The 144179-nt window shown below is 42.4% G+C and overlaps 2 long non-coding RNA genes and 3 pseudogenes across 5 annotated transcripts; 2 read left to right on the forward strand and 3 right to left on the reverse strand.

Annotated features, from left to right (window-relative positions):
• Window positions 1–61612: 61612 nt before the first annotated feature.
• LOC116764990 lies at window positions 61613–66919 on the reverse strand (annotated as a pseudogene).
• A 4422-nt stretch (window positions 66920–71341) lies between these two features.
• LOC116738919 lies at window positions 71342–77572 on the forward strand. 3 transcript variants are annotated; one of them, XR_004345406.1, is made up of 5 exons: window positions 71342–71560; window positions 72968–73043; window positions 74029–74152; window positions 74622–74692; window positions 77450–77572. It is a non-coding gene; the product is annotated as an uncharacterized LOC116738919 (long non-coding RNA). The 3 variants fall into 3 exon arrangements; XR_004345404.1 differs by lacking the exon at window positions 74622–74692; XR_004345405.1 differs by lacking the exon at window positions 77450–77572 and having other exon boundaries at window positions 74622–75729.
• Window positions 77573–80152: 2580 nt separating this feature from the next.
• LOC116738920 lies at window positions 80153–91185 on the forward strand. 2 transcript variants are annotated; one of them, XR_004345408.1, is made up of 5 exons: window positions 80153–80189; window positions 81159–81219; window positions 86229–86275; window positions 86974–87057; window positions 88602–91185. It is a non-coding gene; the product is annotated as an uncharacterized LOC116738920 (long non-coding RNA). The 2 variants fall into 2 exon arrangements; XR_004345407.1 differs by having other exon boundaries at window positions 86974–91185.
• LOC116738917 lies at window positions 82915–83601 on the reverse strand (annotated as a pseudogene).
• Window positions 91186–91334: 149 nt separating the features above from the next.
• LOC116738918 lies at window positions 91335–100261 on the reverse strand (annotated as a pseudogene).
• Between the last annotated feature and the right edge of the window lie 43918 nt (window positions 100262–144179).

The following is a 144179-nucleotide window of genomic DNA, read 5'->3' on the forward strand; positions in this document are numbered from 1 at the left end:
TGCTGAACTCTCTCAGCTTTTGATTGCCTGTAAAGGTTTTAATTTTACCATCAAATCTGAATGAGATCCTTGCTGGGTAGAGTAATCTTGGTGGCAGGTTTTTCTTCATCACTTTCAATATGTCTTGCCAGTCCCTTCTGGCTTGCAGAGTTTCTGCTGAAAGATCAGCTGTTAACCTTATGGGGTTTCCCTTGTGTGTTATTTGCTGTTTTTCCCTTGCTGCTTTTAATATGTTTTGTTTGTATTTAATTTTTGACAGTTTGATTAATATGTGTCTTGATGTATTTCTTCTTGGATTTATCCTGTATGGGACTCTCTGTGCTTCCTGGATTGATTAATTATTTGCTTTCCCTTATTAGGGAAGTTTTCAACTATAATCTCTTCAAATATTTTCTCAGTTCCTTTCTTTTTCTCTTATTCTTCTGGAACTCCTATAATTCGAATGTTGGTGCATTTAATGTTGTCCCAGAGGTCTCTGAGACTGTCCTCAATTCTTTTCATTCTTTTTTCTTTATTCTGCTCTGCAGTATTTATTTCCAATATTTTATCTTCCAGGTCACTGATCCATTCTTATGCCTCAGTAATTCTGCTATTGACCCCATCTAGAGTATTTTGAATTTCATTTATTGTGGTGTTCATCATTGTTTGTTTCATCTTTTGTTCTTCTAAGTCCTTGTTAAATGTTTCTTGCATTTTGTCTACTCTATTTCCAATATTTTGGATCATCTTTACTATCATTATTCTGAATGCTTTTTCAGGTTTCTATTTGCATGGAATATTTCCTCTTCATTTGTTAGGTCTGGTGGGTTTTTATCTTGCTCCTTCAACTGCTGTGTGTTTTTCTGTCTTCTCATTTTGCTTATCTTACTGTGTTTTGGGTCTCCGTTTTGTAGCCTGCAGTTTCGTAGTTCCCGTTGCTTTTGGTGTCTGACTCCAGTGGCTAAGGTTGGTTCAATGGGTTGTGTAGGCTTCCTGGTGGAGGGGACTAGTGCTTGTGTTCTGGTGGATGAGCTTGATCTTGTCTTTCTGGTGGGCAGGTCTTTGTCTGGTGGTGTGTTTTTGGGTGTCTGTGGCCTTATTATGATTTTAGGCAGCCTCTCTGCTAATTGGTAGCTTTGTGCTCCTGTCTTGCTAGTTGTTTTTCATAGGGTGTCCAGCACTGTAGCTTGCTGGTCGTTTAGTGAAGCTGGGTGCTGGTGTTGATATGGTGATCTCTGGGAGATTTTCGCCATTTGATATTATGTGGAGCTGGGAGGTTTCTTTTGGACCAGTATCCTGAAGTTGGCTCTCCCCCCTCAGAGACACAGCACTGACTCCTCGCTGCAGCTCCAATAGTCTTTCATCCACACAGCTCAGAATAAAAGGGAGAAAATCTGTAAAGAAAGAAAGGAGGAAGGGAAGGAGGGAGGGAGGGAGGAAGGAAGGAAGGAAGGAGGGAAGCAAGGATAAAAGGGAAGAAAGAAAGGAGATGAAGTAAAATAACAAATAAATTTATTAAAATAAAAAATAACTACTAAGAAAAAGAAAAAAATTTATAAAAACAAAAAACTGTTGGATAGAACCCTAGGACAGATGGTGGAAGCAAAGCTATACATACAAAATCTCACACAGAAGCATACACATACACACTCACAAAAAGAGGAAAAGGGGAAAAAATCATAAATCTTGCTCTCAAAGTCCACCTCCTCAATTTGGGATTATTTGTTGCCTATTCATGTATTCCACAGATTCAGGGTACATCAAGTTGATTGTGGAGCTTTAATCCGCTGCTTCTGAGGCTGCTGGGAAAGATTTCCCTTTCTCTTCTTTGTTCTCACAGCTCGCAGTGGCCCTGCTTTGGATTTGGCCCTGCCTCTGCATGTAGGTCGCTGGAGGGCGTCTATTCTTTGCTCAGACAGGACGGGGTTAAAGGAGCAGCTGCTTCAGGGACTCTAGCTCACTCAGACTGGTTGGAGGGAGGGGCACGGAGTGCGGGGCGAGCCTGCGGCAGCAGAGGCCGGCGTGACGTTGCACCAGCCTGAGGCGCGATGTGCGTTCTCCCAGAGAAGTTTTCCCTGGATCCCGGGGCACTGGCAGTGGCGGGCTGCACAGGCTCCCCAGAAGGGAGGTCTGGAAAGTGACCTGTGCTGGCACACAGGCTTCTTGGTGGTGGCAGCAGCAGCCTTAGTGTCTCATGCCCGTCTCTGTGGTCTGCGATTTTAGGCACGGCTCGCGCCCGTCTCTGGAGCTCCTTTAAGCAGGACTCTTAATACCCTCTCCTCGAGCAGCAGGAAACAAAGAGGGAAGAAAAAGTCTCTTGCCTCTTCGGCAGGTCCACTTTTCCCCGGACTTCCTCCTGGCTAGCCGTGGTGCACTAACCCCCTGCAGGCTGTGTTCCCTCCGCCTACCCCAGTCCTCTCCCTGTGCTTCAACCGAAGCCTGAGCCTTTGCTCCCAGCCCCGCCCGCCCCGGTGGGTGAGCACACAAGCCTCTCGGGCTTTTGAGTGACCATCGGCACCGATCCTCTGTGCAGGAATCTCTCCGCTTTGCCCTCTGCAACCCTGTTGCTGTGCTCTCCTCCATAGCTCCAAAGCTTCCCCGCTCAACCCTCCACTGTCTCTGCCTGCGAAGAGGCTTCTAGTGTGTGGAAAACTTTCCTCCTTCACAGCTCCCTCCCACTGGTGCAGACCCCATCCCTATTCTTTTGTCTTTGTTTTTTCTTTTTTCTTTTTCTCTACCCAGGTACGTGGGGACTTTCTTGCCTTTTGGGAGGTCTGAGGTCTTCTGCCAGCGTTCAGTAGGTGTTCTGTAGGAGTTGTTCCACGTGTAGATGTATTTCTGTTTTATCTGTGGGGTGGAAGGTGAACTCCGTGTCTTACTCTTCCACCATCTTCCCTATGACTTGTTGGATACATCCTTTTTGAAAAGTGTCTACTACCTTGCTCTCAGCTCTTGTGAAAACTAAAGGCCTGACCCATAGGAGCCTTGTGACTCTCTTGCCAGATTAGTTCACTTAGGGGAAAATCAATTCAAGTGCAACAAGTTATAAGATGAAGAGGACCCAATAACCCTAGCTTGTCAAATGGAAATGCAGGAAAGCCGCTGTCCTGATTCTACTGACATTTCAGCTTTATATGAAAAAGTGTCATTTCATTCTTACATACAAAAATGAAAGCTATTTCCTTGGAGAAAACTACAATCCCCCATTCCGCTGTATCAAGCAAAATTACTGGCTCAATGGGGCCCTACATTCACTTAGACCTCCCTAAATGCCTGGGCTTCCTTCACTGATGGTTCTTCTTATTGAAGTTCAATGGTGTCTGCTGGGCTGCTATGGCTAGAGTCCAGCTCCAGTTAAACAGGAACAAAAGCAGACATTTTCTCCCAACTCAGTGGGCAGAACTTAAGACATGTCTCATGACTCTGGACAATACTCCCCTTGATGAATATTGACATAGTTTCTTAGGCTATTTCTAGTGACCAAGCTATTTGGTCTTCCACTTAAATAATTATAGACTGGCAAATTAAAGGCTTCCTTCTTTGGGGTCACAAAATATGAAAACAAATAGTCTGATAATGGGCTGACAGTCATAGTATTTGATGGAACTTCCTTCTATCACCCAGAGGCATTTGGTATTATTGAACATTGGAACAGCCTGACACAAAAATATTCCTGATTCTACCTCCCTTACCTCCCTTAGTTTCTCCTGATCCACACATCTTAGCAGGATATTTTAAGTCATTGAGTGTGGCTGTCCCTAGAAAGGGATTGTCTCTTTTCATCTCAGAATAAAAGACCTATTTTGAAAGTTTAATATGCCATCTTGAATACTGATGATTTTCTTTCACATAGAAGCAACCCTAGGCTGACTTTTTGGTTAACCCTCTGTTTGGCAACCTGGCCAAAAGTGGGCCTAGGATATAAAAACTTAATTTTGGTTCAGTCACTTGGATTGTCTTATTGGATTGACATGGTTATAGTTCATAAGAATAATGACCACTAGGTTGAGTACAGAGGTAATCATAAAAACATACCCCTTTCCCACTTGCACCTGGCCCTTCTGGATGAAAAGTCTAGGTATAAGAAGGGGATGATGGGAGAGGGGTGTGAAATTATAGCCAGTGGAATAGGATATAACAATTTTATGGCATTTGAGAGACAGCAGCAACATAGTCATCTCAGGAGAAAACACCCTTAGATCTTGGGAGGAATGGAGGAAGGAGGACAATTAATCATTTGTATTTCAATGTTGGCCTTATAGAATTTCTCACAAGGGGAAACACCCTAGTGTCATTCTCCTAAACTGTTGCAAGTAACTGATAGTTGAGTCTGCCATTCACCATGTGTTCAGTAGAGCTCTGAACACAATTTGATCATTATTCTCATTAACCTTAGTAAGAAGTCTGTCAAGGATAGCTGAGAATGGCCCTGGCTCATGAACCTCCTACATAGATAACCTGTCAACATTTCTGGATGTCTTCCCCATTCCCATTCTCATTCATTCTATGAGAGCAGAAAAATGTCACCCAATAGGGAAGAATGAACTTGAGCTTCCTTTGACAGCCTTCCAAAACCAAAATTAGATTCAATTATTACAAGTGAACTGGGAAAACTTATGCCCAAAAACTGTCTGAAAACCCACTTTAAAGATGTTGTCAATCTGCCCAACCTTCCTCCCCTCAACAAATACAGTTCCCATTTGGTGTCTCCAACAATTGTTAATAACACTTTCTTTGCAAAGGCACCAGGTATATTCTGGGATGGTATTTCTTGTGTGGGATTGAGGAATTAAACTGCCTCATTTCCAAAAATATGGTGACTTTCTTCTTAAGTTTGGCCATAAAGTGACTACAAGTATGTTAACATCATGTTTCTGGAGAGCATTCAGTTTAGTCTTAACTCACTGAGAAAAGCTGTTATAGATAGAATTCCCCTATGTCTTCTTATAGCTGTTTTATTTTTTATACATATTAATTGGAGTATATTTGCTTTACAATATTGTGTTAGTCTCTGCTGTACAACAAAGTGAGTCAGCTATATGTATACATATATCCCCATATCCCTTCCCTCTGAAGCCTCCCTCCCACCCTCCCTATAGCACCCCTCTACATAGTCACAAAGCACTGAGCTGATGTCCCTGTGCAATGCAACAGCTTCCCACTAGCTATCTATTTTTCATTTGGTAGTGTATATATGTCAGTGCTACTCTCTCACAACGTCCCAGCCCCCCTTCCCGCCCTGTGTCCTCAAGTCTGTTCTCAACGTCTTCATCTTTATTCCTGCCCTACCGCTAGGTTCATCAGTACCATTTTTCTAGATTCCATGTATATGCGTTAGCATAGGTTATTTGTTTTTCTCTTTCTGACTTACTTCACTCTGTATGAGAGACAGGTGAAGGTCCATCCACCTCACTACAAATAACTCAATTTCATTCCTTTTTATTGCTGAGTAATATTCCATTGTATATATGTGCCACATCTTCTTTATCCATTTGTCTGTCAATGGACATTTTGGTTTCTATGTCCTGGCTATTGTAAATAGTCCTGCAATGAGAATTGTGATACATGTATCTTTTTAAATCATGGTTTTCTCAGGGTAAAAGACCAGTACTGGGATTACAGGGTCATGTGGTAGTTCTATTTATATTTTTTAAGCAATCTCCATACTGTTCACGATAGTGGTTGTGACAATTTGCATTCCCACCAACAGAGCAGGAGGGTTCCTTTTTCTCCACACCCTCTCCAGCATTTATTGTTTCTAGACTTTTTGATGATGGCTATTCTGATGGGTGTGAGGTGATGTCTCATTGTGGGTTTTCTGTTTTTAATTTTTTTTAATTCATTTATTTATTTTTGGCTGCACTGGGTATTTGTTGCTATGCACAGGCTTTCTCTAGTTGCGGCAGGTGGGGGCTGCTCTTCGTTGTGGCGCGCAGGCTTCTCATTGTGGTGGCTTCTCTTGTGCAGAGCACAGGCTCTAAGCACACGGGCTTCAGTAGCTCTGGCACATGGGCTCAGTAGTTATGGCTCTAGGGCTCTAGAACACAGGTTCAGTAGTTGTGATGCATGGGCTTAGTTGCTCTGCAGCATGTGGGATCTTCATGGACCAGGGCTCGAACCCGTGTCCCCTGCATTGGCAGGTGGATTCTTAACCACTGAGCCACAATAAAAGCCCCTCATTGTGGTTTTGATTTGCATTTATCTAATGATTAGTGATGTTGAGAATTTTTTCATGTGTTTGTTGGAAATCTCTATGTCTTCTTTGGAGAAATGTCTATTTAGGTCTTCTCCCCATTTTTAGATTGTTTTTTTGGTATTGAACTGCAAGCTGCTTCTATATTTTGGAGATTAATCTTTGTCAGTTCTTTCATTTGCAAATATTTTCTCCCATTTTGAGGGTTGTCTTTTCATCTTGTTCATGGTTTCCTTTGATATGCAAAAGCCTTTAAGTTTCATTAGGTTCCATTTGTTTAGTTTTGTTTTTACTTCCATTATTTTAAGGTGGATCAAAAAGAATCTCACTGTGATTTATATCATAGAGTGTTCTGCCTATGTTTTCCTCTAAGAGTTTTATAGTGTCTGGCCTTATATTTAGATATTTAATTGATTTTGAGTTTATTTTTGCGTATGGTATTAGGAAGTGTTCTAATTTCATTCTTTACATGTAGCTGTCCAGTTTTTCCAGCACCACTTATTGAAGAAGCTGTCTTTTCTCCATTGTACATTCTTACCTCCTTCATCAAAAATAAGATGACCATATATGTGTGGGTTTATTTCTGGGCTTTCCATCCTGTTCCATTGATCTATATTTCTTTTTTTGTGCCAGTACCATAATGTCTTGATTAGTGTAGCTTTGTAGTATAGTCTGAAGCTGGGGAGCCTGATTCTTCCAGCTCCATTTTTCTTTCTCAAGATTGCTTTGGCTATTCACGTTCTTCTGTGTTTCCATACAAATTGTAAAATTTTTGTTCTAGTTCTGTGAAAAATGTCATTGGTAATTTGATAGGAATTGCTCTGAATCTGTAGATTGCTTTGGGGAGAATAGTCAATTTTACAATGTTGATTCTTCCAATCCAAGAACATGGTATATCTCTCCATCTGTTTTTACCGTCTTTGATTTCTTCCTTCAGTGTCTTATAGTTTTCTGCTTATGGGTCTTTTGCCTCCTTAGGTAAGTTTATTTCTAGGTATTTTATTCATTTGTTGCAATGTAAATGGGAGTGTTTCCTTAATTTATCCTCCTGATCTTTTGTTGTTAGTATATAGGAGTGCAAGAGATTTCTACGCATTAATTTTTACCCTGCTACCTTACCAAATTCATTGACTAGCTCTAGTAGTTTTCTGGTGGCATCTTTAGGACCTCTTATGTATAAAATCATGTCATCTACAAGCAGTGACAGTTTTACTTCTTCTTTTCCAATTTGTATTCATTTTATTTCTTTTTCTTGTCTGATTGACATGGCTAAACCTTCCAAAACTATGCTAAATAATAGTGGCAAGAGTGTACATCCTTTTCTTTTTCCTGATCTTAGAGGAAATGCTATCAGTTTTTCATCATTGAAAATTGTTTGCTGTGGGTTTGCCATATATGGCCTTTATTATGTTGAAGTAGGTTCCCTCTATGCCCACTTTCTGGAGAGTTTTTATCATAAATGGGTGTTGAATTTCATCAAAAATCTTTTTCTGCACCTATCAAGAGTCTCACATGGTTTTTATACTTCAATTTGTTAATATGGTGTATCACATTGATTTATTTGCATATGAAACTCAGTGCAATGATTGATTGCATTGCAATGAAGAATCCTTGCATTCCTGGGATGAACCCCATTTGATCATGCTGTATGATCTTTTTAATGTGCTGTTGGATTCTGTTTGCTAGTATTTTGTCAAGGATTTTGGCATTTATGTTCATCAGTGATATTGGCCTGTAAGTTTCTTTTTTTGTGGCATCTTTGTCTGGTTTTGGTATCAGGGTGATGATGGCCCCATAAAATGAGCTTGGGAGTGTTCCTCCCTCTGCTATATTTTAGAAGAGTTTGAGAAGGATAGGTTTTAGCTCTTCTGTAAATGTTTGAGAAAATTCACCTGTGAAGCCATCTGGCCCAGGGCTTTTATTTGTTGGAAGATTTTTAATCATAGTTTCACTTTCAGTGTTTGTGATTGGTCTGTTCATATTTTCTATTTCTGCCTGGTTCAGTCTTGGAAGGTTGTATTTTCTAAGAACTTGTCCATTTCTTCCAGGTTGTTCATTTTATTGGCCTATAGTTACTTGCAATAGTCTCTTATAACACTGTATTTCTGCAGTGTCAGTTGTTGCTTCTCCTTTTTTGTTTCTATTTCTGTAGGTGTGAGTCTTCTCCCTTTTTTTCTTGATGAGTCTGGCTAATGGTTTATCAATTTTGCTTATCTTCTCAGAGAACCAGCTGGATCTTTGCTATTGTTGCCTTCATTTCTTTTTCATTTATTTCCAATCTGATCTTTATGATTTCTTTCTTTCTGCTAACTTTGGGTTTGTTTTTTTTTTTCTCCTACTTCTTTCTCTAATTGCTTTAGGTGTAAGGTCAAGTTGTTTATTTGAAATTTTTCTTGTTTCTTGAGGTAAGATGGTATTGCTATAAACTTCCCTCTTAGAACTGCTTTTGCTATATCCCATAGGATTTGGGTTGTTGTGTTTTCATTGTTATTTGTATCTAGGTATTTTTTTAATTTCCTCTTTGATTTCTTCAGTGATCTCTTGGTTATGTACCAGCATATTATTTAGCCTCCATGTATTTGTATTTTTTACAGTTTTTTTCCATTATTGATATCTAGTCTCATAGCACTGTGTTCAGCAAAGATGCTTAATATGATTTCAATTTTCTTAAATTTACTGGGGCTTAATTTGTAACCCAAGACGTGATATATCCTGCAGAATGTTCCATGTGCACTTAAGAAACTGTATTCTGTCATTTTTGGATGGAATGTTCTATAAATATCAATTAACTTCCTCTAGTCTATTGTGTCATTTAAAGCTTGTGTTTCTTTATTTATTTTCATTTTGGATGATATGTTCATTGATGAAAGTGTGGTGTTAAAGTCCCCTACTGTTATTGTGTTACTGTTGATTTCCCCTTTTATGGTTGGTGCCATTTGCCTTATGTATTGTGGTACACCTATGTTGGGTGCATAAATGTTTACAATTGTAATATCTTCTTCCGGAATTGATGCTTTGATCATTATGTAGTGTCCTTCTTTGTTTCATGTAACAAAGTATTTTATTTTAAAGTTTATTTTTTCTTCTATGATTATTGCAACTCCAGCTTTCTTTTGATTTCCATTTGCATGGAGTATCTTTTTCCATCCCTCATTTTCAGTCTTTATGTGTCCCTAGGACTGAAGTGGGTCTCTTGTAGACAGCATTAACATGTGGGCTGTTTTTGTATCCATTCAGCCAGTCTGTGTCTTTTGGTTGGAGCATTTAATCCATTCACATTTAAAGTAATTATCGATATGTTTCCCTGTTACCATTTTCTTAATTGACTTGGGTTTGTTTTTGTAGGTCATTTTCTTCTCTTGTGTTTCCCGCTTAGAGAAGTTCCTTTAGCATTTGTTGTAGAGCAGGTTTAGAGGTGCTGAATTCTCTTAGCTTTTGCTTATCTGTCAAGATTTTGATTTCTCCATCAAATCTGAATGAGATCCTTGCTGGGTAGAGTAATATTTATTGTAGGTTTTTCCCTTTCATTATTTTATATATATCCTGCCACTCCCTTCTGGCCTGCAGAGTTTCTGCTGATAAATGAGCTGATAACCTTATAAGGATTTCCTTGTACGTTATTTGTTGTTTTTCCCTTGCTGCTTTTAATATTTTTTCTTGGTGTATAATTTTTATAGTTTGATTAATATGTGTCTCACCGTGTTTCTCCTTGGGTTTATCCTGTATGGGCCTCTCTGTTCTTCCTGGACTTGATTGGATATTTCCTTTCCCATGTTATGGAAGTTTTCAACTCTAATCCCTTCAAATATTTTCTCAGGCTCTTTCTTTTTTTCTTCTTCTAGGACCCCTATAGTTCGAATATTGGTGCATTTAATGTTGCCCAAGAAGTCTCTGAAACTGTTCTCCATTCTTTTCATTCTTTTTGCTTTTTTCTGCTCCATGGCATTTATTTCCACCATTCTATCTTCCAGCTCACTTATCTGTTCTTCTGACTCAGTTATTCTGCTATTGATGCCTTCTAGAGTATTTTAAATTTCAGTTATTGTGCTGTTCATCACTATTTGTTTGTTTTTAGTTCTTCTAGGTCCTTTTTAAATGTTTCTTGTATGTTCTCCATTCTATTTCTGAGCTTTGGGATCATCTTTACTAACATTACTCTGAATTTTCTTTTCTGGTAGACTGCTTATCTTTTCCTCATTTGTTTGGTTTTGTGGGTTTTTACATTGCTCTTTTATCTGCTGCATATTTCCCTGTCTTCTCATTTTATTTAACTTACTGTATTTGAGGTTTCCTTTCTGCAGACCGTAGGGTCATAGTTCCTGTTACGTCTGTTTTCTGTATCCAGTGGGTGAGATTGGTCCAGAAGCTTGTGTAGGTCTCCTGGTGTGTGGACTGGTACCTTCATTCTGTTGGGTGGAGCTCAATCTTGTCCCTCTGATAGGGCCGTATCCTTTGGGGTGTTTTCTGCAGTCTGTGAGCTTAGTACGACTTTAGCCAGCCTGTCTGCTAACAGGTGGGATTGTGTTCCTCTCTTGCTAATTGTTTGGCATGAGATATCCAGCACTGGAGCTTGCTGGCCAATGGGCAGAGCCAGGTCTTAGTGTTGAGATGGAGACCTCAGGGAGATGTCTCACCAATTAATATTACATGGGGTCGGGGGTTCCCTGGTGGTCCAAAGTCCTGGACTCAGCTGTCCTACTTTGGAGGCTCAGGCCCAACACCCAGCTAGAGCACTAAGACCCTTTTTGGAAGTCTGAGGTCCCCTCCTACCATTCAGTAGTTGTTCTGTGGGTGCTGTTCCACAGGTAGATGTATTCTTGATGTATTTGTGTGGAGGAAGGTGATCTCCATGTCTTATTCCTCTGCCACCTTGCAGGTCTCTTTGTCTCATGGCTGTTTTAGGTTGAATTGTGTCTCCAAAAATATATGTTAAATCCTAATAAGCAGTATCTATGAATGTGACCTTGTTTGGAAACAGGGTCTTCGCATGTGTAATCAAATTAAGATGAAGTTATACTGGATAAGAGTGGATCCTAGGGGCTTCCCTGGTGGCACAGTTGTTGAGAGTCCACCTGCCGATGCAGGGGACACGGGTTCATGCCCCAGTCTGGGAAGATCCCACATGCTGCGGAGCAGCTGGGCCCATGAGCCATGGTCGCTGAGCCTGTGCGTCCAGAGGCTGTGCTCTGCAATGCGAGAGGCCACAGCAGTGAGAGGCCCACGTACCACAAAAAAAGGGGGGGTCCTAAACCTAATGATTAGTGTCCTTGTAAGGTGAGATATACAGAGCCACAGAGCAAAGCATAGTGAAGAAGACTATATGATGATGGAAATGGGGATTGGAGTGATGCATATAAAAGCCAAAGAATGCCAAGAATTGCTGGCAATCATAAGAAGCTGGAAGAAAAAAGGGAAGATTCTTCCCCAGGGCTTTCAGAGGATCATGTCTCCATGGACACGTTGATTTTGGACTTCTAGCCTCTAGAAATCTGAGAGAATAAGTTTCTGTTGTTTTAAGCCACCCAGTTTGTAGTAATTTTTATAGCAGCCCTAGGAAAATAATACATGGACCAAGGTAGTGTCTGGACATTTGTTAATACATCTTGCTGTACCTGGATAAATGCCTCAGTTCAAGTGAAAAGTTCAAGATATTAGCTATGATACTTATGGTGAGAAAAAAATGAAGTTTCAACTTAGATTTATGAGTATATTTTTTCCATTTTATCTTTGAAATCACACTCTCTACCTGTAGATATTACTCTGATCTTTCAAGGCCAAGCTAAAAATAATTTACTTCAAGTAATGTCAAAATATCTTAGTAAAATTCTCTAAATTCCTTCAGTAACCCTTTCAGAACTTTGTTTATCCATATCATCTTGCACTAATTACTTGTTTTTGCATATACAGGTTGAATATTATCAAGGTTGAATGGGATCTCCATTTTATTCACTTTAGTGTCTTCTGGAATAAATACAATGCTTGGCTTATTTTATGCATTCTATGTTGCCAGTTAAAGTTTAGTGAATGGATCAATGCTTTACACCTGTTTATTCTTCATTTTATCTCTCTCATATGGTTATACTCAATTGCAATTAAAGTATGGAACTGACAGTCATAGTCAAGAGAGCAGAGTAGGAGGATGCAGAGTTCACGTCTCCTCACAACTAGAGCACCTACCAGGCACTGGTGGGGGAACCCCTGATCAACTAGGTGGAACACAGGAAGGAGGGAGGGGGAGGAGAAGTGGAGGCAGGATAGAACCGGCACTGCTCAGGGGAAGCTGCGGGACAGAAGGGGTTCCCACACATGGAGTGGTCCACCTTTGGTGAGGAGAACCATGGGAATGGGAAGAGACCCTTGAGAGACTGCAGGATCAGAAGGGAATGAGGTCAGCATTTACCCTGCTCACTGGGTCCCCGGGAGGCTGCTGAGGTCCTGGGCCTGTTCTTCTACCCTCTGAGGTCTCATCTGGCCACATGGGTCCTGAGGATGTTGTAGGGAGAGATAGGGGGAGAAAAAGGAGATATCAGATGGGACCAGCACTCCTGGAGGAGGGGAGGGGTTCCTATGCTTGGGAAAGGTGCATCTGCAATGAAGGGATCAGCAGAGATGGGAAGAGACCCTCAGGAGATCGGGAGATCAAAAGAGAACTCAGCCAGCATTTTCCCTGCCCACTCAGCCCCCAGGAGCCTGCTGAGGTCCCAAACCTGATCTTCCACACTCTGAGGTCCCCTCTGGCCATGATGAGGCTACACTCCACCCCTGTATCCACTCCAAGGGCCTTACTTCCAAACTCGGCAATCTAACACCCTCTGCGGCCATGTTGCCTATTCTGGCCACACTGCATTTTCCTGCTTCATGGGTCCTGAGCCTAAGCCCCGCCCCCTGCCTAAACCCCACCTTGTCTAATCCCCACCCCCACCGAGTCTCTGTTACCCCACAGCCAAGGTATTTTCCTGCCTTTTTTTTTTAGGTTGTGGTTCTGTTAACCTTGTTGTTGTTTCATTTATATTTTTATTTTCTCTAATAAATTTTTATTTTTCTAATTTTATTTTATATTTTATTCTTTTTTTTTAAATTTAATTAATTTATTTATTTTCGACTGTGTTGGATCTTCGTTTCTGTGCGAGGACTTTCTCTAGTTGTGGTGAGCAGGGGCCACTCTTCATCGCGGTGCACAGGCCTCTCACTGTCGCTGCCTCTCTTGTTGCGGATCACAGGCTCCAGATGTGCAGACTCAGTAGTTGTGGCTCATGGGCCTAGTTGCTCCACAGCATGTGGGAACTTCCCAGAACAGGGCTCGAACCCGTGTCCCCTGCATCGACAGGCAGACTCTCAACCACTGCGCCACCAGGGAAGCCCCTTATCTTTTATTCTTTGTTATTGTTCTTGTTTTGTACCCTGCCCTTTCTTTTTGCTTCTATTTTACCTTCTTGTTTCCTCTATATTTTTACTCTTTCTAATATATTTTTTATTTATCTAATTTTATTCGAATTTTTATTCTTTGTTACTATACTTTTTTTTTTTTTGCCATGCCACACGTCTTCTGGGATCTTGGTTCACAGACTAGGGGTGGGACCTGAGCACCTGTGGTGGGGTCACTGAATCCAAGCCACTGGCCTAGCAGAGAACCTCAGACTCCAGGGAATATTAATCAGAGTGAGGTCTCCCAGAGGTCCTCGTCTCAGCACCAAGACCCAGCTCTACCCAACTGCCTGCAAACTCCAGTGCTGGACACTTCAGGCCAAACAGCCGGTAAGACAGGAACACAGTCCCACCCAACAAAAAAATGACACAACAAAAATATGTCACAAGTGAAGGAGCAAGATAAAAACCTACATGGCCAAAAAAAAAGAAGAGGAAATAGGCAACCTACCTAAAAAGAATTCAGAGTAATGATAGTAATGATGACCCAAAATCTTAGAAACAGAAAGGAAGCATGGCTTGAGGAAATACAAGCAATGTTTAACCAAATCCTAGAACTAAAGAATGAACTATGATGAACAACACAATAACTGAAATGAAAAATACACTAGAAGGAATCAATAGCAGAATAACTGAGGCAGAAGAATGAATAAGTGAGCTGGAAGATAAGATGGTGGCAATAACTGCTGAAGAGCAGAATGAAGAAAACAGAATGAAAAAATTCAGGACAGTCTCAGAGACTGCTGGGAAGCATTATATGGGTCCCAGAAGAAGAAGAGTAAAAGAAAGGCACTGAGAAAATATTTGAAGAGCTTATACTTGAAAACTGCCCTAACATGGGAAAGGAAATAGCAACCCAAGTCCAGGAAGCACAGAGAGTCCCATACAGGATAAACCAAGGAGAAACACACCAAGACACATATTAAGCAAACTAACAGAAATTAAATTCAAAGAAAAAATATTAAAAGCAGCAAGGGAAAAGCAACAAATAACATACAAGGGAATCCTCGTAAGGTTATCAGCTCATGTTTCAGCAGAAACTCTGCATGCCAGAAGGGAGTGGCAGGATATATTTAAAGTGATGAAAGGAAAATACTACAACAAATATTACTCTACCCAGCAAGGATCTCATTCAGATTGGACAGAGAACTCCAAGCTTTTCAGACAAGCAAAACTAAGAGAATTCAGCACCACAAAACCAGCATCACAGCAAATGCTAAAGGAAACTTTCTAGGCAGGAAACACAAGAAAGAAAAGACACACAAAAACAAACCCCCCAAAATTAAGATAATTGTAACAGAAACATACATATTGATAATTACCTTGAATGTAAGTGGATTAAATGCTCCAAACAAAAGACACAGACAGGCTGAATGGACACAAAAACAACACCCATATATATGCTGTCTACAAAAGACCCACTTCTGTCCTAGGGACACATGCAGACTGAAAGTGAAGGGAAAATGACATTCCATGCAAATGGAAATCAAAAGAAAGCTGGAGTTGCAATACTTATATCAGATAACATGTACAACTTGGAAGAAATGGACAAATTCTTGGAAAGGTACAACTTTCCACAAATGAACCAAGAAGAATTGAAAATGTAAACAGACCAATCACAAGTACTGAAATTGAAACTGTAATTAAAATTTTTCCAACAATCAAAGGTCTAGAACCAGATAGCTTCAGAGGTGAATTCTATCAAACACTTAGAGAAGAGCTAAAACCTAGTCTTCTCAAACTCTTCCAAAAAATTGCAGAGGCAGTAATACTCCCAAACTCTTTCTATGAGACCACCATCACCCAATACCAAAACCAAAGATCCTAAAATAAAAGAAAATTACAGGCCAGTATCACACAAAAATCCTCAACAAAATACTAGCAAACAGAATGTAACAATACATTAAAAGGATCATACTCCATGATCTAGTGGGATTAATCCCAGAGTTGCAAGGATTCTTCAATATATGAAAATCAATAACTGTGATTCACCATATTAACAAATTTTAGGATAAAAAACATATGATCATCTCAATAGATGCAGAAAAAGCTTTTGAAAAAAATCAACACCGATTTATGATAAAAACTCTCTAGAAAGTGGGCATAGAGGGAACCTACCTCAACTTAATAAAAGCCATATACAACAAACATCATTCCCAATGATGAAAGACTGAAAGCATTTCCTCCACGATCAGGAAAAGTCAAGGATGTCCACTCTCACCACTCTTATTCAACATAGTTTTGGAAGTCCTAACCATGGCAATTACAGAAGAAAAAGAAAGAAAATGAATACAAATTTGAAAGGAAGAAGTAAAACTGTCACTGTTTGCAGACGACATGATACTATACATAGAGAATCCTAAAGATGCCAGCATAAAACTAATAGAGCTAATCAACGAATCTGGTAAAGTTGCACGATACAAAATTAATGCACAGAAATCTCTTGAATTCCTATACAGTAACAATGAAAGATCAGAAAGAGAAATTAAGGAAACAATCCCATTTACCATCACAACAAAAAGAATAAAGTATCTAGGAATAAACTTAACTAAGAAGGCAAAAGGCCTATATGCAGAAGACTATAAGAGGCTGATGAACGAAATCAAAAATGATAGAAACAGATGGATTGGAAAAATCAATGTTGTGAAAAATGACTATACTACCACAGATCCAATGTGCAACCATAGATCCAACGTAATCCCTGTCAAATGTTCAATGACATTTTTCACAGGATTAGAACAAAATAATTTACACTTTGTATGGAAACACAAAAGACCCTAAATAGCCAAAGCTATCTTGAGAAAGAAAAAGTGGAGGATCAGGCACCCTGACTTCAGGCTGTACTACAAATCTACAGTAATCAAGACAGTATTGTACTGGCACAAAAACAGATATATAGATCAATGGCACACGATAGAAAGCCCAGAGATAAACCCACATGCCTATGGTCACCTAATCTATGACAAAGAAGGCAAGAATATAAAATGGAGAAAAGACAACTTCTTTGATAAATTGTGGTGGGAAAACTGCACACCTACATGTATAAGAATGAACACTACCTGACACCATACACTAAAATAAACTCAAAATGGATTAAAGACCTAAATGTAATGCCAGATACTGTAAAACTCTTTAAGGAAAACAGTAAAAGCACTCTGATGTAAATCACAGCAAATTTTTTATTTTTTTTTTTTTTTGCGGTACGCAGGCCTCTCACTGTTGTGGCCTCTCCCATTGCAGAGCACAGTCTCCGGACACACAGGCTCAGCAGCCATGGCTCACAGGCCCAGCCGCTCCGCGGCATGTGGGATCCTCCCGGACCGGGGCACGGACCCATGTCCCCTGCATCGGCAGGTGGATTCTCAACCACTGTTCCACCAGGGAAGCCCGCAAAATATTTTTTGACCCACGTCCTAAAGTAATGAAAATAAAAAACAAACCAAGCAAATGGGACCTAATGAAACTTAGAAGTTTTGCACTGCAAACAAACCATAAACAAGACGAAAAGACAACCCTCAGAATGGGAGAAAAATTTTGCAAATTAAACAACGAACAATGGATTCGTTTCCAAAGTATACAAGCAGCACATGTAGCTCAATATCAAAAAAACAAACAATCCAATCAAGAAGAGGGCAGAAGACCTAAACAGAGATTTCTCCAAAAAAGACTTTCTGATAGCCAAGAGGCACAGGAAAAGATGCTCAACATCACTAATTATTACAAAAATGCACATCAAAACTACAATGAGGTATCACTTTACACTGGTCTACCAACAATAAAGGCTGGAGAGGGTGTGGAGGAAAGGAACCCTCTTGTACTGTTGGTGGAAATGTAAATTGATACAGTCACTATGGGGGAACATTATGGAGGTTCTTTAAAAAACTAAAAATGGAACTACCATATGACCCAGCAATCCAACTACTGGGCACACAGCCAGAGAAAAGCATAACTCAAAAAGTTACATGTAGGGCTTCCCTGGTGGCGCAGTGGTTGGGAGTCTGCCTGCCGATGCAGGGGACTCGGGTTCGTGCCCTGGTCTGGGAGGATCCCACGTGCCGTGAATCAGCTGGGCCCGTGGGCCATGGCCACTGGGCCTGCGCATCCGGAGCCTGTGCTCTGCAGCGGGAGAGGCCGCAGAGGTGAGAGGCCCGCGTACCGCAAAAAAAAAAAAAAAGTTACATGTACCCCAATGTTCATTGCAGCACTATTTACAATAGCCACACATGGAAACAACCTAAATGTCTATCAACAGATGAATGGATAAATAAGATGTGGTACATATATATAATGGAATATTACTCAGCCATAAAAAGAATGAAATGGGGTCAATTGTAAAGATGTGGATGGAGCTAGAATTTGTCATACATAGTGAAGTAAGTCAGAAAAAGAAAAACAAATATTGTGTGCTAATGCATATACATGAAATCTAGAAAAATGGTAGAGATGAACATATTTTCAGGGCAGGAATAGAGACACAGACGTAGAGAACTGTTGTGTGGACACAGTGGGGACATGGGATGAATTTGGAAATTAGGATTGACATATTTACACTACCATGTGTAAAATAGACAACTAGTGGGAACCTGCTATATAGCACAGGGAGCTCAGCTTTGTGTTCTGTGATGACCTGAACAGGTTGGATGAGAGAGGAGGGAGTTCCAAGTGGGAGAGTATATAGGTGCACATATAGCTGACTCACTTTATTGTACAGCAGAACCTAACAAGAATCTGTAAAGAAATTATACTCAATAAAAAATAATAATAATAAAATATGGAACTGTGAAATTGATAGGGCATAAGACAGTTGATTTATAGCATATAGGTTAAACATCAGCTGTGAGCTCAGTCCACCTAAACTTACTTGTGTCAATTAAAAGGTCAGGGAATTATGCATACTTATTCTCACTTTCCTAAGTCCTCCCTTGTTCTCTGGGTCCTTGTTTCAACATTTTGTATTTAAAATGAGGAATCAGTTCTTCCACAGCCATTCCTGTTTTTTAATGTTACTCATTAATGAGGTAATTTTATGCTATTGAGACAAATAAATCTACTAATAGGGTAATGCATTAGAGCTGAGTTAAATTCACTGGAGTGTCTACAGATTCAATGCAATCCCTATCAAACTACCACTGGCATATTTCACAGAATTAGAACAAAAAATTTCACAATTTGTATGGAAACACAAAAGACCCTGAATAGCCAAAGCAATCTTGAGAATGAAAAATGGAGCTGGAGGAATCAGGCTCCCTGACTTCAGACTATACTACAAAACTACAGTAATCAAGACAGTATGGTACTCCACAAAAACAGAAATATAGATCAAGGGAAAAGGACAGAAAGCCCAGAGATGAACCCACACACATATGGTCACCTTATCTTTGATAAAGGCAGCAAGAATATACAGTGGAGAAAAGACAGCCTCTTCAATAAGTGGTGCTGGGAAAACTGGACAGGTATATGTAAAAGTATAAAATTAGAACACTCCCTAACACCATACACAAAAATAAACTCAAAATGGATTAAAGACCTAAATGTAAGGCCAGACACTATCAAACTCTTAGAGAAAAACATAGGCAGAACACTCTATGACATAAATCATTGCAAGATCCTTTTTGACCCACCTCCTAGAGAAATGGAAATAAAAACAAAAATAAACAAATGGGACCTAATGAAATCTAAAAGCTTTTGCACAGCAAAGGAAGCCATAAACAAGACCAAAAGACAACTCTCAGAATGGGAGAAAATATTTGCAAATGAAGCAACTGACAAAGGATTAATCTCCAAGATTTACAAGCAGCTCATTAGCTCAATAACAGAAAAACAAACAACCCAATCCACAAATGGGCAGAAGATCTAAATAGACATTTCTCCAAAGAAGATATACAGATTGCCAACAAACATATGAAAGAATGCTCAACATCATTAATCATTAGAGAGATGCAAATCAAAACTACAATGAGATATCATCTCACACAAGTTAGATTGGCCATCATCAAAAAATTTAGAAACAATAAATGCTGGAGAGGGTTTGGAGAAAAGGGAAACTCTTGCACTGTTGGTGGGAATGTGAATTGGTACAGCCACTATGGAGAACAGTATGGAGGTTCCTTAAAAACTACAAATAGAACTACCATAAGACCCAGCAATCCCACTACTGGGCATATACCCTGAAAAAAAACATAATTCAAAAAGAATCATGTACCAAAATGTTCATTGCAGCTCTATTTACAATAGCGAGGACATGGAAGCAACCCAAGTGTCCATCAACAGATGAATGGATAAAGAAGATGTGGCACATATATACAATGGAATATTACTCAGCCATAAAAAGAAACGAAATTTAGCTATTTGTAGTGAGGTGGATGGACCTAGAGTCTGTCATACAGAGTGAAGTAAGTCAGTAAGAGAAAAACAATACCGTATGCTAACACATATATATGGAATCTAAGAAAAAAAGAAAAGGTCATGAAGAACCTAAGGGTAGGACAGGAATAAAGACACAGACCTACTAGAGAATGGACTTGAGGATATGGGGAGGGGGAATGGTAAGCTGTGACAAAGTGAGAGAGTGGCATGGACATATATACACTACCAAAAATAAAATAGGTAGCTAGTGGGAAGCAGCTGCATAGCACAGGGAGATCAGCTGGGTGGTTTGTGACCACCTAGAGGCGTGGAATAGGGAGGGTTGGAGGGAGGTAGATGCAAGAGGGAAGAGGTATGGGAACATATGTATTTGTATAACTGATTCACTTTGTTATAAAGCAGAAACTAACACACCATTGTAAAGCAATTATACTGCAATAAAGATGTTAAAAAGAAATCTCTGGAGCGTTTCCAACTGATTTTTTTTGGGTTTTTTTGTCCATCTCTCAGTCAAATATAGGAATGGGCTTCCAATGTCTATTAAGTTATAATTTCCATTTCTACATAGAAAATGGAACTACGGTTCAGATAAAAGCACTCAGTTTTTAGCTGGCAACTGACTACTATGTAATTATCATTGCTGTTCTTTATTAACTGCCCATATTTGCTTTATGTGGTGATATGTTGATAGAAGTAACCTCAATCTTGTTGCTATGGTGACAGTAACCGTAGCTGAGAAGAGTTTGTTTGTGGTAAACAAATTCAGTCATATGCTTGAAGCCTGGTGGAACAGTTTTCCTGCTTCTCTTACACTGCCTTCCTTGCATAAAATTAAAGAATCCCAACTAAAAAAACCCACAGCCTGGATTTGAAATGGAAAAATGAGAACCAGTCCTGAGATTATAATTTCCTCTGTGTGTGAGAATATACTGATGTGTATGTCAATGTCCATAAGACAGGGTCTCCTCTGCTGGAGGGTTTTCCCTGTGGGACAGTTTCAGAGAAATGGTCCTGAGAGTGAGAGAATGCCTCACACCTCAGGCTACTGTTGGCATAAATAGCACAGCTGGGGCAACCCATTATCATAATGACAAAAATTGTTTCTCTCTTTTTCTTCCTAAATCCTCTCTGCTACAGCTGCCTGACTGTTTAAATGTTGGAGAGAAAATTCCTTCCAGAAAATACACTCATAAACATTTAAGTCCATCACACTTAACCCCACTTCTTAAAATTTTGGATTCTATGAAAGTGAACCACCATTTGAAGGAGAATAGCTCTCATGTGAATTAGAGCTATTATGTTTGTGGTTTGTCTGGTTTCAATGACCTAAGACACTCCCCATCTGTCAGTCCCTGTACCTTCAACCTACCTCCTCAAGCGTCTGCTCTCCAACCCAAAAACTGATGTCTACAGTTAAAACACCAAAACTTTTCTCCCCACTCTTCTCCTTTCAAGGAAGACTTTGATGGCTCAACTAATAATGGAAATTTGAAAAACTTTAAGATATTATCCACTATTTGTGCCCAGTAGTGTGCATGAATTAGAGATCTTTTCCAAGTACGAAACAATAGAAACAGAAAGTAGATTACCCAATTGCATATGTAAATCTTTCAATAGAGAGCAGAAGGACCACTGGCCTGAAATACCAAGGACCACTTTTTTATACTTAGTAATAGTTTCTGAGGACTAGTAGAATCCTGATGTGTTTGCTTGGGTTTTTTGCCTCTTTTTAATAAAAGAGCTTGCTGACACCTAGCTTTCAGGTTCCATGGTCCTCCAGTAACTAGCTCTACTAAAAGGCTGGGTTTTAACATAACAATATAAGGAGACGATTTTCAATCTCTCAACTAAAATTAAAGTTCCTGCTAAATATTTTCATGTTTTAACCTTATATTCATATGTTTGTTTCATAGGCCCATACTGAGATTAGAGTGCCACCGGGTTTGATGTAGCTCATTAACTCATGTCCTCCAATTAGGATTCTAGGGGTAGGAGTGGGGTGAGCAATACAGGCCAATGTTAAAGTGATTTCTCTCCTAAGAACATTAATCAACATACTACTGGATGGTGTGGGATTTTTAAAAATAATTTACATGTATAAGGTAGTGAAAACAAAAAACAAGTATTTCTTGATAAAGAACTCTGAAATTATAAAAGCGATAACAATAATAAATAAAAGAGAATAGTTTTACAATTTAAAAGAAAATTTTCTGTTTCATAGAATCAAAATGTGTTGACGGGCTTCCCTGGTGGTGTAGTGGTTGAGAGTCTGCCTGCCGATGCAGGGGACACGGGTTTGTGCCCCGGTCCGGGAAGATCCCACATGCCGTGGAGCAGCTAGGCCTGTGAGCCACGGCTGCTGAGCCTGCGCGTCCGGAGCCTGTGCTCTGCAACGGGAGAGGCCACAACAGTGAGAGGCCTGCATACTGCAAAAAAAAAAAAAAAAATGTGTTGAAGGCATGAAGCTGAATAAGAAAGATGACTCAAATGGACTTGGTGATGCAGCTTCCCACTCTCAGACTTGGTGTATTTTTAGTTCCTTAGTGTCTTATTTAAAAATTTTGATTGATTCATTGATTGATTTTTAATTTTAGGTGGGATCTTCTTAAAATTTATTTCATTGAAATATAGTTGATCCACAATGTTAATTTCTGCTGTACAGGAAAATATTTTGTTTATATACATATATATATATATATATATATACATGCATATGTATATATATATATATATATATTATTTTTCATATTCTTTTCCATTATGGTTTATTACAGGATATTGAATATAGTTCCCTGTGCTATACAGTAGGACCTTGTTGTTTACCTATTCTATATATAATGTTTGCATCTGCTAATCCCAAACTCCCAATTCATGCCTTCCCCACCCCCCTCCCTCTTGGCAACCACAAATCTGTTCTCTATATCTGTGAGTCTGTTTCTGTTTCATATATAAGTTCATTCGTGTCATATTTTAGCTTCCACACATAAGTGATATAATATGGTATATGTCTTACTCTTCTGACTTACTTGGTATGATAATCTAAGGTCTATACATGTTGCTGCAAATGGAATTATTTTATTCTCTTTATGGATGAGTAGTATTCCATTGCATGTATATACCACATCTTCTTTATCCATTCATCTGTTGGTGGGCATTTAGGTAGTTTTCATGTCTTGGCTATTGTAAACACTGCTGCTATGAAAATAGAAGTGCATGTATCTTTTCAAATTATACTTTTCTCCATATATATGCCCAGGAGTGGGATTGCTGAATAATATGGCAACTCTATTTTTAGTTTTTTGAGGAAACTCCAACAGTGTGAGAAGTTTCCCTTATCTCCACACTCTCTCCAGCATTTGTTATGTGTAGACTTTTTAATGATGGCCATTCCGATTGGTGTGAGGTGGTAACTAATTGTAGTTTTGATTTACATTTCTCTAATAATTAGTGATGATGAGCATTTTATCATATGTTTAATGGCCATCTGTATGTCTTCTTTGGAGAAATGTCTGTTTAGGTCTTCTTCCCATTTCTTGATTGGGTTTTGGGAGGTTTTTTTGTTATTGAGTCATATGAGTTGTTTGTATATTTTGGAAACTGTAAGTCCTTGTCAATCTTATCATTTGCAAATATTTTCTCCCAGTTCATAGGTTATCTTTTTGTTTTGTTTATGGTTTCTTTTGCTGTGCAAACCTTGTAAATTTATTTTTGCTTTTATTTCTATTGTCTTGGGAGACTGACCTAAGAAAACATTTGTACAATTTATGTCAGAGAATGCTTTGCCTATGTTCTGTTCTAGGAGTTTTACAGTGTCATGCCATTTTGAGTTTATTTTTGTCTACTGTGTGAAGGTGTGTTCTAACTTCATTGATTTACATGTGGCTGTCCACCTTTCCCAACACCACTCTGCTTTCTGCATTGTATATTCTTGCCTCCTCTTTTTTTTTTTTTTTTTTTTGGTGGCACGCATACCTCTCACTGCTGTGGCCTCTCCTGTTGCAGAGCACAGGCTCTGGACCTGCAGGCTCAGCAGCCATGGCCCACGGGCCCAGCCGCTCTGCAGCACATGGGATCCTCCCAGACAGGGGGACGAACCTGCATCCCCCACATCAGCAGGTGGACTCTCAACCACTGCACCACCAGGGAAGCCCTCTTGCCTCCTTCAATGAAGTTTAATTGACCATATGTGTGTGGGTTAATTTCTGGGCTCTCTATTCTGTCCAGTTAATCCATATGTTTATATTTTTGTCAATGACACACTGTTTTGATTACAGTAGCTTTGTAGTATTTTCTGAAGTCTGGGAGGGTTATGCTTCTTGCTTTGTTCCTTTTCTTTGTTCAGGATTGCTTTGGCAATTCTGAGTCTTTTATGGTTCACTATAAATTTTAGGATTATTTATTCTAGTTCTGCAAAAAATGTCAGATCTAATTTGATAGGAATCACATTAAACCTGTAGATTGATTTGGGTAGTATGACCACTTTAACAATATTGAATCATCTTCAGTTTTCTTTATTCATGTTTTATACTTCTCACCATATAAGTCTTTCACCTCCTTGGTCAGGTTTATTACTAAGTATTTTTAATGCAATTTTAAAAGGGATTTATTTTTTGTATTCCATTTCTGATATTTCATTATTAGTGTAAAGAAATGCAACCAACTTCTGTATGTTAATACTGTCTCCTGCTACCTTGCTGAATTCATTTATCAATTCTAGTAGTTTTTGTGTGGAGCCTTTAGGATTTCCTACAATACATAGAGTATTACATCATCTGCATATAATGACAATTTACCTCTTCCCTACCAACTTGAATACAATTTTTTTTGGTGTGATTGCTGTGGCTAGGACTTCCAATACTATGTTGAAGGGAAGTGGTGAGAGTGGGTATCCTTGACTTGTTCCACATTTTAGTGGGAAGTCTTTCCATTTTTCACCATTGAATATTATATTGGCTGTGGGTTTGTCATAAATAGCTTTTATTATGTTGAGATATGTTCCCTCTTTACCCACTTTGGTAAGAGTTTTTTTTATCATAAATGGGTGTTGAATTTTATCAAATGCTTTTTCTACATCTATTGAGGTTATTATGTGGTTTTTGTCTTTCGTTGATTTGGTGTATCACACTGATTGATATGCGGGGTTTTTTTGTTTTTTTATTTTTGCAGTACACAGGCCTCTCACTGTTGTGGCCTCTCCTGTTGTGGAGCACAGGCTCTGGACGTGCAGACTCAGCAGCCATGGCTCATGGGCCCAGCTGCTCTGCGGCATGTGGGATCTTCCCAGACCGAGGCACGAACCCATTTCCCCTGCATTGGCAGGCAGACTCACAACCACTGCACCACCAGGGAAGCCCTGATATGCATATATTGAAACATCCTTGTGACCCTGGGATAAATCCAACTTGGTCATGGTGTATGATCTTTTTACGTGTTGTTGGATTCAGTTTGCTAATATTTTGTTGAGAATTTTTGCATCTATATTCAACAAAGACATAGGTCTATATATATATATTTTTTTTTGAGTGTCTGGTTTTAGTATCATGGTGATGGTGGATTCATAGAATGTCTTTGGGAGCGTTCCTGCCTCTTCAGTCCTTTCAAAGAGTTTGAGAAGGATCAGTATAGGGTTTTTGTTTTGGGTTTTGTATGTTTGGTAGAATCTACCTGTAAAGCCATCTGGTCCTGGACTTTTGTTTGTAGGGAGTTGTTTTGTTTTGTTTTGTTTTTACAGATTCTATTTCACTTCTGGTGACTGGTCTGTTCAAATTATCTATATCTTCTGGATTCAATCTTGGTGGGATGTGCATTTCTAGAAACTTGCACATTTCTTCTACATTGTCCAATTTGTTGGCATATGATTGTTCATATTCTCTTATTTTTTTTTGTTTTTCTGCAGTTTCCATTGTGATTTCTCCTTTTTCATTTCTTATTTTGTTTACTTGGGTCCTCTCTCTTTTCTTCTTCATGAGCCTGGTCAGAGGTTTCTCAATTTTGTTTACCCTTTCAAAGAACCAGCTTTTGGTTTTATTGAATTTTTTCTATTCTTTTTTAATCTCTATTTTATTATTTCTTCACTGATCTTTATTATTTCCTTCCTTTTGCTGAGTTTAGGTTTTGTTTGTTCTTCTTTTTATAATTTTTTTTAGGTAGTAAGTTAGGTTGTTTATTTGAGATTTTTCTTGATTCTTGATGAAGACCTCTATCACTATGAACTTCCCTCTGAAACTACTCTTACTGCATCCCATAGATTTTTCATGGTTGTGATTTCATTGTCATTTGTCTCAAGGGATTTTTTAATTTACTCTTCGATTTCATTTTTCACCCACTGGTTTTTTAGTTGCATGTTGCTTAGTCTCCATGTAACCATTTTTTCTCATTTCTTTGTCTGTAATTGATTTCTAGTTTCATGCTATTGTGGTGAGAAATGGTGCTTCAGATAATTTCTATACTCTTAAATTCGTGAAGTTGGTTTTGTGCCCTGGTATGTGGTCAGTCTTAGAGAATGTTCTATGTGTACTTGAAAAGAACATGTATTCTAGTATATTTTTGGATGTAACATCCTGAAAATATCAATTAAGTCTAACTATTCTACTGTATCATTTAGGATCTCTGTTGCCTTATTGATTTTCTGTGTGAAAGATCTTTCCCACTGATGTGAGTGGGATGTTAATGTCTCCTGCTATTATTGATCTGCATCCCTTTATGTCTGTTAGTATTTGTTTTATGTATTTGGGTGCTCCTATATTGGGTGTATATGTGTTGATAAGTGCAATATTCTCTTCTTGTATTGATCATTTTATTATCTTTTAACATCTTTATTAGAGTATAATTGCTTTACAGTTGTGTGTTAGTTTGTGCTGTATAACAAAGTGAATCAGCTATACATATACATATATTCCCAATCCTTTTATTTTTATATAGTGTCCATCTTTATCTCTCTATATACACTTCATTTTAAAGTATATTTGTCTGATATGAATATTGCTACCCCTACTTTCTTGTCATTTCCATTTGCATGAAATATCTTTTTCCATGCCCTCACTTTCAATCTATGTGTGTCTTTTGCCCTAAAGTGGGCCTCTTGTAGGCAGCATATTGTAGGTTCTTGTTGTTGTTGTTTGTTTTTTTTGCAGTATGTGGGCTTCTCACTGCCGTGGCCTCTCCCACTGTGGAGCACAGGCTCCAGACGTGCAAGCTCAGCGGCCATGGCTCATGGGCCCAGCCACTCTGCAGCATGTGGGATCTTCCCAGACCGGGGCATGAACCCATGTCCCCTGCATTGGCAGGCAGACTCTCAACCACTGTGCCACCAGGGAAGCCCTCTTGTTTTTTTTTTTTTTATATATATATATACAATTTGCCACTCTATGTCTTTTGATTGGAGTATTTAGTCCTTTAACATTTAATTGTAATTATTGATAGAAATATATTTATTGCCATTTTAAACTTTGTTTTCCCATTGATTTTGTATTTCTCTTATTTCTTTCTTTTGTGTTTTGTTTTTCCTTTTGTGGTTTGATGATTTTCTTTTGCATTATTCTTCTGTTCTCTTCTTTCTGGCTTTTGTGAATCTATTGTACATTTTTGATTTGTGGTTACCCTGTTTATCAAGTATGCTAAAGCCTTCCTATATCTACTTGCTTTAGACTGGTAGTCATGCAGACTCAAACACATTCTGAAAGAAATCTACATTTTTTTTACTTTCCTCCCCCCATATTTTATGATTTTGATTTCTTCTTTTACATCTTCATGTTCATCCTTTTGCTGTTCATTGTTATCATTACTTTCACAGAAACTGTTTTGATTTTTTAAAATCTGTGTACTGGCTGAAGTGATTTACTTTCTAATTATGCTTCTCTCTTTCCTACAGATTCTTATTTCTTTTCTATTCAGAGAAGACCTTTCAATATTACCTTTAGGATAGGTTTAGTATTGCTGTATTCATTTAGTTTTTGCTTGTCTGAGAAATTATTTGTGTCTCCTTCTATTCTAAATTATAATATTACTGGGTAGAATAGCCTACATTGCAGAATTTTCCCTTTCAGGACTTTGAATATATCTTGCCACTCTCTTTTGGCCTGCAACATATCTGTAGCTATCAGCTGATAGCTTTATGGGGGTTCCCTTGTAATTAACCTTTGTTTTATCCCTGCTGCCTTTAGAATCTTCTCTTTATTTTTAACTTTTGCCATTATAATTATAATATATCTTGGTGTAGGTTTGTCCGGGTTCATCTTGTTTGGACCCTCTGTGCTTCCTGTATCTGGAAATCTGTTTCCTACTTTAGGTTTGGGAATTTTTTCAGTAATAATTTCTTCAAATACAATTCCAGTCTCCTTTTCTCTTTCTTCTCCTTCTGGGATCCCTATTTTCTGTAGATTAGCATGCTTTATATTATCCCATAGGTCTCTTATATTGCTTTCATTTTTTAATTTGTCTTTCTGTTTGCTATTCTGATTGGGTGTTTTTCATTATTCTAGCTTTCATATCATTATTTATCACTTATTCATTCTTCTGCATTACTCAGTCTGATATTTATTTTTTTAAGCTCAGCTTTCATCTTGGCAAATGAGTTTTTTAATTTTTCTTGGTTCCTCTTTATATTTTCTATTTCCTTTTTAAAAGTAATCTGCATTTCTATCCTTAGCCCTTCTTAATTCCTTCAGTACTTTCATTATCTTCTTTGTGAACTCTGTCTTTTACACTGAAGAGGTCTGTTTCATTGTTTGTTTATTCAGAGGTATTCTCTTGATCTTTTAGTTGGGAGAGGTTCCTCTGCTTCTTCATTCTACTCATATTTCTATCACTCTAAAAGTAAGGAAAAACAATTATCCACTCTGGTATTGGGGGTATATTTTTATGTGGGAGCATCCCTGCATAGGCTGTGTGGATTTAATATTTTTGGTATGAGCACCATTTTTTAGTATATATGACTGCCAAATCTTCCCTTGGTGTGTGCTGGCCATTATTCCCTAGATAGGGTATGTGACTGGTGTTGTGGTGGCCATAGCCCACACTGTTGAATGGAGCCTCCTCTTTGCTCTATGGTTGACACAGCCCTGTTGGGGGCAGGGTCTGCTCCCTATTGTTGGAGTAGAAGCCCCCAGGTTCATTTCTAACCTGCAGTGTGAAGTAGGCAGGATTGGAGCACTCATTCTGGGAGAAGAGCCACTGAGTATTCCTCCACTAGAGCTGTCCAGTGGGAATTGAGCTTTGTGGTGTCATCTGTCACCCATTGTGCAGGCTTACAAAGCACACTGTTGTTCACACTGCCTCAGCCCTGTCTCCACTCTGGGAATGAAGGCAATCGGCCCTGGTGCCCCTCAGGCACTGTGTTCACAAACCAAAACTGCAGATCCATAGGCACCAATTCACTAAAGTTAGGTACAAGGACTGCGGTAGTGGTGTACCTGGGCCTGCTATAGGGGCTATGGAAGCAGCTTATGCCCCAGGTCTGCCTCCGTGTGCATGCACCCAAAAAGCCAACAGCTGTTAAGGTCAGACCAACCACAACCAAGGGAGCACCCATTGTCCACTTGGATGTCCTGCAGTCACTGAGTTTACCAAGCTGGTTGCAGGGGCATAAATCTATGGATTTCACAGCTGTGGGGAGAGGGCTCTGATTTCAGTCCCACCTCCATGTGTGGGCAAACCATAGACATTTGCATGCTTCCAGAGCTCATAGAGCTGTCACCAAGAAAGAGGCTGCTATGGCAGGCCCCAACCCTCCCTTCATGTGCACAATTACAAAGGGGTTTCAATGGTGGCACACACCAGCAGTGAGCACGCCAAAAATGAGGCTGCTATGACAGGCCTCGCACCTCCCTTTGGGCACCCATTAACAATGGTACTTTGCTTCTATGGTGGACTGGCTTTCTTCCATGTACACCCCTGGTTGTGGCCTGTAGCACACTCCAGCCCCTTCAGGCTGTCTCTGAACAGCTAAATCCAGTCCTCTCCCCAAGTCTGTCCTCTAAAGGCTGACTTTTGCACCAAGCCACCAAAGGTGCACGCCTTGAGCTAGAGATTGCAGTGACATAGCACATATCCTCTGTGCTGGCCTCTCTCTGTTTTGCCTGTGGCAAACCGAGTGTTGTGCTCTCCTCCAATCCTCTGAAACTCCCTTTCTGTCCCAGCTGATCTCCCCACCAATGAAGTGGTTTCCCATGGCACAGGAACATTTTCTCTTTCCAGCTCCCTCTCAGGGATGCAGGTTCTGTCCCATTTCGGTTTTTTTGTTTTGTTTTGTTTTTTGTTTTTTTTTGTCCTATTCGGTTATGTGGAGATCTTTCTTAATTTCTGGGTGTTTGAGGATTTCTGCCAGTGTTCAGTAGGGATTCTGTGAGAATTATTACATGTGTGTGTGTAAGTATGTATATATACATACATACTGAATATATATATTCAGGTACACAGCAAAGAAACTCAGCAATACAGATACATGTATTAATTCTCCTCCAAACTCCCCTCCCATCCAGGCTGCCTCATAACATTGAGCAGAGTTCTCTGTGCTATACAGTATGCCCTTGTTGGTTATCCATCTTAAATATAGTTGGTTATCCATCTTAAATATAGAAGATCCCAAACTCCCTAACTATCTCTCCCCCACACCTTTCCACCCTACCCTGGTAACAATAAGTTCAACCTCTAAGTCTGTGAGTCTGTTTCTGTTTTGTATATGAATTCATTTGTGTCATTCTTTTTATTATTCTACATATATGGGATATTATACGATATTTCTCTTTCTCTGTCTGACTTACTTCACTCCGTATGACAATCTCTATGTCCATCCATGTTGCTGCAAATGACATTATTTCATTCTTTCTAATGGCTGAGTAGTATTCCACTGTGTATATAGCCCATCTTCTTTATAAATTCCTCTGTTGATGGGCATTTTTGTTGCTTCCATGTCTTGGTTATTGTAAACAGTGCTGCAATAAACATTGGGGTGCATGTATCCTTTCAGACTATCTTTTTCTCTAGATTAAAGACCTAAATGTGAGACCGGACACTATAAAACTCCAAGAGGAAAACAAAAGCAGAACACTCTCTGACATAAATTGCATCGATATCTTTGTTGATCTGTCTCCCAGAATAATGGAAATAAAAACAAAAATAAGCAAATGGAAGCTAATTAAACTCAAAAGCTTTTGCACAGCAAAGGAAACCATAAACAAAGCAAAAAGACAACCCACAGATTGGGAGAGAATATTTACAAATAATGTGACAGACAATGGATTAGTCTCCAAAATTTACAAACAGCTCATGAGGTTTAATATCATCAAAACAAACAACCCAATCAAAAAATGTGAAGGAGACCTAAATAGAGATTTCTCTGAAGAAGATATACTGATGGCAGGGGCAAATGAAAATATGTTCAACATCGTTAATTATTAGAGAAATCCAAATCAAAGCTGCAATGAGATATCACCTCAAACCAGGCAAAATGGCTATCATCAAAAAATCTACAAACAATAAATGCTGGAGAGGGTATGGAGAGAAGGGAACTCTCATACACTGTGGTGGGAATGTAAATTGGTACAGACACTAAGGGGAACCATATGGAGGTTCCTTTACAAACTAAAAGTAGACCTACCATGTGACTCTGCAATCCCACTCCTGGAAATAAATCCACATGTAGATATATTTTTGATGTATTTGTGGGATGACTTGAGTTCCATGTCCTTCTATTCCACCATCTTGATTGGAGGCTTAGTGTCTTAGTATATTAATAGCATATATGCTCATAGCATATAAGTTTGAATCCACTGATATTCTAGTTCACTTTCTGGGACCTTCACCCATAATATTTACTCTCTTACCTGCTAGTTTTTAGGGTCCTTATATTCCTCTGTAGTTGCTCAAATACCATTTACACACACATACATACTGCCCTACTCTTCACATGTGTCCTGTTTATTTATTTTTTGAGGCATGTGTGTGTGTGTCTGTGTGTGTGTTTGGCATCATTTGTGTGTGTCTTTTTTTTTTTTTTTTTGCAGTACACGGGCCTCTCACTTTTGTGGCCTCTCCCATTGTGGAGCACAGGCTCTGGACGTGCAGGCTCAATGGACATAGTTCACAGTCCCAGCCACTCCATGGCATGTGGGATCTTCCCAGACCGGGGCACAAACCCGCGTCCCCTGCATCGGCAGGCAGACTCTCAACCACTGCACCACCAGGGAAGCACTGTGTGTGTCTTTGGTATCATTTTATTTTTCTTCTTCCAGTTTCATTGAGATATAATTGACATGCAGTACAGTGTAAGCTTACGACGAACAGTATAATGATTGGACTTACAGACATCACGAAATGATTACCAAAATAAGTTTAGTGAATATCCATTATCTCATTTAGAAACAAAATAAAAGAAAAAGAAAAAATATATTTTTCCTTCTGATGAGAATTCCCAGGATCCACTTCTTAACAACTTTCATATATACAGAACAGTAAATTGTATTTTTTATGTTGTACATTAAAGCCCTAGTATATGTTTATCTTATCACTGGAAGTCTATACCTTCCAGTTCTTTTTTACAGTATCAGAGATTACATATTTGCATTTTCCAAGTTTTCTGTGATAATGAAAATTACTTGTCATCCATAAAAACATGCTTATTAAAAAAAACCAAATAACCTAGAAGTAAATGATGTAAATTACGTAGAGTCCCCTTTAATTCCTCCTCTCCCAATCCGAGTGCCTTGGGCAGAGGAAACCGTCAGCATCTTGATATGCATTATTACAGACTTTTCTCTAGGCACAAACAGACACACACATGTCATATATATGTAAACAGGTCCATAACCATATAAACGTAAACAGGAGTGTGCGATTCAGTATTATTGTGCAACTTGTTTTTCATATCACTATGTCTTAGAAATATTTTCGTGTCCACATGATAGAACTCTTTTTATCTGCTGCAGAGTATTGCATGGTAGGAGTTGGTATGTATTACTTCAAAAAGTTCTTCATTTATGTACAATCATGTTGTTTCAGATTTTTTATTATTTCAAAAAATGCTTTGATACACATACTTATACCTGACTCCTAGGACTTGCATGAAGATATCTTCAGGTAGGATGCTTACACTCAGAGCTGTTAAATCAGAGGCTAGCCACCATTTAAGTATTGATATACACTGCCAAATTGTCCACCTGAAAAGCTACATGGATTTATACTTTCTCCAACAATGACAGAGTGCTCACTATCTCCAGCACTAGTTATTAACAATCCTTCCATATCTGCCTTTTCAAGGGATGGGAAAATGGTATTCATTTTAATTTTTGACTGCTTATGAAGTTGAAAGTTTATACATGTTTGTTTATATTTCTTCTTTATAAAAATATTTTTATATCTTTTTTTGGTCTCTAGGTGCTTTTATATTAAGGATCTTTAACTTTCTGTTATATTTCACATAATCCCCCAAACTTTTGTCTCCTATTTATATTTGTGTACAAAAGTTTTTCTTTTTAAGGTAGTAAAATCTATCAGTTATTTTTTCTTTTTTCTTTCATGGATATTGGGCTTTGTGTGTGTGTGTGTGTGTGTGTGTGTGTGTGTGTGTGTGTTTGGTCACATTTTTATTGGTGTATAATTGCTTTACAATGGTGTGTTAGTTTCTGCTTTATAAAAAAGTGAATCAGTTCTACATATACATATATAGCCATATCTCTTCCCTCTTGCATCTCCTGCCCTCCACACTGCCTATCCCACCCTTCTAGCTGGTCACAAAGCACCGAGCTGATCTCCCTGTGCTATGCACCTGCTTCCCACTAGCTATCTATTTTATATATGGTAGTATATATATGTCCATATATACACTACCACTCTCTCACTGTCCCAGCTTACCCTTCCCCCTCCCCGTGCCCTCAAGTCCATTCTCTAGTAGGTGTGTGTCTTTATTCCCATCCTGCCCCTAGGTTCTTCATGACAATTTTGGTTTTTTCTTTTTAGACTTCATATATATACGTTAACATACAGTATTTGTTTTTCTCTTTCTGACTTACTTCACTCTGTATGACAGACTCTAGGTCTATCCACCTCACTACAAATAACTCAATTTTATTTCTTTTTATGGCAGAGTAATATTCCATTGTATATATGTGCCACATCTTCTTAATCCATTCATCTGTTGATGGACACTTAGGTTTCTTCCATGTCCTGGCTACTGTAAATAGAGCTGCAATGAAGAGTATGGTACATGGGACTTTTTGAATTATGGCTTTCTCAGGGTATATATCCAGTAGTGGGATTGCTGGGTCATATGGTAGTTCTATTTGTAGTTTTTTAAGGAACCTCCATACTGTTCTCCATAGTGGTTGTATCAATTAACATTCCCACCGACAGTGCAAGAGGGTTCCCTTTTCTCCACACCCTTTCCAGCATTTACCGTTTGTAGATTTTTTGATGATGGCCATTCTGACCAGTGTGAGGTGATACCTCACTGTACGGTTGATTTGCATTTCTCTAATGATTAATAATGTTGATCATTCTTTCATGTGTTTGTTGGCAATCTGTATATCTTCTTTGGAGATATGTCTATTTAGATCTTCTGCACACTTTTGTATTGGGTTGTTTGTTTTTTTGATATTGAGCTGCATGAGCTGCTCAAAATTCTGGAGATTAATCCTTTGTCAGTTGCTTTATTTACAAATATTTTCTCCCATTCTGAGGGTTGTTTTTTCATCTTCTTTATGGTTTCCTATGCTGTGCAAAGCTTCTACGTTTCATTAGGTCCCATTTGTTTATTTTTGTTTTTATTTCCAATTCTCTCAGAGGTGGGTCAAAAAGGATCTTGCTGTGATGTATGTCATAGAGTGTTCTGCCTATGTTTTCCTCTAAGAGTTTGATAGTGTCTGGCCTTACATTTAGGTCTTTAATACATTTTGGGTTGATTTCTGTGTATGGTGTTAGAGAGTGCTCTAATATCATTATTTTAAATGTAGCTGTTTTCCCAGCACCATTTATTGAAGAGGCTGTCTTTTCTCCACTGTATATTCTTGCCTCCTATATCAAAGATAAAGTGACCATATGTGCGTGGGTTTGTCTCTGGGCTTTCTATCATGTTCAATTGATCTATATTTCTGATTTTGGGCCACTACCATACTGTCTTGATTACTGTAGCTTTGTAGTATATTCTGAAGCCAGGGAGCCTGATTCCTACATCTCTGTTTTTCTTTCACAAAATTGTTTGGCTATTCCGGGTCTTTTGTGTTTCCATGCATATTGTGAAATTTATGTTCTAGTCTGTGAAAAATGCCAGTGGTCGTTTCATAAGGATTGCATTGAATCTGTATATTGCTTTGGGTAGCATATTCATTTTCACGATGTGGATTCTTCCAATCCAAGAACATGGTATATCTCTCCATCTATTTGTAAAATCTTTAATTTCTCTCATCAGTGTCATAATTTTCTGCACACAGGTCTTTTGTTTCCTTAGGTAGGTTTATTCCTAGGTATTTTATTTTGTTTTTTGTTGCAATGGTAAATGGGAGTGTTTTCTTAATTTCACTTTCAGATATTTCATCATTAGTGTATAGGAATGGAAGAGATTTCTGTGCATTAATTTTGTATCTGTCTATTTTTCCAAATTTATTGTTTAGCTCTAGTAGTTTTCTGGTAGCATCTTTAGGATTCTCTATGTATAGTACCATGTCATCTGCAAACAGTGACAGTTTTGCTTCTTCTTTTCTGATTTGAATTCATTTTATTTCTTTTTCTTCTTTGTGGCTAAAACTTCCAAAATTCTGTTGAATAATAGTGGTGAGAGTGGGCAACCTTGTCTTGTTCCTGATCTTAGTGGAAATGCTTTCAGTTTTTCACCATTGAGGACAATGTTGGCTGTAGGTTTGTCATGTATGGCCTTTATTATGTTGAGGTAAGTTCCCTCTATGCCTATTTCCTGGAGGGTTTTTATCACAAATGGGTGTTGACTTTTGTCGAAAGCTTTCTCTGCATCTATTCAGTTGATCATATGTTTTTTCTCCTTCAATTTGTTAATATGGTGTAGCACATTGATTGATTTGCATATACTGAAAAATCCTTGCATTCCTGGGATAAACCCCACTTGTTCATGGTGTATGGTCCTTTTAATGTGCTGTTGGATTCTGTTTGCTAGTATTTTGTTGAGGATTTTTGCATCTATGTTCATCAGTGATATTAGTCCGTAGTTTTCTTATTTTGTGATATCTTTGTCTGGTTTTGGTATCAGGGTGATGGTGGACTCAGAATGAGTTTGGGAGTGTTCCTCCCTCTGCTATATTTTGGAAGAGTTTGAGAAGGATAGGTGTTAGCTCTTCTCTAAATGTTTGATAGAATTCATCTGTGAAGCCATATGGTCCTTGGCTTTTGTTTGTTGGAAGATTTTAAATCACAGTCTCAATTTCAGTACTTGTGATTGGTTTGTTCATATTTTCTATTTCTTCCTGATTCAGTCTCAGAAGGTTGTGCATTTCTAAGAATTTGTGCATTTATTACAGGTTGTCCATTTTATCAGTGTATAGTTGCAGGTAGTAATCTTTCATTATCCTTTGTATTTATGCAGTGTCAGTTGTTAATTCTCCTTTTTCATTTCTAATTCTATTGATTTGAGTCTTCTCCCTTTTTTCCTTGATGAGTCTGGCTAATGGTTTATCAGTTTGTTTATCTTCTCAAAGAACCAGCTTTTAGTTTTATTGATCTTTGCTATCGTTTCCTTCATTTCTTTTTCATTTATTTCTGATCTGATTTTTATGATTTCTTTCCTTCTGCTAGCTTTAGGGTTTTTTGTTCTTCTTTCTCTAATTGCTTGAGGTGCAAGGTTAGGTTGTTTATTCGAGATGTTTCCTGCTTCTTAAGGGGGGCTTGTATTGCTTTAAACATCCCCCTTAGAACTGCTTTTGCTGCATCCCATAGGTTTTGGGTCGTTTTGTCTCCATTGTCATTTTTTTCTAGGTATTTTTTTATTTCCTCTTTGATTTCTTCAGTGATCACTTCATTATTAAGTAGTGTATTGTTTAGCCTCCATGTGTTTGTATTTTTTACAGATCTTTTCCTGTAATTGATATCTAGTCTCATGGCGTTGTGGTCAGAAAAGATACTTGATACAATTTCAGTTTTCTTAAATTTACCAAGGCTTGATTTGTGACCCAAGATATGATCTGTCCTGGAGAGTGTTCCATGAGCACATGAGAAAAATGTGTATTCTGTTGTTTTTGGATGGAGTGTCCTATAAATATCAATTAAGTCCATCTTGTTTAATGTATCATTTTAAGCTTGTGTTTCCTTATTTATTTTCATTTTGGATGATCTGTCCATGGGTGAATGTGGGGTGTTAAAGTCCCCTACTATGAATGTGTTACTGTCAATCTCCCATTTTATGGCTGTTAGTATTTGCCTTATGTATTGAGGTGCTCCTATGTTGGGTGCATAAATATTTACAATTGTTATATCTTCTTCTTGGATCGATCCCTTGATCATTATGTAGTGTCCTCCTTTGTCCCTTTTAATAGTCCTTATTTTAAAGTCTATTTTGTCTGATATGAGAATTGCTACTCCAGCTTTCTTTTGGTTTCCATTTGCATGGAATATCTTTTTCCATCCCCTTACTTTCAGTCTGTATGTGTCTCTAGGTCTGAAGTGGGTCTCTTGTAGACAGCATATATAAGGGTCTTGTTTTTGTATCCATTCAGCCAATCTGTGTCTTTTGGTGGGAGCATTTAGTCCATTTACATTTAAGGTAATTATCGATATGTATGTTCCTATTCCCATTTTCTATATTGTTTTGGGTTTGTTATTATAGGTCATTTCCTTCTCTTGTGTTTCTTGTCTAGAGAAGTTCCTTTAGCATTTGTTGTAAAGCTGGTTTGGTGGTGCTGAACTCTCTCAGCTTTGGCTTGTCTGAAAAGGTTTTAATTTCTCCATCAACTCTGCATGAGATCCTTGCTGGGTAGAGTAGTCTTGGTTGCAGGTTTTTCTCCTTCATCACTTTCAGTATGTCCTGCCACTCCCTTCTGGCTTGTAGGGTTTCTGCTGAGAGATCAGCTGTTAACCTTATGGGGATTCCCTTGTGTGTTATTTGTTGTTTTTCCCTTGATGCTTTTAATATGCTTTCTTTGTATTTAATTTTTGACAGTTTGATTAATATGTGTCTTGGCATATTTCTCCTTGTATTTATCCTGTATGGGACTCTCTGTGCTTCCTGGACTTGATTAACTATTTCCTTTCCCATATTAGGGAAGTTTTCAACCATAATCTCTTCAAATATTTTCTCAGTCCCTTTCTTTTTTTCTTCTTCTGGAACCCCTATAATTCGAATGTTGGTGCGTTTAATGTTGTCCCAGAGTTCTCTGAGACTGTCCTCAGTTCTTTTCATTCTTTTTTCTTTATTCTGCTCTGCAGTAGTTATTTCCACTACTTTATCTTCCAGGTCACTTATCCGTTCTTCTGCCTCAGTTATTCTGCTATTGATCCTATCTAGAGTGGTTTTAATTTCATTTATTGCATTGTTCATCGTTGCTTGTTTCATCTTTAGTTCTTGTAGGTCCTTGTTAACTGTTTCTTGCATTTTGTCCATTCTACTTCCAAGATTTCGGATCACCCTTACTATCATTATTCTGAATTCTTTTTCAGGTAGATGGTCTATTTCCTCTTCATTTGTTAGGTCTGGTGGGTTTTTATCTTGCTCCTTCATCTGCTGTGTGTTTTTCTGTCTTCTCATTTTGCTTATCTTACTGTGTTTGGGGTCTCCTTTTTGCAGCCTGCACGTTCGTAGTTCCTGTTGTTTTTGATGTCTGTCTCCAGTGGCTAAGGTTGTTTCAATGGGTTGTGTAGGCTTCCTGGTGGAGGGGACTAGTGCCTGTGTTGTGCTGGATGAGGCTGGATCTTGTCTCTCTAGTGGGCAGGTTCACGTCTGGTGGTGTGTTTTGGGGTGTCTGTGGCCTTATTATGATTTTAGGCAGCCTCTCTGCTAATGGGTGGGATTGTGTTCCTGTTTTGCTAGTTGTTTGGCATAGGTTGTCCAGCACTGTGGCTTGCTGGTCGTTGAGTGAAGCTGGGTGCTTGTGTTAAGATGGAGGTCTCTGGGAGATTTCCACCGTTTAATATTATGTGGAGCTGGGAGGTCTCTTGTTGACCAGTGTCCTGAAGTTGGCTCTCCTACCTCAGAGGCAGAGCCCTGACTCCTGGGCTGGAGCACCAAGAGCCTTTCATCCACACGGCTCAGAATAAAAGGGAGAAAAAGTAGAGAGAATTAGTAGAAGTATGAGGACAGAAAGAAGGAAAGGAGGAAAGGAAGGAAGGAAGAAAGAAGCAAAGAAGGAAAGAAAGGAGGGAGGAAGGAAAGAAGGAAGGAGGGAAAGAAGGAAAAAAGACAGAAAGAAAGAAGGTACAGTAAAAATAAAATAAAGTATAATATAGTTATTGAATTAAAAAATATTTAGAGAGGAAAAAAAAAAGGGACGGATAGAACCTTAGGACAAATGTTGGAAGCAAAGCTATACAGAGAAAATCTTACACAGAAGCATACACATACACGTTCACAAAAAGAGGTAAAGGGGGAAAAATCATAAATCTTGCTCTCAGAGACCACCTCCTCAATTTGGGGTGATTCGTTGTCTAAAGGAGGGAAGGAAGGAAGGAAAGAAAGAAAGAACGAACGAAGGTAAAGTATAATAAAGTTATTACAATTAAAATTACTTATTAAGAAAAAAAATTTTTTTAAAAACCATGGACGGATAGAGCCCTCAGACAAATGGTGGAAGCAAGAGTATACAGACAGGATCTCACACAGAAGTATACACATACACATTCACAAAAAGAGGAAAAGGGAAAAAAATCATAGATCTCGCTCCTAAATTCCACCTCTTCAATTTGGGATCATTCCTTGTCTATTAAGGTATTCCACAGATGCAGGGTATATCAAGTTGATTGTGGAGCTTTAATCCGCTGCTTCTGTGGCTGCTGGGAGAGATTTCCCTTTCTCTTCTTTGTTCTTACAGCTCACAGGAGCTCAGCTTTGGATTTGGCCCTGCCTCTGCGTGTAGGTCGCTGGAGGGCGTCTGTTTTTTGCTCAGACATGACGGGGTTAAAGGAGCCGCTGATTCGGGGGCTCCGGCTCACTCAGGCTGGGGGTTGGGGGATGGGGGAAGGAGGGGCACTGCGTGCGGGGTGGGCCTGCGGCAGCAGAGGCGGCATGACGTTGCGGCAGAGGCCGGCGTGACGTTGCACCAGCCTGAGGCCCGCCGTGCGTACTCCCGGGGAAGTTGTCCCTGGATCCCGGGAACCTGGCAGTGGTGGGCTGCACAGGCTCCGCGGAAGACGGGCGTGGAGAGTGACCCGTGCTCGCACACAGGCCCCTTGGTGGCGGCAGCAGCAGCCTTAGCGTCTCCCGCCTGTCTCTGGGGTCCGCGGTTTTAGCCGCGGCTCGCGCCCGTCTCTGGCGTTCCTTTAAGCAGCGCTCTTAAACCCCTCTCCTCGCGCACCAGGAAACAAATAGGAAAGAAAAAGTCTCTTGCCTCTTCGGCCGGTGCAGGCTTTTCCCCGAACTCCCTCCCGGCTAGTCGTGGTGCACTAACCCCTTCAGGCTATGTTCAAGCCGCCAACCCCAGTCCTCTCCCTGCGCTCCGTCCAAAACTGAAACCCGAGCCTCAGCTCGCAGCCCCGCCCACCCCGGCGGGTGAGCAGACAAGCCTCTCGGGTTGGTGAGTGCCGGTCGGCACCGATCGTCGGTGCAGGAATCTCCCCGCTTTACCCTCCGCACCCGTCGCTGTGCACTACTCCGCTGTTCCGAAGCTCCCCCCTCCACCTCCCGCATTCTCCGCCCGTGGAGGGGCTTCCTAGTGTGTGGAAACTTTTCCTCCTTCACAGCTCCCTCCCACTGGTGCAGGTGCCGTCCTTATTCTTTTGTCTCTGTTTTTTCTTTTTTTCTTTTGCCCTACCCAGGTACGTGGGGAGTTTCTTGCCTTTTGGGAGGTCTGAGGTCTTCTGCCAGCCTTCAGTAGGTGTTCTGTAGAAGTTGTTCCACATGTAGATGTATTTCTGGTGTATCCGTGGGGAGGAAGGCGATCTCCGCGTCTTACTCTTCCGCCATCTTCAAGGTCCCCCATAGTTTTTATTCTTATCATGGAAATTTTGAAAGCCATCTGGCAAAAGACCTGTCAATTTACCTCTTTGGTTTCAGTATTGAATCACCTACTTTGCCTAATGTTAACACTAACTAGCACCCCAAAATGGCTAAGAAAAATTTATGTTGTACTTTGCATTTATACAGTTTTGCTTTCTCCCATCTATGTAATACAATGACATTTTCTGCAAAGAAGAAGGAGAAATTTGTCCTCTGCAGGTGTTCCTTTTCCTATAAACTCCTCCCAATCACTTGCATTCACAAAAGTGAATTCTCTCACGGAATTCTGTATCAATGACAGACTAAACCTAAGGCTTGTGTGTTTTCCTTTCTTTTCTTTTCTTTTTTTTTTTTTTTGTCACAGAACTGACCAAGAACTGATGAATAGTCAATTAACCAGGATTTATTGAGAGCTTACTATGTGTTAGATAAAGATCAAAAAGGAGGCATAAAGACCCTGCCCTATTCAATGAGGCAAGCTATATACTTCACAGAAACAAAAGAGGCTATTATGTGGGGCAAACTGAACTCTAACAATGACACATGGAGTTCATTGGAAGGGTAATTGTACTAAATATGGAAGCTCAGAGGTTGATGCACAGAATGGATCATGTTGAAGATGTTCTGAGAAACGTCAAGGTTTAAATCAGCAGAGTGGAGGAGAGGAGAATGCCATATGTAGGAAACTGGAATTAACGAAGGGCAGGATTAGGCAAATCAAATAATAAGGTTGAGGAGAAAATTGTTATGCCTGGAATGTAAAGTTGGTCTGGGGAGATGATGAAAAATGAGGCAGAAAAACATTTTAGGATAGACTGTGGATCACCATTCCTGCCAGGATGAGAAACCAGGACTTGTGTTTTTAGCACTGATGTGTGAACACAGAATGGGTTTTCAGAGCCTGAGCACAGAGCCAGAGACATTCAATTTTGACTTGTGGCACATAAATCCACCATCTGCAGGATTGGGGTAACTTGCATGGTTTCTCTGATTCTTGATTTCCCTCAACGTAAAATTAAATTAATAAAATCTCATAGGTCTATGTACTATGTAAAGTAAGGTAGGTACTATAATAGAGTAGGTGCTGAAAATTTGGGGCTATTGCTTTCCAGTATTGGTTTATATTTTGTTTGTTTTGGAATAGCAGTCATGTTGATGTGATTGTTTTTCTTCTTAGCTTCTTAGTAATTATCTGACTTAGAATACTACTTTAAAAATACATCTTTTTCTATCTATTCTCATTAATGGTTTTCAGAACCAACATATTCTTCCTGATTATGGGATCATGAACTTTGAATTTCAATTTCCCTCTAGTCAACACTTCTTTACATTTTGGGAGCTACAGCCATCAGTCATCATCTGACCTTGTGTCATTTTCATAAATTAAAAGTTATAGAATAAATTTTTACAATGAAAAATGACAAGTAACCTGCAAATAACTTTTATTTTTATACTAAAAGAAAAAAGCTGCTTCATGAGTAGGTAAAATCAGCAACTTTAAAAGAGTTTTCGTCTTCAACAGAAATATTTCCCTCACTGACCTCCCCTGGTGCCTGAAATTCCACCATATGCTCTCCTCCTTAAAAAGTCATGGACCCAATGTGAGCATATTGATACAATTATGGCTTTCATGGGCATTATATTCTCTGGGAAAGGTAACATATTTACAAGCCAATACACCAAAAGTATATCTTTCATCTCATATTGGTCAACCTGTTACTCTCCTCTAACATCATGGAAGTGCTTCAAAGGTGGTCAATGACAAAATAAGAATTATAGAAAATACCTATAGTACTTGCTATATGCCAGGTATGTAAAATTCTTATAACATTTTTTGGAGATGGGTACTAATACTACCCTCATTTTACAGTCAAAATAACTGAAGCAGAGAGAGATGACTAAGTTTAAAAAATAAGTTACAGGACTGGAATTTGATTGAACTCAGATCCTTTGGCTTTAAGTCTAGTGCTTAACCATTGCTCGAAACTATCTTGCTCTATAAAATGGTTGCTTATTTCCTCCTCCATGATCAATGATGGGACCTTTTTGGGAGACATGAGGGAAATAGAAGTAGATCTGATGACAGAATTTTTTTTTCGTCTATAGGGCTTCGTCAATAATTGTGTACATCTGTGTTCCCTCCTCCTCCACCTTTGGAGATTGTAATTGCCATTTCAGGGCAGCTTCACCTGCAAAGCTTTGTAAGGCTATCAATGTTTATCTTTACCTGATCAGGGGAAATTAAAGTAGTTGCCTTCTTATGCCTGGCCTTGTTTCAAAACTTTAAAACTGAAAAGCAAACAGTATTTTATTAAAGTTTTTACAGTACACATTCAAGGTCTCCACAGCCTTGTATAGACTAAATTCTAGCCAGCAATGAAAAGCATACGTTCTGTTAAAGTACTTGAACAAGGAAGCCATTAGGCTATTAAACAAGGTGGCTCTTATGACTTGGCAGCATAGGTAAGCAAACCAAAACCTAAGCTAGTCTCAATTCTTATAAATGCCTCAAGGTTAATAAATCAAAATTTAAGAAAAACTAATCACAAATAGCCAATTAGGCTTTCCCAAATAGGGCAACAGCTTAAGTTATAGTCAATCAAATCATTTTCCTTTTTGCTTGTTTTGCTTCCAGTCTGCCCGATAAAAGTCTTTCCCTTAGCTCCTGCTGATAGAATATTTCTAATCATTTTTTGGCTTGTTGCTGCCTGATTCAAATAGATCTTTGCTCAAATAAAATCTTCAAAATTTTAATGTACCTCAGTTTATCTGTTAACAGTCACATTATGCTAAATCTCCTGGGAGCCTCATTTTATCAGCAAAGACCTGGGAAGAGGTATACAGAAAAAGAAAGGAAAATGTCCCACATCATGTATGATTACCCATCCTGACAGAATGGAAACAAAATCAGATAACTTTGATAGGGGAAGAGGCTGAAAGAATGATGCTCAAAAGAGCATGAAAGCTCAGAATTTTTTATGAAGTAGAACATATAAAGCCGAAAGAGATCTAAAAGACAAGGCTGTAATATATGGAGGATTTGGCACATACTATCTGAAGCTTAACAACCCAGAGATTGCATATCAATAATTGTGGAAGACTATATTTTCCAATGATGACCACAACAGTATCTACCATTCCTTTGTTCTGCAGTGTGACTTTGCTGCTCTTCCATCAAGAGTAAAATCTATATCTCCATCCTCCCTCCTTGAATCTGTATGACATGGAGTCAGTGACTGTTATCCAATATAATCTGGTAGTAGTGACACTGAGAATCCAGTAAACATGCTGGGACATCCAAGGTGCATGGAGTAATCATGTATAGGTGTTCCCATAGACAGTCCCAGCTTCCAGCTAACAGCCAGCATAAACTACAACCACATAAGTGATCTTAGTTATCTAAACTAGTCCATTCTATCAATGGTTCCAGCTCCAGCTGTTGTCTGACTGAAGCTACGTATAAGGCCTTGAGCAAACACTGGGCTGGTAAGCTCAGTCAACCCACAAAACCACAGAGATAATAATAAATTGTTGTTTTAAACTACTAAGTTTTAGGAAGACTTATTATACAGAAATAAGATAACCAAAAGAATACTGCAACCAAAGGGGGCAGAACATAATACTACCTAAAGAGTTCTTAATATCTAAGAACTAAGCAGAAGGAATTCTAGGGTACTGATACACCAGCATATGACAACCACACTAGACATACCTTCCCCTTTATTGAGGTCCTATGCCCTAATTCTAATGAAGACCACCATTCTCACTTCCTTTAGCACAGAAAAGACTTAATTTCTTCTTGAGATTTTTGGCCTCTTTCTTCTGAATCAATGTACTGCAGATTTACACTGGACGTTTTATCTCTAGGTCCTGCTGTAGTTCCTATGAGAAGTAATTCCTCCCCTGAACCCACCAGACCTAATAATAAAGACCTATCAGGAGATGGGGAGTAATGGACAGGAGATCACTTGAAACTCAGAAAGAGGCCAATAATTCCACTCCCATCTTTCATTCTTCAAATATCAATGAACATTTTTCATGATAAAAATAAATACAGCATTGACCAAAATAATACCTCATGCACCAGTGAATTATTGGTGAGTTTCTCTATTTCCATCTTCATCTTCCAAATTCCCTTCAAATCTTCTGCAGGTGTGTCATGAAACTTCAAACAGGATATCTTTGAAATACTCTGGCCACTTGCTGTTGAACTTGGGCCTCTAGAACCTCCATGAAGTTATTCTACTTCTTCCTATTCTCCTATGCTTTTGATGTGGCTGCTTGCAGCTTGTTATCTGTGTTCTACCCTCTCAGGTGCCTTCAAAGTATGTCTGATAGTTTCACTAGTTTAGTCAATTTATATGTATTTGATTTTTTCCTGCTTTGATTAAATGTCAGTGGCACTTCAGTTGGTAGCACAAACACATTAATGTTACCAGTAAGCTTAACAAAAAGCACAAGTTTTTCTCCAGCTTCTTAAACTTCCATTTCTAGATATTATTTTGGAGAAGATTACATCATAATTCTAAGATTTTCTTTCTTATCGAAATAAAGGCACAATAATAGATCCTTTCTTGAACTCATCTATTAATAGAACTCAAAGTGTCCCTAGATACCAAATGCCAAGGTGGCTAAATAAATCACATTATTTAGATATGTAATAGATTAACAACTATCTACTTGAGTATATTTTGCTTTGAAAAGTCTACTGTGAAGTGGTCCAGGAGGTTATAAATCCCTGAGAAGAGCCTTTTTAGGCATGGTGATTCAAAGTAGAGATGGGCAGTGGCAATCAAAGAGTTGGAGCTGTTGCTAGGTGATAAACTGAGCCTAGAATTAATACAGTTCAGGAGCGAAGGCACATTTCTGCCTGGATTCTTTTCTAGCAGATAAGGCAGGCTTGGGGATCATGAGGGTGGGTGGAATTTAACAGCAGTATAATTGCTAGCTCTCTGCTGTATTAGTTTTGGTGAAGATTGACCCTATGCTCATGTCCTTGCAAAAAAAGTTGTCCTTTTATTAAAAGCTGATGCTTGAAGAAAGTGTCCAAATTTCCTTGTGCATAGCATCATTCAGTGGCTGTGTCCACCAAGAAGAGTAAGTGCTCCATGCAACTGAGAGAGTATGTAGAATATTTCTGTCTTGGCATAATTTGTCAATTCTATTTTTTAATCTCTTAGTGTGATCTGCTAAATAAGCTGCTTTAAAAACTAAAATAAGACCCAGAAAAAAGATCATTTCATAAAATCAATACAGATTTTTAGCTCCAAAGGTAAATCTAAACAACAGATTGCCTTCAGTAAATTGCTTTTCCCACTGCACAGTATAGTTTTTGTTTTGTTGCATGTACAAGTGTGTGTGTCTGTGTGTAGTTCATAGGTCATCATCATGATGTTTTTCTTTCACTCATTAATTTACTATTCTTTTTTTAAAAAAATTTGTTCAGCAAATGATTGTAGAGTACCTACTAAGTCCCATGCTCTCTTTAAGTACTGGGATATGATATTGAATAACACGCTCAAAACCTGATCAGAGAGACAAAGAAATAGTAACAGTAGAGGGTAAGGGCTGAGAGGCAAACATGGACCTTGTGCTAAAGGAACACAAGTGAGAGGGTGACTTACTTTTTCTGGAAGTGTCAGAAAACCTTTGCAGGAGTAGGAACTGAAGCAGATATTAAGGGATTTTCCAGGTTGTAAGCTATATTTTTAAAAAGTGTACATTTTAGACAAAGAAATAGAAAAATAGAATGCACAGTGCACTTGGGGTTTAGTATGGCAAGTAACAAAGCCCCATGTTAAAGAGGGTAAGCACCAAGTAGGCTTAACCCCTGGTCTACCTGGCTGGTTGTGGGAACTTAAATAAGCCTCTGACCTCCCTGTGTCTCACTTTCCTCATCTGGCAATAATAATTATATCTACCTCATAAGGTTGTTCAGCAGACTAAAACAGTTCCTGTCAAGTTCTTACAAAAATGAATGACTACATAAATGTTTTATTGAAACATGGTGATTCAAAGTAGAGATGGACATCAAAAAATCTAGAAACAATAAATGCTGGAGAGGGTGTGGAGAAAAGGGGACACTCTTGCACTGCTGGTGGGAATGTGAATTGGTTCAGCCACTATGGAGAACAGTATGGAGGTTCCTTAAAAAACTACAAATAGAATTACCATATGACCCAGCAATCCCACTACTGGGCATATACCCTGAGAAAACCAAAATTCAAAAAGAGTCATGTACCAAAATGTTCACTGCAGCTCTATTTACAATAGCCCGGAGATGGAAACAACCTAAGCGTCCATCATCGGATGAATGGATAAAGAAGATGTGGCACATATACACAATGGAATATTACTCAGCCTTAAAAAGAAATGAAATTGAGCTATTTGTAATGAGATGGATAGACCTAGAGTCTGTCATACAGAGTGAAGTAAGTCAGAAAGAAAAAGACAAATACCGTATGCTAACACATATATATGGAATTTAAGGGGAAAAAATGTCATGAAGAGCCTAGGGGTAAGACAGGAATAAAGACGCAGACCTACTGGAGAACGGACTAGAGGATATGGGGAGGGGGAAGGGTGAGTTTTGACAGGGCGAGAGAGAGTCATGGACATATACACACTAACAAACGTAGTAAGGTAGATAGCTGGGGGGAAGCAGCCGCAAGGCACAGGGATATTAGCTCGGTGCTTTGTGACAGCCTGGAGGGGTGGGATGGGGAGAGTGGGAGGGAGGGAGATGCAAGAGGGAAGACATATGGGAACATATGTATATGTATAGCTGATTCACTTTGTTATAAAGCAGAAACTAACACACCATTGTAAAGCAATTATACCCCAATAAAGATGTTTAAAAAAAAAAAAAAACAAAGTAGAGATGGAAAAGTGACAATAAAAGACTTGATTTTTATAGATGAAATTAAGGGTCTGATTTGGCAAAGAGACGGGAATGAAATTAAAACTTAGGAAGGTATAGAGCATAACTGAAGATTGTAGTATGAAGTTTGGATTTTATTTTTATCCAAGATCATGCCTTAGAAGTGCTTTTAAGTAGAATGATTGCCTAATTAAGTACTCATCTATAAAAAGTTCCTTGATGGTGATATATAGGAAGGAAACCCAATTTTGAGATCCTTACAATAATGCAAATAAGATAAGTACTTGAGCTAGAAACAAGGGAAGTGGAGGAGTGAGAATGTATATTAAAGATTATAAAGACAACCTATAGCTTTTGGGAACTATATTTTGGATTATAAGTAGCCTAAAATAATTGACATATTCTTGTTTACATAACTAGATGTACAGTTTCTATTCATTAAAATAGAAAATTCAGGAAAAAAGTAGGTTGAAAATAGTATGATGAGTTGGTTTTCAGACATGATGAGCTTGAAGTATTTAGGGCTATCACGATAGACAGCTATATGTCCTGATGTCAGGTGTTGAATATTTATTCAATATTAATCTTGAAATATAGAATTAATAATCCCAAGCTTAAGTATGGTTAAGCCATAGAAACAGATAATAAAACTAGAATTTACTGAGTGCTTACTATATGCTAGGACACAAACTAATCTCTCTGCATGGATAATCCTACATGTTATAAGCGTCAAAGGGAAGAGTCATTAAAAGCTTAGGTAACTTGCGAAAGTTCACATAGCTAAAAAGTGGAGAACAGGAATGAACAAATTGCTACTAAATTCTTGTGAGTGACAGATTCCTCAACACAACAGTGAGTTAAATAATGTTAATGCATTTCCTTTTCATCTCAAATAAATCTAAAGGGACCCAATTTCCTTCTATTTCCCTGCAATACTTAGCATCCGGTGTTCTTTTCAAATTCCATTGTGTCTGTATTCCAACCAGCAGAAGAGATGAAACTAAAGTATGTTACTCTGGTATGAACTCTCTCTAGAAGTTGGACACAATGCTTCTTCTTACATTCTACTGGTAGTACTTAGTCACATGACATTCTACCTTCAAGGGAATCTGGAAAATGCTGTGTTTTAATTTTTCCTCCTGGGGAGCTATTGCTCAGGTAAAAATTGCAGATTTAATTACTACATAGAAATTGGAAAATAGATACTAAGACAGAAATAACAACCTCTACTTCAGGGATACACTAAAAAAGGTAAAGTTTAGAAAACTTAACTGAATACATCAGTTAGATTCCTGGAGAACTTCAGCATTAAATGGAGAAGCTGAAGGAAATGAGTCAAAAAACATATTCAGATATCCTAGCAGACTAGGATGGGTCTGAGACTTATCATTGTTATCATCATGAGTACATTAATGGGGTGAATATTGAGGCTTAACAGTAGGTTGGGCACACTGAAAAATGAATATTCTTGGTAGGAACTTGGTGTACGTAATACACACAACTCTGTTGAAGAGAAACATGGAGAAATCTGGAGAGCTATAACTAGATATATCAAGGCATCAATTTAGTTCAACCCTCACTTTAACACCACTACAAATAAACCAAGCATAATGAAACGATGATTATTTACTTATTAAATGTTTGCTCAAATTACAAAAGGATTTATCTCAAGGATTCTGTAAATAATGAACTCCCCTAGTGCACTTAAAATATAATTCATTTTAAGACATTGAATTTGCAGGAACTTTTCAGAAACATATTTATGAAGTAAGCAAGATGTACCTAAATCTCAGGAATAGAAAGGAGTGATTGGCACAAAGAGGATCATTGCAGGTAAATATTTAGATTTGAGGAGAGAAACTAAGTGTTTATGTTCTGAGGGAGCTCCTTTAGGGAGAAAGGTTTTTATATAAGGTGCTTACCTTGAATAGTTTTTAAGAATACCTGAAAAGAATCTTCAAATTCTATCTTCAAATAGAATTCTCCTGAATGTTCTTGGTTCTATGTCAAAGCTAATTCTCAAATGTATACTTCCATATAATTTTGAAAAAAATGTAAAATTGAAGTAGTGAGAGTGGGCATGTGTCTTATTCCTGATATTAGAGGAAAAGCTTATAGCTTTTCACCCTTGAGTATGTTGTTAACTTGTCATAAATGACTTTCATTATGTGGAAGTAGGTTCCCTCTATAACAGCTTTGTTGAGAGTTTTAAACATGAATGGATGTTGAATATTGTGAAATGTCTTCCATGCATGTATTAAGATGATCGTATGATTTTTATATTTCATTTTGTTAATGTGGTACATCACATTGATTGTTTTTTGGTTATTGAACCATCCTTGCATCCCTGGAATTAATCACACTCAATTATGATATATGATCCTTTTTATATATTGTTGAATTTAGTTTGGTATTATTTTGTTTGTGATTTTTGCATCTGTGTTTATTAGAGATTTGGTCTGTAGTTTTCTTTCTTGGTAGTGTCTTTGTCTTGTTTTGGTATCACATATGCTGGTCTTGTAAAATGAGTTTGGTAGTACTCCTCTCTCTTCAACTTGTTGAAATAGTTTGGGAAACTGTCTTTAAATATTTGCTAGAATTCCTCTGTGAAGACTTCTGATGCTGGACTTTTGTTTGTTGGGAGTTTTTGATTACTGATTTAATTTTTTTACTAGTAATTGGTCATTCATATTTTCTATTTCTTCCTGATTCAGTCATGGGAGATTATACATTCTAGGAATTTATCCATTTCTTCTAGGTTGTTCAGTTTGTTAGTGTGTAACTGTCTATAGTGTTCTCTTATGGTTGTGCTTTTGTGATATCAGTTGTAATGTCTCCTTTTTACTTTCTAATTTTATTTTGGGGCGTCTTCTTTCTTTACCTGGAGGAGTCTGGCTAAATGTTTATTGATTTTGTTTATCTTTATAAATAACTGGCTGTTAAATTTATTGATATTTTCTATTACTCTTTGGTCTCTATGTATTTCCACTCTGGCCTTTATTATTTCCTTCCTTCTGCTCACTTTGGGCTTTTTTTTCCTCTACTTTTTCTAATTCCTTTAGGTAGAAAGTTGGGTTGTTTATTTGAGATTTTTCTTTTCTTGAAGTAGGACTGTATCACGATAAACTTCGCTCATAAACTTCCCTCAAAACATTTGACTACAGACCTAGGCCATGAAAGGTTTCATCTTTGTTTACTACTCTAGAAGTTTTTACTTTTGTTTAATAGTGGTTTTACTAAGATGAAATTCACATTCCATACAATCTACCCATTTAATTGTTTAGAGAACAATTAAGGTTTCTTTTTATATTTAAAGATTTACATGTATATACAGATATGGGCTACCATCATCACAGTCCATTTAGATCATTTTTGTCACTTCAAAAAGAAACTCCATACAATTTAGCTATCACTCTTCTAATTCCCGATATCCCCAAGCCATAAGCAACCACAAATTTACTTTTAGACACAATTAATTTACCTATTTTGGACATTTAATAAAAATAGAATCAAATAGTATATGTAATTTGTTACTGATTTCTTTTCACTAAACAATATTTTCAAGGCTTTCCTATGTTATAATATTTATCAGTACTTTCTAGGTTTCTGTGACTGAAAATATTTAATTGTATAGATATAAGCATTTTGTTTATCCATACATCATTTGATGGATATTTAGAAGTCTTTGTTTTTCATTTTACCTTTTATATTTATATTTACCATCCATCTGAAATTGAATTAGGTGGTGATATAAAGTAGAAATTCAAGACTTGTTTTTTTTTTCCTTATGGATACTGAATTGATGCAGTACCATTTATTGAAAAGGTCATTCTTTCCTCACTACATCAATATTAGGAAGTTTGTTTGTTGTTTTACTCTTCTGTTGCTGTTTTTTATCATGCACCAGGTCATCTATATGTGTGTTTGTGACCTCTTTCTTCTGTCTCCCCTGTATTTTTTTTTACATCTTTATTGGAGTATAATTGCTTTACAATGGTGTGTTAGTTTCTAGTGTATAACAATGTGAATCACTATAGGTACACATATATCACCATATTCTCTCCCTCTTGCATCTCCCTGCCACACTCCCTATACCAATATTCTAGGTGGACACAAAGGATCAGGCTGATTTCCCTGTGCTATGTGGCTGCTTCCCACTAGCTATCTATTTGATATTTGGTAGTGTATATATGTCCATGTCACTCTTCCATTTCGTTCCAGCTTACCCTTCCTCACCCTGCATCCTCAGGTCCATTCTCTATGTCTGCATCTTTATTTCTGTCCTGTCCCTAGGTTCTTCAGAACCATTCTTGGTTATATTTAGATTCCATACATATGTGTTAGCATACGGTATTTGTTTTTCTTTTTCTGACTTACTTCACTCTGTATGACAGTCTGTAGGTCCATCTACCTCACTACAAATAACTAACTTTCGTTTCCTTTTCTGGCTGAGTAATATTCCATTGTATATATGTGCCACATCTTCTTTATCCATTCATCTGTTGAGGGACACTTAGGTTGTTTCCATGCCCTGGCTATTGTAAATAGAGGTGCAATGAACATTGTGTTACATGACTTTTTCTGAATTATGGTTTTCTCAGGGTATATGCCCAGTAGTGGGTTTGCTGGGTCATATGGTAGTTCTTTTTTTAAGGAACCTCCATACTGTTCTCCATAGTGGCTCTATCAATTTGCATTATCACCAACAGTGCAAGAGGGTTCCCTTTTCTCCAAACCCTCTCCAGCATTTATTGTTTGTAGATTTTTTGATGATGGTCATTCTGACTGGTGTGAGGTGATACCTCATTGTAGTTTTGATTTGCATTTCTCTAATGATTAGTGATGTTGAGCATCCTTTCATTGGTTTGTTGGTAATCTATACCTTCTTTGGAGAAATGTCTATTTAGATCTTCTGCCCATTTTTGAATTGGGTGGTTAGTTTTTTTGATATTGGGCTAAATGAGCTGCTTGTACATTTTGGAGATTAATCCTTTGTCAGTCGCTTCATTTGCAAATACTTTCTCCCATTCTGAGGATTATCTTTTCATCTTGTTTATGGTTTACTTTGCTGTGCAAATGGTTTTAAGTTTCATTAGGTCCCATTTGTTTATTTTTGTTTTTATTTCTATTTCTCTAGGAGGTGGGTCAAAAAGGATCTTGCTGTGATTTATGTCACTGAGTTTTCTGCCTATGTTTTCCTCTAAGAGTTTGATAGTGTCTGGCCTTACATTTAGGTCTTTAATCCATTTTGAGTTTATTTTTGTGTTTGGTGTTAGGGAGTGTTCTAATTTCACTCTTTTACATGCAGCTGTCCAGTTTTCCCAACACCACTTATTGAAGAGACCTTCTTTTCTCCATTGTATATTCTTGCCTCATTTATCAAAGATAAAGTGACCATATGTGAATGGGTTTATCTCTGGGCTTTCTATCCTGATTCATTGATCTATATTTCTGATTTTGTGCCAGTACCATGCTATCTTGATTAATGTATCTTTGTAATATAGTCTGAAGTCAGGGAACCTGATTCCTCCAGCTCCATTTTTTTTTTCTCAAGATTGCTTTGGCTATTTGGGGTCTTTTGTGTTTCCATAGGAATTGTGAAATTTTTTCTTCTATTTCTGTGAAAACTGCTCTTGGTAGTTTGATAGATTGCATTGAACCTGTAGACTGCTATGGATCGTATAGTCATTTTCACAATGTTGATTTTTCCAATCCAAAATATGGTATATCTCTCCACCTGTTTGCATCATCTTTAATTTCTTTCATCAGTTTTTTATAGTTTTCTGCATACAGGTCTTTTCTCTCATTAGGTAGGTTTATTCCAAGGTATCTTATTCTTTTTGTTGCAATGGTAAATTGGAGTCTTTCCTTAATTTATCTTTCAGAATTTTCATCATTAGTGTATAGGAATGCAAGAGAATTCTGTGCCACACCCTATTTGCTGGCAGAGTTTCTGCTGAAATATTAACCTTATGGGGATGCCCTTGTATGATATTTGTTGCTTTTCCCTTGCTGCTTTTAATTTTTTTTCTTTGTACTTACTTTTTGATAGCTTGATATGTGTCTTGGCGTGTTTCTCCTTGGATTTATCCTGTATGGGATTCTCTGTGCTTCCTGGACTTGATTATTTCCTTTCCCATATTAGGGAAGTTTTCAACCATGATCTCTTCAAATATTTTCTCAGTCCCTTTCTATTTCTCTTCTTCTTCTGGGACCTCTATAATTTGAATGTTGGTACGTTTAATGTTGTCCCAGAGTTCTCTGAGACTGTTCTCAATTCTTTTCATTCTTTTTACTTTACTCTACTCTGCAGTAGTTACTTCCACTACTTTATCTTCCAGGTCACTTATCCGTTCTTCTGCCTCAGTTATTCTGCTATTGATCCCTTCTAGAGAATTTATAATTTCATTTACTGTGTTGTTCATCACTGTTTGTTTGCTCTTTAGTTCTTCTAGGTCTTTGTTAAACGTTTCTTGTATTTTTTCCATTCTATTTCCAAGATTCTGGATGATCTTTACTATCATTACTCTGAATTCTTTTTCAGGTAGGCTGCCTATTTCTTCTTCATTTGTTTGGTCTGGTGGGTTTTTACCTTGCTCCTTCATCTGCTGTGTATTTCTTTGTCTTCTCATTTTGCTTAACTTACTGTGTTTTGTGTCTCCTTTTCACAGGCTGCAGGTTCATAGATCCCATAGGCTTTGTTGTCTTCCCACAGTGACTAACATTGTTTCAGTGGTTTGTGTAGGCTTCATGTTGGAGGGGACAGGTGCCTGTGTTCTGGTGGATGAGGCTGCATTTTCAGCAAATATTTGTATAACACCTTCTAAGTTGAAGGCACTGTTCTAGGAAGTAGGAAGAGAACAAAGTTCTTGCCCTTACATACTTTACATTCTAGTGGGGGAGAGAGGTGAATAAATAAGTCAATATATGGATTGTCAAGTAGTGGTAAATGCTTTGGAGAATAACAAAAGAAGATGAAGAGGTGAGGGAATGTGGTAGGTGATCAGGGAAGTCCCCTCTATTAAGATGTCGATTGAGCAGAGCCTTGAAGTGAGAAACAAGCCATTGGATATCTGGGAGAGTGGAGATGGGGTGGGAGGGTGTGTTCTGAAGCAGAAGGAATAGTATGTGCAAAGTCCCTGGGGCACGATTGTGCTTGGCATGTTTGAGGAATAGTAAGGAAGCCAGTGTGGCTGGACAGGAGAAAATGAGTGAGGGCAGGGCAGTAGAGGATGAGATCAGGGAGGCTGGCAGGGCAAATGAGGGAGGTGGATGATGTAGGTCCTTGTAAGTCATAGTTTGAACTTATAATTCAGTTGGAGAGACAGACTGATATTTATTTATGAAGAGTTCTCAATGCTATGCTAAAAACTTGGGCTTTATTCTGTGCTAAGTGAAGATGTTTAAGCAACAGAGCAATCCAGCCAAGTTTATATTTTAGAAAGGTAACAGCGTCACTATCCAAGACACATTGTACACTAAGTATATAGTACGTACATAGTATGCTGCTCTTCTATAAAATACAGGATATCTGTTACATACAAATACTTACATACAAGATACAAGTGTGAATGTAAGCACTTGGGAAATATCTGAAAGAACCACACAAGAAACTGGGAGAGTGGGACAACTTTCCATGTCCCGTATGATTGGAATTCTGAAGGGTACACACACGAACTAATGGACGTGTGCTACCAGCCTCCGGCTAAGGAGGGAAATTGCAGGCATCAGAATACTCTTTACTAATCAAGTGCGTTAATCTGCCTGCATGATGACGTCATCTCGTTGCGTGGTGACGCATGCGCAGTAGAAAGAGGTCCGCGAGCTGCATGGGCTTGTGCCTAGGCGCCTGTGGTTCGTGGCTTTGTGCTGGCACCGGGGGCACCGGGTTGGCAACTTTGTTACTCCTGGCGTTGGGTGGGCAGTATCTTGGGGGTGACGTGAGCCAGTCTCATCATACCCGTGGGCGCTGGGGTCAGCGTCGCGGTTTTTCCGGACGTTCGTTTGTCAGCACGAGGAAGGGCGGAAAGTACATCCCGGAAAGGTAATATGCCTTGGGCCCTGGGCGTTGCTGGTGGAGTTCAGAGCCCCTGGGCCTGAGCTTCGTCTCTTGTGCTGTCGCCTGTCACAGTTGCCTCCGCGCGCTGGCCCGTCCGCGCTGTGCTAGGGGGTATTGGTCGTCTCGCGGCTCAGTTCACAGTAGCTGAAAGGGACAGTGTGTGATGTTCTGCTTTCTCCCCATCGTTTTAAAAGGGAAGCTCTGGCCATTGCTCCATGGGTAAAATGTAGAGGGACTACTTTTTAAGATTGGGACTGTCAATGTTGGGGACACTCCTTAATTACCAAAATGGAATTCCCTTCAGTTCCTCAAGCTGTGTTGTTTAGGCACAGAAAACGTGCGTAATAGTTACTGGAACTAAGTTTGAGTGAAAAAACGCACCGGTAGCGCCGAATTTTCCATTGAAACAGTTGATTTGTGTTGTCTCTAGGAATTATAAAGGCTGTACTGTTGCTTCCTAACCGGTGTCATTTGAGAGATCTACCTCTGTACGTTCAAATGATTAATTTTGAGGCTGTGCTCATGTGTATAGTAAACGCTTTAATTCCCTAAGACCTTCCTTTCCTCCATCTTATACCCCATTAAGCCCGCTTCGGTTTATCTCCTGAATTTCTTCCGAATCTGTCAACTCTTCCTCAACATCCGAATACTGAACTTCCCTGTCTGTTGCAATTAGGTCCTAATTAGTGTCCATATATCTTGTTTCCTTCCAATCCATCCTGCACACAAGAAACCATAAAAGCAGGTTGGAACATTGCTCATAAACATCGCTCAAAAACATTCTTTTGAGAATAGAAAACAAACTGTTGGCCTTTAAGACTCTGCGTGGTCTAGAATCCTCTCTGCTTCTCTAGCCCTATCTTGTGCTACTATTGCCCTCACTTTCTATGCTTCAGATATACTGAATTAACCTTAGTTCTAACTCATCTTACAGAAGTCAGTTCAGATATTATTTTTCATTGTGATTCCTAGCATTAAGGAATTTTATTATTCGGGTTTTGTTTAAGGACTAAAACTAAATTATGAAGTGGAATAATTGAGTTTAAATTATTTCAGTCAACACGCATGTATTAATGATACCTTAGTAGTCCACACCGGGCTAGGTTCTCTCAGGGCTACAGAAGTTCTGGCCACCTCTGGTTTTAGATATCCCTTATTTGTTGAGACCGTTGCATTGTTTTGTTGCCTTTTATCTGTTTTCAAGATGGGAAAACAGGAACAAGGGAAGTATAGCTTATTACAAGGTGGGGTTGAATAAGTGGAGCAGCCAAACGCAAAGCAGAAAGAAGAGGGACCTACTATAGAGGGATATGATATCCATTTTCAAGGCGCATTCACCCTATGCAGGGAGACAGCCTAACATAAAATTTGCCTAACAAAAAATATATTAACAGGTGGAAAGACTATCTCCCAGTTGAACAGCGGATGCCTGGGACTCGTTTCATTGCTTTCAAAATTCCTTTTAAAAAGGTAAGCAAAAGTTAATACCGTATTCTTCCAGAAATCTGAATTCACCATATAGAGCCCTGGCTCCCAACCTCATCGTACTCCATTTTCCCTTTATATAGCAAATAATTTTTACTACCACTTTTGCTATCCAGAAACGGAATTCATAGATAAATACAACCTACTTTTGTACTTAATTTAAAACAACAACAATGGAATGCCCTAACTACAAATAAAGAATAAAGTAATTTATAAGAAACTAATATGTATCTCTGTATGTAAATGTTTGGGGATGACTATACTAGAAATAAAGAAATAGTCAGTTACTTGTACCATGAATGCAATAAACTATGGACTTTGATAATGATGTGTCAGTGTTGGTTCATGATTTCTCACAAATGAAGCACACTGGTATGGCATGTTGATAATGGGGAAGGCTGTGTGGTTTGAAGGAGAGAGGGGATAAGTGGGAACGGTGTACTTTTAGCTCAGTTTTGCTGTGAATCTCAAACTGCTCTAAAACTAGTCTCCTAATTTAAAAAGAAAAGTGTGTTGTTGGCACTTGAATAACCAAACAGATCAATTGAACAGAGTATATAAATAAGCCAAATACATAAAAGATTATTTAGTAGTGAAAACCATCCTTTATATAGGTAGATATTCAAGAAGTATTTATTTATATGTCTATTTACAGGCACTCTGCTTGGAGCTGACAGTACAGCGGTAGGCAAAATTGATGTAGTCCCTGCTTTCTGGGAGTTTACAGTCTGGTTAGAAGACCAACATGAAATAAAGAAACAGAGAAATAAATATATAGAAGTGAGCTTATTTTCTTCCATCTAATCTCTCTGGAAGAAAGGATCGTAATACCTTTGTAAACTCCAGAGGAAGAAACTTTACTTTGAATCTCATATGTTAGCATCACAGGGTTTGAATAAATGGATAATATAATAAAGGATTTTAAACACATGTTCTTTCTTATTTTATTCTTTCTGACAGAGTTTTGAAAAGAATCTTGCTCCAGAATGTATTTCCGCCTTGGATCTTTTTTAACAAACTCCAAGGATACAACGAAAAACTTGGGCTGATTATTGACTTAACATATGCTCGCCGCTATTATAAGCTACAGATAAATGGAACCCGTAATTGAAAATGACCTTCTTTCTGATACTGTAATAATTCATAGTAGTTCAGTAATTATCATCTTATGCTAAGGTGAATCCTGGCCTTCTTTCATGGGTTCAAAAAGGGAAGCTAGTCATTTCCTTAAATATACATTTGTAATTGCTGTTTCATAATGAGATTAAAGATATGAAGTGCACTATTGTATTTGGCAATAGGCTGTAGATATGCTTAAGAAGTGCTATAAGCTTCCATGTTCTATATTTTGAAAATGAAGTAAACTTTTAGTAAGAATAGTAGTAGCCTAAAAGGAAAGAAAGGTATGTCCATTATGTCTTTAGCACTTATTTTAAGCAGTTGCCTGAGCATGTTTAAGCATCGGGATAAAAGACAATTGTTCTCTAAGTTTTATGCTTTCTTTTTCTAATACCATCTGATATAGTACAGAAACCCATATATTCTCTTGGCCCATGTAGGACATACCAGTGCAAAAGAATTATCCTTCTTCTGACCTGTTCTATAGCTTTGGGAGACAGTAACACCTAATGTTTGTTAATATTTGTATAGCAGTTTGCCATTTATAAGGTTCTTTCATATCCATTGACTTAGTTAATCTTCACAAGAGTCCTTTGCTGTTGAAGTGGAAGTAGTACTGATACCTGCTACTGAGTGCTTACTCTGCACTAAGCTCAGAGGATAGACAACTACAATTATGAATTTTACGGATGAAACTGAGTCTCGGACAAGGAAGAATTGAAATTTCAACTGAGTTATTCCTCTTTTTATTACTGTGGTAAAATATACATAAATCATATTTATTTTAACCATTTATAAATATGCAGTTCAGTGGCATTAAATACAGTCACCGTGTTGTATAACTATCACCACTGTCTGTAACCAAAACGTTTTCATCATCCTCAACAAAAACTCTGTAACCATCAAACAGTAACAACCCCATTATCCCTCCCACCGGCCCTTAGAAACCTCTATTCTATTTTCTGTCTTTATGAATTTGCCTATTCTAGGTACCTCGTGTAAGTGGAATCTACAATATTTATCCTTCTATGTCTGGCTTATTTCACTAAACCTGTTGTTTTCAAGGTTCATCCATGTTATAGCATGTAACAAAATACCATTCCTTTTTTGGCTTAATAAATCCCACTGTGTGTATATACCATATTTTGTTATTCATCGGTTGATTGACACTTGGGTTGTTTCCACCTTGTAGCTATTGTGAATCTTGCTGCTATGATCATTGGTGTACAAATATTTGCTCAAATCCCTGCTTTCAGTTCTTTGAGATGTGCAGTGCAGGTAGTAGCAGAGTTGTTGGATCATACGGTAGCTCTACGTTTAATCTTTGAGAAACTGCCAAACTGTTTTCTACAGTGTCATCTTGTTTTTAAACAATTATCACAAATTTTAAACATATACAAAAGTATACAAAATACTGTGAGTGTTCCTTGTATACCCATGAACTCATCCAGCTTTAATATTTACCAACTGATGGCTGTCATGTTTTATCTGTACCCCCACCTGTTTCACCCCATTCCATATTATCTTGAAGCAGCTCCGAGACAACATGTAATTACACCTATACATTTAAAAAAATTAATTAATTATTATTATTATTTATTTTTTGGCTGTGTTTGGTCTTCGTTTCTGTGCGAGGGCTTTCTCTAGTTGCAGCAAGCGGGAGCCAGTCTTCATCGCGGTGCATGGGCCTCTCACTATCGCGGCCTCTCTTGTTGTGGAGCACAGGCTCCAGACGCACAGTCTCAGTAGTTGTGGCTCAGGGGCCTAGTTGCTCCGCAGCATGTGGGATCTTCCCAGACCAGGTCTCGAACCTGTGTCCCCTGCATTGGCAGGCAGATTCTCAACCACTGCGCCACCAGGGAAGCCCCAGCTATATATTTTGGTGTGTATATTTAAAATCTAGGACTTTTATTCCTTCATATCATTTTTTAATAGTAAACACCCAGTGACTGCTCAAATTTGCAGTTGTCTCCTAAGTGTCATAAAAAATTGTTTTTAAGAATTTTGAGTTAGATCCAAATAAGGTCCACACTTTGCCGTTGATTGTTAGGTCTCTGAAGTCTTCTTTAATCTCTAGGCTCTCCCTCCATGTCTCTCTCACTTTTTTTTTTCCTCCTTGACCTTTATTTTTAAACAAACCAGGTAATTTGTCCCATCTAGATTTTAATGATTATATTCACCTCTCTAAGTGAAGTGGCACAGGAATACTGGCCTTGCCTGTCATTGCCAGGATTAACTGAATAGTTCATTAGCTGCCCTGGTGCTCAGGTGTTGAGTACACGGTGATTTACATACCAGGCCCTATTCGTGGGCCTCCTGATGCAGCAGTTCCCTTGGCTCTGCCCCTGTCGTCAGCTGCCCCTAGGATAACTCTGAGCCCTAGCCACCTCTCTCGTAGATTTCTCAATCCCCCGACTATAATCACACCTGAATAAGGCAACTCAAACCTTTCAGAGGTGTGTCCTGAACCTCTTGTTTTCTTAAATACTTATCTGGTGGCTGTGAGACTTAAGGCCAGCCTCCCCAAGAGACCTTTTCTATTTCTCCTAGTAAACCTAGAGTCACCTTCGGTCATCTTCAACTCTACTCAAATTTGGTTCTTTCAACCCTGACCTCTGACCCTGCTTTTTACTTCTGCCATTTCATCCTCACTCCTGCTTCCTTTCATAAATCCATAAATGTCTTTTGGCCTTCCTGGCCCTGGGCCAAGTTCCTTCCTCTTTCCTCAGTTTTTACCCCTTCATTCTCCCATCCAACTTTCAGTCCTTCCTTTCTCATGCAGACTTTGATTCCAACCCCATCAAAAACAAAACAAAACAAAAAACATGCCACAGTTAGCAGCAACTCAAAATTCAAAAGGTTTATTACTCATCTATTAATTCTATTACATTTTTTATTCAGTTTTATTGTTATAAAATATACCAATATAAATAAATTTATGCCTATCTTGTCTATATATGGAAGAACAGCTGGTCCCCAGGGTGGCACCAACAATCCTAGTAGCTGTTACTTTAAAAATCCGTAGTAGTCAACAATTTCCATTTCTTTTTCCCTCTCAATGAAAAATTGCAGTTTCCCCAAAGAGGTGTATTTGGCAGCATTCTCACGTTGTTGTTGGGCCCGCCTCTTCATGGCCTCCTGCTCTGGCCTCTGCTCTTTTTCGATGGGCTTTGACATTACTGCCTCAGGAACATTGCATTCCCTCCGTGGAACTGGTTGCTTGCTGAAGTCTTGGAGTAGAAATGCGGTTTGGAGCTTGGCTGGGGACTGGCACTTAGTCACAGCAGGGGGAACAGGCTTCCGCTGGAGAGAAGTGCAAGATGAAGTTTTGTAGGGTGCAGACCTAGGAGCAGCAGACTGAGGGACACTAGGCTGGGTACGGTCGGTCCAACCCGCTTAGGTTCGGTTGGTCACAGTTGGCTGAGCTGGTTTGGCAGGACCTGGCAAAGAGACAGGAGCTGGCTGGGAAGAACTGACTGCAGCAGGTTGAGCTGAGTTAGTAGAAGCAGGGTGGGCACGGTCAGCATCAGCAGGCTGATGTGAGGCCAGAGACTGTGGCCTCCGAGGAGCAGGTCGAGCTTGGGGCTTCTCCCAGGCAGAGAAAGGCAGAGGTATCAACTTGACCTTCCCAGGAGGCAGCAGCTCATACTGGGGTGGAGACGGACACTCTTTCAGCACTGCTGTCTGGTTTCTGGGCTTCGACTTGAGTTTTCTCAGGACCCTTACCCTAACGTGGGGTATTCCGCCATGGCTGGATAGCTGGGGGTGGCTGGGGGTCTTTAGGTTTGCTTGAATTTCCCAAGACCCGACAGGAGGAGAGCCCAGTTCTCTTATCATTCTTCTTCCCCAGTGCATGAAAAACCTTCACACACTCCAGCATGCGCATGCCTATGGAGGTTCGAGGCTTTTTAAAGCTCTCTTGGATAAGCTCAGTTTGGTGTTCCTTTCGCTTCGTCTGGGGAATTGTTGGCTTCTCTTCTGCCTTGACTTTGTTCCCGGACTGCTTATTCTCTTCAGCCTTCTTTCTTCCTCTGGTCCTTTTGGTCTTTTCCTGCTCATGGCTCTTCATTTTGCTGATCTTTCTGGATGCAGCTTTCTGAGGTTTGCCTTTAGAATCCTTGGCCGTGTTCACAGGAGCCCTGTCACTGACTGCAGCATTGCATAGAACCACTTCTCCCCCTAACAGGCACTCGATTCTTTGGCTAGATTTTGGCCTTGGGAACACCACTGATAGGCTCAGAGGCTTTATGTTTGTTCTTCCTGGGTTGATCAGAGGGAACCTTTATGACATTTGGCTTTTCCTGCACCTGATTCACCTTAATGGCTCTGTTGTCTTTGGCTTTAATCACGTTGGGACCTTTTGATTGATCAAAATCTTTCAAAGAATTAAAGAGCTGGGGAAGGTGAATATCCTCCGCCAATGTAGTAATGTCTGCAAAACCACTGCTAGATTCCATCCCATTTTCAGGTGTCCCTAGGTCCTCAAGACTCAGGCTGTTCTTTCCCAGATCAGCATTTTCAGAACCAGGCTTCTCCTCTTGGCTGCGGGAATCAGTGCAGGCCAGGAGCTGGTGAATATCAGGGATTTCTTGAAAACTTGTTTCTGTGATGGGTTGAGCAGACACAGGGTAGTACATTCCAGAGGTGGAAGCTGGTGGTTGGATATTTGTGGGCTGAATCTTCCTCAGTACCATTACCATTTCTGGTTGCACAGAGGCCCTACTTCATGTGTATGACACAGAGCCATAGGATTGCAGGAAGGAGCCAAATTCTCCATACAGTAAAGACCCCAATGTGCCTTAGTTATAGTAATATACCTGGCTTCCTTCCTGGTAGGGAAGTGACAGGCTGTGTCCCTGATTTGGAATTTGAGATGGTGTTCCCTGAGCAAGCCTGGCAGAAAGTGATGGATATAGAGGGACCATGTTATTGGTGCCTGCAGTTTTATCATACTGGGCTGCCATAAACATGGAGGAAGCAGCTGTGTGGGGGTCAGTGACTGCCAGAGTAAAGTCTCCGAGTGAAGAAGAATTCTTTTCAGTGCTTCCTGTGATGTCCCAGTCAAGAACACCTGGATAGGAAGCAGCTGAAGTAGAGATCTGGCTCTGGTCAGTGACTCCAGATAACATAGTTGTGCTAGACTGTTGGTGAAGGTAGGCACTACACATGAGTGTCTGGAAGGAGGTACCAGTAGCTGATGCCGAACTGACGGCAGGAGCAGAGAATCTGGAGAAGTTGCAGACACTTCCTGTTAGGGAAGTTGCATTGCTCACCAGAGGAAGAGAGTGCTGCAGAGAATTTAGAGTTCCAAGTACAGGTGGATTTTGGAAATTTTCTATAAGAACAAGAGGGTAATGAAAAAATCAGGGAGATTGATAAATTCTCACTATGTTTGAGGAGCAGCATTATCTTAAGGTTCTTGCTATCAGGACACCTCTAACATCAATACTTACTGAGAAACCAAAAATCAGACCGTTATGATGGTTGTAAGGACTGAGCAGTTTTACACTCTTCTGTATTAACTGCCTGTGCTCCCATGTTGGGCACAGATGGGCAGAAGACCCAAGTGGTATTGTTCAGACATTGTTCTCTAGGCTGGAAGCAACCTTCTCCCTGCCCTATCTTTCCCTTCAGCTTGCACTAGTATTGACTTCTAGGCTGTTTCCTAGACTGGAAGCATTTTAGAACTAGGAGGTCCTTAGAGAACTTCTATTTTCACAGTCTTATTTCATGAGGAAGGAAACTGAGGCTCAGAGAGGTCGGGTTGACTTGTTCAAGTTCTCTCATTATGTTAGTATCCTTACCAGGTTTCAGAACCTAAGTATCCTGACTTCCTTGGCAGGATGCTACTCTGAGCATGATACTGTCAGAAAGCAGGAGAAATAGAACTTATACTATAGGCAGTTTTTTTGTCTGATAGAAAACAGTACAGCTATTACCATTGTAATCTTCAGTGTCTCACTTTGCTTGTGCAGTTCTCATGCTATTACCTAGAGTTCACATATAGCTCAGTCCACCTGGTAAATTTAAAGAGTCATTTTTACCCTCTTCAAGCCTGGTTTCTCATCCTACCTCAAAATGATTACCCGAAAGTGAATTTCTTAAGTGCTTTTGGAAAGAAAAAAGTTATCTGATTACTTCAGATTACTCATATGTAAAGTGGTTATAACACCACCACCAATAATAATAGCAGTAATAATTAATACATGAATAAACTGATATATTGTGTATGATTTATATGGAGGAAGATACAATAAGTTCTAGAACGACAAAGAAAAATCATGAAAAACATATTACATAACGGAAACAAAATACATAGTTATGAAAACTGGGGAGTGTGGCAAGTATCAAAGCATAATGAGTTCACTAACAAATGACATTCTGTACCATACGTGCAATGTTATGAAAGTGAATTTTGCCCACTGTATTTTAGTGAATACTATTAACCAAAAAACACTATAGAAGGTGATTTTGAATGAATTCCTAGCCAATACATACAGACAGAGAAGATATATCATTAAAAATGCATAAAAAGCAACAAAATTCAATCAATGTGAATGTATAGGTAGCCACAATATATGCAGACAAGTATTTCAGTGAAAACTAGTACAAAGCAGACAGCAAAATAATAAAATAATAAGTGTAAAAGAATTTCATTATTGTGCTCATTCATATTTTTACCCAGCAAGTAACAGGTATTAAGCCTGGTAGAAATATATGTTTCAAAGAATACAAATATATAATAAGCAGAAAGGAAGCTTAAAAAGTATCAAGAAGGTTTTTGTATTTATCCTAGAGCTTAGATTATAATCATCTTCAACTTCCAAGAAGATGACATCCCAAAACCTAAAAAATCCATCATCACTAGAGTCCAATTAAAAAAGATTTTTCAAATGTAAGAACATCGAAAGGACTCCACAATATTGTTCTAAATAAATGTGGAATTTTTTTTTTTTTTTTTTTGCCGCGCCACGTGGCCCTGGCAGTGAAAGCACCAAGTCCTAACCACTAGACCGCCAGCGAATTCCCTCAATGTGGAATTAGACATGTGGGGCTTGACTTTTTCTTTTTCTTCTTAGGTAGTTAAGATCTAAAAACTAATGATGGCTGTTGATCAATGTGCTCTCTGTGTTAGGAAGGAAAGAACTGTAAAGATGAAAAGCAACCTTGCCTTAGAAGCTACATATCACACAAAGGTAATAGTCCTTCTGATTCAATTTCGAAGATATCATTTAAAATGTTTAATTGGTAAAACGTCTACATAGTTTAAACATTAGAAAGAATAAAACATTGAAAAGCAGACCCCTAGATAACCACTATGGTTTCTTGTATATAGGAAGCATCATTTCTAGGACATATTTCTAAAATGTTTATATTCAAAACTGTCAAGTGCCAACTGTATTCAGAGAGGCAATAAAAGAAAAATAAAACTGAGTATGACTTTTCTGGTAAGCTGCCTTTCCTGGTGATACACTCTTCTGTCCTTACTTTCCTCTTAGTCTGTGAAAATAAGGATTTGCTACAATGAACTTTGTTTTGCCCTGCTCTGAGCAGAATTCACTCTATGCTGTTTCTGCTTTAATTTAAAATCTTTGGTTCCCATCAACGTTCCATTGCAAACTACGTTTTTCTTGAGAGCTCCTCTATGCTTTCCCTCTTCATTCTTATATTGTTTCCTATCTCTTGGTTCCTGTTGGCCTGTGCTGATGAAAACAGTCCTAAACTTCCTTACATTTGACTCTGGGCCTCCCTATAGCCCAGTACTCTCCATCCTCTTTCCCTGTTTTCTCTTTTCAACTAGTCGAAATATTAGTGGAGGGAGACCATTAGAAATGAAACATCTTGGTATATATTGCTAGTTTTCTTTGTCACTTGGCTTTTTGTCTTTCTGTTGAAACACTCTTGAGAAGTCTCTGATTTCATTTTCTACATGGGTACCCTTTAAGGCTCAATATTAGAAAAGAAAGGGATCAGAGTGGTCAACCAATGTATTATCCTAATGTAACAGATATGGAAAAAATCAGGCTTTCTGAGAGAGTCAATGATTTGTCCAAAGTCACACAGTTAGTAAATGCCAAAATCAAAACTGAAATTAGGTCTCCAGAGTTCTAGTTCAATACTTTCCCTCATTATTCCATGCTATTTTGAATCTACTAGTAAATTTAGGGGCAAAATAAATCTAATGAAAAACTTTAAAAAGTTTCTTTTCTTACCTGACATGGTCAGAGAAGAAGAGAAAACATCAACTGCAGATACAAGGGTTAAGGAGGCAACACCAGAGGATGTCTGAGTGGCTGCAGCTGAACGGCGCATGTGTCCAGTACAAAGGTCACTGGATACTGCTCATTGGTCACTTATATGATATAGGAGAATGATGTCACAAAGCAGGCAGTTTCAAGGTATGAGATAGCCAATAGGGAGGTCCGATCCCAAACAGGAAGGTGGGGTTGGGTGGACAGAGTGTAGGAGAGCTAAAACAACACCTAAATTTCTGAGCTCTGGGGAGGAAATCCTAGAAGACAGATTTACCTCCCCCAGGCTCTTACATTAGGGGAATCATTGCAACATTTCTTACAGACATTCATTAATATAATTTACTAACAGTTACCTATATCTTACACAGTATTATATTTTATGTATCATATACTTAGAGCTATATATATCTTATTTAATTAATATCCTTAGGAAGGCAAGAGCCATCTAGTTTGAACTATTACAGTTGTTCTGAAATCATATCTGTCTAATTAGTGAACTTTTAGCAGCTTTTAAGGAGCAAAAGTAAGGATTAAGAAGCTCTTTTTGTAACTTGGTTAAAGTGTAGGGTGAAGTTCGTTGAGTGTACCTTGTGGAGAGTGTTGTGGTCCAAGGCTCTTCTCTTTTAATTTCGTCTCCTTGACTCCTACCGTCCTTGGGCTGGGCCAGGCTGGGCCAGGTTGGACTTGCGACTTACATTTCTCTTCTGCTTTCTTTTTTTTTTTTTTTTTTTTTTTTTCCATTATGGGCATTGTTTCTAGGACAAGCCTTGATCTTGCATTCTTACCCTCATGAATGTTACTTCCTGTCAAATTCAAGCAGCAGGAGTCTTCTTTTCAGTGCTTGATACTTCACAAAATAGACTCTGCCCGTTGGACGCAAATACCAGAGAGCTAGGAGACAGAGCTGGTTGCAGACATTTCCTCTTCCAGCCTTTGGTTGCAATTATTTTGCCCATAATTTGGTAGTTCTGATTCCTTGGGCCACACAGGTATCCTGCCATCTAGCTCTTTTATATATGAGAGACATTCTGAATACTGTCCCTTTTTCTTTGCACAGAAGTATATACAGCGTGGCAGTTACTGTAATCTCCTCCTCCCCCTTGCAAACAGCCACTCTAGAATCTTGGACCTCTAGGATTCTCTGTCTTGCATGCTTGGGTGCAAGGCCAAGCAAAATGAAGAGGAGAATAATTAGAGAAGGAAGAGGACATTCGTGGAGAACTGGGAGCAGATAAGGTGAAAGGGCACAGGAGAAAAGAGATTCATGTAGATTTTTTGGTTTCTGTGGGAAACAAGTTGACACACTTTGGCTTCATTTTGTATTACCAGAACAGACAGTCATAGATGTAAGTAGCTCGATAGTGCAGCAACTGCCATGAATTCTGTACACTAAAGGGAACAGTCTTACATATATTTCTCATTTTGTTTTATGTCATATTACCATATTAATAGGATTCACTGGTATGTTTGTAGAATACAGATTATTTTAAATGCTCTGGTTTTGTCTACATGGTTATTTCCTTGTCATATTTTTAAGGGCTCCAACATTGTAAGACATATTGCATGTTTTTGTCTTGATGATTATTTTTCTTGAAGCATCATGAACGAACATGACCTGTTGGATTTTGTGGAGAAACTTTAAAAAGGGTCTGTGAAAAAGGCATTGCGGCGAGTCGCATTATGCACCGAAGCATAAGGAGCAGATATCTGCCATCAGCCCAACTTGGCCTGGGTAACCTCTGTTTTAGTTCCCGTGGTTAGTGCTTTGCTCCCTAACCATTCTTGTGACTGTGATAATGTGAGTAAAGGCTGAGTTGCTAATGATTTATGTGTGAGGTAAGCTGGTTTGAGGGAGGAAATCTATGGATCTAGTCATTTTCCTTGGTGGTGAGCTTTCAGGGAGGGGTGCAAAGATTGATCTTTCTGGGGATTTTCTAGTACCAGGAAGATATCCCATAGATGGGACCTCCAAAGACACACATTTAATATTTAGGCCTGTTTTTCCTATTATGAGATACGAGTTTTTTTACTGATGGGGATGATGCTTACCTGAGAAGAAATTGTGAAAGGTGTTGTAGTATAGAGATGTGGCTTAAGCTTTTAAGTGTTTTTCAAGATTTTTCCCCTAAGCTTCCTACTTCAGATGGCCTACTTACATGATAATAATATGTGATGTGAGGCTAACAACTCACTAAATACCTGCAAGCCAGATCAGTGTCTCTTTTCTCTATATTTCCATGGAAATCAAGGGACCCATAGGCACTGCAGGTTAGGGTGGGTGGTGTGAGATTGGGGGGAGTGTGGTAAGACACATTTTGGTATCAGTAAAATGTTTACATATTAAAATATTCAGTTCCAACATTCAATTCTATTTAGTTAGGCAAACCGTTAGTTAGGCTTTTCCTGGTTCCGAGCCTATGTAACTTATTTTCTCTCCCTAGTTCCAGCCATTTAAATTTAGCTTGCAGGCCCAGCATCATCTTAACCTCTAAAAGAATCTTACATGTAGGAGGAAGAAACTAAAGAGCTCTATTTCAACACTTAGGAACATGAGGCCCTACCCTGACCTAAACCTTTATTCTTACAGTTAGGGTATTGTCTTGTCCCGTATACCCACTTCCTGCATTTTGAACCCATCAGGTTAACTGAGACAGGTCTTGGTGTAACATCCCCAGTTCATCTATCCCTGAGGCTGTCCTTAATTCCTCCCATTGTCATACTTTGATTTAATTAAATACTGGAATCCCTCAAACCCTTGCATGGTACCTGAGGCCTTATGAGATACTGGTAGATTTTGTTAGTGTCAAATACTTAGCTGTCTGATTCTCCAAATATCCCTTGCTCCTATATTTTCCATCCCAGCATACTACATACCCATTAAGGCATTATTTCATCTCATATTGGACCCACTCCCATCCAGAGGCCTACTCTTTGCTAGTTTCCGTACTTTCTGGAAACCCCGTTATGGCCAGGTCTGGATCTTTTTGTGTTCCCACCCAAAGCCTGTATCTTTTAGCAAGCTGGAACTATAAGACCAACATAGATTTTCTAGTTTCTGATAGATTTATGTCACAATTTGTGCATTGTCATGTCTATAGATATTTGTATCATTTGTACTTTTTGGCCATTACACGCCTATTGGATATTTTTCATAAATTGTAAAACAATATTTTATGACTTAGCACCAAGTTGAATGTGCCTAATTGTAAGTTTGTGAACTAGGTTGTGCTAACTTGTATCTTTTCTTTATCCAAGTAGTAATTGACTACTATTGTCCCATTTGTAATTATGTGGAAGTTTTCAGAATTGTAAATAAATGCTTGTGGATTGAAACTTGTTTAGACTATTGACTGTCCCAGATATGTTAAAGCTACTGAACTTTTTACTCATTCATTCATTCATTCAATAATTCTGACCTTCCTGACTCAGTTTACCCAGCTCAAATTGTTGTGAAGAAGATTACTAACAGTGTATGTCAGATACTTTCAGAAATTAGAAACTGAAAAGTAAAACTAACAAAAAATATAGGTTATTATAAGTAACAATGGAATTTAGTATGCTATTATACCTTCAGACCTACTGTAGGACATGCTGTTCTTTGCTGTTCCACTTGTGGCAGGATTCATAGTTTTTCTAACAGGTACAGATCCCTATGCCTGATACTGTGAGGAAATGTTATACTTGAGCTCCACTCTTATCTCTCTCAGGCATATTTTGGTATTGTCTAAAATGTAAATCCATACTGTCAACCTCCAGCATGATACCAGGCACATAATAGAAACCCAATAAATGTTTCACTGTGAGTGGAGTATAAGTTGATAGAGTATCTTTGAAGGTTGATTAGGCAGATTAGATGGATTGAAAATCTTTCAATATTTTAAGTTTGCATCTCTTTCATTCCAGAATTTCTATGTCTAGAAATTTGTATATAGCTATACACATGTATAAAGAGGTTCACATTACAGCCTATCTATAACAGAGGACAAAAACAAACAAACAAAACAAACAAAATACCCCCAAACTGAAAACAACTAAAAGTCCGTCAATATTGGACTGACCATGTAAAGTATGTAATGTGACGCAGCTATTAAAGAGAATGGAATGGATGTATGCAAAAATTGACTGGCAAAATCCCTATCCAAGACAGATTGTAGACTATGTATAGTATGCTGCTCTTGTATAAAATACAGGATCTCCATTACGTAGAAATACTTACATACAAGATACAACAAGTGTGAACGTAAGCACTTGGGAAATATCTGAAAGAACCACACAAGATACTGGGAGAGTGGGACAACTTTCCATGTCCCATATGATTGGAGTTCTGAAGGGTGCACAAACGAGCTAATGGACCCCTGCTACCATCTTCCGGCAAGGAGGGAATTGCAGGCGTCAGACTCCTCTTTACTAATGAAGCGTCTCGGCGTGAGGACGTCATCTGGACGGGCGGTGGCGCATGCGCAATAGAAGGAGGTCCGCGATCTGTGTGGGCTTGTGCCTAGGCGCTTGTGGTTCGGGGCTTTGTGCTGGAACCGGGGGCGCCGGGTTGGCGACTTCAGCACTCTTGGCGTTGGGTGGGCGGCATCTTGGGGGGTCACATGAGCCAGGGGCATCATGCCCGTGGGCGCTGGGGTCAGCGTCGCGGCTTTTCCGGACGTTCGTCGGCCAGGAGGAAGGGCGGAAAGCACATCCCGGAAAGGTAATACGCCTTGGCCGCTGGGCGTTGCCGGTGGAGCCCAGAGCCCCTGCGCCTGGGCTTCGTCTCCTGTGCCGTCTCCTGTGACTGTTGCCCCCGCGCGCTGCCCCGTCCGCGCTGTGCTAGGGGTTATTGGTCGTCTCGCGGCTCAGTTCACAGTAGCTGAAAGGGACAGTGTGTGATGTTCTGATTTCCCCCCATTGTTTTAAAAGGGAGGCTCTGGCCATAGCTCCTCGGGTAAAATGCAGGGGGACTGCTTTTTAAGATGGGACTGTCAGTATTGGGGACACTCCTTAATTACCAAAATGGAATCCCCTTCAATTCCTCAAGCTGTGTTGTTTTGGCACAGAAAATGTGAGTAATAGTCACTGGAACTAAGTTTGAGTGAAAAAACGCACCGGTACCGCCGAATTTTCCATCGAAACAGTTGATTTGTGTTGTCTCTAGGAATGATAAAGGGCGTACTGTTGCTTCCTAACCGGTGTCATTTGAGAGATCTACCTCTGTACGTTCAAATGATTAATTTTGAGACTTTGCTCATGTGTGCAGTAAACCCTTTAATTCCCTAAGACCATCCTTTCCTCCGTCTCATACCCCATTAAGCCCGCTTCGGTTTATCTCCTGAATTTCTTCCGAATCTGTCACCTCTTCCTCAACATCCTAATACTGAACTTGCCTGTGTGCTGCAATTAGGTCCTAAGTAGTGTCCATATTTCTTGTTTCCTTCCAATCCATCCTTCACACAAGAAACCTTAAAAGCAAGTTGGAACATTGCTCATAGACATCGCTCAAAATCATTGTTTCGAGAATAGAAAACAAACTGTTGGCCTTTAAGACTCTGCGTGGTCTAGAATCCTCTCTGCTTCTCTAGCCCTATCTTGTGCCACTATTGCCCTCACTTTCTATGCTTCAGATACACTGAATTAACCTTAGTTCTAACTCATCTTACAGAAGTCGGTTCAGTTATTATCTTTCACTGTGATTCCTAGCATTAAAGAATTTTATTATCAGGTTTTGTGTGAGGACTAAAACTAAACTGTGAAGGGGAAGAATTGAGTTCAAACTATTTCAGTCAACATGCATGTATTAATGATACCATAGTAGTCAACACCAGGCTAGGTTTTATTAGAGATACAGAAGTTCTGGGCATCTCTGGTTTTAGATATCCCTAATTTGTTGAGACCTTTGCATTGTTTTGTTGCCTTTTATCTGTTTTCAAGATGGGAAAACAGGAACGAGGGAAGTATAGCTTATTACAAGGTGGGGTTGAATAAGTGGAGCAGCAAAGTGCAAAGCAGAAAGAAGAGGGAACTACTATAGAGGGATATGATTTCCATTTTCAAGGCGCATTCATCCTATGCAGGGAGACAGCCTAACATAAAATTTGCCTAACAAAATATATATTAATAGGTGGAAAGACTATCTCCCAGTTGGACAGCGGATGCCTGGGACTCGTTTCACTGCATTCAAAGTTCCTTTATAAAAGGTAAGCAAAAGTTAATACCGTATTCTTCCAGAAATCTGAATTCACCATATAAAGCCCTGGCTCTCAACCTCATCATACTCCATTTTCCCTTTTTATAGCAAATACTTTTTAATACCGCCTTTACTATCCAGAAATGGAATTCATAGATAAATACAACCTACTTTTGTACTTAATTTAAAAAAAACAAAACCAGTGGAATGCCCTAACTATAAGTAAAAAATAATGTAATTTATAAGAAAGTAATATGTATCTCAGTATGTAAATGTTTGGGGATGACTATACTAGAAATAAAGGAATAGTCGGTTACTTGTACCATGAATGCAATAAACTATGGACTTTGGTTGATAATGATGTGTCAGTGTTGGTTCATGAATTCTCACAAATGAAGCACACTGGTATGGCATGTTGATAATGGGGAAGGCTGTGTGGGATGAAGGAGAGAGGGTATAAGTGGGAACTGTGTACTTTTTGCTCAGTTTTGCTGTGAATCTCAAACTGCTCTAATGATAGTCTCCTAATTTAAAAAGAAAAGTGTGTTGCTGGCACTTGAATAACCAAATAGATCAATCGAACAGAGTACATAAATAAGCCAAATACATAAAAGAATATTTAGGCAGTGAAAGCCATCCTTCATATAGGTAGATATTCAAGAAGTATTTATTTATGTGTCTATTTACAGGCACTCTGCTTGGAGCTGGCAGTACAGCGGTAGGCAAAATTGATGTAGTCCCTACCTTCTGCGAGTTTACAGTCTGGTTAGGAGACCAACATGAAATAAACAGATATAGAAATAACTATATAGAAGTGAGCTTATTTTCTTCCATCTAATCTCTCTGGAAGAAAGGATCGTAATACCGCATGTAAACTCCAGAGGAAAAAACTTTACTTTGAATCTCATATGTTAGCATCACAGGGTTTGAATAAATGGATAATATAATAAAGGATTTTAAACACATGTTCTTTCTTATTTTATTCTTTCTGACAGAGTTTTGAAAAGAATCTTGCTCCAGAAGAATGTTTTTCCCCCCTTAACAAACTCCAAGAACACAATGAAGAACTTGGGCTGATTATTGACTTAACATATGCTCGCTGCTAATTGTAAGCCAGAGGTAAATGGAACCCGTAATTGAAAATGACCTTCTTTCTAATACTGTAATAATTCATAGTAATTCAGTAGTTATCATCTTATGCTAAGGTGAATCCTGGCCTTCTTTCATGGGTTCAAAAAGGGAAGCTAGTCCTTTCCTTAAATACGCATTTGTAATTGCTGTTTCAAAATTAGATTAAAGATATGAATTGAACTATAGTATTCAGCAGTAGGCTGTAGATATGCTTAAGAAAGTCTATAAGCTTCCATGTTCTGTATTTTGAAAATGAAGTAAACTTTTAGTAAGAATAGTAGTAGCCTAAAAGGAAAGAAAGGTATGTCCATTATGTCTTTAGCACTTATTTTAAGCTGTTGCCTGAGCATGTTTAAGCATCACTGTTAAAGACAATTGTTCTCTAACTTTTATGCTTTCTTTTCCTAATATATTCTGATATAATACAGAAACCCATGTGTTCTCTTGGCCCATGTAGGACATACCAGTGCAAAAGAATTATCCTTCTTCTGACCTGTTCCATGGCCTTGGGAGACAGTAACACCTAATGTATATTAACATTTGTATAGCAGTTTGCCATTTATAAGGTTCTTTCATATCCATTGACTTAGTTAATCTTCACAAGAGTCCTTTGCTGTTGAAGTGGAAGTAGTACTGATACCTCCTACTGAGTGCTTACTCTGCAGTAAGCTCAGAGGATAGACAACTACAATTACGAATTTTAAAGACGATGAAACTGAGTCTCGGACAAGGAAGAATTGAAATTTCAACTGAGTTATTCCTCTTTTTTTTACTGTGGTAAAATATACATAAATCATATTTATTTTAACCATTTATAAATATGCAGTTCAGTGGCATTAAATGCAGTCACAGTGTTGTGTAACTGTCACCACTGTCTATAACCAAAACGTTTTCATCATCCTCAACAAAAACTCTGTAAACATCAAACAGTAACAACCCCATTTTCCCTCCCACCTGCCCTTAGTAACCGCTATTCTATTTTCTGTCTGTGTATTTGCCTATTCTAGGTACCTCGTGTAAGTGGAATCTACAATATTTATCCTTCTATGTCTGGCTTATTTCACTAAACCTATTGTTTTCAAGGTTCATCCATGTTATAGCATGTAACAAAATGCCATTCCTATTTTGGCTTAATAAATCCCACTGTGTGTATATACCATATTTTGTTATTCATCGGTTGATTGACACTTGCGTTGTTTCCACCTTGTAGCTATTGTGAATCATGCTGCTGTGATCATTGGTGTACAAATATTTGCTCAAATCCCTGCTTTCAGTTCTTTTAGATGTGCAGTGTAGGTAGTAGCAGAGTTGTTGGATCATACGGTAGCTCTACGTTTAGCCTTTGAGAAACTGCCAAACTGTTTTCTACAGTGTCGTCTTGTTTTTAAACAATTATCACAAATTTTAAACATATACAAAAGTATACAAAATACTGTAAGTGTTCCTTGTATACCCACGAACCCATCCAGCTTTATTATTTACCAACTGATGGCTGTCATGTTTTATCTATATCCCCACCTGTTTCACCCCTTTCCATATTATCTTGAAGCAGCTCCGAGACAACGTGTAATTACACCTATACATTTTTTTAAATTAATTATTTAGTTTATTTATTTTTTGGCTGTGTTGGGTCTTCGTTTCTGTGCGAGGGCTTTCTCTAGCTGCGGCAAGCGGGGGCCAGTCTTCGTCACGGTGCACGGGCCTCTCACTATTGCGGCCTCTCTTGTTGTGGAGCACAGGCTCCAGACGCACAGGCTCAGTAGTTGTGGCTCATGGGCCTAGTTGCTCCGCGGTATGTGGGATCTTCCCAGACCAGGTCTCGAACCTGTGTTCCCTGCATTGGCAGGCAGATTCTTGACCACTGCGCCACCAGGGAAGCCCCAGCTATACATTTTGGGTATGTGTATTTAAAATATCGGACTTTTATTCCTTAATATCATTTTTTAATATTTAATACCAAGCGAGTGCTCAAATTTGCAGCTGTCTCCTCAATGTCATAAAAAATTGTTTTTAAGAATTTTGAATTAGATCCAAATAAGGTCCACAGATTGCCGTTGATTGTTAGGTCTCTTAAGTCTTGTTTAATCTCTTGGTTCTCCCTCCATATCTCTCTCACTTTTTTTTTCCTCCTTGAATTTTATTTTTAAAGAAACCAGGTAATTTGTCCGATCTAGATTTTGATGATTATATTCCATGTGTTGTTAACATATTCTTCAATTCTTTTATTTCCTGTAAATTGGTAGTTGATCAGAATGAAGCTTGCATGTTTTGTTTTGGCAAGACAGTTTCGTAGGTGATGATGTGTTCTTCCATGGAGACATATAATTGTCTCTTTCTGTGATATTAGCAGTCACTGATGATTCATACCTACATCCATTATTTCACTTGAGGCTTCAAATATTGGTGAATTCTGTTGTTCTTTTTTTTCACTTATTAGCTGGGTATATTTCTATGGGGAGAAGATTCCCCTCATCAGCTATTTGGTTGCCCAGTTGTAGAGGCATGATTCTCTTCTTTTGTTTAACAGTTTTCAAAATAATGAGTTGATTCACAAATATCCTCCAGTGGTGACCAGTTTTGTAAAATTTATTTATTCATATCACCGTGGACTCCGTTACAGTTATTATTCTAACTGAGGCCCTATCTTTGGCCAGTTGGAGCTTCTCAGTGACTCCTGAGTCCTTTTGACATGACATCAGTTTTTTCTAGACTTTTTCAGTGGTCAGAGCTAGGAAATATGTATGTTTGTTTTTAATATTTTTAAAATATGTCATAGGTTCATACTGCTACTTTCCATTTAAATTCAGAACTAGAGAATTTTCACTTATCCTTTTCTGTCTTCTATTGATAGTCTATTTCTCCCATGCCAGGCATACCAGTTGTCAACAATGCCTGAAATTTGCTCTATTTCCTAATTCGAATCCAAGTTCTTCTGACTCTATTCTACTGTTCTACTTAAATCACAGCTGCTTTATGGCCCTTGAAATGTAAGATAGAACATAAATGTAGGTAGAACTGTTTATATCATTTTGAGTTACATGTGCATTCATTCACATAGATTTGCTTTTCCTTTTGCATGCCTAGTAACTGTCCATTCTGCAGTTTTAATGAAAATCAAGTGATAATTACTGGTTAAAGCAGCTTTGGAAAAAATGGCTCTTATCAGAATGACTGACATACTAAGTTTAATGTACTCTCCTGGTTTATATTCTGCCTTCTCTAATGAATATTTTATTCTTTCCCTACAAAGGAAATAATACATATTTTCATGGTTTTGCCTTTTAGGACTTACCATAAACTATTCCTTATTTAAAATTTGTACAATTGGGCATCAGGTGCCAGATGACGACACTAGTTTTAAATTCCAATGTGCTGTTAATGGGTTTCTGAAAGAAAATAAAGATAATGGTGAGTTGTTTTTGTTTTTGTTTTCCTTTACCAGAACTTTGGTATGCATTTTGAGTTGGGTTGGGGATTTTTAACATTTTTAATACTTCTGACATTAGGCCTGTTGTGCTTGGTAATATTAAGGTGGAAATGTCAGATGGTGCTAATAGAGGATGGTGTTTTCCCTGTTCATGGTCACAAACAATTTAGTTTAGTTTGGAAAGTGATTTTGTGAGAAATATGAACTGAACTAGCTTACTTATCTCTTTTTTAAAAATTTGAATGGAAAATACATAAAAAAATAAAAATGTTCTTTTGTCCTATTTATTGGTTGAGAGGTGGAAGAAAAGGTTAAGACTCTCAGGTTCTTAGCGTATATAAAAGAGAAAACATAAAGCAAAGGTTCGCAGTGAGACAGATCCCTAGAGGCAAAGCAAAACAAGTGGACCAGAAGAGTGGCTTCCTCATCATACTTGTTTAAGATATTTTTGCTGCCTTTACACTTTGGGTGCAAGTGAGGAAGTACACTACCACCTCTTATTCTCATCTTCAGGCAGGAAGAACTTAAAAGGCTGGTGTTTTATTGTTTCTGCTTTAGGATCTACTCTGTTGATAGTAGGTCTTAAAAGCGTGTGAATTTTAAGGATCCACACGCCTTTTTCTAGCATCTGTCTATCAGAAGGAACATGGTGTTTGCCGTGTTTTAAGGCGGAGGAATCTTTTGTCTTTGGAACACCACTGAGGCCCATGTGAAAGTGTTCATTTTGTCCTCTTTCTAAATTGAGCCTGAGGAGTGTGCACTTTATTAAATAAATGTAACAGACAGTAAATATTCCGTGTATATATAAAATGATGCACGTATATACATAAAACAGGGAGTAGGGGAGAAGGAATAGAGATGAGGTGGGAAGATAGGGGAAAGGAGGTGAGAGAGAGAGGAAGAGACTGGAATTTCAAGATAAATTTTCATTCTATAACCTGGTTGCTTAATGCAGGTACTAGCTCTTAAATATCTTAAGCCCTATTCACAGATTGTCCCTGTACTTTAGCTTTAAAACATGAGAGGATTGGCCTTGCGTGTGATAACCAGGGTGTCTAGAAAGGAGGCAAATTATCTGATTTGTGTAAGCTGTAGTCACAGAAATGTTACCTCGTAAGATGTTAGGGTGCATCTGCCGGCCTACTTGCTTCCTCCAGGCTCCTTTGTGTGTGTGTTCTGTCTGTTCCCCGTGGGCTAGAAGATCCTTACAAGTGCATGAGAACACGTTTGTAAACCTTGATTGTTCACATGTTATACCAAGTGTAGTCCATTGCATATGCTGACTCCTCTGTGGGTCTTCTGCCTGCAGTGAGCTAACTTCACCAAGCTCTCTGCCATTGCAGTCTCAGGACCTTAGTTATGATCCTTTGGTGACTTCCTCTGCTATAAGCCCCTCACACAGATGCCAGGCTCACTGATAATGAGGAGGAGACTATACTATCCACTCCCTACAATTGGTAGAGACTCAGAAAACAAATTGTTTCAGTAAACACCGAGAGCCTTATAGGTTTGTTGTTAGGGCATGGGGATACAGAGGTGAGTAGAAGTCTTTGTTCAGTAGCAACTTACAGTTATCTAGGAAGATAAACATGTAGTGACTATAAGTGGGTTAATTATGATAAAAGAATCAAGTGCATCAGGAATATAGAGGAGAAATTGAGGAAGGCCTGACTGAGGAGACAGCGTTTGAGCTGGGCTTGGGGTAAGAGGATTTTGCGGAATGAGGTAAGGACAGCCCAGGTATTGGGAACAGGTACAAAAGGCACAGGGCTTGAACTTGTGCTCTGGAAGGGCAGCCTCTGGTGTGACTAGAGGGTAATGTGAAAGGGCAAAGAATCCATACATTCATTTTCAGCAAATATTTGTATAACACCTTCTAAGTTGAAGGCACTGTTCTAGGAAGTAGGAAGAGAACAAAGTTCTTTCCCTTACGTACTTTACTTTCTAGTGGGGGAGAGAGATGAATAAATAAGTCAATATATGGGTTGTCAAGTGGTGGTAAATGCTTTGGAGAATAACAAAACAAGATGAAGAGGTGAGGGAATGTGGTAGATGATCAGGGAAGTCCCCTCTAATAAGATGTCGGTTGAGCAGAGCCTTGAAGTGAGAAACAAGCCATTGGATATCTGGGAGAGTGGAGATGGGGTGGGAGGGTGTGTTCTGGGAGAGTGGAGATGGGGTGGGAGGGTGTGTTCTGAAGCAGAAGGAATAGTAGGTGCAAAGTCCCTGAGGCACGACTGTGCTTGGCATGTTTGAGGAATAGTAAGGAAGCCAGTGTGGCTGGACAGGGGAAAGTGAGTGAGGGCAGGGCAGTAGGGAATGAGATCAGGGAGTCTGGCCTGGCAAAGGAGGGAGGTAGATGATGTAGGTCCTTGTAAGTCATGGTTTTTTTGTGGGTTTTTTTTTGCAGTATGCGGGCCTCTCACTGTTGTGGCCTGTCCCGTTGTGGAGCACAGGCTCCGGACGTGCAGGCTCTGCGGCCGTGGCTCACGGGCCCAGCCGCTCCGTGGCATGTGGGATCCTCCTGTACCGGGGCACGAACCCGTGTCCCCTGCATCGGCAGATGGACTCTCAACCACTGCGCCACCAGTGAAGCCCGTAAGTCATAGTTTGAACTTATAATTCAGTTGGAGAGAGAGACTGATATTTGTTTATAAAGAGTTCTCAATGCTTTGGTAAAAACTTGGGCTTTATTCTGTGCTAAGTGAAGATGTTTAAGCAACAGAGCAATCCAGCCAAGTTTATATTTTAGAAAGATAACATCTTCCATGTTGTGGGTTAGTTGAAGTAGAAGAGATTTTTAGAATTGTAGGGCGGTAGTAATCCAGGCAGGAGATGACGAATGCCAATCACCACATAGTCACAGACATATCTTTTGCAGAGATCAGCTACATGTTGTTGTTTTTTATTTACTTTCTCATATAATTTTTTTAAGTGCTGGACCACTAAATACTGTGGCATAGTTGGGAAAACCTGAGACTCAATTCTAGTCTTTTTTCTGTTTGCCTGCTGTGCAGCTGGGCTTACGTCTCAAGCCTTACTTTTTCTTTGTGAAATAAAAACGGTACTAGTTAACCCGGGAACTCCACAAGCACATAGACCCCGTGGCATGTGAGGAGCACTGAATGAGAGAAGGAATGGAAGTGCTTTGGGACCCCAAGAGCCCTTCAGAAACCGTTTGTTCTTTTTAATATTGAGCATTAAAAGTGAAGGCATTCCATCTGTTTCACTCAAAAACAAACGCTATTCTTCTGGTAGCCTGTTTTTTTTTTTTTATCCACTCCCTTTTTCTATAGTCACATCAGTTCCTGATGGGCATTCTCCAGTCCCCGCTACTGCATCTGATTGGAGGCTATGCAAAATTTCCCAGAGACAATGAATTTTGACATATAGTAGTTAATTCTTGATAGTACATTCCTGCAAAAACACTCTTTTCTTCAGAGTTTTTCCTTTTCAGGATAGCGGTAGTGTTGTGGTAACTAATAAAGGCTACTCTTCAGAAAATTGTATAACTTGGTTTTAATGTATTTATTTCGCTTACTTAATTCCATATTCCCTGCTTTATAGACAGACTTATTGGTGTCCACTGTACCCATGATTTAAACAGGACTGGCTACCATATCTGCAGGTGAGTTGCCAACCCCAAGAGGCAGACCATGTTTAAATTGTTCTGTTTACAGCAGTAATGTAAGCTAATGTAAGCTGAATGCAAAAAATGCAGTCAGAGAAATGTATGAAGTGGAAGGCAATTGTGCCCCCTACTCAGAGGTTACCACCAGTAATAATTTAGCACATATTTTTTCAGACGTAAAAAATGCAGATAGAAGCATATACAATGGTCCCTTGGTATCTGCAGGGGTTTGGTTTTAGGACTTCCCATGGATACCAAAATCCTCCGATGTTCAAGTCCCATATATAAAATGGTGTAGTATTTTCAGCCTTCCATATCTGCAGGATATGGAACTGTTGGATATACAGCACTGACTGTACATTTGATTTAATGGTATAGTATTTAGACATTCTGGTTTATAATTTAATATATGGTGGACATCTTCCTATGAAAATATTTGGAGACCTCAATCTTATTTATTTATTTATTTATTTCCCTCCAAATTTGCTTTATGTAGTTGGATATAAATTAATGAACCAAAACTTAAGCAAGATACATGTAAGGATTTAATAGAACCTGATGCTCTAATTCTTTCAGTTTTTCTCAAACTCATCATGGGGCTTGTAAGAAAATTAACCAACATGGATACTACTACAGTTGAATGTCAAATCCTTAAGTGCTTATGACATACTAAATTCTTCTATAATGCACTTATGAAGAACCCTTCAAGAGACTTGTGTTTTGTATGTAGAAAAGTGTTGATTTCTTTGAGGAGAGAAGCATTCAGCTTTCGTGGATAAATCCTTGTTAGGCTGAGGCAATCATTATCATATCCCTCTTTGCCATGAATTGTCTTATGAATGGTCATATCAATCTGTTTTGGCAAATGAGTAATTAGGGGAAGGCTGTTATTGTGCTTATGAGAATGATATTTTTCTCTGAAGAAAGATAAATATGCATTAGGAAAATGACCATTGGGACTCTTTTTCTGCTTCCTCCCTGTTTTGTTAGTATATGATACTTGGTTTTACAGCAGCCATCTTGTGACCCTGAGATGATCGTATGCCAATAACGACAAATGGTAGATTAGAAAGAACCAGCAAAGACAGAAAACAGCAACATCAATAGTAACAAAAATCACAGCAAAAGAACAATGGGGCCTTAACTTGTGGAGTTCCTATAAAGTAAAAAATAAATGCTCTATGTTTATTCTAAAAAAAAAAAAAAAGAACTATGCAAAAAAGCTTAAAACTACTTTTTTTGTGCCAGTGTTATAAAATGTAGCTTTAAATAAAACCTTGACCTAAATGCCAGCAACTTCAGAAAAGAATTTGGGTAGGGGGAAGAAGAAAGATATCTCACTTAGGAAAAACAACCACTATCTTTATCCTAATCTTCAACACACAACTGAAACATATATAGCTGCTGTAACACTTTACACAAATCCTATATACTGGAGCAATAACAAGATCTAAATACAATTATATTTTTAAACACTGAGGGAAGACTTTACATAAAAATAGCATCCTACTTTTCCCCCTAAATTTCTGAACTATTACGTACTTTTCCCCAACATCTGCAGCCGTACAGGAATTTTTAGGAAACTTTCATGCATGATCTTCTTCCTAATCCCCCGCTCTTTGGGCTCAATGACAAAAGATCAAAACCACCAAATATGATAGTTCTCTTTGAAGTCAGGTGAGAGACACTGGCTCAGTTAGTCTTGTAGGACAAAAGCAGTGCTGCATCAACTGTCTCCATGCAGGAGGGGCACGTGAAGGATCTCATCAGCCAGTCATCTGTACAGCCCAGGTGATCTGCATACACAGCAGAAATCAAATTGGGTTCTCATAAACAAAGTCCATCATACAGATCACACACTCCCGGATCTTTTTTTATAATATTTGTTTTATTCTATTGATTGATTTTTTTTTTTTTTTTTGGTTGTGCTGGGTCTTAGTTGCAGCCGGTGGGCTCCTTTGTTGTGGCATGCAAACTCTTAGTTGTGGCATGCGTGTGGGATCTAGTTCCATGACCAGGGAATGAACCCGGGCCCCCTGCATTGGGAGTGCAGAGTCTTTATCCAGTACACCACCAGGGAAGTCCCCCGGATCATTTTTTCTGATCCATTTCTTCCACAGTCATAAACTGCTTTAGGCTGATGCTGTATGAGGCCTGTTCTTTTGAGCTATCCTATTTTGTTCCTCTCAGCTGAGTTACTAGGCAAGTCTGGCTAGGTGTTGGATGATAGACTAAAACTGGAACTTGATCCAGATATGGCAGCAGCGGCTCCTGATCCAGCTCCATCCCCTTGCCAAAGCTAGCCCAGTCGGACTGAGACTTGTGAGGCAGGGAGATGTCATCCAAAGTGGGGGACTTACGGCACTTCCCCATCTGCCGGGGCTTGAGTATGTGATCTGTGTGCTGTTTTGACAGTCTTCCAACCTCATTCTTTTTTTTTTTAATTATTAATTAATTAATTTTTTATTTATTTATTTTTGACTTTTAAAAATTTATTTATTTTTTATACAGCAGGTTCTTATTAGTTATCTATTTTATACATATTAGTGTATATATGTCAATCCCAATCTTCCAATTCATCTCACCACCACTGACCCCCGCCCTGCCCCGCTTTCCCCCCTTGGTGTCCATACGTTTGTTCTCTACATCTGTGTCTCTATTTCTGCCTTGCAAACCAGTTCATCTGTACCATTTTTCTAGATTCCACATTTATGCATTAATATACAATATTTGTTTTTCTCTTTCTGAATTACTTCACTCTGTATGACAGTCTCTAGGTCCGTCCACGTCTCTACAAATGACCCAATTTCATTCTTTTTTATCTCTGAGTAATATTCCATTGTATATACGTACCACATCTTCTTTGGCCTTTCATCTGTCGATGGGCATTTAGGTTGCTTCCATGACCTAGCTATTGTGAGTAGTGCTGCATTGAACATTGGGGTGCATATGTCTTTTAGAATTATGGTTTTCTCTGGGTATATGCCCAGTAGTGGGACAGCTGGGTCATATGGTAATTCTATTTTTATTTTTTAAGGAACCTGCATACTGTTCTCCATAGTAGCTGTATCAGTTTACATTACCACCAGCAGTGCAAGAGGGTTCCCTTTCCTCACACCCTCTCCAGCATTTGTTGTTTGTAGATTTTCTGATGATGCCCATTCTAACTGGTGTGAGGAGATACCTCATTGTAGTTTTGATTTGCATTTCATTAATAATTAGTGATGTTGAGCAGCTTTTCACGTGCCTCTTGGCCATCTGTAAGTCTTCTTTGGAGAAATGTCTATTTATGTCTTCTGCCCATTTTTTGATTGGGTTGTTTGTTTTTTTAATAATGAGTTGCATGACCTATTTATATATTTTGGAGATTAATCCTTTGTTGATTCGTTTGCAAATATTTTCTCCCATTCTGAGGGTTGTCTTTTTGTCTTGTTTATACTTTCCTTTGCTGTGCAAAAGCTTTTAAGTTTCATTAGGTCCCATTTGTTTATTTTTTTTTAAGGCTGCATTGTTGCTTTGCTCACTGATGAACATATAAAAGTCCGAAGTTTTTGATATTATAAAACGTCAAAGTAATGAACATTGCTGTGTGAACACCTTTGAATATATATGCTTTGTCTCAGTTAACTTCACTCAGAATGGGACTTCTGCATCAAAGTGTTGATGCCCTTATGCTTTTTGTGGATGTTGCTACACTGTACCAATATATGGTTGTTCATGCAGGAAATACTTATTGAGCATGTGTTATGTTTAAACACTGTGCTGGTTGCTAGCAAAAAGACTTGTGAAATTTTGTGAGTGAAGAGACTTGGCCTGCCCTTTGTGAATTCTAACAATCCAGAGAGGGAATAGATATTCAGGAATCATACTCTGCATGTAGAATTACAACTCCGGCAAGTGCCAAGGAGAGGAACATGGTACCATGAGAGCATATTTTAGGGACGATTTGATCTCATCATGGAGATTAGAGAAGGTTTATTTAGGGATGTTTCAGCTGATATCTGAAGGATGAGTAGGTATTAAGCAGATAGGGACGTTTCGGAGAGATTTCTGAGCATAAGGAATAACAAAAGACCCTATAAGAGGAAAGCATATGTTGTGTTGGAGGAACTGACCAGGAAGGTGGGGCTGTTGGGGGAGCATGTGATTATAATGGAGCTACAAGTGAGGGTAGGAGCTCAATCGTGCAGGCTTATGTTTAAGGTTTCAGACTTTAAGAGTAATAGGAAACCATTGAACTTTTTTTGTTGAAGGTCAGTGTGTGGAACATACCCAATTGCATTTTCAGCTATCATTTTGCTACCGAGTGGAGAATATACTGCAGGGAGAAAGAGTGGAAGCGAGGAAACAAGTTAGGAGACTTTTGTAGAAATTGGGCATAATGGTGGCTTGGACCAGGGTATGGTGGTCATTTTGGTGGAAAGATGTGGACAGATTCTAGAGGTATGTAGGCAGTATCATTGTTAGCACTGGTGGTGGGTTGAGGATGAGGGTGAGGGAGAAATAGCTGTCAGTGATGGTGATTCCTAAGTTTCTGGCTCCTATGGTTGGTTAGATAGGGTTTTTTAGATATGATGTTAATATTTATCCTAATTTGTCTTTTGTTATTTGTTGGTTCTTGATGAATACTCTGTCATATTAAGTCTCCTGTTTTTAGCGTACAGAGCATTTTCACCGAAACTGTTGCATGTTATCAGATAACTTTTTAACATCTGCCAGTTTGGTCCTGTATTTTATTCTCTTTCATTTATTAGTTAAGTTGTTGTATTAATGTAAATAATTATATTAATAGAGTTTCTAAAGTTGCGTTAGCCTTGCATCCTTGGAATAATGCCTTTTTGTAGTCCTGGTGTATATCATTCTTTAATAATTATTGATTAGATGTGCTGATCGTTTCTTAGGATTTTTATATCTATATTTGTAAAGCGAAATTGGACCTTTTTTTGCAGAACCTTGATTTTCTTTTCTTTTTATTTACAAATAACTCGAATTTTGTTGTTTTGTAGATATTTGATTGATGTAGAAGGTATGTGGCCAGATGATGCAATTGGATGTAAGTATAACGGTTGTCACTACTTTTCCCTTATTATAAAATTTGAAGGTAGAAGTGTAGGGGAATTTCTCAAATTTTGGACAAAAAGAAGTTTGTAATTCATTTGTTCTGACATAAGATAACCTTTTACCAAAAGTTTTTAAAGGGATGTATCTGGAAATAGCGGGATATAACAGCCTGAATAATTAGTCAGTGGATTTCAGCATTTTTTTTTCTTTTTTAAATTTATTTAATTAATTACTTTATTTTTGATATTATATCCACTGCACCACCAAGGGAGTCCCTTTTTCTTCCTTCCTTCCTTCCTTCCTTTCTTCCTTTCTTTAAAGCTCCAAGTCATTTAAAATATATGACTTCTTACTAAAAATCTCCAGTTCATATAACCAAGAGGTTTATAACTTCTCCTCTAAAAGTTATATTCCTGGGACTTCCCTGGTGGTCCAGTGGTTAAGACTCTGCATTTCCAGTGCAGCAGGCATGGGTACAATCCCTAGTTGGGGAGCTAAGATCCCACATGCTGCACAGCCAAAGAAAGTTTTTTAAAAAGTTACATTCCTGTATTACTGAATTTAGTGGTTTAGATTTTCTTTTAATGTTTAGAAGATTTCAATTTATTTACCAGGAACAAACAAAACAAAATGTAAAAATAGTTTTCCGGAAACTATTTCCATCATTCTCTTCTTCCCTTTCTCCTGCAGACTGGTGTTTTATCTTTACAAGTTCTCCATCATTCTATAAGAAAGCTGCTCTTCTTCTGGTTTCATAAGAGATGGTGAACAGTGGTAAAATATCCAGTTTACCTAAATTTCTAGAGTACACTTCAGGGAGCGAATGATGGGGTGGGATGTTGGGGCAGAGTGAGAGATACAGATTCTGGTGAGACTGAGAGTCATTCACAAAAATTATTGGGCTGTGGTGAAGGGAGAACAAAAATAAATCAGGTTCCTGCTAGTGGACAGGAAGCCAAAATGAAGAAGAATGGTGTGTAGCTGGGCAGTATAATTAGGCCCATAAGTGCTGTGTCTTCTGATAGTAATTATGAAAAGAAACCAACTAATAATTACTAATAACATGTAGGTGACCAATCCTTGAGAGCTGAGGCAGAGAGAAGGAAAGATGGCATTATACCTTGTCTCTGGTTCATTGAGTTTCCCAGGCTGGTTTGTGACCAATCTTGGGTGAAATCATAACTAAATCATTTTTGCTAAGGTGATCAGCTTTCATGGGGTCCTTTCCCTGCACTCTGTCCAATGATAAAGCCCACTGGTTTATGCCTCCTGGAAAACAGTTATTTCCAAACAGTATAAGTAGGGCTTCCCTGGTGGCGCAGTGGTTGAGAGTCCGCCTGCCGATGCAGGGGACACAGGTTCGTGCCCCGGTCTGGGAAGATCCCACATGCCACAGAGCGGCTGGGCCAGTGAGCCATGGCCACTGAGCCTGCACGTCTGGAGCCTGTGCTCCGCAACGGGAGAGGCCACAGCAGTGAGAGGCCCGCGTACCAAAAAAAAAAAAAAAAACAAAAAACAGAATAAGTGAAGCATTGATGAAACAGCCATGAGGAACATGTTTCCACATGGCCTCACACCTCCTTTTCAAAGTGCTTTAAAACTATTTTCATCCAAAAATCAATAAAAGAAAAGAATTGGGATCAAATCCCATACAGAGGTAGTGTAAGGGAAAAGAGAATAAGAATAGCATCTCTTCAGACAATAAAATAAATTTGGAAAAGACAGGTCCACAAAACAGATCAAAACTGTAACCTATTATTTCAAAGTGGGCTAAAAGATGTTAGGAAAAACAGTGGAAAAGATGAAAGAACATGGATCGAGGAGGGAATGGGAAGTTATTGTTTAATGGCTCTAGAGTCTCTGTTTGGGATGGTGAAAAAGTTCTGGAAATGGTAAATGCTGATAAATGCCACCTATGGGTGTTTGGTTTTAGTTGATCTTCTTCCATGAAAGGGTTTGGAGAGATTCAGAAACTATGTTGCTGCCTCCATCTTTCTGAGGTCCTGCTCAATCTTTAGACATAATTATTTTGAATTTGGATAGTGGTGATGGTCACACAGCATTGTGAATGTATTTAATGTCACTGAATTGTATACTTGAAAATGGTTGAAATACTAAATTTTGTTTTATGTATATTTTACCATAATGAAAAAAAGGTGAACGAACAGCATAAACCAGAATTAGGTAAGATGTTAGAACTCAGGACAGAATTCAAAATAAAAGAAAAAAAATTCAGAAATGAGGACTAAATTTAAAATAATACAAGAGTGGGGATTTCCCTGGTTGTCCAGTGGTTAAGAATCTGCCTTCCAATGCAGGGGATGCAGGTTCGATCCCTGGTTGAGGAACTGAGATCCTCCATGCCACAGAAAAACTAAGCCCGCACGCTGCAACTACTGAGCCCACGTGCTGTGGAGCCCACGCACCACAACTAGAGAGCCCACGAGCCGCAAGGAAGAGCCCACGCACTGTAACGAAGAGCCCACATACTGCAACTAATACCCGACACCGCCAAAAGTAAATAATTTAAATAAAATCATATGAGTGAATGAACATAATGCCTTAAGAGAAACAAACAGGAAAAGGAAAAATTATTTTTGAAGATAAAAAGAATTTTAGAGAAATGGAAAACATAAAAGATAGGCAAAAGAGAGTCAGGACAGCTCTGAAAAGAGTAATATAAATATGTATAAGAATCTATTATAGGGCTTTCCTGGTGGCGCAGTGGTTGAGAGTCTGCCTGCCGATGCAGGGGACACGGGTTCGTGCCCTGGTACGGGAAGATCCCACATGCCATGGAGCGGCTGGGCCCGTGAGCCATGGCCGCTGAGCCTGCGCGTCCGGAGCCTGTGCTCCACAACGGGAGAGGTCACAACAGTGAGAGGCCCGCATACCGCAAAAAAAAAAAAAAATAGAATCTATTATACCATAAAAGTGACATTTCAAATCAGTGGGACAGGTTAGTCAATAAATTGTGATACATACATGTTGAGGTATAAATTGTTCTCTGGAAGGATCCACAGCATGGCAAAAGCAGATGTCTCTGAGGAGGGAAATGTGTGGCTGGGGAACGTGGGGAAAAGGGTGACTTTTCATTGAATACCCTTGAGTACCTTTTCTAATGTTCTGTCATGTGAATTTATTACCTCTGAAGTTCGCCTGAGTTCAAACCCCAGTTCCCCAAATTACTAGCTCTTAATCTTGGGCAAACTCTTCACACTCTCCAAGCCTCTTTATCTGTGAAATAAGGTCAGTAACTTAGCCTGGTGCTGCCTGGCACAGAATAAACTGTCAATATATGGAGATTATTAGTGTAAAAAAATCAAATGCCCATCAATGGATGAATGGATTTTTTAAATGTGGTGTATATGTGAAATATTATACAGTCATAAAAAGGAGTGAAGTACTGACAACATGCTACGACATGGACGAACTTGAAAACATTATGCTAAGTGAAAGAAGCCACACACGGTGGTCACATTTGTATTATTTCATGAAATGTCCAGAAAAGGCAAAACTATAGTGACAGAAAGGAAATTAATGGTTGCAGGGACTGAAGGAGGAGGGGATGAAGAGGGCCTGCTGATGTTTACGCGGGGTTCTTTGTGGGGTGATGAAAACGTGATGGGTTAGATGACGGTGATGGTTGCATAGGCTTGTGAATGTACGAAATGACACTGAATTTGCAGTTTCAGAAGGTGAATGTTATGGCATGTGAATAACATCTCAAAAAATTAATTTTGAAAATGAAAATTGCCAGTTTTCCCATGGTTACTATCCACTATCCACTGTCTCCATCTCTCCCTTCTCCCCACTGTATTCCTTTTGACGCCCACCCCTGCCACTCTCTCCCATCCTCACTCCCTCGACCTGCCCCACAAGGCCTCCCAGGGAGCCCGTGAACCGCTGGGCGCCTGGGTCCTGTGGCTGTTGGAGCGGCTGCCCGGTGTGCGTGCCTCCACCGCTCTCACCCGTGAGAGTGGACGCTTCTGTCGGATGTTTCTCATGCGTTTCAGTTGATGGTGATGTTTACAGAAGGCGGCACGCGCCCTGGTCAATGGAGGAAGCCCCTCAAGATAATATTTAGGCCCATCCAGAAGTTTGATCTCGTCAACCAGTAACCTCAGGATGCTGTGCTCTGAAAGCCAGGTTGGCCGCCTGCGGGCACTTGTAAATACTGAGGAGGTCGGAGGCATTTGGGCCTCCAATTGAGGCCTTGTACCTCCACATGCGACATGACCTCAGCCCTTTGCTGCACCTCTCTAAGTGAAGTGGCACAGGAATACTGGCCTTGCCTGTCGTTGCCAGGATTAACTGAATAGTGCATTAGCTGCCCTGGTGCTTAGGTGTTGAGTACACGGTGATGTATATACCAGGTCCTATTTGTGGGCCTCCTGATGCAGCAGTTCCCTTGGCTCTGCCCCTGTTGTCAGCTGCCCCTAGGATAACTCTGAGCCCTAGCCACCTCTCTCGTAGTTTTCCCTATCCCCCCCACTATAATCACACCTGAATAAGGCAACTCAAACCTTTCAGAGATGTGTCCTGAACCTCCTGTTTTCTTAAATACCTATCTGGTGGTTGTGAGACTTAAGGCCAACCTCCCCAAGAGACCTTTTCTATTTCTCCTAGTAAACCTAGAGTCACCTTCGGTCATCTTCAACTCTACTCAAATTTGGTTCTTTCAACCCTGACCTCTGACCCTGCTTTTTACTTCTGCCATTTCATCCTCACTCCTGCTTCCTTTCATAAATCCATAAGTGTCTTTTGGCCTTCCTAGCCCTGAGCCAAGTTCCTTTCTCTTTCCTCAGTTTTTACCCCTTTCCTTCATTCTCCCATCCAACTTTCAGTCCTTCCTTTCTCATGCAGACTTTGATTCCAACCCCATCAAAAAAAAAAAAAAAACAAACAAACACACCACAGTTAGCAGAATCTCAAAATTCAAAAGTTTTATTACTCACCTATTCTATTACATTTATTCAGTTTTATTGTTTGAATATACATCAAAATAAATAAAGAAATTTATACCTATCTTATCTATACATGGAAGAACAGCTGGTACCCAAGGTGGCACCAAAAATCCTAGTAGCTCTTACTTTACATATCCATAGTAGTCAGCCATTTCCATTTCTTTTTCCCTCTCAATGAAAAACTGCAGTTTCCCCAAAGAGGTGTATTTGGCAGCATTGTCACGTTCTTCTTGAGCCCATCTCTTCATGGCCTCCCACTCTGGCCTCTGCTTGTGTTCAACGGGCTTTGACATTACTGCCTCAGGAACATTGCGTTCCCTCCATGGAATTTGTTGCTTGCTGAAGTCTTGGAGTAGAAATGGGGTTTGGAGCTTGGCTGGGGACTGGCGCTTAGTCACAGCAGGGGAAACAGGCTCCCGCTGGAGAGAGGTGCAAGATGAAGTTTTGTAGGGTGCAGGCCTAGGAGCAGCAGACTGAGGGACACTAGGCTGGGTATGGTCGGTCCGACCCAGTTGGGTTGGGTTGGGTTGGTCACAGTTGGCTGAGATGGTTTGGCAGGACCTGGCAAAGAGGCAGGAGCTGGCTAGGATGAACTCACTACAGCAGGTTGAGCTGAGTTAGTAGAAGCAGGGTGGGCACGGTCAGCAACAGCAGGCCGATGTGAGGCCAGAGACTGTGGCCTCCAAGAAGCAGGTTGAGCTTGAGGCTTGTCCCAAAGAGAAAAAGGCAGAGGTATCAACTTGACCTTCCCAGGAGGCAGCAGCTCATACTGGGGTGGAGACGGACACTCTTTCAGCACTGCTGTCTGGTTTCTGGGCTTCAACTTGAGTTTTCTCAGGACCCTTACCCTCACGTGGGGTATTCTGCCATGGCTGGATAGCTGGGGGTGGCTGGGGATCTTTAGGTTTGCTTGAATTTCCCAAGACCCGACAGGAGGAGAGCCCAGTTCTCTTATCATTCTTCTTCCCCAGTGCATGAAAAACCTTCACACACTCCAGCATGCGCATGCCTATGGAGGTTCGAGGCTTTTTAAAGCTCTCTTGGATAAGCTCAGTTTGGTGTTCCTTTCGCTTCGTCTGGGGAATTGTTGGCTTCTCTTCTGCCTTGACTTTGTTCCCGGACTGCTTATTCTCTTCAGCCTTCTTTCTTCCTCTGGTCCTTTTGGTCTTTTCCTGCCCATGGCTCTTCATTTTCCTGATCTTTCTGGATGCAGCTTTCTGAGGTTTGCCTTTAGAATCCTTGGCCGTGTTCACAGGAGCCCTGTCATTGACTGCAGCATTGCATAGAACAGCTTCTCCCCCTAACAGGCACTCTGGATTCTTTGGCTAGATCTTGGCCTTGGGAGCACCACTGATAGGCTCAGAGGCTTTATGTTTGTTCTTCCGGGGTTGATCAGAGGGAACCTTTATGACACTTGGCTTTTCCTGCACCTGATTCGCCTTAATGGCTCTGGTGTCTTTGGCTTTGATCACGTTGTGACCTTTGGGTTGATCAAGATCTTTCAAAGAATTAAAGAGCTGGGGAAGGTGAATATCCTCCACCAGTGTAGTAATATCTGCAAAACCACTGCTAGATTACATCCCATTTTCAGCTGTCCCTCGGTCCTCAAGACTCAGGCTGTTCTTTCCCAGATCAGCATTTTCAGAACCAGGCTTCTCCTCTTGGCTGAGGGGATCCGTGCAGGCCAGGAGCTGGTGAATATCAGGGATATCTAAAGGGAGTGGTGGAGGCTCTTGGTTTTCTCTTGGGATCTGGTAGGCATCCAGAGGCTTTGAAAGCTTGGTTGTAATATCCTCCAAGTGCTTACTCTCTATTTTTCCCTGGCTTGGAGCTGGAGGCAGGGCCAGGAGACTACTGGCACTCTGGACTGGAGCTGTCCCTGAAATGTCCCCAAATTCAGGTGGTGGGTTACTCTCAATTATCTGAATATTTCTGCCCCTTCAGGACTTGGGGAGTTCTTGAGTTTGTGTCACACAAAATGTCTGGCTTGGAGGCTGCAATCCCAGGGAATTTTTCATCACCAGGGAAGTCTCCATCCCTACAAAGGAATCAAGGTAGAAGTCATTCCCTGGTAAGTGAGATGCTCCCCCTAAACACCAACACAGCAATCACGTACCTTTCAAGGTACGTGATTGCTGTGTTGGTGTTTAGGGGCAAGATGGGCAAGGCATTTCTACTAACTCTTCTTAAGAATCACAGACAGTGCCCTATGCTACGAGATAAGCGGAGACTGTTGTAATTCTTACTGGTGATCATTTCATGTCACTGATTTCTTGGCTTTCTTTGTATTTCATAGGATTGTTAGAAGTCAAATAAAAAATGAGTCTTATTTTTTTTAAAATGAAATGTTTTACAAAGCCTAGTATTCTCATATAGAGTCCTTTCAATTCTCCCCACTTTCCTGAGAGGCTAAGAACACTTCACGCCATGAACTAGGAGAGGGAGTAGAGCCCTTCCTGATGAAATATATAAACAAAGACAGAGTCTTAGCCTACTTGCTCTGGACAGGATCCCGGACCACAAGGTCTTAAATCCTGGTATAATTTAAGGAAGTGAGGACAGGTAAACTGGCACTATCATAATAAGAGATCTGAAACACCTTCCAAAGAGACTCTAGCAGTAGATCAGGGAAGGGAGTGATACACTGTGGTAGTACAGGGGGAATGATCGGCTACAACAGTGAAAAATGTGGTACCTATTGGTGTGCTCTTGGGGTTCTTGTACATGTAGCATAGATGACCTTTAGAGAGTCCCTCCCACCTTCCCTCCTCAATTAGGTGTGTTTTTTTTTTAATTTATTTTTTTTTGCACTTATTTATTTTATGCATGAATTTTTTTGGCTGCACTGGGTCTTCATTGCTGTACATGGGCTTTCTCTAGTTGTGGCTAGTGGGGGCTACTCTTGGTTGCAGTGTGCGGCTTCTCATTGCGGTGGCTTCTCTTGCTGCGGAGCACGGGCTCTAGGCACGTGGGCTTCAGTAGTTGTGGCTCACGGGCTCTAGAATGCAGGCTTAGTAGTTGTGGCACATGGGCTTAGTTGCTCCACGGCATGTGGGATCTTCCCAGACCAAGGCTCGAACCCGTGTCCCCTGCATTGTCAGGCGGATTCTTAACCACCGCGCCACCAGGGAAGCCCTAGGTATTCTTATATAGAGTCTAAAAACAGAGAGCCCTGAGCAAAGGTAGTGGTTATTAAAGGCTCAGGATCTAAATTCTACCTGTCTATACACCACTTTCCAGCTGTAGACTTGAACCCATTTTTGAATGCTGACCTCATTGTTCAAATTTCTTGCTGTTTGTACTCACCTTGAAAACTTGTTTCTGTGATGGGTTGAGCAGACACAGGGTAGTACATTCCAGAGGTGGAAGCTGGTGGTTGGATATTTGTGGGCTGAATCTCCTTTAGTACCATTATCATTTCTGGTTGCACAGAGGCCCTACTTCATGTGTATGACACAGAGCCGTAGGATTACATGCAGGAGCCAAGTTCTCCATACAGTAAAGACCCCAATGTGCCTTAGTTATAGTAATATACCTGGCTTCCTTCCTGGTAGGGAAGTGACAGGCTGTGTCCCTGATTTGGAATTTGAGATGGTGTTCCCTGAGCAAGCCTGGCAGAAAGTGATGGATATAGAGGGACCATGTTATTGGTGCCTGCAGTTTTATCATACTGGGCTGCCATAAACATGGAGGAAGCAGCTGTGTGGGGGTCAGTGATGGCCAGAGTAAAGTCTCCGAGTGAAGAAGAATTCTTTTCAGTGCTTCCTGTGATGTCCCAGTCAAGAACACCTGGATAGGAAGCAGCTGAAGTAGAGATCTGGCTCTGGTCAGTGACTCCAGATAACATAGTTGTGCTAGACTGTTGGTGAAGGTAGGCACTACACATGAGTGTCTGGAAAGAGGTAGCCGTAGCTGATGCCAAACTGACGGCAGGAGCAGAGACTCTGGGGAAGTTGCAGACACTCCTGTTAGGGAAGTTGCATTGCTCACCAGAGGAAGAGAGTGCTGCAGAGAATTTAGAGTTCCAAGTACAGGTGGATTTTGGAAATTTTCTATAAGAACAAGAGGGTAATGAAAAAATCAGGGAGATTGATACATTCTCACTATGTTTGAGGAGCAGCATTGTCTTAAGGTTCTTGCTATCAGGACACCTCTAACGTCAATACTTACTGAGAAACCAAAAATCAGACCGTTATGATGGTTGTAAGGACTGAGCAGTTTTACACTCTTCTGTATTAACTGCCTGTGCTCCCATGTTGGGCACAGATGGGCAGAAGACCCAAGTGGTATTGTTCAGACATTGTTCTCTAGGCTGGAAGCAACCTTCTCCCTACCCTATCTTTCCCTTCAGCCTGCACTAGTATTGACTTCTAGGCTGTTTCCTAGACTGGAAGCATTTTAGAACTAGGAGGTCCTTAGAGAACTTCTATTTTCACAGTCTCATTTCATGAGGAAGGAAACTGAGGCTCAGAGAGGTCGGGTTGACTTGTTCAAGTTCTCTCATTATGTTAGTATCCTTACCAGGTTTCAGAACCTAAGTATCCTGACTTCCTTGGCAGGATGCTACTCTGAGCATGATACTGCCAGAAAGCAGGAGAAATAGAACTTATACTATAGGCAGTTTTTTTGTCCATTAGAAAACAGTACGGCTATTACCATTGTAATCTTCAGTGTCTCACTTTGCTTGTGCAGTTCCCACGCTATTACCTAGAGTTCACATATAGCTCAGTCCACCTGGTAAATTTAAAGAGTCATTTTTACCCTCGTCAAGCCTGGTTTCTCATCCTACCTCAAAATGATTACTCGAAAGTGAATTTCTTAAGTGCTTTTGGAAAGAAAAAAGTTATCTGATTACTTCAGATTACTCATTTGTAAAGTGGTTATAACACCACCACCAATAATAATAGCAGTAATAATTAATACATGAATAAACTGATATATTGTGTATGATTTATATGGAGGAAGATACAATAAGTTCTAGAACGACAATAAAAGATCATGAAAAACATATTACATAACGGAAACGAAATACATAGTTATGAAAACTGGGGTATGTGGCAAGTATCAAAGCATAATGGGTTTACTAATAAATGACATTCTGTACCATACGTGCAATGTTATGAAAGTGAATTTTGCCCACTGTATTTTAGTGAATACTACTAACCAAAAAACACGATAGAAGGTGATTTTGAATGAATTCCTAGCCAATACATACAGACAGAAAAGATATATCAGTAAAAATGCATGAAAAGCAACAAAATTCAAGCAATGTGAATGTATAGGTAGCCACAATATATGCAGACAAGTATTTCAGTGAAAACTGGTACAAAGCAGACAGCAAAATAATAAGTGTAAAAGAATTTCATTATTGTGCTCATTCATATTTTTACCCAGCAAGTAACAGGTGTTAAGCCTGGTAGAAATATATGTTTCAAAGAATACAAATATATAATAAGCAGAAAGGAAGCTTAAAAAGTATCAAGAAGGTTTTTGTATTTATCCTAGAGCTTAGATTATAATCTTCAACATCCAAGAAGATGACATCCCAAAACCTAAAAACACCATCATCACTAGAATCCAATTAAAAGAGATTTTCAAATGTAAGAATATCGAAAGGACTCCACAATATTGTTCTATATAAATGTGGAATTTTTTTTTTTTTTTTTTTTTTGCTGTGCCGCGTGGCGCTGGCAGTGAAAGCACCAAGTCCTAACCACTAGACCGCCAGCGAATTCCCTCAATGTGGAATTAGACATGTGGGGCTTGACTTTTTCTTCTTAGGTAGTTAAGATCTAAAAACTAATGATGGCTGTTGATCAATGTGCTCTCTGTGTTAGGAAGGAAAGAACTGTAAAGATGAAAAGCAACCTTGCCTTAGAAGCTACATATCACACAAAGGTAATAGTCCTTCTGATTCAATTTCGAAGATATCATTTAAAATGTTTAATTGGTAAAACGTCTACATAGTTTAAACATTAGAAAGAATAAAACATTGAAAAGCAGACCCCTAGATAACCACTATGGTTTCTTGTATATAGGAAGCATCATTTCTAGGACATATTTCTAAAATGTTTATATTCAAAACTGTCAAGTGCCAACTGTATTCAGAGAGGCAATAAAAGAAAAATAAAACTGAGTATGACTTTTCTGGTAAGCTGCCTTTCCTGGTGATACACTCTTCTGTCCTTACTTTCCTCTTAGTCTGTGAAAATAAGGATTTGCTACAATGAACTTTGTTTTGCCCTGCTCTGAGCAGAATTCACTCTATGCTGTTTCTGCTTTAATTTAAAATCTTTGGTTCCCATCAACGTTCCATTGCAAACTACGTTTTTCTTGAGAGCTCCTCTATGCTTTCCCTCTTCATTCTTATATTGTTTCCTATCTCTTGGTTCCTGTTGGCCTGTGCTGATGAAAACAGTCCTAAACTTCCTTACATTTGACTCTGGGCCTCCCTATAGCCCAGTACTCTCCATCCTCTCTCCCTGTTTTCTCTTTTCAACTAGTCGAAATATTAGTGGAGGGAGACCATTAGAAATGAAACATCTTGGTATATATTGCTAGTTTTCTTTGTCACTTGGCTTTTTTGTCTTTCTGTTGAAACACTCTTGAGAAGTCTCTGATTTCATTTTCTACATGGGTACCCTTTAAGGCTCAATATTAGAAAAGAAAGGGATCAGAGTGGTCAACCAATGTATTATCCTAATGTAACAGATATGGAAAAAATCAGGCTTTCTGAGAGAGTCAATGATTTGTCCAAAGTCACACAGTTAGTAAATGCCAAAATCAAAACTGAAATTAGGTCTCCAGAGTTCTAGTTCAATACTTTCCCTCATTATTCCATGCTATTTTGAATCTACTAGTAAATTTAGGGACAAAATAAATCTAATGAAAAACTTTAAAAAGTTTCTTTTCTTACCTGACATGGTCAGAGAAGAAGAAGCATCAACTGCAGATACAAGGGATGAGGAGACAACACCAGAGCATGTCTGAGTGGCTGCAGCTGAGCGGCACATGTGTCCAGTACAAAGGTCACTGGTTACTGGTCACTGGTCACTTGTGATGATCCAAATTTATTTACAGACGACTCCACGGAAGCCCCAAGACTCTACCAAGTGGTAGTGGGTTTGGTAGGAGAATGATGTCACAAAGCAGGCAGTTTCAAGGTATGAGATAGCCAATAGGGAGGTCCGATCCCCAACAGGAAGGCTGGGGTGGATGGAGAGAGTGTAGGATAGCTAAAACAACACCTAAATTTCTGAGCTCTGGGGAGGAAATCCTAGAAGACCAATTTACCTCTCCCAGGCTCCCACATTAGGAAAATCATTGCAACATTTCTTACAGACATTCATTAATATAATTTACTAACAGTTACTTATATCCTACAGAGTATTATATTTTATGTATCATATACTTAGAGCTATATATATCTTAACTAATATCCTTAGGAAGGCAAGAGCCATCTAGTTTGAACTATTAAAGTTGTTCTGAAATCGTATCTGTCTAATTAGTGAACTTATAGCAGCTTTTAAGGAGCAAGTGTAGGGATTAAGAAGCTCTTTTTGGAAGGGGGAAGATGGCGGAAGAGTAAGACGTGGAGATCGCCTTCCTCCTCACGGATACACCAGAAATACATCTACACAACGCCTACAGAACACCTACTGAAGGCTGGCAGAAGACCTCAGAGCTCCCAAAAGGCAAGAAACTCCCCACGTACCTGGGTAGGGCAAAAGAAAAAAGAAAAAACAGAGACAAAAGAATAAGGACGGCACCTGCACCAGTGGGAGGGAGCTGTGAAGGAGGAAAAGTTTCCACACACTAGGAAGCCCCTCCGCGGGCGGAGACTGCGGGAGGCGGAGGGGGGAGCTTCGGGACCGCGGAGTGGTGCACAGCGACGACGGGTGTGGAGGGCAAAGCGGGGAGATTCCTGCACAGACGATCGGTGCCGACCGGCACTCACCAACCCGAGAGGCTTGTCTGCTCACCCGCCGGGGCGGGCGGGGCTGCGAGCTGAGGCTCCGGTTTCGGTTTTGGACTGAGCGCAGGGAGAGGACTGGGGTTGGCGGCTTGAGCATAGCCTGAAGGGGTTGGTGCGCCACGACTAGCCGGGAGGGAGTTCGGGGAAAAGCCTGCACCGGCCGAAGAGGCAAGAGACTTTTTCTTCCCTCTTTGTTTCCTGGTGCGCGAGGAGAGGGGTTTAAGAGCGCTGCTTAAAGGAACTCCAGAGACGGGCGCGAGCCGCGGCTAAAAGCACGAACCCCAGAGACGGGCGCGAGCCGCGGCGGGAAGCACGAGCCCCAGAGACGGGCGCGAGCCGCGGCTGAAACCGCGGACCCCAGAGACGGGCGGGAGACACTGGGGCTGCTGCTGCCGCCACCAGGGGGGCTGTGTGCGAGCACAGGTCACTCTCCGCGCCCCTCTTCCGCGGAGCCTGTGCAGGCCGCCACTGCCAGGTTCCCGGGATCCAGGGACAACTTCCCCGGGAGTACGCACGGCGGGTCTCAGGCTGGTGCAGCGTCACGCCGGCCTCTGCCGCAGCGTCACGCCGCCTCTGCCGCCGCAGGCCCGCCCCGCACGCAGTGCCCCTCCTTCCCCCATCCCCCAACCCCCGGCCTGAGTGAGCCGGAGCTCCCGACTCAGCGGCTCCTTTAACCCCGTCCTGTCTGAGCAAAAAACAGACGCCCTCCAGCGATCTGCGCGCAGGGGCAGGGCCGGGTACAAAGCTGAGCTCCTGTGAGCTGTGAGAGCAGGGAGGAGAGGGGGAGGTCTCTCCCGGCAGCCGCAGAGGCGGCGGATTGAAGCTCCACAATCAACTTGATGTGCCCTGCATTGTGGAATACCTGAATAGACAGGGAGTGATCCCAAATTGAAGAGGGGGAATTTAGGAGTGAGATCTGTGATTTTTTTCCCTTTTCCTTTTTCTGTGAATGTGTGCGTGTATGCTTCTGTGTGAGATCTTGTCTGTATACTCTTGCTTCCACCATTTGTCCTAGGGCTCTATCCGTCCATGGTTTTTTTTTAAAAAAAAAAAAATTTTTTTTTAATAATTAATTTTAATTGTAATAACTTTATTGAACTTTACCTTTGTTCTTTCTTTCTTTCTTTCCTTCCCTCCTTCCCTCCTTTAGACAGTGAATCACCCCAGGTTGAGGGGGTGGTCTCTGGGAGCAGGATTTATGATTTTTCCCCCTTTGCCTCTCTTTGTGAACGTGTATGTGTATGCTTCTGTGTAAGATTTTCTCTGTAAAGCTTTGCTTCCAACAGTTGTCCTAGGGCTCTATCTGTCCATGGTTTTTTTAAAAAAAAATTTTTTTTTTCTTAATAATTAATTTTAATTGTAATAACTTTATTGTACTTTACCTTCGTTCTTTCTTTCTTTCTTTCCTTCCTTCCTTCCCTCCTTTAGACAACAAATCACCCCAAATTGAGGTGGTGGTCTCTGGGAGCAGGATTTATGATTTTTCCCCCTTTGCCTCTCTTTGTGAACGTGTATGTGTATGCTTCTGTGTAAGATTTTCTCTGTATAGCTTTGCTTCCAACATTTGTCCTAGGGCTCTAGCCGTCCATGGTTTTTTTAAAAAAAAATTTTTTTTTCTTAATAATTAATTTTAATTGTAATAACTTTATTGTACTTTACCTTCGTTCTTTCTTTCTTTCCTTCCTTCCTTCCCTCCTTTAGACAGTGAATCACCCCAGGTTGAGGAGGTGGTCTCTGGGAGCAGGATTTATGATTTTTCCCCCTTTGCCTCTCTTTGTGAACAAGTATGTGTATGCTTCTGTGTAAGATTTTCTCTGTATAGCTTTGTTTCCAACATTTGTCCTAGGGTTCTATCTGTTCTTTTTTTTTTTTTTTCTAAATATTTTTTAGTACAATAACTATATTATACTTTATTTTATTTTTACTGTATCTTCTTTCTTTCTGTCTTTTTTCCTTCTTTCCCTCCTTCCTTCCTCCCTTCCTCCCTCCCTCCCTCCTTTCTTTCCTTCTTTGCTTCTTTCTTCCTTCCTTCCTTTCCTCCTTTCCTCCTGTCCTTCTTTCTTTCCTCAAACTTCTACTAATTCTCTCTACATTTTCTCCTTCTTTCCCTCCTTCCTTCCTTCCTTCCCCCCTCCCTCCCTTTCTTTCCTTCTTTGCTTCTTTCTTCCTTCCTTCCTTTCCTCCTTTTCTTCTCTCTTTCCTCATACTTCTACTAATTCTCTCTACATTTTCTCCTTCTTTCCCTCCTACCTTCCATCCTTCCTCCCTCCCTCCCTCCTTTCTTTCCTTCTTTGCTTCTTTCTTCCTTCCTTCCTTTCCTCCTTTCCTTCTCTCTTTCCTCAAACTTCTACTAATTCTCTCTACATTTTCTCCTTCTTTCCCTCCTTCTTTCCTTCCTTCCTCCCTCCCTCCCTCCCTCCCTCCTCTTTCCTTCTTTGCTTCTTTCTTTCTTCCTTCCTTTCCTCCTTTCCCTCTTTCTTTCCTCATACTTCTACTAATTCTCTCTACATTTTCTCCTTCTTTCCCTCCTTCTTTCCTTCCTTCCTCCCTCCCTCCCTCCCTCCCTCCCTCCTCTTTCCTTCTTTGCTTCTTTCTTTCTTCCTTCCTTTCCTCCTTTCCCTCTTTCTTTCCTCATACTTCTACTAATTCTCTCTACATTTTCTCCTTCTTTCCCTCCTTCCTTCTTCCTTCCTCCCTCCCTCCCTCCTTTCTTTCCTTCTATGCTTCTTTCTTCCTTCCTTCCTTTCCTCCTTTCCTTCTTTCTTTCCTCATACTTCTAATAATTCTCTCTACTTATCCTCCCTTTTATTCTGAGCCGTGTGGATGAAAGGCTCTTGGTGCTCCAGCCCAGGAGGCAGGGCTCTGCCTCTGAGGTAGGAGAGCCAACTTCAGGACACTGGTCAACAAGAGACCTCCCAGCTCCACATAATATTAAATGGTGGATATCTCCCAGAGACCTCCATCTTAACACCAGCACCCAGCTTCACTCAACGACCAGCAAGCCACAGTGCTGGACAACCTATGCCAAACAACTAGCAAAACAGGAACACAACCCCACCCATTAGCAGAGAGGCTGCCTAAAATCATAACAAGGCCACAGACACCCCAAAACACACCACCAGACGTGAACCTGCCCACTAGAGAGACAAGATCCAGCCTCATCCAGCACAACACAGGCACTAGTCCCCTCCACCAGGAAGTCTACACAACCCGCTGAAACAACCTTAGCCACTGGAGACAGACATCAAAAACAACGGGAACTACGAACGTGCAGCCTGCAAAAAGGAGACCCCAAACACAGTAAGATAAGCAAAATGAGAAGACAGAAAAACACACAGCAGATGAAGGAGCAAGATAAAAACCCACCAGACCTAACAAATGAAGAGGAAATAGGCAATCTACCTGAAAAAGAATTCAGAATAATGATAGTAAGGATGATCCGAAATCTTGGAAGTAGAATGGACAAAATGCAAGAAACGGTTAACAGGGACCTAGAAGACATAAAGATGAAACAAGCAACGATGAACAACGCAATAAATGAAATTAAAAGTACTCTAGATAGGATCAATAGCAGAATAACTGAGGCGGAAGAACGGATAAGTGACCTGGAAGATAAAGTAGTGAAAATAACTACTGCAGAGCAGAATAAAGAAAAAAGAATGAAAAGAACTGAGGACAGTCTCAGAGAGCTCTGGGACAACATTAAACGCACCAACATTCGAATTATAGGGGTTCCAGAAGAAGAAGAAAAAAAGAAAGGGACTGAGAAAATATTTGAAGAGATTATAGTTGAAAACTTCCCTAATATAGGAAAGGAAATAGTTAATCAAGTCCAGGAAGCACAGAGAGTCCCATACAGGATAAATACAAGGAGAAATACGCCAAGACACATATTAATCAAACTATCAAAAATTAAATACAAAGAAAGCATATTAAAAGCAGCAAGGGAAAAACAACAAATAACACACAAGGGAATCCCCATAAGGTTAACAGCTGATCTCTCAGCAGAAACCCTACAAGCCAGAAGGGAGTGGCAGGACATACTGAAAGTGATGAAGGAGAGAAACCTGCAACCAAGACTACTCTACCCAGCAAGGATCTCATTCAGATTTGATGGAGAAATTAAAACCTTTTCAGACAAGCAAAAGCTGAGAGAGTTCAGCACCACCAAACCAGCTTTACAACAAATGCTAAAGGAACTTCTCTAGATAAGAAATGCAAAAGAAGGAAACCACCTATAATAACGAACCCAAAACAATATAGAAAATGGGAATAGGAACATACATATCGATAATTACCTTAAACGTAAATGGACTAAATGCTCCCACCAAAAGACACAGATTGGCTGAATGGATACAAAAACAAGACCCTTATATATGCTGTCTACAAGAGACCCACCTCAGACCTAGAGACACATACAGACTGAAAGTAAGGGGATGGAAAAAGATATTCCATGCAAATGGAAACCAAAAGAAAGCTGGAGTAGCAATTCTCATATCAGACAAAATAGACTTTAAAATAAGGACTATTAAAAGGGACAAAGGAGGACACTACATAATGATCAAGGGATCGATCTAAGAAGAAGATATAACAATTATAAATATTTATGCACCCAACATAGGAGCACCTCAATAAGTAAGGCAAATACTAACAGCCATAAAAGGGGAAATTGACAGTAACACATTCATAGTAGGGGACTTTAACACCCCACTTTCACCCATGGACAGATCATCCAAAATGAAAATAAATAAGGAAACACAAGCTTTAAATGATACATTAAACAAGATGGACTTAATTGATATTTATAGGACACTCCATCCAAAAACAACAGAATACACATTTTTCTCAAGTGCTCATGGAACATTCTCCAGGATAGATCATATCTTGGGTCACAAATCAAGCATTGGTAAATTTAAGAAAATTGAAATTGTATCAAGTATCTTTTCTGAGCACAACGCCATGAGACTAGATATCAATTACAGGAAAAGATCTGTAAAATATACAAACACATGGAGGCTAAACAATACACTACTTAATAATGAAGTGATCACTGAAGAAATCAAAGAGGAAATAAAAAAATACCTAGAAACAAATGACAATGGAGACACAACGACCCAAAACCTATGGGATGCAGCAAAAGCAGTTCTAAGGGGGAAGTTTATAGCAATACAAGCCCACCTTAAGAAGCAGGAAACATCTCGAATAAACAACCTAACCTTGCACCTCAAGCAATTAGAGAAAGAAGAACAAAAAAGCCCCAAAGCTAGCAGAAGGAAAGAAATCATAAAAATCAGATCAGAAATAAATGAAAAAGAAATGAAGGAAACGATAGCAAAGATCAATAAAACTAAAAGCTGGTTCTTTGAGAAGATAAACAAAATAGATAAACCACTAGCCAGACTCATCAAGAAAAAAAGGGAGAAGACTCAAATCAATAGAATTAGAAATGAGAAAGGAGAAATAACAACTGACACTGCAGAAATAAAAAAAATCATGAGAGATTACTACAAGCAATTCTATGCCAATAAAATGGACAATCTGGAAGAAATGGACAAATTCTTAGAAATGCACAACCTGCCAAGACTGAATCAGGAAGAAATAGAAAATATAAACAGACCAATCACAAGCACTGAAATTGAAACTGTGATTAAAAATCTTCCAACAAACAAAAGCCCAGGACCAGATGGCTTCACAGGTGAATTCTATCAAACATTTAGAGAAGAGCTAACACCTATCCTTCTCGAACTCTTCCAAAATATAGCAGAGGGAGGAACACTCCCAAATTCCTTCTACGAGGCCACCATCACCTTGATACCAAAACCAGACAAGGATGTCACAAAGAAAGAAAACTACAGGCCAATATCACTGATGAACATAGATGCAAAAATCCTCAACAAACTACTAGCAAACAGAATCCAACAGCACATTAAAAGGATCATACACCATGATCAAGTGGGGTTTATTCCAGGAATGCAAGGATTCTTCAATATACGCAAATCTATCAATGTGATAAACCATATTAACAAATTGAAGGAGAAAAACCATATGATCATTTCAATAGATGCAGAGAAAGCTTTCGACAAAATTCAACACCCATTTATGATAAAAACCCTCCAGAAAGTAGGCATAGAGGGAACTTTCCTCAACATAATAAAGGCCATATATGACAAGCCCACAGCAAACATCATCCTCAATGGTGAAAAACTGAAAGCATTTCCACTAAGATCAGGAACAAGACAAGGTTGCCCACTCTCACCACTCTTATTCAACATAGTTTTGGAAGTTTTAGCCACAGCAATCAGAGAAGAAAAGGAAATAAAAGGAATCCACATCGGAAAAGAAGAAGTAAAGCTGTCACTGTTTGCAGATGACATGATACTATACATAGAGAATCCTAAAGATGCTACCAGAAAACTACTAGAGCTAATCAATGAATTTGGTAAAGTAGCAGGATACAAAATTAATGCACAGAAATCTCTGGCATTCCTATATACTAATGATGAAAAATCTGAAAGTGAAATCAAGAAAACACTCCCATTTACCATTGCAACAAAAAGAATAAAATATCTAGGAATAAACCTACCTAAGGATACGAAAGACCTGTATGCAGAAAATTATAAGACACTGATGAAAGAAATTAAAGATGATACAAATAGATGGAGAGATATACCATGTTCTTGGATGGGAAGAATCAACATTGTGTAAATGACTCTACTACCCAAAGCAATCTACAGATTCAATGCAATCCCTATCAAACTACCACTGGCATTTTTCACAGAACTAGAACAAAAAATTTCTCAATTTGTATGGAAACACAAAAGACCCCGAATAGCCAAAGCAATCTTGAGAACGAAAAAAGGAGCTGGAGGAATCAGGCTCTCTGACTTCAGACTATACTACAAAGCAACAGTAATCAAGACAGTATGGTACTGGCACAAAAACAGAAAGATACATCAGTGGAACAGGATAGAAAGCCCAGAGATAAACCCACGCACATATGGACACCTTATCTTTGATAAAGGAGGCAGGAATGTACAGTGGAGAAAGGACAGCCTCTTCAATAAATGGTGCTGGGAAAACTGGACAGGTACATGTAAAAGTATGAGATTAGATCACTCCCTAACACCATACACAAAAATAAGCTCAAAATGGATTAAAGACCTAAATGTAAGGCCAGAAACTATCAAACTCTTAGAGGAAAACATAGGAAGAACACTCTATGACATAAATCACAGCAAGATCCTTTCTGACCCACCTCCTAGAGTAATGGAAATAAAAACAAAAATAAACAAATGGGACCTAATGAAACTTCAAAGCTTTTGCACAGCAAAGGAAACCATAATCAAGACCAAAAGACAACCCTCAGAATGGGAGAAAACATTTGCAAATGAAGCAACTGACAAAGGATTAATCTCCAAAATTTACAAGCAGCTCATGCAGCTCAATAACAAAACAACAAACAACCCCATCCAAAAATGGGCAGAAGACCTAAACAGACATTTCTCCAAAGAAGATATACAGAATGCCAACAAACACATGAAAGAATGCTCAACATCATTAATCATTAGAGAAATGCAAATCAAAACTACAATGAGATATCATCTCACACCAGTCAGAATGGCCATCATCAAAAAATCTAAAAACAATAAATGCTGGAGAGGGTGTGGAGAAAAGGGGACACTCTTGCACTGCTGGTGGGAATGTGAATTGGTTCAGCCACTATGGAGAACAGTATGGAGGTTCCTTAAAAAACTACAAATAGAATTACCATATGACCCAGCAATCCCACTACTGGGCATATACCCTGAGAAAACCAAAATTCAAAAAGAGTCATGTACCAAAATGTTCATCGCAGCTCTATTTACAATAGCCCGGAGATGGAAAGAACCTAAGCGCCCATCATCGGACGAATGGATAAAGAAGATGTGGCACATATACACAATGGAATATTACTCAGCCTTAAAAAGAAATGAAATTGAGTTATTTGTAATGAGGTGGATAGACCTAGAGTCTGTCATACAGAGTGAAGTAAGTCAGAAAGAAAAAGACAAATACCGTATGCTAACACATATATATGGAATTTAAGGAAAAAAAATGTCATGAAGAACCTAGGGATAAGACAGGAATAGAGGCGCAGACCTACTGGAGAACGGACTTGAGGATATGGGGAGGGGGAAGGGTGAGTTTTGACAGGGCGAGGGAGAGTCATGGACATATACACACTAACAAACGTAGTAAGGTAGATAGCTAGGGGGAAGCAGCCGCAGGGCACAGGGATATTAGCTCGGGGCTTTGGGACGGCCTGGAAGGGTGGGATGGGGAGAGTGGGAGGGAGGGAGACGCAGGAGGGAAGACACATGGGAGCATATGTATATGTATAGCTGATTCACTTTGTTGTAAAGCAGAAACTAACACACTATTGTAAAGCAATTATACCCCAATAAAGATGTTAAAAAAAAAAAAAAAAAGAAGCTCTTTTTGTAACTTGGTTAAAGAGTCAGGTGAAGTTTGTTGAGTGTACCTTGTTGAGAATGTTGTGGTCCAAGGCTCTTCTCTTTTAGTCGTCTCCTTGACTCCTACCTTCCTTGGGCTGGGCGAGGATGGGCCAGGTTGGATTTACATTTCCTTTTTTTTTTTTTTTTTTTTTTTCCATTATGGGCATTGTGTCTAGGACAAACCTTGATCTTGCATTCTTACCCTCATGAATGTTACTTGCTGTCATCTTCCAGCAGCAGGAGTCTTCTTTTCAGTGCTTGATGCTTCACAAAATAGACTCTGCCCGTTGGACGCAAATACCAGAGAGCTAGGAGACAGAGCTGGTTGCAGACATTTCCTCTTCCAGCCTTTGGTTGCAATTATTTTGCCCATAATTTGGTAGTTCTGATTCCTTGGGCCACACAGGTATCCTGCCATCTAGCTCTTTTATATATGAGAGACATTCTGAATACTGTCCCTTTTTCTTTGCACAGAAGTATATACAGTGTGGCAGTTACTGTAATCTCCTCCCCCTTGCAAACAGCCACTCTAGAATCTTGGACCTCTAGGATTCTCTGTCTTGCATGCTTGGGTGCAAGGCCAAGCAAAATGAAGAGGAGAATAATTAGAGAAGGAAGAGGACATTCGTGGAGAACTGGGAGCAGATAAGGTGAAAGGGCACAGGAGAAAAGAGATTCATGTAGATTTTTTGGTTTCTGTGGGAAACAAGTTGACACACTTTGGCCTCATTTTGTATTACCAGAACAGACAGTCATAGATGTAAGTAGCTCGATAGTGCAGCAACTGCCATGAATTCTGTACACTAAAGGGAACAGTCTTACATATATTTCTCATTTTGTTTTATGTCATATTACCTTATTAATAGCATTCACTGGTATGTTTGTAGAATACAGATTATTTTAAATGCTCTGGTTTTGTCTATATGGTTATTTCCTTGTCATATTTTTAAGGGCTCCAACATTGTAAGACATATTGCATGTTTTTCTCTTGACAATTGTTTATCTCGAAGCATCATGAACGAACATGACCTGTTGGATTTTGTGGAGAAACTTTAGAAAGGGTCTGTGAAAAAGGCATTGCGGTGAGTCGCATTATGCACCCAAGCATAAGGAGCAGATATCTGCCATCAGCCCAGCTTGGCCTGGGTGACCTCTGTTTTAGTTCCCGTGGTTAGTGCTTTGCTCCCTAACCACTCTTGTGACTGTGATAATGTGAGTAAGGGCTGAGTTGCTAATGATTTATATGTGAGGTAAGCTGGTTTGAGGGAGGAAATCTATGGATCTAGTCATTTTCCTTGGTGGTAAGCTTTCAGGGAGGGGTGCAAAGATTGATCTTTCTGGGGCTTTTCTAGTACCAGGAAGATATCCCATAGATGGGACCTCCAAAGACACACATTTAATATTTAGGCCTGTTTTTCCTATTATGAGATACGAGTTTTTTCACTGATGGGGATGATGCTTATCTGAGAAGAAATTGTGAAAGGTGGTGTAGTATGGAGATATGGCTTAAGATTTTAAGTGTTTTTCAAGGTTTTTCCCCTTAGCTTCCTACTTCAGATGGCCTACTTACATGATACTAGTATGTGATGTGAGGCTAACAACTTACTAAATACCTGCAAGCCAGATCAGTGTCTCTTTTCTCTATATTTCCATGGAAATCAAGGGACCCATAGGCACTGCAGGTTAGGGTGGGCGGTGTGAGATTGGGGGGAGTGTGGTAAGCCACATTTTGATATCAGTAAAATGTTTACATATTAAAATATTCAGTTCCAACATTCAATTCTATTTAGGCAAACCGTTAGTTAGGCTTTTCCTGGTTCCAAGCCTATGTAACTTATTTTCTCTCCCTAGTTCCAGCCATTTAAATTTAGCTTGCAGGCCCAACATCATCTTTACCTCTAAAAGAATCTTACATGTAGGAGGAAGAAACTAAAGAGCTCTATTTCAACACTTAGGAACATGAGGCCCTACCCTGACCTAAACCTTTATTCTTACAGTTAGGGTATTGTCTTGTCCCGTATACCCACTTCCTGCATTTTGAACCCATCAGGTTAACTGAGACATGTCTTGTTGCAACATCCCCAGTTCATCTATCCCTGAGGCTGTCCTTAATTCTTCCCATTGTCACACTTTGATTTAATTAAATACTGGAATCCCTCAAACCCTTGCATGGTACCTGAGACCCTATGGGATACTGGTAGATTTTGTTAGTGTCAAATACTTAGCTGTCTGAATCTCCAAATATCCCTTGCTTCTATATTTTCCATCCCAGCATACAACATACCCATTAAGGCCCTGTTTTATCTTATGTTGGACCCACTGCCATCCAGAGGCATACTCTTTGGTAGTTCCCATACTTTCTGGAAACCCTGCCATGTCTGGATTTTATTGTGTTCCCACCCAAAGCCTGTATCTTTTAGCAAGCTGGAACTATAAGACCAACATAGATTTTCTAGTTTCTGATAGATTTATGTCACAATTTGTACATTGTCATGTCTATAGATATTTGTATCATTTGTACTTTTTGGCCATTACATGCCTATTGGATATTTTTCATAAATTGCAAAACAATATTTTATGACTTAGCACCAAATTGAATGTGTCTGTTTGTAAGTTGGTAAACTATGTTGTGCTACCTTGTATCTTTTCTTTATCCAAATAGTAATTGACTACTATTGTCCCGTTTGTAATTACGTGGAAGTTTTCAGAATTGTAAAAAATGCTTGTGTATTGAAAATTGGTTAGACTATTACTGTCCCAGATACGTTAAAGCTACTGAACTTTTTACTCATTCATTCATTCGTTCAATAATTCTGACCTTCCTGACTCAGTTTACCCAGCTCAAATGGTTGTGAAGATTACTAGCAGTGTGTGTAAGGTACTTTCAGAAATTAGAAATTGAGACAGGAGAAGATGGTGGAAGAGTAGGACACAGAGATCACCTTCCTCCCCACAGATACATCAGAAATACATCTACACGTGGAATTGCTCCTATAGAACACCCCTGAATGCTGGCATAAGACCTCAGACCTCCCAAGAGGCAAGAACCTCCCCCACGTACCTGGGTAGGGCAAAAGAAAAAAGATAAAACAGAGACAGAAGAATAGGGATGGGACCTGCACCAGTGAGAGGGAGCTGTGAAGGAGGAAAGGTTTCCACACACTAGAAGCCCTTTTGTGGGCAGAGACTATGGGTGGCAGAGGGGGGAAGCTTCAGGGCCATGGAGGAGAGCGTAGCCACCAGGGTGTGGATGGCAAAGCGGAGAGTTTTCCACACAGAGGATCGGTGCCTACCAGCACTCACCAGTCCCAGAGGATTGTCTGCTCACCCGCTGGGAAGGGCGGGGACTGGGAGCTGAGGCTTGGGCTTCTGAACTTAGATCACAGGGAGAGGACTGGGGTTGGCAGCATGAACATAGCCTGAAGGGGTTAGTGTGCCACGGCTAGCCGGGAGGGAGTCCAGGAAATGTCTGCAGCTGCCAAAGAGACAAGAGACTCTTTCTTGCCTGTTTCCTGGTTCACGACAAGAGGGGATTATGAGCACTGCTTAAAGGAGCTCCAGAGATGGGCGTGAGACATGGCCATCAGCGAGGACCCCAGAGACGGGCATGAGCTGCTAAGGCTGCTGCTGCAGCCACCAAGAAGCCTGTGTGCGAGCACAGGTCACTATCCCCACCTCCCCTCCCGGGAACTTCTGCAGCCCACCACTGCCAGGGTCCCGTGATCCAGGGACAGCTTCCCCGGGAGAACACACAGCATGCCTCCGGCAGGTGCAACGTCATCCTGGCCTCTGCTGCCGCAGGCTCACCCCGTATCCATACCCTTCAGTCCACACGGCCTGAGTGAGCCAGAGCCCCCGAATCAGTGGCTCCTTTAACCCCGTCCTGAGTGAAGAACAGACACCCTCATGCGACCTACATACAGAGGAGGGGCCAAATCCAAAGCTGAACCCCACGAGCACTTTCACCATGAGCACTGTCACCATGGGTACAGTCACCATGGGCACTAATACCGTGAACTATATTCCCATGAGCACTATAACCGTGAGCTCTGTCACCATCGGCACTGTCACCATGAGCACTGTCACTGTGAGCACTGTCAACATGGTTACTGCAACCATGAGCACTGACACAATGAGCACAGTCACCATGGACACCATCACTGTGTGCACTGTCACCATGGGCACTGTCAGCATTTTGCACTGCCACCATGTGCACTACCACCATGGACACTGTCACTGTAGAAACTGGCACCATGGGCACTATCACTGAGAGCACTGTCACCATCGGTACTGTCACCATGGGCATTGCCACCATGAGCACAGTCACCATGGACACTATCACCGTGAGCACTGTCACCATGGGTATAGCGACTATGGGCACTGTCACCATGGTCAATATGACTGTGACTACTGTCACCACGGACAATGTCACCATGTGCACTGTCACCATTGGCACTGCCACAGTGGGCATTGTCACCATGGGAACTGCCACCATGGGCACCATCACCATGGGCATTATCACCTTGAGCAGGGTCACCATGGGCAGTGTTACCATGTGCGCTGTCACCATGGACATTGCCACCATGGGCACTTCCACTGTGAGAACTGTCTCTATGGGCACTTCAACCATAAGCACTGCCACAATGAGCACTGTCACCATGGGCACTGCCACCATGAGCAGTGTCACCATGGGCATTGTCATCATGAGCATTGTCACCATGGGCACTGCAACCGTGAGCCCTGTCACCATGGGCACTCTGACCCTGGGCACTGTCACCATGGGCACTATCACCATGAGCACTCTCACCATGGGCACTGCCACAATGTGCACTGTCACTATGAGCACTGTCACTATGGGCACTATCACCATGGGCACTGCCACCATGGGCACTGTCACCATGGGCAATATGACCGTGAGTACTGTCACCATGGGCAATGTCACCATGTACACTTTCATCATGGGCACTGCCACAGTGGGCATTGTCGCCATTGCAACTGGCACCATGGGAACTGTAACCATGTGCATTATCACCTTGAGCAGTGTCACCGTTGGCACTATTACCATGGGCACTATCGCCATGGGCACTGTCACCCTGGGCACTGCCACCGTAAGCACTATCACCATGAGCACTAGCACCGTAAGCACTTTCAATGTAAGCACTGTCACCATGAGCAATGTCACCATGGGCATTTTCACTGTGAGCACTGTCACCATGGGCAATGTCACCATGTGCACTGTCATGATGCACACTATCACCATGAGCACTGTCACCATGGGCACTATCACTGTGAGCACTGACCCTGTGGTCACTGTCACCATGGACACTGTCACCATGAGCACTGTCACCATGGGCACTGCTGCCATTGGCACAGCCACTGTGAACCCTGTCACCATGGGTACTGCAACCCTGAGCACTGACCCCATGAGCACTTTCACCATTGGCACTATCACCGTGATCTCTGTCACCATGAGCAATGTCACCATGGGTACTTTCACCATGAGCACTGTCACCATGAGCACTGTCACCAGGGCGCTATCACCATGAGCACTATCAGCATGGGTACTGTCACCATGGGCACTGCCACCATGTGCACTGTCACCATGCACACTATCACCATGGGCACTGTCCCCATGGGCACTGCCACCATGAGCACTGTCACTATGGGCACTGTTACCATATGCACTGCCACCATGGGCATTTTCACCATGGGCAATATGACCGTGAGCACTGTCACCATGGGCAATGTCACCATGTGCACTGTCAACATGGACTCTGCCACGGTGGACACTGTCACAATGGGAATTGCCACGATAGGCACTGTCACGATGAGCATTATCACCATGATCATTGTCACCATGGGTAGTATCACCATAGGCACTGCCACCATGTGCAGTCACCATGGTATTATCACTGAGAGCACTATCACCATGGGAAATGACACCATGGGCACTGCAACCATGAACACTGTCACCATGGGCACTGTCGCCATGGGCACTGCCACCATGGGCACTATCACAGTGAACAATGTCACCATGGGCACTGTCACCATGTGCACTGTGATCGTGGGCAAGGTCACCATGGGCACTATCACTGCAGAACTGTCGCCGTGGGAACTATCACTGTGGGCACTGCCACCGTGAGCAATTTCACTGTGAGCACTCTCACCATGGGCACTGTCACCGTGGACACTTTCACCATGAGAACTATCACCATGGGCACTATCACCATGGGCAGTTTCACGGTGGGCACTGTCACCATGGACACTATGACTGTGAGCACTCTCACCTTGTGCACTATCACAGTGGGCAATGTGACCATGGGCACTTTCACTGTGAGCACTGACCCCATGGGCAGTATCACCATGGGCACTGTCACCATGAGCATTTTAATTGTGAGCACTGTCAACATGGGCATTGTCACTGTGGTCACTGTCACCATGGGCACTGTGACCATGGGCACTGTCACTGTGAGCACTCCCAACATGGGCACTATCTCCGATGGCACTGTCACCATGGGAACTATCACCATGGGTACTGTCAGTGGGCACTACCACCATGGACACTATCACCATAAGCCCTGGCACCATGAGCTCTGTCACCATAGCAACTGACACCATGAGCACTGTCACCATGAGCACTGTCACCATGGCCAATGCCACCATGGGCACTATCACCATGGGTACTGTCAGTGGGCACTACCACCATGGACACTATCACCATAAGCCCTGGCACCATGAGCTCTGTCACCATAGCAACTGACACCATGAGCACTGTCACCATGAGAACTGTCTCCATGAGCACTGTCACAGTGAGCACTGTCACCATCAGCCCTGTCACCATGGGCACTTTCACCATGAGCACTTTCACCATGGGCACTGTGACCATGGGCACTGTCACTATGAGCACTGTCACCGTGGTCACTGTCACCATGGGTACTGTCACTGTTGGCACTACCACCATGAGCACTATCACCATAAGAACTGTCACCATGGGTTCTGTCATCATAGCAACTGACACCATGAGCACTGTCACCATGGGTACTATCACCATGGGCACTGTCACCATGAGAACTCTCACCATGGGCACTGTCACTGTGAGCACTGTCACCATGAGAACTATCACCATGGGCAGTGTCACTGTGAGCACTGTCACTGTGCTCACTGTCACCATGGGCACTGTCACCGTGAGCATAGTCACCTTGCGCACTGTCACTGTGGGCACACTCATTTTGGGCAGTGGCACCAAGGGCACTGCCACCATGAGAAATATCACCATGAGCACTGCTACCACAAGCCCGATCACCATAAGCAGTGTCACCATGGGCTCTGTCAACATGCGCACAGCCACCATGGGCACTATCACCTTGACCACTCTCACAATGGGCACTGCCACCATGGGCACTGCCACTATGATCACTTTCACCTTGAGAAATGTCACCATGGGCATTGGCACCATGGGTACTGTAACCATTGGTAATGTCTCCATGGGAACTGTCACCGTGAGGACTATCACCATGGGCACTATCATCATGACTACTGTCATAATGGCCACTTTCACTGTGAGCACTGTCTCCATGGGCACTATCACTGTGGGCAATGTCACCTTGGGCACTTTCACCGTGAGCACTGTCACCATAGGCACTATCACCATGGGCACTGTCACCATGGGCATTGTCACCATTGGCACTGTCATCGTTAGCCCTGTCACCATGGGCATTTTCGCTGTGGGAAATGTCAAAATGTGCACTATCTCCATGCACACTCTCACCATGGAGACTGTGACTGTGGGCACTGTCACCATGGGAAAAGTCACAGTGGTCACACTCACCATGGGAACCGTGCATACTCTCACCCTGAGCAGTATCACCAGGAGCACTGCCACCGTGAGCAATGTCACCACAAGCACTGTCACCATGGACACTGAAACCATTGACAATGTCACCGGGAGCACTGTCAACATAAGCACTATCACCATGAGCACTGCCACAATGAGCATTGTAACCATGGGAACTGCCACCATGAGTGTTGCCATCATGAGCAATCACAACGTGAGCACTCTCACCATGAGCACTGTCACCATGAGCAATATCACCGTGAGCACTCTCAGCAAGGGCACTGTCAACATGGCCACTATCACCGTGAGCTCTGTCACCTTGAGCGTTATCACTGTGGGCAATGTCACCATGGGCACTTTCACCGTGAGCACTGTCACCACTGACACTATCACCATGGGCACTGTCACAATGGGCAGTTTAACTGTGAGCACCATCACCATGGGCATTGTCACCATGAGCACTGTCACCACGGGCAGTGTGACCCTGGGCACTTTCACCATAGGCACTGTCTCCATGGGCACTTTCACCATGGGCACTACCACCGTGTGCACTATCACCATGAGCACTGTCACAATTGGCACTGTCACCATGGGCACTGCCACCATGGGTACTATCACCATGAGCACTGTCACTGCACTATCACCATGAGCACTGTCACAATTGGCACTGTCACCATGGGCACTGCCACCATGGACACTATCACTGTGTGCACAGTCACCATGGGCACTGTCACCGATAGCACTGTCACCATGGGCACTGTTACCATGGGCACTATCACCGTGAGCACTGACACTGTGCTCACTGTCACCATGGACACTGTCACCATGGGCACTGCCACCATCGGCAGAGTCACTGTGAACCCTATCACCTTGGGTGCTGCAACCCTGAGCACTGACCCCGTGAGCACTGTCACCATGGGCACTGTCACCATGAGCACTGTCACCCAGGGCGCTATCACCGTGAGCACTATCACCAGAAGCACTAACACCATAAGCACTTTCACCGTAAGCACTGTCACCATGAGCAATGTCACCATGGGCATTGACACTGTGAACACGGTCACCTTGAGCACTGCCACCATGGGCACTGTCATCATTGGCACTGCCACCACGTGCAGTGTCACTGCCACCATGTGCAGTGTCACCATGCACACTATCACTGTGTTCACTGTCACCATGGGTACTTCCACCATAAGCACTGTTCACATGGGCACTATCAACATGAACACTGTCACCATGGGCACAGTCACTGTGAGCACTGTCACCGTGGGTATTGCCACCATGAGCACTGTCACTATGGGCACTGTTACCATATGCACTGCCACCATGGGCATTTTCACTATGGGCAATATGACCGTGAGCCTTGTCACCATGGGCAATGTCACCATGTGCACTGTCAACATGGACCCTGCCACAGTGGGCACTGTCGCAATGGGAATTGCCACCATAGGCACTGTCACGATGAGCATTATCACCATGAGCACTGTCACCATAGGCACTGCCCCCATATGCACTGTCACCATGGTATTATCATTGTGAGCGCTGTCACCATGGGAAATGGCACCATGGGCACTCTCGCCATGGGCACTGCCTCCATGGGCACTGTCACCATGGTCCCTGTCACAGTGAGCAATGTCACCATGGGCACTTTCACCATGAGTATTATCACCATGGGCACTGTTATGGTGAGCAATATCACCGTGAGCACTCTCACCATGGTCACTGTCACCGTGGACACATTCACCATGAGGACTATCACCATGGGCACTATCACCATGGGCAGTTTCATGATGGGCACTGTCACCATGGTCACTATGACTGTGAGCACTGTCACCTTTTGCACTATCACTGTGGGCAATGTCACCATGGGCACTTTCACTGTGAGCACTGACCCCATGGGCAGTATCACCATGGGCACTGCCACCATGCGCATTTTAATTGTGAGCACTGTCACCATGGGCATTTTCACCATGGTCACTGTCACCATGGCCACTGTCACCATGAGAATTAACTCCATGAGCACTGTGACCATGGGCAGTTTCACCGTGAGCACTCTCACCATGGGCACTGTCTCTGAGGGCACTGTCACCATGGGCACTATCACCGTGGGTAATGTCACCATTGGCACTGCCACCATGAGCACTATCAACATGAGCACTGCTACCGTGAGCACTATCACCATAAGCACTGTCACCATGGGCTCTGTCACCATAGCAACTGACACCATGAGCACTGTCACCATGGGCAATGTCACCATGGGCACTATCACCGTGTGTAGTCACCATGAGCACTGTCACCATGGGCAATGTCACCATGGGCACTATAACCGTGTGTAGTCACCATGAGCACTGTCACCATGAGAACTGACTCCATGAGTACTGTCACCATGAGCACTCTCACCATGAGCACTATCACCATGGGCACTTTCACCATGAGCACTGTCAACATGGTACTCTCACCATGGGCACTGTCACCATTAGCATTGTCACCATGGGCACTGTCACCATGGGCACTGTCACTGTGAGAAATCTCACCATGGGCACTCTCACTGTGAGCACTGTCACCGTGGTCACTGTCACCTTGGGCACTGTCACCATGAGCATAGTCACCTTGTGCACTGTCACCTTGGGCACTCTCAATGTGGGCAGTGGCACCAAGGGCACTGCCACCATGAGAAATATCACCATGTGCACTGCTACTGTGAGCACGATCACCATAAGCAGTGTCACCATGGGCTCTGTCCACATGGGCACTGCCACCATGGGCACTATCACCTTGAACACTCTCACCATGGGCACTGCCACTATGATCGCTTTCACCTTGAGCCAGGTCACCATGAGCACCGTCACCATGGGCACTGTCACCATTGGCACTGTCATCGTTAGCACTGTCACCATGAGCATTTTCACCTTGGGAAATGTCACAATGTGCACTGTCTCCATGCACACTCTCACAATGGACACTGTGACTGTGGGCACTGTCACCATGGGAAAAGTCACTGCGGGAACACTCACCATGGGAACTATCACTGTGGGTACTGTCACCCTGAGCAGTATCACCAGGAGCACTGCCACCGTGAGCAATATCACCATAAGCACTGTCACCATGGACACTAAAACCATTGACAATGTCATCGGGAGCACTGTCAACATAAGCACTATCACCATGAGCACTGCCACAATGAGCATTGTAACCATGGGAACTGCCACTATGAGCATTGTCATCATGAGCAGTCTCAACATGAGCACTCTCACCATGGGCACTGTCACCGTGAGCAATATCACTGTGGGCACTCTCAGCAAGGGCACTGTCAACATGGCCACTATCACCGTGAGCAATGTCACCTTGAGCATTATCACTGTGGGCAACGTCACCATGGGCACTTTCACCGTGAGCACTGTCACCACTGGCACTATCACAATGGGCAGTTTAACCGTGAGCACCATCACCATGGGCATTGTCACCATGAGCACTGTCACCATAGGTAGTGTGACCCTGGGCACTTTCACCATAGGCACTGTCTCCATGGGCACTTTCACCATGGACACTACCACCATGTACACTATCACCATGAGCACTGTCACCATTGGCACTGTCACCATGGGCACTGACACTATGGGTACTATCACCGTGAGCACTGTCACCAGGAGCACTGTCACCATTACAACAGTCATCATGGGCAGTAGAACCATGTGTACTATCACTGTGAACACTGTCACCATGGGCACTGCCACAATGGGCACTATTACTGTGTCCACAGTCACCATGGGCACTGTCACCATGGGCACTGTCACCATGAGCACTCTCTCTATGGGCACTGTCACCATGGGCACTGCCACAGTGGGCACTGTCACAATGGAAATTGCCACCATAGGCACTGTCACCATGAGCATTATCACCGTGAGCACTGTCCCAATGGGTAGTGTCACCATAGGCACAGCCACTATGTGCACTGTCACCATGGGCATTATCACTCTGAGCACTCTCACCATGGGAGGTGACACCATGGGCACTGTCACCATGGGCACTGCCAGGTGGGAATTGTCACCATGGGAAGTACCACCGTGGGCATTATCACCTGAGCAGTGTCACCGTGAGCACTGTCACCATGGGCACTGTCACCATGAACACTGTCACCCAGGGTGCTATCACTGTGAGCACTATCACCATAAGAATTTGCACCATAAGCACTTTCACCGTAAGCACTGTCACCATGAGCAATGTCACCATGGACATTGACACTGTGAACATGGTCACCATGGGCACTGCCACCATGTGCACTGCCACCATTGGCACTGCCACCATGTACAGTGTCACTGCCACCATGTGCAGTGTCACCATGCACACTATCACCGTGTTCACTGTCACCATGGGCACTGCCCTGTGAGCCCTGTCACCATGGGAACTTCCACCATAAGCACTGTTCACATGGGCACTATCAACATGAGCACTGTCACCGTGGACACTGCTACCATGAGCACTGTCACTATGGGCACTGTTACCATATGCACTGCCACCATGGGCATTTTCACCATGGGCAATATGACCGTGAGCCTTGTCACCATGGGCAATGTCACCATGTGCACTGTCAACATGGACACCGCCACAGTGGGCACTTTTGCAATGGGAATTGCCACCATAGGCACTGTCATGATGAGCATTATCATCCATGAGCACTGTCACCATGGGTAGTGTCACCATAGGCACTGCCACCATGTGCACTGTCACCATGGTATAATCACTGTGAGTGCTCTCACCATGGGAAATGGCACCATGGGCACTGCAACAATGAGCACTTTCCACATGGGCACTCTCACCATGGGCACTGTCACCATGGACACGTTCACCGTGAGAACTATCACCATGGGCACTATCATCATGGGCAGTTTCACAATGGGCACTGTCACCATGGTCACTATGACTGTGAGCACTGTCACCTCTTGCACTATCACACTGGGCAAGGTCACCATGGGCACTTTCACTGTGAGCACTGACCCCATGGGCAGTATCACCATGGGCACTGCCACCATGGGCATTTTAATTGTGAGCACTCTCACAATGGGTATTTTCACCATGGTCACTGTCACCATGGCCACTGTCACCATGAGAATTAACTCCATGAGCACTGTGACCATGGGCGGTTTCACTGTGAGCACTATCACCATGTGCACTGTCACCATGGGCAATATCACCGTGGGTACTGTCATTGTTGGCACTGCCACCATGAGCACTATCACCATAAGCACTGTCACCATGGGCACTATCACCATGAGCACTATCACCATAAGCACTGTCACCATAGCAACTGACACCATGAGCACTGTCACCGTGGGCAATGCCACCATGGGCACTATCACTGTGTGTAGTCACCATGAGCACTGTCACCATGAGAATTAACTCCATGAGCACTGTCACCATGGGCACTGTCACCATGGGCACTGTCACCATGGGCACTGTCACCGTGAGCATTGTCACCATGGGCACTGTGACTATGGGCACTCTCACTATGAGAACTATCACCATGGGCAGTGTCACCGTGAGCACTGTCACTGTGCTCACTGTCACCATGGGCACTGTCACCGTGAGCATAGTCACCTTGTGCACTGTCACCATGGGCACACTCATTTTGGGCAGTGGCACCAAGGGCACTGCCACCATGAGAAATATCACCATGAGCACTGCTACCACAAGCCCGATCACCATAAGCAGTGTCACCATGGGCTCTGTCAACATGCGCACAGCCACCATGGGCACTATCACCTTGACCACTCTCACAATGGGCACTGCCACCATGGGCACTGCCACTATGATCACTTTCACCTTGAGAAATGTCACCATGGGCATTGGCACCATGGGTACTGTAACCATTGGTAATGTCTCCATGGGAACTGTCACCGTGAGGACTATCACCATGGGCACTATCATCATGACTACTGTCATAATGGCCACTTTCACTGTGAGCACTGTCTCCATGGGCACTATCACTGTGGGCAATGTCACCTTGGGCACTTTCACCGTGAGCACTGTCACCATAGGCACTATCACCATGGGCACTGTCACCATGGGCATTGTCACCATTGGCACTGTCATCGTTAGCCCTGTCACCATGGGCATTTTCGCTGTGGGAAATGTCACAATGTGTACTGTCTCCATGCACACTCTCACCTTGGAGACTGTGACCGTGGGCACTGTCACCATGGGAAAAGTCACAGTGGTCACACTCACCATGGGAACTGTGCATACTCTCACCCTGAGCAGTATCACCAGGAGCACTGCCGCCGTGAGCAATATCACCATAAGCACTGTCACCATGGACACTGAAACCATTGACAATGTCACCGGGAGCACTGTCAACATAAGCACTATCACCATGAGCACTGCCTCAATGAGCATTGTAACCATGGGAACTGCCACCATGAGTGTTGTCATCATGAGCAGTCTCAACATGAACACTCTCACCATGAGCACTGTCACCGTGAGCAATATCACCGTGAGCACTCTCAGCAAGGGCACTGTCAACATGGCCACTATCACCGTGAGCTCTGTCACCTTGAGCGTTATCACTGTGGGCAATGTCACCATGGGCACTTTCACCGTGAGCACTGTCACCACTGGCACTATCACCATGGGCACTGTCACAATGGGCAGTTTAACCGTGAGCACCATCACCATGGGCGTTGTCACCATGAGCACTGTCACCATGGGCAGTGTGACCCTGGGCACTTTCACCATAGGCACTGTCTCCATGGGCACTTTCACCATGGGCACTACCACCGTGTGCACTATCACCATGAGCACTGTCACAGTTGGCACTGTCACCATGGGCACTGCCACCATGGGTACTATCACCGTGAGCACTGTCACCATGGGCACCGCCACCATGGGCACTGTCACCAATAGCACTGTCACCATGGGCAATGTGACCCTGGGCACTTTCACCATAGGCACTGTCTCCATGGGCACTTTCACCATGGGCACTATCACCGTGAGCACTGACACTGTGCTCACTGTCACCAGGGACAGTGTCACCATGGGCACTGCCACCATTGGCAGAGTCACTGTGAACCCTGTCACCATGGGTACTGCAACCCTGAGCACTGACCCCATGAGCACTGTCACCATGGGCACTGTCACCATGAGCACTGTCACCCAGGGCGCTATCACCATGAGCACTATCACCATAAGCACTAACACCGTAAGCACTTTCACCGTAAGCACTGTCACCATGAGCAATGTCACCAGAGGCATTGACACTGTGAACACGGTCACCATGAGCACTGCCACCATGGGCACTATCACCATTGGCACTGCCACCTTGAAAAATGTCACCATGAGCACTGCCACTATGGGCACTATCACCTTGTCCAGTTCAACCATGAGCACTGTCAGCATGAGTACTCTCAGCAAGAGTAATGTCACCATGGGCACTCTTACCATGAGCAATATCACCGTGAGCACTATCACCTTGAGAACTGTAACCCTGAGCACTGTCACCTTGGGCACTGAAACCATTGACACTATCTCCAGGAGTACTGTCACCATGGGCACTGTCAGCCTTTTGCACTGACATCATATGCACTAAAACCATGGGCACTCTCACCGTAGACACTGTCACCATGGGCACTATCACTGAGAGCACTGTCACCATGGGTAGTGTCAACATAGGCACTGCCACTATGTGCACTGCCACCATGGGCATTATCTCTGTGAGCACTGTCACCATGGGCAGTGACACCATGGGCACTGCAACCATGAGAACTGTCAACACAGGCACTGTTACCATGGCCACTGCCACCATAGGCACTATCACAGTAAGCACTGTCACCATGTGCACTGTTACTGTGGGCACTGTCACCATGGGAACTATCACCGTGGGTGCTGTCACCATGGGAACTGCCACCGTGAGCAATATCACCATGAGCACTGCCAATGTGAGCACCATCACCATAAGCACAGTCACCATGGGCACTATCACCTTGAACACTGTCACTGTGGGCACTGCCACCATGGGCACTATCATGAGTGTACAGTCACCATGAGCACTGTCACCATGAGAACTGTCATGGTGACAGTGCTCTTGGTCACAGTGCTCATGGTGACAGTTCCTATGGTGACAGTGAAAACGATGATAGTGCTCATGGAGATAGTGCCCAGTGTGACAGTACCCATGGTGGTAGTTCACATGGTGCAGTGCACAATGGTGAGATTGCCCATGGTGACAGTGCACACAGTGATAGTGCCCATGGTGGCAGTACCCTTAGTGACATTGCCCATGGTCACAGTGCTTATGGTGATAGTGCTCACAGTAGCAGTGTTCATGGTGATAGTGTCCACGATGACAGTGTCCATAGTGAGAGTGCCCATGGTGACAGTGCCCATGGTGAGAGTGCCAACAATGAGAGTGCCCATGGTGAGAGTGCTCACGGTGACAGTGCCCATGGTGACAGTGACCACAGTGACAGTGCTCATGGTGATAGTGCCCATGGTGACAGTGCTCATGGTGAGAGTCCCCATGGTTCCTGTGCCCATGGTGAGAGTGCTCATGGTGACAGTGCCCATGGTGATAGAGCTCATGGTGAAAGTGCTTATGGTGATACTGCTCACAGTGGCAGTGCTCATGGTGATAGTGCCCATGGTTGAAGTGCCTACGGTGACATACACTATGGTGTCAGTGCACATGGTGACAGTGCCCATGGTGACATTGCCCACAGTCACAGTACCCATGGTGACAGTGTTCATAGTGGCAATGCCCATGATGAAAGTTCCCATGGTGACAGTGCCCATGGTGAGAGTGCTCACGGTGATAGGGCCCATGGTGACTCTTCCCACCATGACAGTGCCCATGGTTATAGTTCCATGGTGACAGTGCTCACAGTGAAAATGCCCATGGTGAGATCGCCCAGGCTTACAGTGCTCACGGTGATAGTACTCATGGCGACAGTGCCCATGATGACAGTACCCATGGTGACAGTGCTCATGGTGACAATGGTCATGGTAGCAGTGCCCATGGTGACATTACCCATGGTGATAGTTCTCCTAGTGACAGTGCCCATGGTGACAGTGCTTATGGTGCTAGTGCTCACTGTGGCAGTTCTCATGGTGATAGTGCACATGGTGACAGCACTCACTGTGATAGTGCCTATGGTGAGAGTGCCAATGGTGGTAGGGCACATTGTGTCATTGCAAAATGGTGACACAGCCCATGGTGAGACTGCTCATAATGATAGTGCCCATGGTGACTGTACTCATGGTGACTGCTCATGGTGACACTGCTCATGGTGGCAGTGCCCATGGTGACAGTGCTCATGGTGGCAGTGCAAAATGGTGACAGTGCCAATGGTGACAGTGCACACGGTAATATTGCCCATGGTGAAAATGTTTATGGTGACAGTGCTCATTGTTGCAGTGCCCATGGTGACAAGGCTCACAGTGGCAGTGCCCATGGTGCCTGTGCCCATTGTGACATGTCTCGTGGTGACAGTGCCCATGGTGACAGTGCCCATGGTGACAGTGCCTATGGTGATAGTGCCCATGGTTAGAGTGCTCACGATGAAACTTCCCATGGAGACATTGCCCACGGTGATAGTGCCCATGGTGACAGTGCTTATGATGAAAGTGCCCATGGTAACAATGCCCATGGTGACCATGCTCAAGGTGATAGTGCCCATGGTGATAGTGCACCGGTGGCCGTGCCCACAGTGACAGTGCACATGGTGACACTGCTCACTGTGATAGTGCCCATGGTGAGAATGCCAATGGTGGTAGGGCACATGGTGTCATTGCAAAATGGTGACACAGCCCATGATGAGACTGCTTATAGTGATAGTGCCCATGATGACAGTGCTCATGGTGACAGTGCTCATGGTGGCAGTGCCCATGGTGACAGTGCTCATGGTGGCAGTGCAAAATGGTGTTAATGCCCATGGTGAGAGTGCACACAGTGATATTGCCCATGCTGACAGTGTTCATGGTGACAGTGCTCATTGTTGCAGTGCCCATGGTGACAAGGCTCACAGTGGCAGTGCCCATGGTGCCTGTTCCCATCGTGACATGTCTCATGGTGACAGTGCCCATGGTGATAGTGCCCATGGTTAGAGTGCTCACAGTGAAACTGCCCATGGAGACAATGCCCACGGTGATAGTGCCCATGGTGACAGTGCCCACGGTGACAGTGCCGATGGTGATAGTATCCATGATGACACTGCTCATGATGAAAGTGCCCATGGTGACCATGCTCAAGGTGATAATGCTCATGGTGACAGTGCCCATGGTGACACTGCTCATGGTGACCATGCTTATGGTGACAGTACTCATGGTTACAATGCCCATGGTGACAGTCCCAATGGCTAGAGTGCTCACGGTGACAGTGCCTACAGTGACAGTGCTCACAGTGACAGTGGCCATGGTGATAGTGCTCATGGTGAGAGTGCCCATGGTTAACATGCAAATGGTGACTGCTCATGTTGATAGTGCCAATGTTGATAGTGAACTTGGTGGTTGTACACATGGTGACACTGCTTACGGTGAAAGTGCCCATGGTGCCAGTGCTCATCATTACATTGCTCATGGTGACAGTGCTTACGGTGACAGTGCCCATGGTGACAGTGCTTACGGTGATAGTGCCCATGGTGACAGTGCTTATGGTGAGAGTGCTCACAGTGGCAGTGCCCATGGTGACAGTGCCCACGATGGCAGTGCCCATGGTTACAGTGCTCAGAGTGACAGTGCCCATGGTGACATTACTCACGGTGACAGTGCCCATGGTTGCAGTACCCATGGTGATAGTGCCCATGGTGACAGTGCTCATGGTGACAGTTCTCATGGTGGCTGTGCCAATGGTGACAGTGTCCATGGTGACAGTACTCATAGTGACATTTCCCATGTTGACAGTGCCCATGGTGATAGTACCCATGGTGACAGTGCTTATAGTGACAGTCCCCAGGGTGACAGTTCCCATGGTGACAGTGCTCACAGTGATAGTGCCCATGGGGACCGTACCCATGGTGAATGTGCCTATGGTGACAGTTTCCATGGTGATATTGCCCATGGTGACTGTGCTCATGTTGATAGTGTCCATGGCGACAGTGCCCTTGATGACAGTGCTCATGGTGATAGTGCTCATGGTGACAGTGCCCTTGACGGCTCCTGCAGTGGCTAAATTGCAAAGAGCGGTCCCAGCAGAGGCATGGCACTCTCTAGGTCAAGCCCTGCCAACCAAGGGAAATGGTAAAGAAACACCCCTTGAGAGAGGGGGAAGATGTAGGAAGAGTAAGACTCAGAGATCACCTTCCTCCCCACAGATACATCAGAAATACATCTACATGAGGAACAACTCCTACAGAGCACATACTGAATGCTGGGAGAAGACCTCAGACCTCCCAAAAAGCAATAAACTCCCCACGTACCTGGGTAGGGCTAAAGAAAGAAGAATAAACAGCGACAAAACAATAGGGATGGGACCTGTACCAGTGGGAGGGAGCCGTGAAGGAGGAAAGATTTCCACACACTAGAAGCCCCTTCATGGGCGCAGACTGTGGGTGGCGGAGGAGGGGAGCTTTGGAGCCAAGGAGAAGACTGCAGCCACAGGGGTGCGGAGGTCAAAGTGGAGAGATTCCTGCACAGAGGATCGGTGCCGACCAGCACTCACCAGCCCAACAGGCTTGTCTGCTCACCCGCCAGGGTGGGTGGGCCTGGGAGCTGAGGCTTGAGCTTCAGTCGGAGTGCAGGGAGAGGACAGGTGGCGTGAACACAGCCTGCAGGGGTTAGTGCACCACGGCTAGCTGGGAGGGAGGCCGGGAAAAAGTCTGCACCTGTCGAAGAGGCAAGAGACTTTTTCATCCCTCTTTATTTCCTGGTGCATGAGGAGAGGGGATTAAGAATGCTGCTTAAATGATCTTCACAGATGGGCGTGAGCCGCGGCTAACAGAGCAGACCCCAGAGACAGGCATGAGATGCTAAGGCTGCTGCTGCCGCCACCAAGAAGCCTGTGTGCATGCAAAGGGCACTATCCACACCTGCACTCCTGGGAGCCTGTGCAGCCTGCCACTGCCAGGGTCCCGGGATGCAGGGACACCTTCCCCGGGAGAATGCACGGCTCGCCTCAGGCTGGTGCAACATCACGTCGGCCTCCGCCACCGCAGGCTCACTCCGCACTCTGTACCCCTCCCTCCCCACGGCCTGAGGGAGCCATAGCCCCCAAATCAGCGGCTCCTTTAACCCTGTCCTGTCTGAGTGAAGAACACATGCCCTCAGACACCCTACATGCAGAGGCTGGCCAATTCCAAAGCTGAACTCCAACTCCGGGAGCTGTGCAAACAAAGAAGAGAAAGGGAAATCCCTCCCAGCAGCCTCAGGAGCAGCAGATTAAATCTCCACAATCAACTTGATATACCCTGCATCTGTGGAATACATGAATAGACAACGAACCATCCCAAATTGAGGAGGTGGACTTTACGAGCAAGATTTATTATTCTTTCCCCTTTTCCTCTTTTTGTGAGTATGTATGTGTTTGCTTCTGTGTGAGATTTTGTCTGTATAGCTTTGCTTTCACCATTTATCCTAGGGTTCTAACCGTCTGATTTTATTTTTTTTGATTTTCTTGTTTCTTTTGTTTTACTTTAAAAAAATTTTCTTAATAATAATTATTTTTTATTTTAATAATTTTATTTTACCTTACTTTATTTTATTTTATCCTCTTTTTTCTTTCTACTTTTTCTCCCTTTTACTCTGAGCCGTGTGGATGAAAGGCTCTTGGTGCTGTAGCCAGGAGTCAGTGCTGTGCCTCTGAGGTGGGAGGGCCAACTTCAGGACACTGGTCCATAAGAGACCTCCCAGCTCCACGTAATATCAAATGGTGAAAATCTCCAAGAGATCTCCATCTCAACACCAACACCCAGCTTCACTCAACGACCAGCAAGCTACAGTGCTGGACACCCTATGCCAAACAACTAGCAAGACAGGAACACAACCCCACCCATTAGCAGAGAGGCTGCCTAAAATCATAATAAGTCCACAGACACTCCAAAACATACCACCAGACGTGGACATGCCCACCAGAAAGACAAGATCCAGCCTTATCCACCAGAACACAGGCACTAGTCCCCTCCACCAGGAATCCTACACAACCCACTGAACCAACTTTAGCCACTGGGGACAGACATCAAAAACAATGGGAACTACGAACCTGCAGCATGCAAAAAGGAGACCCAAAACACAGTAATATAAGCAAAATGAGAAGACAGAAAAACACACAGCAGATGAAGGAGCAAGGTAAAAACCCACCAGACCCAACAAATGAAGAGGAAATAGGCACTTTACCTGAAAAAGAATTCACAATAATGATAGTAAAGATGATCCAAACACTTGGAAATAGAATAGAGAAAATGCAAGAAACGCTTAACAAGGACCTAGAAGAACTAAAGATAAAACAAGCAACAATGAACAACACAATAAATGAAATTAAAAACACTCTAGAAGGGATCAATAGCAGAATTACTGAGGCAGAATGGATAAGTTGACCTGGAAGATAAAATAGAGGAAATATCTACTGCAGCACTGTGACAGTGCTCACAGTGACAGTGCTCATTATGATAGTTCTCACTGTGATAGTGCCCATGGTTAAAATGGCTATGGTGACAGTTCATACGGTGATACTGCCCATGGTGATAAGGCACTTGATGGCTGTGCCCATTGTGACAATGCCCAAGCTGACAGTACACATGGTGACAGTGCTCATGGTGATAGTGCCCATGGTGACAGTGCCCATGGTGGTAGAGCCCATGGTGTCATTTCAAAATGGGGACAGTTCCCATGCTGAGAGTACTCATGGTGATAGTGCCCATGGTGACAGTGTTCACATTGACAATGTCCATGGTGGCTGTGCCCATGATGACAGTGCTGACAGTGAAGTGCCCATGGTGTCACTGCCCATCGAGAGAGTGCACATGGTAAGAGTGCTTATGATGATAGTGCTCATGGTAGTAGTGCTCATGGTGATAGTGCTCATGGTGGCAGTGTCCACGGTGACAGTGCCCACGATGACAGTGTCCACGATGACAGTGCCCATGGTGACTGTGTCCATAGTGACAGTGCCCATGGTGACAGTGCGCATGGTGACAGTGCACAAGGTGGCAGTTCCCATTGTAACAATGCACACTGTGGCAAAGACCATGGTGACACTGCTCATGGTGACAGTGCCCATGGTGGCACTGCCCATTGTGACAATGTGCATGTTGAGACTGCTTAAGCTGATAGTACTCACGGTACCAGTGCTTATGGTGATAGTGCTCATTGTGGTAGTGTCCATGGTGACAGTGCCCACGATGACAGTGCCCATGGTGACAGTGCCCACGGTGACAGTGCCCAGGGTGATAGTGCTCACGGTGACAGTGCCCATGGTGACAGTTACCATGGTGACAGTGCTCACGGTGAAAGTGTCCATGGTTACAGTGCTAGTGGTGACAGTCCCAATGGGGCCAGTGCCCATGGTGCCAGTGCCCATGGTGACAGTACTCATGGTGAAAGTGCCCATGGTGGCAGGACTCATGGTTACAGTTCTCATAGTGAGAGTGCACATGGTGGCATTGCACAAGGAGGCAGTGTCCATTTTTACAGTGCTCACAATGATAATCCCCATGGTGACAGTGCACAGTGTCCGTACCCATGTTGACGGTGCCCATGGTGACAGTACCTATGGTGACAGTGCTCATGGTGATAGTGCCCATGGTGACAGTGCCCATGGTGGTAGTTCATATGTTGGCAGTGCAAAATGGTGACAGTGCCCATGGTGACAATGCTCATTGTGACACTGCTTGTGGTGATAGTGCTTACAGTGACAGTGTCCATGATGACAGTGCTTTGGTGACAGTGCTCATGGTGATAGTTCCCATGGTGACAGTTCTCACTCTGATAGGGCTCAAGGTAACAGTGCTCATGGTGATAGTGCCCAAGGTGATAGTGCTCATGGTGACAGTGCTCACGGTGACAGTGCACACCGTGATAGGTCCCATGGTGGCAGTGCCCATGGGGACATTGCACATGGTGACACATCCGTGACAGTGCTCATGGAGTTAGTTCTCTCGGTGACAGTGCCCATGGTTAAAATACCCATGATGACAGTTCTCATGGTGAAAGTGCCCGTGGTGGCAGTGAGCGTGGTGACAGTGCTCATGGTGACAGTGCTCATGGTGGCAGTGCCCAAGGTGACAGTGCTCATGGTGGCAGTGCTTGTGGTGAAACTGTTCATGGTGACAGTGCCCTTTGTCGCAGTGCTCACGGTGTCAATTCCCATGGTGACAGTGACCATGAAGACAGTGCTCACAGTGACAGTGCACACCATGATAGTGCCCATGGTGGCAGTGCCCATCGTGGTGCTGCCCATGGTAACAGTGCTCATGGTGACAGTGCCCATGGTGACATTGCTCATGCTGACAGTGCTTACGGTGATAGTACCCATGATGACAGTGCACACAATCACAGTGCTCATGGTGACATTGCTCACAGTGATAGTGCCGATGGTGGCAGTGCCCATGGTGACAGTGCTCACAGTGATAGTGCTCATGGTTACAGTGCCCATGGTGACAATGTTTATGGTGAAAGCCCTCACGGTTGCAGTGCTCATGGTGATCGTGCTCATGGTGGCAGTGCCCACGCTGACGGTGCACACGGTGACAGTGCACATGGTCTGAGTGCCGATGGTGAAAGTGCTCATGGAGACGGTGCTCACGGTGATAGTGCCCATGATGAAAGTGCCCGTGGTGACAGAGCTCACGGTGATAGTGCCCATGGTGACAGTGCACATGGTGTGCGCATGGTGACAGTGTCCATGGTGACAATATGCATGGTGACAGTGTTCACGATGATAGTACCCATGGTGACAGTGCCCATGGTGGTATTAAACATGGTCACAGTGCAAGATGGTGACAGTGCCTATGGTGACAGTGCTCCTTGTTACTGTGCTCAAGGTGAGAGTGCTCACAGTGGCAGTGCCCATGGTGGCAGTGTCCATGGTGAAAGTGCTCATGGTGTTATGCCCATGGTGATAGTGCACATGGTGGTAACGGCCATGGTGACAGTGCTCATTGTGACAGTGCCTATGGTAACAGTGCTCATGGTGAGAGTGACCGTAGTGACAGTGCCCATGGTGACATTGCACATGGTGGCTGTGCCCATGGTGACACTGCTCACAGTGACAGTGCCCATGGTGGCAGTGTGCATGGTGACAGTGCACATGGTAGCAGTGCTCATGGTGATAATGCTTATGGTGGCAAGGCCCACCATGACAGTGCGCATGGTGACAGTGCCCATTGTGACTGTGCCCAGGGTGCCAGTTACCATGGTGACAGTGTCCATTGGGGTAGTGCCCATGGTGAAAGAGCTCATGGTGACAGTGCCCATAGAGACAGTGCTCATGGTGACACTACCCGTGAGAACAGTGCCCATGGTGACACTGCTCATGGTGAAAGTGCCCATGGTGGCAATGCCCATGTTGACAGTGCCCATAGTGACAGTGCTTATGCTGATAGTGCTTATGGTAGCAGTGCAAATGGTGACAGTGCTCATGGTGACAGTGCCCATGGTTACATTTACCACTGTGAGCGTGTTCACAGTGATAGTGCCCATGCTGAGGGTGCTAATGCCCATGGTGACAGTGTCCATTGGGGTAGTTCCCATGGTGACTATGCCCATGGTGACAGTGCTCATGGTGTTGGTGCTGGTGGGGACAGTGCCCACAGTGAGAGTGCCCATGCTGACATTACTCATGGTGGCCATGCCCATGGTGACAGTGCCCACTATGACAGTACCCATGGTGACACTGCCCACAGTGACAGTGCCCACAGTATCAGTGCCTGTGTTGATAGTGCCCATGGTGGCAGTTACCATTGTGGCTGTGCCCATGATGGCAGTGCCCATGATGAAAGTGCTTATGGTGATAGTGACCATTGTGAGAGTGCACATAGTGTCCGTGCCATGTTGACGGTGCCCATGGTGATAATACATATGATGACAGTGCTCACGGTTATAGTGCTGATGGTGACATTGCCCATGGTGGGAGTTCACATGTTGGCAGTGCAAAATGGTGGCAATGCCTATGGTGACAACACTCATTGTGACAGTGCTTACGGTGATAGTGCTTACAGTGATAGTGCCCATGATGACAGTGCTTTGGTGACAGTGCTCATGGTGATAGTTCCCATAGTGACAGTTCTCACTGTGATAGGGCTCACGGTAACAGTGCTCACAGTGTTAGTGCCCATGGTGATAGTGCTAATGGTGATAGTGATCACAGTTACAGTGCACACTGTGATAGTGCCCATGGTGGCAGTGCCCATGGTGACACTGCCCATGGTGACATTGCCCATGGTGAAAGTGACAATGGTGACATTGCTCATGGAGAAAGTGCTCACAGTGATGGTGCCCATGGTGAAAATACCCATGATGACAGTTCTCATGGTGAAAGTGCCCATGGTGGCATTGCACATGGTTACAGTGCTCATGGTGGCAGTGCCCACGGTGACAGTGCTCATGGTGGCAGTGCTCGTGGTGAAACTCTTCATGGTGACAGTGCCCATGGTCGCAGTGCTCATGGTGACAATTCCCATGGTGATAGTGACCACGATGACAGTGCTCACATTGACAGTGCCCATTGTAACAGTGCACATGGTGGCAGTGCCCATGGTGACAGTTCTCAGGGTGACAATGCTCACAGTAACATTGCTCATGATGACAGTAACCACAGTGACAATGCTCACGGTGAAAGTGTCCATGGTTACTGTGCTAGTGGTGACACTCCCAATGGTGCCAGTGCCCATGGTGAGAGTGCTCATGGTGACAGTGCCCATGGTGACAGTGCTCATGGTGAAAGTGCCCATGGTGGCAGGACTCATGGTTACAGTTCTCATTGCGACAGTTTTCATGGTAGCATTGCCCAAGGTGGCATTGCTCGTGGTTACAGTGCACATGGTGACACTGCACATGGTGGCAGTTACCATTGTAACAGTCCACATTGCGGCAAAGACCATGTTGACAGTGCTCATGGTGGCTGTGCCCATGGTGGCCATGCCCATGGTGACAGTACCCATTGTGATAGTGAATTTGGTGATAGTGCCCATGGTGACAGTGCCCATGGTGGTATTACACATGGTCGCAGCGCAAAATGTTGACAGTGTCCATGGTGACAATGCTCATTGTGACACTGCTTATGGTGATAGTGCTTACGGTGATAGTGCCCATGATGAGAGTGCTTTGGTGACAGTGCTCACAGTGATAGTTCCCATGGTGACAGTTCTCACTGTGATAGGGCTCATGGTAACAGTGCTCATGGTGATAGTGCCCATGGTGATAGTGCTCATGGTGATAGTCCTCACGGTGACAGTGCACACCATGATAGCTCCCATAGTGGCAGTGCCCACGGTGTCACTGCCCATGGAGACATTGCCCATGGTGAAAGTGACAATGGTGACATTGCTCACGGAGCTAGTGCTCACGGTGACAGTGCTCATGGTGAAAATACCCATGATGACAGTTCTCATGGCAAAAGTGCCCATGGTGGCATTGCGCATGGTGACAGTGCTCATGGTGACAGTGCTTATTGTGACAATGCCCAAGGTGACTGTGCTCATGGTGGCAATGCTCACGGTGAAACTGTTCATGGTGACAGTGCCCTTTGTTGCAGTGTTCATGGTGACAATTCCCATGGTAACAGTCACCACGATGATAGTGCTCACAGTTACCATGCCCATGGTAACAGTGCATATGGTGGCAGTTCCCATTGTAACAGTGAACACTGTGGCAAAGACCATTGTGACACTGCTCATGGTGACAGTGCCCATGGTGACATTGCCCATCATGACAGTGTGCATGTTGAGAGTGCTTATGCTGATAGTACTCACAGTAGCAGTGCTCATGGCGATAGTGCTCCTTGTGGCAGTGTCCACGGTGACAGTGCCCAGGGTGACAGTGCCCATGGTGACAGTTACTACAGTAACAGTGCTCATGGTGAAAGTCTCCATGGTTACAGTGCTAGTGGTGACAGTCCCAATGGTGCCAGTTCCCATGGTGCCAATGCTCATGGTGATAGTGCTCATGGTGACAGTGCCCATGGTGAAAAAACCCATGTTGACAGTACTCATGGTGAAACTGCCCATGGTGGCAGGTCTCATGGTTACAGTTCTCATAGTGACAGTGTTCATGGTGGCATTGCCCAAGGTGGCATTTCTCGTGGTGACAGTGCACATGGTGACAGTTACCATTGTAAGAGTGCACATTGTGGCAAAGACCATGTTGACAGTGTTCATGGTGACAGTGCCCATGGTGGTAGTGCACCTGGTCATAGTGCAAAGTGGTGACAGTGCCCATGGTGACATAGCTCATGGTGTCAGCAATTATGGTGATAGTGATTTCGGTAATAGTGCCAATGGTAACAGTGCACATGGTAACAGTACTCATGGTGACAGTGCTCACAGTGATAATTCTCACGGTGATAGTGCTCACGGTGATAGTGCCCATAGTTACAGTGCTCATGGTGACAGTGCTCTCATTGAGAGTGCCCATGTTGGTAGTGCCCATGGTGACAGTGCTCACAGTGATAGTGCCCATGGTTACAGTGCCCATGGTGACAGTGCTTATGGTGAAACCCTCACAGTGGCAGTGCTCATGGTGATAGTGCTTATGGTGGCAGTGCCCACGCTGACAGTGCACACGGTGACATTGCACACAGTGTGAGTGCCGATGGTGAAAGTGCTCATGGTGACGGTGCTCACGGTGATAGTGCCCATGACGAAGGTGCCCCTGGTGACAGAGCTCACGGTGACAGTGCCCATGGTGACAGTGCACATGGTGGTGTGCATGTGGTGACAGTGTCCATGGTGACAATATGCATGGTGACAGTGCTCACAATGATAGTACCCATGGTGACAGTGCCCATGGTGGTATTACCCATGGTGAGTGTGTGCTCACGGTGGCAGTGCCCATAGTGGCACTGTCCATGGTGACAGTGCTCATGGTGATATCCCATGGTGATAAGCGCCATGGTGACAGTGCTCATTGTGACAGTGCCCATGGTAACAGTGCTCACAGTGAGAGTGACCGTGGTGACAGTGCCCATGGTATTGCACATGGTGGCTGTGCCCAGAGTGACACTGCTCACAGTTACCACAGTGAGAGTGCCCATTGGGGTAGTGCTCATGGTGAAAGTGCTCATGGTGAAAGCACCCATAGTGACAGTGCTCACGGTGTCAGTGCCCATGGTGACAGTGCCCATGGTGACCATGCCCATGGTGGCACATACCATGGTGAGAGTGCCCATCATGGTAGTGCCCCTGGTGAAAGTTCTCATGGTAACAGTGCCCATAGTGACACTGCTCATGGTGAAAGTGATAGTGCCCATGCTGAGAGGGTTAATGGTGACAGTGCTCATGGTGTTGGTGCCCGTGGGGACAGTGCCCACAGTGAGAGTGCCCATGGGACAATACTCATGGTGGCCATGCCCACAGTGAGAGTGCCCACTATGACAGTGCCCATGGTGACAGTGCCCACAGTGACAGTGCCCACGGTACCAGCACCTGTGTTGATAGTGCCCATGGTGACAGTTTCCATGGTGGCTGTGCCCATGATGACAGTGCCCATGGTGACAGTGCTCATGGTGATAGTTCCCACTGTGAGAGTGCACAGTGTCCATGCCCATGTTGATGGTGCCCATGGTGACAGTACCTATGGTGACAGTCTCAGGGTGATAGTGCCCATGGTGACAGTGCCCATGGTGGTAATTCACATGTTGGCAGTGCAAAATGGTGACAGTGCCCATGGTGACAATGCTCATTGTGACAGTGCTTATGGTGATAGTGCTTACGGTGATAGTTCCCATGGTGACAGTTCTCACTGTGATAGAGCTCACAGTAGCAGTGCTCATGGTGATAGTCTCCATGGTGATAGTGGTCATGGTGATATTGCTCACGGTGACAGTGCACACTATGATAGTGCCCTTGGTGGAAGTGCCCAAGGTTACACTGCCCATGGTGACATTGCCCATGGTGAAAGTGACAATGGTGACATTGCTCACGGAGATAGTGCTCACTTTGATGGTGCCCATGGTGAAAATACCCATGATGACAGTTCTCTTGGTGAAAGTGCCCATGGTGGCGTTGCACGTGGTGACAGTGCTCATGGTGACAGTGCACATGGTGGCAGTGCCCAAGGTGACAGTGCTCATGGTGACAGTGCTCGTGGTGAAACTGTTCATGGTGACAGTGCCCTTGATCACAGTGCTCACGGTGAAAATTCCCATAGTGACAGTGACCACGATGACAGTGCTCATGGTGACAGTGTTCATGGTAACAGTGCACATGGTGGCAGTTCCCATTGTAACAGTGCACGCTGTGGCAAAGACCATGGTAACACTGCTCATGGTGATGTGCCCATGGTGGCACTGCCCATCGTGACGGTGTGCATGTTGAGAGTGCTTATGCTGATAGTAATCACGGTAGCAGTGCTCATGGTGATAGTGCTCATTGTGGCAGTGTCCATGGTGACAGTGTCCACTATGACAGTGCCCATGGATATAGTGCCCATGGTGACAGTGCCCATGGTGACAGTTACCACAGTGATACTGCTCATGGTGAAACTGTCCGTGGTTACAGTGCTAGTGGTGACAGTCCCAATGGTGCCAGTGCCCATGGTGCCAGTGCTCATGGTGATAGTGCTCATGGTGACAGTGCCCATGGGGACAAAACCCATGGTGACAGTACTCATGCTGAAAGGGCCCATGGTGACAGGACTCATGGTTACAGTTCTCATAGTGACAGTGTTCATGGTGGCATTGGCCAAGGTGACATTGTTCGTGGTGACAGTGCACATGGTGACACTGCACATGGTGGCAGTTACCATTGTAAAAGTGCACATTGTGGCAAAGAACATGTTGACACTGCTCACGGTGACAGTGCCCATGATAGCCATGCCCATTTTTACAGTGCTCATGATGATAATCCCCATGGTGACATTGCACATGGTGGCTGTGCCCATCGTGACAGTGCCCATGGTGATAGTGAATTTGGTGATAGTGCCCATGGTGACAGTGCCCATGGTGGTAGTGCACATGGTGACAGTGCAAAGTGGTGACAGTGCCCATGGTGACATGGCACATGGTGACAGCACTTACGGTGATAGTGCTTCCAGTAATAGTGCCAATGGTTACAGTGCACACGGTGACAGTACTCATAATGACAGTGCTCACGGTGATATTTCTCAAGGGGATAGTGCTCACAGTGATAGTGCTCATAGTGACAGTGTTCACTGTGATACTTCCCACGGTGACAGTGCTCACAGTGATAGTGCCCACCGTGGCAGTGCCCATGGTAACAGTGCTTACAGTGATAGGGATCACAGTGACAGTGCTCACAGTGCTAATTCACATGTTGAAAGTGCTCATAGTGACAGTGCTCATGGTGACAGTGCGCATGGTGACATTGCTCATGGTGACAGTGCTTACGGTGATAGTCCTATCATTGATAGTACCCACGCTGACAGTGCACACGATGACATCGTTCATGGTGACAGTGCTCACGGTGATAGTGCCCATGGTGGCAGTGCCCATTGTGACAGTGCTCACAGTGACAGGGCCCATGGTGGCAGTGCACATGGTGACAGTGCCCATGGTGACAGTGCTTATGGTGATAGTGCACATGGTAGCAGTGCTCATGGCAATAGTGCTTATGGTGGCAGTGCCCATGCTAACAGTGCCCACCATGACAGTGCCCATGGTGACAGTGTCCATTGTGACTCTGCCCAGTGTGTCACTTACCATGGTGACAGTGCCCATTGGGGTAGTGCTCATATTGACAGTGCTCACGGTAACAGTAGCCGTGGGAATAGTGCCCATGGTGACAATGCCAACAGTGAAAGTGCCAATGGTGGCAGTGCCCATGTTGACAGTGCCCATGGTGACAGTGCTTATGCTGATAGTGCTTATGGTAGCAGTGCAAATGGTGACAGTGCTCATGGTGACAGTGCCCATGGTGACATTTACCACACTAAGAATGCTCACGGTCATAGTACCCATGCTGAGAGTGCTAATTGTGACAATGCTCAGGGTGGCAGTGCCCATGGTAACAGTGCCCATGGTGACCATGCCCATGGTGGCATATACCATGGTGACAGTGCCCATTGTGGTAGTGCCCCTGGTGAAAGTTCTCATGGTGACAGTGCGCATAGAGACAGTGTTCATGGTGTTGGTGCCCGACTTCACATTCCATCTAGGACATCACGCCTGAAGTCACGCTGCCTCCAAGAGAACGTCAGCTTGTGTTCCTACTGCAATTTAAGTACTGTTCTTCCTGTTCCACTGCAAACTTTTGAATAGCCACAGGCCCAGAGGTGTAGCTACAGTGTTCCTTGGTGAAGGAAGTTCCCTTGATGCAGAACACCCTACTTCGAGAAGTTGATTCAGGGAAGGAAACACTGGGAAACCTGTGTCTCTTTTGACTTCTTAGAAACCACAGGGATATATGCTACGTGTGGCCATGGAAACTGGGACATGCTGGAACTAGCCTTGCTTCCCGTTTTGAAGGCCGCAGTCATGCTGCCTTGAAGCTACCTGACATTCACTGCTGTTGACAGGCCTGTAGCCCCTGTACACATGCTTCTGGGAGAAAAATGAGTTTCCTCTGGCTAAACCGGGTGTTTCCATGACTACAGTGTGGCTCAGCCTGCCAACCTCTAAAGCTCAACGTGAGAACTTGCCTCCAGGTTAGGCCCTGAGTAGCTGTGCAGAAAGGGAGGCATTTAGCTGTTGCCATGAGTTCTAAGTCGCTGTTCTGCTTTATTTTAAAGGAAGTACCCATTTAAGGACTCCTAGATGCCTCGTGTGTGCATCGTTTTCCCTCCAAGGACACTGAATACCTATAGACACCTGTGGGCCGGCTGAGCAACATCGTGTCCCATTGGTCTGTCCCTTGGAGCCACTCTGTGCATGCCAAGTGATGGGCAACACACTGCACGTTCCTTGAGAGCTACATTTCCAGAGCCCACGAACAGCCTCAAGACCACATTTCTGGTGAGTCCGAAGTGCTGAGGAAGTTTGTCATGGCCCATGTGTCCATGGAAACTGGGGCTTGCTAGAACTAGCCACGCTTCCTGTTTTCAAGGCTACAATCATGCTGCCTTGAAGCTACGTGACATTAACTGCTCTTGACAGGGTTATAGTCCCTGTAGTCATGCTTCTGGGAAAAAAATGAGTTTCCACTGGCAAAACCGAGTACTTCCATGGCCACAGTGGGACTTAGCCGGCCATGCTCTAGAGCTAAAGGGAAACTCAATGTGAGGACTTCCCTCCAGGTTAGGCCCTGAATAGCTGTACAGAAAGGGAGGCATGCAGCTGTTTCCATGCGGTCTTAGTCGCTGTTCTGCTTTATTTTGTAAGAAGTACCTTTTAGAGGATGCCTAGCCCCTCGGGTGTGCAACATTTTCCCTCCAATGTCACTGAGTACCTCCAGAGTCCTGTGGACCAGCTGAGAAACATCGAGAGCCATTGGTGGGTCCTTCGGAGGCCCTCTGTGTGTACCGAGGGATGGGCAACACACTGCATGTTCCTTGAGGAGAGCTACATTTCCAGAGCCCTTGAACAGCCTCAGGCCCAGGTTTCTGGAGAGTCTGACATGTCCTGGAAGTCTTTGTGATGGCCCACGTGTGAGCTGCCATGAGAAAACACTCTGCTTTGAAAACTTCAAGGACCTCGTACCTGAAGTCACTCTGCTCGAGGAGGAAGTCAGCATCTTACCATGCTGTGTCACTAACGGGACACCCAGCATGAACACATGCTTGGAGGTTAGGCCCTGATTTGTAGTGCAGAAGCAGAGGCGTGCAGCAGTTTCCATGAGGTCGTGGTCTCTGCTCTGCATATCCTTAATGGCAACACAGTTTTATGGAGACCTAAGAGGCTCGCGTGGGAACCCTGTTCCCAGCAGGAATACTGAGTACCCACAGACCCCTCTGGGTCTGCTAAGCAACATCCAGGCCCGTAGCCCTTCGGAGCCACTCTGTGTATGCCGAGTGTAGGGAAACGCAATGCACTGTCTTTTGGAGCAGCTTAATTTCCCACACGTTCACAAACACCGTTCTGGCATGTCCCACATGCCTTCGAAGTCTTCGGCATTGCCCTAATCTGAGTTTCACTGAGAGAAACCCTCGGCTTCACATTCCATCTAAGACCTCCTGCCTGAATTCACCGTGCCTCCAAGAGAAAGTCGGCTTGCGTTCTTACTACAATTTAAGTCCTGCTCTTCCTGTTTCACTGCAGGCTTTTGAGTAGCCACCGACCAAGAGGCGTAGCTACCATGTTCCTTGGTTGAGGCAGTTCCGTTGATGCAGAACACCCTACTTTGAGAAATTGATTCAGGGAAGGAAACACTGGGTAACCTGTGTCTCTTTTGACTTGTTAGAAACCACAGGGATATATGCTGCGTTTGCGCATGGAAACTGGGGCCTGCTGGAAGTAGCCTTGCTTCCGGTTTTGAAGGCTGCAGTCATGCTGCCTTGAAGCTACCTGACATTCACTGCTGTTGCCAGGTATGTAGAACCTGTAGGAATGATTCTGGGGAAAAAATGAGCTTCCTCTGTCTAAACTGTGTACTTCCATGGCCGTAGTGAGGTTCAGCCTGCCACGCTTTAGAGCTAAAGGGAAACTCAACGTGAGAACTTGGCTCTAGGTTAGGCCCTATATAGCCATGCAGAAAGGGAGGCGTGCAGCCGTTTCCATGTGGTCTTAGTCGCTGTTCTGCTTTATTTGACAGGAAGTACCCTTTAGAGGATTCCTAGCCCCTCGGGTGTGCAACATTTTCCCTCCAGTGTCACTGAGTACCTCCAGACCCATGTGGGCCTGCTGAGCAACATTGCGGCCAATTGGTCGGGCACTCAGAGGCCCTCTGTGTGTGCCGAGTGACGGGCAGCACACTGCACGTTCCTTGAGGAGAGCTACATTTCCAGAGCCCTCAAACAGCCTCATGCCCACATTTCTGGTGAGTCTGACGTGCCCAGGAAGTCTTTGTCATTGCCCTTGTGTGAGGTGCCAGAAGAAAACACTCGGCTTTGAATACTTCGAGGACTTCGTACCTAAAGTCACTCAGCTCGAGGAGGAAGTAAGCATCTTACCCTGCTGTGTCGCTAATGGGACACCCAGCATGAACACATGCCTGGTGGTAGGGCCCTGATTTGCCGTGCAGAAGTGGAGGCGTGCAGCAGTTTCAATGAGGCCGTGGCCTCTGCTCTGCATATCTTTGGCAGCAGCACACTTTTCTGCACACCTAGGAGGCTCGTGTGGGCACCCTGTTTCCGGCAGGAGCACTGAGCACCCACAGGCTCCCCAGGGTCTGCTAAGCAACATCCAGAATCGTAGCACTTTAGAGCCACTCTGTGTATGCCGAGTGTAGGGAAACACACTGCACTGTCTCTTGGAGCAGCTTACTTTCCCCAGCACTCCCACACGTTCACGAACACCGTTCTGGCACATCCAACATGCCGTCAAAGTCTTATGCATTACGCTAGTCTGAGATGCACTGAGAGAAACCCTCAGCTTCGAATTCGATATAGGACTTCCTGCCTGAAGTCACCGTGCCTCCAAGTGAAAGTCGGCTTGTCGACCTACTGCAATTGAAGTCCTATTCCTCCTTAGGCACTGCAGGCTTTTCAATAGCCACAGACCATGAGGCATAGCTACGGCATTCCTTGGTTGACACAGTTCCCTTGATGCAGAACACCCTATTTTGAGAAGTTGATTCACGGAAGGAAACACTGGGTAAACTGTGTCTCTTTTGACTTCTTAGAAACCACAGGGATATATGCTGTGTGTGCCGATGGAAACTGGGGCCTGCTGGAAGTAGCCTTACTTCCGGTTTTGAAGGCTGCAGTCATGCTGCCTTGATTACCTGACATTCACTGCTGTTGACAGGCCTGTAGCCGCTGTAGGCATGCTTCTGGGAAGAAAAATGAGTTTCCTCTCACTAAACCAGGTGTTTTCATGGCTGTGGTGTGACTCAGCCTGTCACGCTCTAGAGCCAAAGGGAAACTCAACGTGAGATATTACCTCCAGGTTAGGTCCTGCATAGCCATGCAGAAAGAGAGGCATGTACCTGTTTCCATGTGGTGGTAGTCGCTGTTCTGCTTTATTTTAAAGGAAGTACCCCTTAGAGGACTCCTAGCCCTCGGATGTGCATTTTTCCCTCCAATGTCATTGAGTACCTCCAGAACCCTGTGGCCCAGGTGAGCAACTTCGAAGCCCATTGGTCGTTCCCTCGGAGGCCTTCTGTGTGTGCCGAGTGATGGGCAACACACTGCACGTTCCTTAAGGAGAGCTACATATCCAGAGCCCTCGAACAGCCTCAAGACCACATTTCTGTTGAGTTCAAAATGCCCAGGAAGTGTTTGTCATGGCCCTAGGGTGAGCTGCCATGAGAAACCACTCTGCTTTGAATATGTAGAGGACTTCGTACCTGATATCACTCTGCTCGAGGAGAAAGTCAGCATCTAGCCATGCTCTGTCGGTCACGGGACACCAAGCATGAACACATGCCTGGAGGTAAGGCCGTGATTTGCCGTGCGGAAGCAGAGGCGTGCAGCAGTTTCCATGAGGCCGTGGCCTCTGCTCTGCATATCTTTAATGGCAGCACAGTTTTCTGGACACCTAGGAGGCTCGCGTGGTACCCTGTTCCCGACAGGAACACTGAGTACCCACAGGCCCCCTGGGTCTGCTAAGCAACATCCAGGCCCGTAGCACTTTAGAGCCACTCTGTGTATGCCGAGTGTAGGGCAACGCACTGCACACTCTTCTGGAGCATCTTAATTTCCCCAGCACTCCCACACGTTCCCAAACACCGTTCTGGCATGTCCCACATGCCGTTGAAGTCTTCCGCGTTGCCCTAGTCTGAGCTGCACTGAGAGAAACCCTCGGCTTCGCATTCCATCTAGGACCTCCTGCCTGAAGTCATCGTGCCTCCAAGAGAAAGTCGGCTTGTGGTCTTACTGCAATTTAAGTCCTGTTCTTCCTGTAGCCCTGCAGGCTTTTGAATAGTCACAAGCCCAGAGGCGTAGCTACGATGTTCCTTGGTTGATGCAGTTCCCTTGATGCGGGACACCCTATTTCGAGAAGTTGATTCAGGAAAATAAACCCTGGGTAACCTGTGTCCCTTTTGACTTCTTAGAAACCAGGGGGATATATGCTGCGTGTGCCCATGGAAACTGGGGCCTGTTGGAAGTAGCCTTACTTCTGGTTTTGAAGGCCACAGTCATGCTGAATTGAAGCTACCTGACATTCACTGCTGTTGACAGGCCTGTAAACCCTGTAGGCATGCTTCTCAGAAGAAAAATGAGTTTCCTCTGGCTAAACTGGGTGTTTCCATGGCAGCGGTGTGACTCAGTCTGGCATGCTCTAGAGCTAAAGGGAAACTCAACGTGAGAACTTACCTCCAGGTTAGGCCCTGAATAGCCATGCAGAAAGGGAGCCATGCAACTATTTCCATGTGGTGGTAGTCGCTGTTCTGCTTTATTTTAAAGGAAGTACCCTTTAGAGGACTCTAAGCCCCTCGGATGTGCATTTTTTCCTCCAATATCATTGAGTACCTCAAGAACCCTCTGGCCCGGCT

This window comes from Phocoena sinus, chromosome 14, assembly GCF_008692025.1.
Source record: "Phocoena sinus isolate mPhoSin1 chromosome 14, mPhoSin1.pri, whole genome shotgun sequence".
Taxonomy (NCBI): Eukaryota; Metazoa; Chordata; class Mammalia; order Artiodactyla; family Phocoenidae; genus Phocoena; species Phocoena sinus.